The 144179-nt window shown below is 40.3% G+C and overlaps 2 protein-coding genes across 4 annotated transcripts; one reads left to right on the top strand and one right to left on the bottom strand.

Moving 5' to 3' along the window:
* The first annotated feature begins 25250 nt into the window (after positions 1-25250).
* Positions 25251-89072, top strand: LYPD6 (LY6/PLAUR domain containing 6). 2 transcript variants are annotated; one of them, XM_058193114.1, is made up of 5 exons: positions 25251-25615; positions 74316-74505; positions 81536-81634; positions 82541-82671; positions 84288-89072. In XM_058193114.1, the coding sequence occupies exons 2-5, from the start codon at positions 74388-74390 to the stop codon at positions 84447-84449; spliced, it is 510 nt and encodes a 169-aa protein (XP_058049097.1). In that variant the 5' UTR covers positions 25251-25615; positions 74316-74387; the 3' UTR covers positions 84450-89072. The 2 variants fall into 2 exon arrangements, with proteins under 2 accessions (XP_058049097.1, XP_058049105.1); XM_058193122.1 differs by lacking the exon at positions 25251-25615 and adding an exon at positions 62232-62334.
* Positions 89073-110492: 21420 nt separating this feature from the next.
* MMADHC (metabolism of cobalamin associated D) lies at positions 110493-130245 on the bottom strand. Of its 2 annotated transcripts, none has more exons than XM_058193100.1 (8): positions 130131-130245; positions 127595-127632; positions 125797-125941; positions 125062-125279; positions 122602-122707; positions 121970-122100; positions 115220-115306; positions 110493-113189 (listed from the first exon to the last, which is right to left on the bottom strand). In XM_058193100.1, exons 2-8 carry the CDS (start codon positions 127619-127621, stop codon positions 112995-112997), a joined length of 909 nt encoding a protein of 302 aa, XP_058049083.1. In that variant the 5' UTR covers positions 127622-127632; positions 130131-130245; the 3' UTR covers positions 110493-112994. The 2 variants fall into 2 exon arrangements, with proteins under 2 accessions (XP_058049083.1, XP_058049088.1); XM_058193105.1 differs by lacking the exon at positions 130131-130245 and adding an exon at positions 129545-130111.
* Positions 130246-144179: the final 13934 nt, after the last annotated feature.

The following is a 144179-nucleotide window of genomic DNA, read 5'->3' as shown; positions in this document are numbered from 1 at the left end:
TTCTACAATAAGTGAAGTTACGATTGTAGGCTAAATCAACCAGATTAAGTACAGTTGTTCCTTTCTTTTGTGAAGTATGGCCAAAATTATTCAACAGATTGTAAAAAATAAAAGTTCAAAGCTCTGGTTCATTATATATGGAGGGGAACAAGCCCTCATCATCTTTGAACAACCAGTTGCTGAAATATTATGCTGCTCTAAAATACAGCTTAACCCAGCTATTTTCTTTCATGTTTACTGTAGACAAACAGCTTTATTGCTTTCCCTTTTGATCCCTGGGTCAAATTCAGTAGGGTGGTTGTTGTGATGGTTTTTAGTCACTGGGTGGGCTGTCTCTCCATTGCATAAGGAGCTGTCACTTAGCTCATTTATCATTCCTTTCCTCTCCTGGGTTGGAGTCTCAGATGTTCCCGAACGTTGCCATCCTAGCTTCTTATGACAAGATCATTAGGTAGACATGTTGCACTCTTAATTGCCTCACATTTTACTTTGTCACAGTGCTTAAAACAAAGATTAAACATAAATCCTTAGGATAGCATTTGATTGATATCAAAGCAGGGGAAGAGAAAAGGCAACATGATGTTATTTTACTTTGCTTATGTTACCTTTCTACTGATGATAAATATTCATGTCCAGCTCAGTAAGTCTAGGAAAGCCTGCTCCTACATCTTGCTCACAATTTCTCTGTGCAATTTAAACTGTTTCCTGATCTAGTCAGGCTCTCACAGAGTAGCTGGAATTAGGCAAAGCCTTGTCTATAAGGCTAAAATTCCTTCAGCCAGCTGCTTTGGGGAGGAGACTTGGGACCAGTAGCTGGAATTTAAAGGGTGCAATCCTTTTTGCTCAACCGCAGAACCACATGTGCAGTTCCTAATCGCCCTTAGTCTTTCCACTTCACCCATTATGCAGTATTTTACAGTAATTAACATCTTACGGCTTGCTTGATTGGAATTCATGCATATGTGATTGCCACGAAGGCAATCCATTTGTGGCATAAAAGCTATTTATTTTTTTTAGAACAACTTGGTAGGCTCATTTGTCAGGATACTACAGCAAGGAGTAGCTGTAGGAGCATCTGAGCAGCGGTGGTGAAGTAGAGGTTGAGGGGAAAATAATATATTGCTAACTTGTATCTGCCAACACCTTCAATCTATGGTTGTGAGGCTGCTGTAAATCATAGGTCAGGTCCCAGTCCCCCACCCATCTTCTATCATAGTCTAAATGAATGTTCACTCTCTAAAGTTTCTGTTTAGAGCGAGAGATAAGCCTTTATTGGTATTTATGGAAGATCCCCACCCAGAGTGAATGCTGGCCTCAGATAGATCATTTCTGCCAGGATCAGGAGGGTTAGAGAGGGAGGCATTAATGGGGTTTTTTTTCCTTGTCCCTATGGCTGCTTTCCTGCATTTTACAATTCTGCACAGCGATTGCATTCCTGAATGACAAATTATAGCTCATTTGACCCTAACGCATTTTTCAAGAGCCCTGTTGCAAGTGATATGCTCCCCGTGACACTTAGGTGCGATTTCAATGCTGGAAGCTGGATCACGCAAGCAAAATGCAGAAACAAAAGCATAAGTAATAGCCCGTAAGGTGCGAGAGGGATTCGTTTAAGGGAACAGGTATTAATATTTTATCTTGAACCAAAACACCGCTACATCGCTTAGGTTTTTTTTTTTTTAGCGCTTTTGTCTTTTGTTCTTCTTCGTTCTGCTAAGTCCTTTTCTTTGTCAGCCTGATTTTGCCTCTGGGATTCACGTCATCGCCTGCAATAAAGCGTGGGGCTGAATGCAATTTCCGAGGCATGTAATAGAAATCGGCGTGATGTCCTGGGACATGCAGGAATTGAAATTAGTTGGCATCTTTTCTGGAAGAAAGCAAACAGCCAGCAAACGGTAATCACCAAGACTGGCAAACGTGCCATGGTTTCTACTGAGTCTCTAGTCCCCTTCCCACCATTTCTATGCAAGTGTTATGCACATCATGCTGCCTGTACATCAGTCAAAAATGTAAATGATCTTCAGCCAGATGGCTGATGTTCTACGCATAGGATAATAACAAATTCCATGCCCATGTTGGGGCATAAAATTCTGCAAATCTGAATTCTATTGTTCCAAGTAGTATTCTGAACACATGGCGCAATTTTAAATTGAAATTGGAAATCTTCAATGTACACAAATTGTGCCTGCATTTTCTTCTGTTTTCCCTTCTCTGGAGTTTGTTTGGAAAATTCAGATTCCTAACCCTTGCATATCCTTGACGTTAGGCTATGCATTTCCCACATATGGTTAATATGGAAAGAAACCATTTTAACGGGAAGGAACTTGTACCTCTGTAGCCTTGATTTTATTTTTGATATTCATTTTGTAGATTGGTCTACTTTCACCTCCGACTCAAAGCTGCTATTGTTAGACAAGAATCTTCAAAAGTAATGTGCTTTAAGGTAAAGGTAAAGGTTCCCCTTGCACATTAGTGCTAGCCGTTCCCAACTCTAGGGAGTGGTGCTCATCTCCGTTACAAAGCCGAAGAGCCAGCGCTGTCCGAAGACGTCTCTGTGGTCATGTGGCCGGCATGACTAAAGGCCAAAGGCACTCAGGACGCTGTTACCTTCCCACCAAAAGTGGTCTCTATTTATCTACTTGCATTTTTTACATGCTTTCGAACTGCTAGGTTGGCAGAAGCTGGGACAAGTAACAGGAGCTCACCCTGTTATGCGGCACTAGGGATTCGAACCGCTGAACTGCCGACCTTTCAATCGATAAGCTCAGTGTCTTAGCCACTGAGCTAGTTCTATTGTAATGTCTCTAACATGCAGGCAAGTGAGTCTTATTTGTAAACTGGTGTACACTTTCATTTCATTTCATTTTTTTTCCTGACCAAGAGTCTGCAGAATAAGATGTGATGCAGAACCAACCTTACAACTGGGCAGTTCAAGGATTCAGGCAGTATCGTGAAGATTTTTTAAAAAACAACTTTATTTATTTATTTATTTATTTATTTATTTATTTATTTATTTATTTATTTATTTATTTATTTATTTATTTATTTATTTATTTAGTATACAAAGCAAGATAAAGAAAGTTCTCAACTTAAGACCACAATAGTAATAGCACTTGGATTTACGTACCACTTCATAGTGCTTTCCAGCCCTCTCTAAGTAGATTACAGAGTCAGCCTATTGCCCCCAACAATTTGGGTCCTCATTTTACCCACCTCGGAAGGATGGAAGGCTGAGTCAAAATTTCCGAGCCCAAAATGTCCATTGCTAAGCAAGGAGTTGTTAAGTGAGCTTTGCCCCATTTCATGACCTTTTTTTGCCACATTGTTAAGTAAGTCACTGCAGTTTTTAAATGACTCATAAAATCATTAACAATATTTGGCTTACCCCTTTGTCTTTGCTTGTTGGATGCTGGCTGAGAAGGTTACAACTTGTGATCACATGACACCAGGGCAATGCAACTGTCATAACTACATGCCAGTTGCCAAGTGCCCGAATTTTGACCACGTGACCAGGGGGAATGCTGCAATGGTCGTAAAGTGTGAAAATTGGTCATAAGTTACCTTTTTTAAGTGCCATTGTAACTTTGAACAGTCACTAAATAAATGGTTGTAAATTGAGGACTATCTGTATACATTTGACAGTCTCAGAGAGACCCTTGTGAGAATGTCTGCTTAATTGCTGAAACAACTTAGGGACTGGGTGAATTTATCATTATTGCCACGGATGTGGATGGAGAATGGCAGCTGCTTTTTTCGTTCCAGGTGGCAAACGTCATGGTCACCTCTGGCACAGGGGTGGATTCTACTTACCTTTACTACCAGTTCACATTGCGCCTGCACACTCTTCTGCGCATGCGCAGATCACCTATGATGATGTCTGGGTCAGTGGGTGGAGCCTCCTGCCAGTTTTACTACCAGTTCTTGGAAACCGGTCCGAACCGGGGGGCAACCCACCACTGCTCTGGCAGATGTGTGTGTCAAGAAGACAAGGATTGGTATCTTTCCAGGTGTTGTGGAAATCCAATTTCCATAAGTCCCGACCAGCGTGAACAAATATGAGGAGACTGTATAAGCTACAGTACATTTCACAAAGTTTTTTTTTTCCCCTTTAAGGATAAAATTAATTCAGAACAGAAGCATCCAAGGAATGAAAATCGGTATGATGCTTTTTGAGCTCTGATGCTCTGAGAACGTCCGATGCTGTGGTTATGAGTAGGAAGAAAATTAAGTTAGTCAGGCTGGGATCAAACAAACAAACAGAGAAAGAAAAGGAAAACAACAACAACCACCAATTAACAACAGGCAGGTAGTTCCAGAAATAAAAAAAGAGCTGTGAAACTTGTGTTTCTTGATCAGCGGCCCCTTCCATGTAAATCATTTAAAAAAAAATATATGAACCTGTCTTGTACTAAGTCAAAAGATCTGTCTAGACAGACTGATATGATCTGCTCTGACTTTGGTGCTCCAAGAGAAGATCATGTAGATTACCTGCTACCTGATGCCTTTAATTGGTACAAAGCTTCTGCTACTGAATTGTGATAGAACAAATGAATGGGTGTCTGCTATTTCATGTTATATGTGTATATATGTGTGTGGGTGTATATACATATACATATACATATATGTATGTATGTGTATATGCCTACATGCACACTCATACTCACACCTGAGAAACCCAAACCTCAAATTCTTAAAGGAGATCTTTGACATGCACTCATAAAGTTCATATTAATATATAAAAGCTTGGTAAATTGGCTTTCTTACTCCTAAAACAGACTTTAAGGTACAGATAATTTATGGCCATTTGTTTAGTACTATGTAAAGCTACAGTGGCGCTAAAAATGTGACGTGAGACCAGACTTCACACTTACAACTGAGGCAGTTATAATACATCAGAGGTGGGTTTCAGCAGGTTCTGACCAGTTCTGTAGAACCGATAGCGGAAATTTTGAGTAGTTTGGAGAACCGGTAGTAAAAATTCTGACTGGCCCCGCTCCCATCTATTCTCTGCCTCCCTTAAGCTGATCAGGAGGAAATGGGGATTTTGCAGTAACCTTCCCCTGCAGTGGGGTGGGAATGGACATTTTACAGTATCTTTCCCCGCCATGCCCACCAAGCCACACCCACAGAACCTGTAGTAAAAAATTTTGAAACCCACCACTGCAGTACAGCGCTTGGCAACTGGCATGTATTTATGAGGGTTGCAGCATCTGGGAAAATTGTGATTATCATTTGCAACCTTACCAGTCAGCTTCCAACAAGTCAATGGGGGAAGCTGGATTTGCTTAATGTCTGTGCGATCCACTTAACAACTGCAGTTCCGCTTTACAACTGTGGCAAAAAAAAACACCAACCGTTGTAAAATTGGATGTGACTCCGGCAACAACTGTGTTGCTTAGCAGCAGAAATTCTGGCCCCAATTGTTGTCATAAATCAAGGACTGTCTGTAATGAGCTTAAAATACTTTTCTAATATTTAATAATATGCCCCTTAGTATAAATAGGCAACAAACATACGATAGACCTTTCGGAGCAGGTAAAGGGTATTCCGCTTAAACCATTAAAATGCAAAAATGGTGAAGTCTTTTTTTTTTAAAGCAGAGATTTTTTAAAAAGATTGAAGACTTTAAATAGATTTCCACTATATAAGTCCTAGAAGACTTGAGATTCAGTGCTGCATCAGCTTTTACTCGGAAAGGATGGTACCACTGGGAGTCCTTGTTCATTCAAGGATAGATTCATTAAGAAAAGGCTTCTCTAGGCACCTTTATTCAGGCAGATTCATGAGAGAGTTACAGTTTCCATCCTCACTTGTAAATACTGACTTTGAAAACTTTCTTAAAGGAAACATCCTTGATTTCAGTCTGCACACTTTTCTAACCATAGGCAGCGATTTGATACCTATATTGAACCTATATTGAACCATACTTGGGCTTTGTCATCAAAATATTCAACCCATATAGATGCTTGTGTTTTAAGTAGAGGCAATCCTCGACTTGCAACCATTCATTTAGTGATGGTTTGACGTTATAACGGCAGTGAAAAAAGGGAGTTACAACTGGTCCTCGCACTTACAACCATCAGAGTCTCCCCATGGTGACATCATCACAATTCGGAAGCTTGGCAACCGGCCTGTATTTAAAACGGTTGCGGTGTCCTGGGCTCACATGATTGCTCTATGAGCAGCGGTGGTGCAGTGGTTAGAGTGCAGTACTGCAGGCTATTCTGCTGACTGCTAGCTGCCTGCAATTTGGCAGTTCAAAGCTTACCAGGCTCAAGGTTGACTCAGCCTTCCATTCTTCTGAGATGGGTAAAATGAGGACCCAGATTGTTGGGGGCAATAGGCTGACTTGCCTACTAGGTAAACTGCTTAGAGAGGGCTGTAAAGCACTGTGAAATGGTATATAATTCTAAGGACTATTGCTATTTGCAAATTTCCCAGTTACCTTGCTTACCTTGCTTATCAATTATCTTGCTTAGCAACAGAAATTCTGATCCTGATTGTGCTCTTAAATTGACGACAACCTGTACAGCATACTGGGATTTTTTTTTCCAACACTGTGAACTACTTTAATTTATCTTTAAGTAATTGCTGCCATTGTGACATCGAAATCACCTGTTTGAGCATAAGGTTATCATTCACAAATAAAAAGCAAGCCCTACTGCCAGTGGATTTTCCTCCTTCCTTTCCTTTCCTTTCCTTTCCTTTCCTTTCCTTTCCTTTCCTTTCCTTTCCTTTCCTTTCCTTTCTTCTCCTTCCCCTGCCCTCCTCTCTCAGAAATTTGAAGGCACTGAATCTCTCCATTGTGCCCCTTACTGTGGCTAAGATGGGAAGGGAATTCTTGCGCTCAACAATGGACCATTTTTGGCACCAGATTTAGGCTATGCAAAAAGGCATCCTTTGAGTTGGAAAAAAATAGATTTAGAGGCTGTGGATTGCCTACACCCAGAAGCATCTGCAGGTTCTTGCTGCTTTTATCATTCTGATAAATCCAGGGTTGTGGTACAAGGTCTGTCTCTTCTGGGTGTGCATGGTGACACACATAAAACAAGTAGGGATTATTTGGAAGATACTGAAGTGCAGATTTTGGAGATGGGAGCCACAACCAAAGAGTTTGCTGGAGTTTGCTTGACTAATTACGGATTATAAATTTTCAACATGGAATATAAATGGAGCCAGCATTCCTCAAGAAGAAAAAGGATCTTTCATTATTTGAGAGAGATTAAAATTCACTTTGAGTTAAAATTTGAAAGAATATGATGTATCATTGGTATTTAACACCTGATAAATTGTCAAAGATGCGTAATGGTGTCTCAGACATGTGTTGGAAACCTAATTACTCTGAAGGCATTTTTATCGCCTTTGGTGGACATGTAAGAAGGCTAAGAGTTATTAGGAACAAATGTGTACTTTAATTCAGATAATTTTTTTAAAATAAATGTACAATTGAAACTGGAGGTTTTTCTTTTAGGTTTAATGGATAAGCAGTTGGAGGATAAAATTACTTTGTTTACATATGATAACTGCAGTAAGACTTTTGTATGCCCAGAGATGGAAGAATGGATGGTGAATTGTCGAATTCTGATTAAAGAAAATATTGTGTCTAGCTTTGTTTCTGCATGGAAATTACTTTTGCATTTCTTGCTAGAAACCAAAAAAAATTCTAAATAGATTTTGGTAGTTGACGATTAGAATTATTTATGATTACAGAAATATTGTGTAATTTTAGATCAAAACATTAATGTGTTTTATATTTGTACTGTATTAAAATAAGTTGGAGGTTATCCTTTTCTCTTCTTTTATTTCTTTGCGTCTTCCCCTTCCCTATTTTTTCCACCATGATTCCTATTTTGGCTTTTCATATTTTATATTTTTGCAGAAAATTAATAAAGTGTTTTTTTTTAAAGAAATAGATGCTGTAATGTTGTTTTCATCAGTCTGATATCCTTCCCCACCCCATCCTCCATGGATGCTGCTGTCCAGATCAGATTTAAGCAATAATTGCTGGACAAAGTAGAGTAACCCTTAAATACCATTTATATTAATTGTTCAATTATATCATTTTTACAGATCCTCATACAAGAATCCATGTCAACAAAACAAAACATTTTTTAAAAAAATTAAAAGGAAACGATATATTTATATCATATATTTATATCACATATTTATATTAATGATATATTTTACACAACTTATGATTCACAAAGATGGAGCAGGAAATTGTTCGCTATCTTCCATATACACTGGGTGAAATGGCTGTACAGCATTATGTGAACCAACTTCATGGTACATAATTATGTACTGACTCCATGGTACATAATATTTCCTGATCTTTGTTGTTTCTTTTTTTTTCTCCCTGTTCATTTTTTTAAAATAGCCAAGTAACAGATGGCCTTAGGTTTTACTAGATGGTGATTAATGAAGGCTCACTGCTTCCCTGTTTCATCTTTTGTACAATGAGTACATTGAAATATAGTTTCTTTTTTTGGAACTTTTAAGTGCATCGCAATTATGTTAAATTTGCTTGGCTCTACCAGGATCCTTTGAAATGAAAATGAAAAAAGACAGCAGTAGACACTGGAGTTGATAGGATCTGTGACAGACGGGACAGTTCAATAGCTCTGTGTTCTGCCTTTGGGATGGCTTCAATATTCTCATTGTTGGTTATTGTCTGTCAATGCAGGGAGAGGATACAAAATTGAAGAGCATGTCTTTAAAAATTGGAGAAAGATACTGAAAATCTGGCTATTAACAAATTCAAAAACCATAATTTTGCATGTTAAATAATGGAATTATTTCTTTCCTTCTTCTATATCAGAGATTTATCAGAATAGATATAAGTATGAATGATAATGTATAACACTGCTAAGTACAGTGTTAAAAGAAAAGCATAACTTAGCCTAAATTGGCTGGATTCACACATGATTTAGATCAGGGGTCTCCAACCTTGGTCCCTTTAAGACTTGTGGACTTCAACTCCCAGAGTTCCTCAGCCAGCAAAGCTGGCTGAGGGACTCTGGGAGTTGAAGTCCACAAGTCTTAAAGGGACCAAGGTTGGAGACCCCTGATTTAGATGGTTTATTGGCTTTTGAGCTAGAGCGATATGTGAACAAAACCATTGTGACTTAGTGTGATGTAATAGCCAGATCATCTTGGACTAATTGCCTAGTTGCCAACTAGGACACTGAGAAGCATTAAAAAGCTTCCTTTAAAAACCTGAATAACTCCGTCAGTTTCACTCTGTGCCTCCATCTCCATAACACACTAAGCCACGATTTCACAAACAAACAAGAATGGATGGATTCACACATTATAATAAAGCGTGGCTTACAAACACACTTATTATGTTTATAGAACATACTACTTTAAGTCCAAATAACAATGTGCCTTATCATATTTAAATTAGTGGTGGATTGCAGGGGTGGGTTCTACTTACCTTTACTACCAGTTCGCATCATGCCCGCGCTTTCTTGCTTGCTCCGCTCACACACACGCGCTCTTCTGTGCATACGCAGAAGAGTTTTGATGACATTGGGCCTCTGGTGGCTCAGACTGCTAAGACAGTCTGTTATTAACACAGCTGCTTGCAATTACTGCAAGTTCAAGTCCCACCAGGCCCAAGGTTGACTCAGCCTTCCATCCTTTATAAGGTAGGTAAAATGAGGACCCAGATTGTTGGGGGCAATAAAGTTGACTTTGTATATAATATACAAATGGATGAAGACTATTGCTTAACACAGTGTAAGCCGCCCTGAGTCTTTGGAGAAGGGTGGGATATAAATGCAAATAAATAAATTTTAAAAAAATTTGAGTCAGTGGGTTGCCCTGGTTCGGGCGAGCGAACTGGTAGCAAAGGTAAGTGAAACCCACCACTGATCTGAATGCAATACTTGCAGACAAACACACACTACCATCAGTGGCACCACTTGGGAATTTTAAATCCTTATCTTAATTGTCTGGGGGGGGGTGCTGTGTATTGTAAACTGTAAATAACGATGTACACTATTTGTAAAATAACTACCAATTTGCTGCAAAAAAAAAAAGTGTCTTTAACGTAAAAAGTCCCTATAATTATGAAGACATCCAATTACTGTCACTATATTCCCACTAGCAACATGAACTTAATCAAATGAGCCTTGGTAACTCTGCAGGTACCCCGTTCCCATGATTACAAAGCGTTTTCTCAAAACTAAGGAGAAAGTAAGGATCTTGCTCTAGGGAACAATGTTAGCCTTACATCACCAGCATGTTTTCAACTTCCCATTTCCCATTCAGTGGAATCCACACGATGCTTTCTCCAAGCTGTGAATATTCCACGTTATTTAACCTTATGGTGACACGTCCTTAACTCATGACTCTCATTCAGTATTCCTTGTCTAAATTATTAACCCATATAATGTTTACATGTGTCTAGCTGTTTGTCTCTTCAAAAGCAATTAATGAGGGTGCATCCATGCCAGGCAAGCAACCTGGTTCCTGGCCCAGCAAATATATAAGCATATGGGCACATTGAAACATGAATTAGAGCAGCCAATGATTGATGAGAAAAGAACAGCTATTTGTGGAACATAACTGTGGATATGAAAGATGTTGGATTCAACAACAACAGTCTTTCCTTCCTCACCTCCCCAAAGCATGAAATGTGTTTGCTTCACTTAAAATCACCTAAAACAACTATTAAATGCCGATGCTCTTTGGTTGTGAGTGATACTCTAGAAGTGAAAACTCTATGGAATTCCCAGCTAGGAGAACAGAAAATGAATGACAGCCTGCTGTCAACCGTATTATGTCAATGAAGAGGCCTTTTATTTATTGTGCAGCCTGATGAAATGAAGACTATAAAGAGCAGGAAAGCTGTGATATAAAAGAAAAGTGAAACATTGCTTTCCTTTAAAGTAATAAATCTTTCAGAACATGTTTCAGGTAAAAGGAGATTAAAGGTAAATAGGTTGCTTAGTGTGTTCTCTTGAAGCATGGAAAAGCAAAATATATCCATTGTAAGTGTGCTTCACACTCAGATTACATCATTGGTAAACTGAAGAAAAGAGACCAAGTCAAAAACAAATTAAGAAGTTAATTAACAAAATTCTGCATTTCTCTACTTTCTTTTCAGGGGTTTTCATTCTAACAAGCCTTCACCGCTAGAAATTCAGGAACCATAGAACACAGTTCATATAATGAGCTGGCATTCAGTAAACCTGGGAATATGATATATACTCATTATTTTCCAAGAGACTTTGCTCGTGACTGTGATTTTGAACTTTCTTTGCATGTGTACTTATATGACACTGAGTTTAAAAAATGACAATAACAATCATAAATGATGCCACATTTTTAATGACTGTCCTTGGCAAAATTATAATCAATACTTAATGTTTCTTTGTAGAAAAAAACCCCTATCCTCCCTCTACATATATTTTATAACATTCATATCAATCGAATTTCTAACCTGAATTTGTTGATATTATTTCTATTAATTTTAGCCATTATGACCAGAAGCTCTGGGCCTCTGGTGGCGCAACAGGCTAGTGCAGCCGATTATTAACAGCAACTGCTTGCAAGATTGCAGGTTCAAGTCCCACCAGGCCCAAGGTTGACTCAGCCTTCCATCCTTTATAAGGTAGGTAAAATGAGGACCCAGATTGTTGGGGGGCAATAAGTTGACTTTGTATATAATATACAAATGGATGAAGACTATTGCTTGACATAGTGTAAGCCGCCCTGAGTCTTCGGAGAAGGGCGGGATATAAATGCAAAAAAAAAAAAAGCTAAGGTTGATGGTAATTACAGGCCAATAAAGTTAGGGACCCAAGGTTAAATAAAGCCATTCTATGGTTATGAATATTATTGATCTTGATTGGTTCTGAATTATTTCTGAGACTGGGAGTTAGTGTGTGTGTGTGTGTGTGAGTGCTGAGATTTGCTAAGGCAAAAAAAGACAAAACTGTTGCATAATATATTTGGTTCAGTAGTCATTGAAGCCATTTTGTAATAACCTATTGAAAATGTGGTTTGTGTTGCAGAAGTTCCTGTTAGAAAATATCATCCTGAACATAAGCAGAGTGCTGAAAGAATGTGCCGAGTAATTAAGTAGCAGAACATCCCACCAGAGGGAAAAATAAATAAATAAAAGGCTCATAATATATTTGTGTTGAAAGTAGCATATGGCCATAGCCAGCTATTAATGAATACTAACAGATGTTCATTAGAGTTACTAAGAAATAAAAAGTCCATCTTCTCCATCTGAACTACATCCTGAGGAAAGGAAAGGAACAGGCCATTCTCTTTTTTCTCATAAACCGAGACTTGGGTAACTAACACTAAGCCAGGGGAGAAACAGATATGAAATCCAAAGATATTTCCTTTTATCGATCCCTCTCCAAACAGCTCACATACACAAAGAGATAATGGTATCTCTATAGAACTTCAGCGCAGTGGTGGAATTCAATTTTTTTTATTACCGGTTCTGTGGGCGTGGCTTGGTGGGTGTGGTAAGGCTTGGTGGGTGTGGCTTGGTGGGCGTGACAGGGGGAGGATACTGCAAAATCTCCATTCCCTCCCCACTCCAGGGGAAGGATACTGCAAAATCCCCATTCCCTCCCGACTCCTGGGGGAAGGATATTGCAAAATCTCCATTCCCTCCCCACTCTGGGGCCAACCAGAGGGGGTATTTGCCAGCTCTCCAAATTACTCAAAATTTCCGCTATTGGAAATTTCTCCAGAACCTGTCAGAACCTGCTGAATAGCACCCCTGCTTTAGTATTATCCTTCTGTTGGCAACGAGCATGGATAAGTAATGCTCACTGGTAGGTATTTCAGTATGCTTTCTAGGCATCCAGATAGCATCCAGTTCATGCAGGCGGTACAATGCTTCACTTAATGCATTAAGACCTCCTGATATTCATTCTAGGGGTTGTTTTTTGAGGAGTGGGGCAGGAATCTCCCTTACATCTCTCCCTACGTGGACTAGTTTCTTTATTGTGCTCATTCAGGCAGGTTCCCAGCGTGCGGTGATTCAGTTGATAATTAAAGATTAGATCCATGCAGGGTACAAGATGGCCGGTGTGTTTGGCGTCATGGGTTGAATAAAACGGAACCACTCTGGATACTAAATCATGAATATCGGCTTAACACAATGTGGTTAACCTGGAGCTCCCAGCACCCATTTGCAATCCCCACTAATCCCCTTGTTGGAATTCAGTGGCAAAATAGCTGATTTCAATCAGCATGATTTTGGTTTGGGAATGCATCTGTAATGAGATTTTCGGAGTTCTTTCTGAAGCTATTCATTTGTTATAATTAGCGATAACAGTATGAAAAGCTTTACTTTAGCAGACTGCAGTTATCTCCTTAGGCATTATTTTTTTGCCTCAGTGTTTCCTGGTATGTCCTTCTCCTTCTGTTTATTTCAGTTAATACATAGTAAAAATTAGAAGGATTTGTATACCTTTTCCCAAATGGATCAAATAACTCTTATCTGGATCTCTAGAATTGCTCACAAAATCAACAACCTTTATATACAAACATAACTTAGAAGGTAAATTCAACAACCAGTGTCAATCTGGTAGCATTCAATATTGACAGTAGACTTTATTCTACTATCATGAATAATACAAGGGTGAAAATAAAGCTAAATCTTACATCACTAGGGTTCTTTTTTTCACATTTCTGAATCATCCATCTCCCTCAGTTTCATGGATTATTTTTTTTTGTATTTTATTAATGAATATTTTATTCTTTATTTATTTATGTATTTGTATCCCGCCTTCATTATTTTTATAAATAACTCAAGGTGGAAAACATGTCTAATACTCCTTCCTCCTCACATTTCCCCCCACAACAACAACCCTGTGAGATGACTTGGGTTGAGAGTGAGTGATTGGTCCAAAGTCGCTCATCTGGCTTTCATGCTTAAGGTAGGCCGAGAACTCACAGTCTCCTAGTTTTAGCCTAGCCTGGCTTTATGATCTCATTAAATATTTTTTCTCAACATTCAAGAAATACAATACAACCTAATCAGGGGTGGGTTCTACTTACCTTTACTACCGGTTGGCATTGTGCCCGCTCGTGCACGCAATCTTCTGCACATGCGCAGAAGCATGCGCAGATCGCTTTTGATGTCGTTCGGGTCAGTGGGTGGAGCCTCCCGCTGGTTTTACTACCGCTTCTATAGAACCGGTGCAAACCGAGGGCAACTCACCACGGAACCTAATTTTATTCTAAAGTTTGTTTAGGAAGCTCTACTGAAAAATAGATTTCTGAAGCCATGGCTTTTTGACCAAATGGAAACCCAATAGAACAAGTCTATATCTTTAAATATTTGGAGGTAATTGAAGAGGGCAAAGAGAATGGTCTTGAAACATAGAGCAGGGGTTTCCAACCTTGGCAACTTTAAGACTTGTGGACTTCAACTCCTAGAATTACCCAGCCAGATATTAAAGTCATCAAGGTTGGACCACCCCTGATATAGGGTTATCAGCAGCATTTGTATAATCCTGGGGTATGACTGTGCCAAACATACAGTTCTGCAAAGAATAAATAATAGACATAAGTAAAAAAAACACCCTAAAAAAAACTTTCTACACATGAAAGTAAGGCCTGCATGACAAAGGGTTTTGGGGAAGAAGCCAGCTATCTCTGCCTCTTTTTTATATTTCCAAAACTAAAGAAAGTTTTTTCTAGGCTAGTTATAATATTCTGCTCTCTGAATTATTACAGGGAAGATACTCTGAGATCCTATCTGAGAAACATATTTACCCATGAGGTACTGGCAATATCAAAATGGTAACACTTACATCTTATCTCTGTTCCCTCAGTGCTCTGGAGGAACAGAAAATTTTATGTGATTTTACTTTTCTCAACTGTAGCAAAATATGGTGCAGCAGAAATGGAAATTAGGCAAGGTCACCCAGAATTATAATTCTGACCACCTAGAAGTTATCCGATATTTTATTTAATTGCCCTTCACAATATTCTTCTGTTTCTGGTCTTTAGTCACAAGGAAGTGTATGCACCCAGGTCTCAATCAAATCTTCCATTAGCCTTTGCCTTGGTTTTAATGATAAATTATCCAGTTGCCCTATTTGAGGTCTATGAAGCTGCATGTGGGAGAGAAACATTTTGTTCATAATGAAAATGCATTTATAGCAGTGCTGGTGATCCAGAAATACAGGGTTCGCCTTTTTTCATGACCTGTATTCTATTTTGAGAACAGGCTAGCCTCTGCCTCCTGTTTTTTTCTCTTCCTTTTTGGAGTTGAAATTGGCTAGTGACTGAAGAATGGACATATATCAATTGTTGATTCAATATCTGTCAGTAGATGGAGCAGTAATTTATTAAAGCTGAAGTGTGCTGTTTAAGCTATAATTCACCAGAGGGTTTTAAGCAGTTACCGAAATGACCATAAACTTTATCCTCAGATTTAAAGAAGAGTAAGACTATAGGTCTGGTTTATTTTTAATTTTTTTTTTCTTACTGTTGAGCACCAATGGCAAAAAAAATGGGAAGTAGAACTTACGTTTAATAGTAAGTTGATATGATTAAACTTTATTGAGTTTGGCAAGGAGCAGAAGGAGAGAAAGATAATGTTGAAAGAAAGCAAGAGTAGCAAAAAGAGATGAAATATGGGGAAAAGTCTAAGTGGGTGTGGCCATCTCAACATCACTTGTGTCGGGAGCACCTGTGGTGGCCTGAGCAATCTGCCAGTGAAAACGGGCTCCCGAGCTCCATTTTCGGCTGCGACGGCCTCTGCAACCCTCTGCCAGAGAGAACGGAGCTCCTCGCTGTGGACAGGTGTCGCTTTCGCTGCGGAGTTCAGCGTGTTTGGCTTTTGCAAAGTCTCCGCTGCTTTGGTGGACATCTCGTGTGCCCTGTCCTCATCGAGGGCTATCGTGAGGGTCAGGTTGCTCTTTGAGAGTAGCCGCCTCTGCAGTCGTATGACCCTAACCCCACAAATGAGTTGTTCGAGTAGGGTGTCCTCCAAATCCCTGTACTCACAATGGGTCGCCGCTTTCCTTAAGGCAGCCATATACACGCTGATCGATTCGCCCTCGCGTTGAACTCTTTGCCTCAGTTCAAACCTTTGCATGAACTTCGAAGGCACCAGGGCGTAGTGCGCTCGTAGCATTGTCTGGAGCATGGGCCACGGTACCGACTGGACCGGTGTTGGTTCTGACAGCGATTCAGCGGTATCAAAGACTTCTGGTCCGCAGTGGCTCAGGAAGTATGCACGCTTACGATTATCCGACACTCCTTGCAGTTCGTTAGCCTCGAGGAAACATTCGAAGCGAGCCATGTATGACCCCCATTTCTCTTTGGCTGGGTCGAATGGCGGTGGTGGGGTATAGCTAGACATCGCTACGTGCCCGCCCTCAACAACTGGCTGGGTTTGAAACCTAGTTTTGTTCCTTCAGCTCTTTCCGGGTCTCACTGTCCTCAATATCCCACCTTCGTCACCAATGTTAAGTCTGGGCAATGATGAGGCAGGAGATCACGTGAATGACAACAGCTCTTAGGTTTATTGTGAGAACCCAGCAAAGACACTAGGCAAACCTTTCTTTTTATATAGTATTTTGACTGAGGCACCAGCCAATAAGAAATGTGTATTTTCCCGCCCAAATTTCCCTCCAACTATTCAAATACATTACAGTAATGTGGGTTCCAGACAGATGAGCTGTAATCGAGAATTGGTCTAGCAAATATTTTGTATGCTTTGGTTAGTAGTGTAATCTTTCCGGAGAAGAAGCTATGCAAGATTAGGTTTATAACTCTTAATGCTTTTTTGGCAATGTAGTTGCAGTGGGCTTTGGCACTTAGATCATTTGATATGAAAACTCCAAGGTCTTTGACAGAGTGAGGGTCATCTACAAGGTCATGTCCATCAAGCTTGTATTTAGTGTTCTTATTCTTTTTTCCAATGTGTAAGACAGAGCATTTATTGGTTGAGAAATGGTCCTAAAGAATTTTTCAAAGATTATGTTTAGGGGTTCTGCTATAACAGCGGAAAGCTTTTTTAAGAAGTATGCACATAGTCCATCAGGTCCAATAGATAGAGATGGTTTCAGTCTGCATAGTACCTTTTCAACTTTATTTTCTGTGAAATCTATTTGTGTTAGAATGTTGTAATCATTATTGGTACGACTGGGGAATGATGGGTATGAGCCATTACTGTTAACAAAGACTGAGCCGAAGAATGTGTTAAAGAGGTTTGCTTTAACTGTTTCATCGTTGCATTCTTTAATAACTTAACAGGATAAAAAAAAAACTTCACTTCAGCCCTGCCTGTCTGCAGCTAGCATGGTCATGGAGAAATGAAGGCATTCTGATGCAGAAACGTTTTACTTTATAAGACAGAATTGCTTCACGCCTAATGGGACCTAATAAATGTTCTCACAAGATGAAGCCTTTATAGTTAAAAGTATTTCATCTGTTGCATATTTTAGACAGTGCTTTGAGAAGAAATATACTTTAAAACGGCGTCATGTGGGAAATACTCTGAAAAGTAATCAACTTCTGAGTGAAATATGATTTACAGTACAGCTAATTCATCACTTCAGTTTCATGGAAATTAAAGCTCAAAATGATTTTTTACAGAGTGTGAAAAATTCCTCTTGGATAGCTGGTGTTTAGCAGGAGTGTGAAAATCAAATACTTTCAATCATGAGCCAAAGGATTCAAATGATGGTCGCACTCTCTCAAGTTTTCTTCCCTTCTGCCCTTCTTCTTATACTTGAGAATTTATTTCAAATTTCCTTTCACAGTATTTTTGAGCTTAGTTTTCTGCTAAACGGGATGATGGTTGGAACCATGAGTGTTTTGCTATACATTCTTCTATCACTCTGAGGCTTCCTTAGTTGCCCACTCTTTCCAACTTGGAAGAGTACAGTGGGAGGAGCTTTATCGCATGGGTGTCAAACTCGCCGCATCATGCTGCCGTCACATGACGTTTTGTGATGTTTTTCCCATTTGTGGAGCTGGGGTGGGCATGGCCTGCATGTGTTATCTTTCCTTGAGATACAAAGCACAAGAAGTCATGGAATCTATAGAACCCTGGAAAGATGATGGAACCATGAAGACAAGACATTCATATGGTTGGCCATCTTGTGCTGGAATTCAACTTTGCATGCCCCCACTTTCAACACTATTGACAACTGAAGGCAATAGATGTAGGGATAGTGAGCTGAGGATGGTTCTGAACTTTTATCTCCGTCTTGTCTAAAAGTCATACCTGTTAGTGGTTAGACTGACACTAAGCTTTTCATTCCTGACTTATTTCCTCTCTCAGCTCCACCCTCTTTCTAAACTCTGCAGTTTGTATTCTCCCTGACTCACTTTCTCTTCATAATGGAAGGAAATGTGCCATGGAGTCTCAGTTGTGGATAGACTTAGATCATATCTGCATTTAACCATGTAAGCTGCATTTTATTATCGATAGACTTTTTTTTGTGTTTTAATTATACACTTCTCCATTTATTTATTTTTTTAGGGGCCGGCCATAAAAGATGCCTACATAAATAAATAAATAGTTCCTGTCTTGTGCGACTTGACTCTTAAGTTAGTTTAAGAATATCCTATCTGGCCTAAGACACTATGGCAGTGAGGCACCGTTTCGTTAGTTTCCAATTTATTTATTCATTAAATCTATATGCCTCCCATTTTCAGAATGAAAAGCGACTCTAAAATTATCTTTGTTTTTAGCTCTCGTACAGAACTGAGAGTGAAACCCTTCTACCTCAAGTGTTTGGAAAAAGGATGAAACAATGCATCCCATTTTATTTATTTAAAATAAAAAGCCAGCCAGGAACAAGTAGTACGCTCAGGGATTGGAGAAGTGATTAAAGAACATTTCTATTGAGTTTTGAACCAACAATTGCCTATATACGAGCCAAGTGTTGTAACCAGTGGTGGGATTCAGCCAGTTCGCACCACTTCGGGAGAACCGGTTGTTAACTTTCTGAGCAGTTTGGTGAACTGGTTGTTGGAAGAAATCATTAGGGCAGAGAACCGGTTGTTAAGTTATTTGAATCCCACCACTGGTTGTAACCATTATTATACTATTGCAACAGCCATGATCAAGGTAGTTTTATTAGAGATTGTGGGAAGGGGCATTGGAAACAGCCAATGAATTGTGAGGGTAAGCTTGCAACAAAATGAAACTTGCTGCTCAGAATGGTTATGTGCACTCAAGATGACATAATGTGGAAAAGTGTTCTTTGGAAGTAGAGCAGAAAAAAATTGTCCTGAGGTCACTTTATTGGTGTGTGTATGACTGTGTGTGTGTGTGTGTGTGTGTGTATTAATAGAGAATGGACAGTGAAAGTCAAGTTGGGTAATGCAGCTACAGCAAGTCCTTAAATTACTCAGGCTTACCTTGTCATCCTTTATTTCCAAAACAAAAGTTGTTTGTTTGCTTTCATGCAAGCATCAAGAACACTTTATTAAAAAATTTATATTCCTACCTTAAGTTTTTCTCTCTCAGCAAATTCTTTCTTCTATGTAAAATTCTCTTCTCTCCAATACCACATAACCAAATTGGTACAAGAATGCCGCACTCTGCTTATCAGAATTTCACTGATATTCTCCCCTTTGGATTGAACATTTAAAAGCAAAATTTCTTTTATCATCTTGAATGTGAAATAGAAGGGGGGAGAGGAAACTGCAGAATTTTCTGCATCACAGCAACACACACATACACAACAGCACACAGTGCTGTATGAACCAGTCAAACAAATTGCTTTCTTGGGCATTTTGCAAAAGTGAATATTTATCAAGAAGAAAGCATTAAGGGGAAGATAAATATCAAATTAAGTAGACAAAAGTAGGCAAGGTTCTAATAATAAGGAACTCTGGACAAGTTGATAGCTTTCTACATTAAATCATGTAATGATTTCTGTTTAAGGATTTCAGCTGAAGTTGCTGCACTTCTATAAAAAACAAAGAAGGAACAAACTTGGAGGGAGGGGCAGTCTCAATCCTTGCTTCCTTTATGTTGTCACTACAAAGGCATATTTCTTTACCAGCTGCTGCCTGAATTGATTTAAACTATTTTTGTTTAACCACAGCTGTCTCGGGATTTGACAAAAAGCATTTCATGCAAATCTGAAAAAAAATAATAATGAGCAGGGTTTCAGTTCTTAACCAGTAAGAAAAAAAAAATCCGGTGTGGGCAACATTGGTGTCAGGGCCCAGTGTGGTGAGAAATTAACGCAAGTTTTTACTTGCAATGTAAATGATTTGAAATGTTGGGTGTTTTGAGCCAAGTCCAAATTGCTAGCATGGGCTACGAAAGAATTTAAAATGGGCCACTAAGACAATACAGGCAGCCCTCAACTTACGACAGTAATTGAGCCCAAAATTTATGTGGCTAAGCGAGACTGTTAAGTGATTTTTGTCCCATTTTACGACCTTTCTTGCCACACTTGCTAAGCGAATCCCTGCGGTTGTTAAGTTAGAAAGATGGATGTTAAATGAATCTGGCTTCTCCTTTTATTTTTATTTATTTATTATTCATATTTATATACCGCCCTATCTCCCAAAGGACTCAAGGCGGTTTACAGGCATTTAAAAACAGATAAATACAGTCTAAAAACAATTAAAAAACTTATTGTAAAAGCCTAATAATTAAAAATATAAGAATAAAACCCAATTTAAAACCCGTAAATTAAAATCTAGCTCAGTCCTGCGCAATTAAATAAGTATGTTTTAAGCTCGCGGCGGAAGGTCCGAAGGTCCGGAAGCTGACGAAGTCCTGGGGGCAGTTCGTTCCAGAGGGCGGGAGCCCCCACAGAGAAGGCCCTTCCCCTGGGCGTCGCCAGACGACATTGCCTCGCTGACGGCACCCTGAGGAGTCCCTCTCTATGAGAGCGCACGGGTCGGTGAGAGGTATTCGGTAGCAGTAGGCGGTCCCGTAGATAACCCGGCCCTATGCCATGGAGCGCTTTAAAGGTGGTCACCAGAACCTTGAAGCGCACCCGGAAGGCCACAGGTAGCCAGTGCAGTCTGCGCAGGATGGGTGTTATGCGGGAGCCACGAGGGGCTCCCTCTATCACCCGCGCAGCCGCATTCTGGACTAACTGTAGCCTCCGGATGCCCTTCAAGGGGAGCCCCATGTAGAGAGCATTGCAGTAATCCAGGCGAGACGTTACTTGTTAAACAAAGTCAGAAAAGGCAATCACCTGATCCCAGGGACACTGTAAATGTCATAAATATGAACCACTAGCCAAGCATCTGACTTACACACCTGACTGATGTTGATCATCTGACCATGGGGATGCTGTAACAGTCCTAAGTGCGAAGAACGATCTATAAATCACTTTCTTCCAGCAATGTTTTAACTTTGAATGGTCACTAAATGAACTGTTTTAAGTCGAGGACTACCTGTAATGCCCACTGAAGCCCGATGGCTGTACAGGATCTCTAATTGCTCTGGATGAGCCCTCAGGGAAGCCTAAAGCGGCCTGTGACATGTAGCTTTTGATATTAGAAGCAATAATAATAAATATACATTGCTAAGCTAACTTTAGTAGTGTTAAATCTGATTTCCTTTTTAGGAATGAGGCACCATCATTCCATTCTGAGGCCAATGGCAGCTTCCAGCTTGAACAAAGTTGCACATCTCCGCAGAAAGAGAAATATTTAAACTTGATGGGAACAGTAATTGTTGTTATAATGAATCCTCCAAGATGCAGGTGGATGTTTGCTTGTGCAATAAAGCTTTTCTTCCTTAGTTCCTGTGTGTGTGTGTGTATGTGTGTGTGTGTGAGAGAGAGAGAGAGAGAGAGGGAGAGAAAGAAAGAGAGAGGGGGGAGGGAGGGAGGGAGGGAGGTCTGAAGCATGATTGGGAGAACTATCTTGAGAAAACATTTTCCCAACATTCATACAAGTCTGAAATATTTCTGTTTCACCAGTCTGAAATAGTGTAGCAGCAGAATGACACAAATCACCGCATGTGGTAAAGAAGGCTCAGAGGTACAAATCCTAAATAATAGATTTTACACTTGGATGGTAGCAGCTAAAGGGAGAAAACATCACTTTAATCCCTTTACAGCTAAGGAGGACTTAAGTCTGTCTTCCTCGTGGGATAAAAACACAATGAAGGAACGTATAACGGCAACATGGGAGAAAATAAGATGTTGCCAATGGTGTTTATGCCACTGTTAGGTGAAAGTAGGGATATGGCCTGCGGGTATCTTAAGCTTAAAACAAAGCAGCACATTTTTCCCCAGACAAAATGCAGCAGAACATTATTGGGCCGTTTTTCAATTATTCGCTGATCGGAGAGTCCCTAAACATTAATTTAGAAGCAGGGGATGGTTCACTTTTGGTTTAAAGACTGAAATGAGGCCCAAGGCATTTGGAAAGTTGAATCCAAATGCTCACCCTCTGAAGATGATAAAAAAATATTATGCTAAGCCATCCCAATTGAATGCTGTTTAATGTGACACTAAGATCTGCTTCAAGCAGGCTAACTTAACCAGCTCTACAATCTGGCTACAGAGAGGCACAGCTTTGTAGTACAAACTTGCATCAGAAGGTCACGGGTTTGATGCTTGGCATACTTAGGTGTGTGTGTGTGTGGGGGTCTGTGGGTGCACCTTTGAGTCAATGTTTACTGGTGGCAACTTACCTGGATAAGTTTTTCTTTGCAAGAACTTAGAAGGCAATTGCTCTTGATCTTGTCCTAGGGCTGAGAGAAAGTGGTCACCAAGCTTCCTTTGTGCTTCATGCAGGATTAGAACTCACAATCTCCCAGTTTCTTCAGGTGTGGGTAGGGAACATTATTTAGCTTTAGATCGCTGTCCATCTCACCAAAGCTACTGTGATAACTAACAGGAATTAAAATACAGTATAAGTACCGAAGACACACACACACACTTTTTAAAAATAAAAAAAAAATACATACTATTCCAGGGGTGTGAAACTCAAGGCCAGATTCAGCCCAAAGGGTAGATGTGGCCCGCGGGGTTGCCCTGGAAACAGAGAAGGACCGGCCTGCTATGCCTCTGCCAACGAAAATGGAGGTTTTTTTCAGCTGCAACAGCCTCCTGCAACCTCTGCCAGTGAAATCAGAGATCGGGAGGGCCGCACAAGCTCCGTTTTCACTGGCAGAGTGCTCGGGGCACCACAGGCGCCCCCGACCCGAGTGATGTTGAACTGGCCATGCCCATCCTGGTCTCCCGAGATCAAATACAACCTTGATGCAGCCCTCGATAAAATTGAGTTTGACACCGCTATTCCAACCAGATAACACAAAGTGGTTCCCAACGACACCATTCTCAAGTAGCATGGGCTTGGTTGTTCTGCAACCAATCTCATTTGATGTCTTCATGTTTGGGTTGGATTAATAAAAGTGGTTGGATTTGTCAGCTTCCTAGAATTCTAATAGATGCGGTAGCCATGAAAGTCACCCTTTCAAGGCTACCAGTAGGCCTCTGGGTAGTAGCGCTAAAGAGACTTGTCGAGATCATCGTGGAAGAGAGAGAGAGAGAAAAAAGATTAAATCAGTCTCCTCATGTTCCAGCAAAAATCAGATTTTTCTGCCCTTGTTAATGAAGAAGAAAAAAAACATGTCCAGCAAGAGGCAAGACATGTCTAACTAGCCAATTTAATACATCAGAAGGTGGTGGACCAAAGGCTGGCTTTGAAAGATGTGATTTAGTTAGTGCTTGGAGAAGATATCACCAAGAAATCCCAGAGTTCTAAGACAGACTGGAATGCTGGAAACACAACCTGAAAAGAAATCAATAGTAAACATTGTCTGTAATGGACTCAAAGGAGACTGTATTATTTATTTAATAGATTTATACAGCCATCCATCTTAAAAATATGATTCTGGGCTCCCCTACACATACATCCAGGCCCCAGGCTTTAGCACAGATCCAAGCCTTTTGGTCCTTAGGAAAGACCAGCCAGGACATCTGACCTGCCTTGGGATGTTATTCCAGAGGGAGTGGGGTTGCCATGATAACAAAGATTCTCCTAACTGTTAGACAGACTTGGAACACGCATGTCTCTTCTGCCTGACCAGAGAGGACAGGTAAAAACCACAGGAAAGAGATGGTCCTGTAAGCAACCAGACCAAAAGCTATGATACTTAAGGTGGGCAAAGGGACAAATGGCCTCTTTCAAAGCAGAAAGTTACATATTCTTGATAGCCCAGCCCTCCTCCTTTGCGTCTCCTTCTCCACAAATCCAGGCCTAACCTGTACAGATGTCAAATTTGTAGAATAAAAGTGGATTGTCGGTGTGTGTGTGTGTTTCCCCACTTTTTTTTGAATTCCTCCTTTCTGCACTATCTATTCTAGAATAAAAAAGGGATACAGAATGGAACAGGAAGGTCCTTTCTACCATAGTCCTGCTGCTTGGCAGATGACCAGTAGAAGCAGGAAGCAAAATGAATTAAAAAAGACAGCTGATCAGCAACCAAGCAGCATCACCAGCTGCAAGCTGCCATGTCCAGAAGGGAGAGGGCTATTGGGGACAGCCATCAGCTGCTCTGTTTACTCACCTGCTGGCTATTCCAGCTGGCTATTCCATACCAATGATGGCTGCTTGCTGGTTTTTGAGTAGCAACTAGGGTCACTACAACAGGACTGCCCCAAGGCAGATGTGCTAAGCACAGTTTAAAGACCTGCAGCTTTCCTTCCTCTATACTAGTGTTCTTCAGGGTTTAGCGCACCAATATCTATTTATCCCACGGTTCCTTTTTCCGGGAGTAGTGACACGATGCGAAGAGGAGTAAGAAACGATGCGCCGCAGGATGCTACAGCAAATAGAGTTAACTTTAGGTTGCTCCAGTATCAGCTCTCCATATTTTTGCCTTGAGCTTTCAGCATCTGCTCTCCAGTATCAGCTCTCTATAATTTTGTCTTGCGCATATTTTTGTCTTCCAAGCCTGATGGGTTGGGGGGGGTTCCCTTCCGCGTCCCCCAGCCCCACGCAAGACTCCCCGAAGCCCCATCTCGTCGCCGAGAGACCGTTTGGGTCGTGTAGTCTTGGACAAGCCTCCAGCCCCAAGCCCTCCCCCACCCTCCCCTGCGCGGGAGATTGGTCTCGATTCAGATACTTAAAAAATGGGTGGTAGTAACGGCGGGGGCGATTCGCACTCTGTAGGCTGAGCATCCGGTACCAAGGTCTGAATTAGACCCCTTTTTCCCTTCCCTATAGATGACCAGGGAACCTTTGGAGACATTCGGAGCGGCGGCCCCAGGCGTAAGAGGGGGTTATGCTCCCCCGCCCCCTCGCGGCTGGCTTCGACTGTCCGGCTCCAAGCTGACCAACACTCAACCGCCTAGCAGACCCAACCTCTCGCCTCACTCCTCAGTCCTCAACTCCAGGAGCTCGAAGCCCCTCAGCTGCTCCTCTCAACACCTTCGCCTCCGCCGAACCTCGCTTAATTGGCCGGCCAATGGCAAAGCAGTCCAAGAATTTAGCGTGGAGTCAGGCCTTCCTGATTGGCTGGCTGGGAAGTGTCTGGGAGGCTGAGCGTTCCCGGGCAGGACTGCAGTGCACGCCGCCAGCCTCGCTGCATTGTGCGCTCGTGGGAAAGGGTGGCAGGGAGGCAGGCAGGCAGGCAGGCTGGCCGGCCGGAGGCGAAGGGGTCTGGGGCGTTGAGCCGGTGAGTAAAGGGCTGCTGTCCGGCGATCGCACGTTCTTTCTCGTCGCGTGGCTTCCCTCCTCTCTCTCTCTCTTTTTATTTTGTAACCAGCCGGAGAGCAGAGGAGGGTGAAGGATGTGGGGGCATTCGGCGTTGAACCCCGGACTAGGCTTTGTTGAGCGCTGAGTTCCCAGCGCGATCTGCAGCAACAGATGATTTTTTAAAAAAAATTATTTTTGCCTTCGGAGGCATAGTTGGCACGTCCAAGGCTCTGCTCAAGAGCGGGGCGCTTCCCTTCTTCTGCTGGGCATTGGCTTCCTGCTTGTAATAGTGTCACTGGCAAGGGATGGTGGCCCAAGGGCTCTGCCCCTTCCCCGGGCGAGGTTTAAAGGTTCGAGAAAGAGAAAGGCTCGCTTTTTCCGGGGCAAGTTTGACGCTGCCGATCACAGCGTCAAGATGCGTTTACGCGAGGAATTCTGTCTCCTCTTTTCCTTTTTTTTAAAAAACCGATCGGCGTTTTAAAAGTTAAAAAAGGGGAAAAAAAACTTTTCTTTGCTCCGTGACTGCAGAACGTTATTCAAAGCCCGGTTAAAGAATTAGCGCGGGTCTGAAAACTGGGGGGGGGGGGGGAGGGGAAGACTCGGAGGTTTAAAGTTTAAAAGGGTGGGTCCTTAACACGCGGTTGTATTCCTGTATGTGTATGCTTTATTGATAGTCCGTTGGAAATCGCTAGAGACGAACGATCGGGTTTACTGTTCGCGTGTACGAGAGCACAGATGAAGTGCTTGGGTTTAAGCCAGTTTTGGTCAATGATGCAAGCTTTGCACTACGTTAAGTCTGCAGAACCTTGTTAAACTTAGTTTAATTCGGCGGCTCATCTGTTGGGTGAATGTAAGTGTATATCCCATATTAATATGTTTTTCCCCCCAAATATTTGAATGGGTGTTAATTCCTCCCCCCTAGTAATCCCATCCCTTCTTTTTAAAGTTTAATGGAAGGGGATTTAATCTTTGAAAGCTAGCATACTTTAGGATTCTTAATGAATGTATCTTTTCTTTTATGTACACTGAGAGCATATGCACCAGGACAAATCATACTTGGCCAATAAAAAATTCTATTCTATTCTATTCTATTCTATTCTATTCTATTCTATTCTATTCTATTCTATTCTATTCTATATATTTGTACTCGGTGAGAAACAAATGCATTCAAAATGTTTCACCATAAACAGTGTTTCATGCAGTAAAGATCATTTCAGGTAGGAGTTCCCAATTTTTATGTAGAGTATAACACCATCAGACCCCTTTGAGATCCACTATCAGATAGGAACTGGCAGTGCAAATAACACCCACTCCGAGATGATTTCTAAAAAAAAAAAAAAATTCTGAATTTTAAAAACGTTTATTAAAAAGTTCAGTACCCTAAATTTCATGAGATTTTTGTGTTTCTGCTTGTGAAGTGTATGTGAAATGTTGGATGTAGATATTGAAATCTTGTGTGGTGTGGAAGGAGGATGCCTAAATTTTCCAATTTAGATTAGGGTAATTTATTATATTGAGCATTGTCATTAGAAACCTTCTGCTGTATAAATGTGGACTATTAACAGCTCTTGGACCATAAGCTGAGAACAGTGATATAAGGAAAAATCAAAACACAACATTCAGAACAGAGTTGTATATTGTACAAGTAGATTGTTTTGCACATTTATGTGAAAGTAAGCACCTTTGATGCTATGAATATAGCTGCATAAACCTGAACTACTAGACTTCATTTACATGTGCATTTCCTCATAGAGGCCTACCTTAACGATTTAAACAGATACTAATTGCCATCAAAATTACACATGTAAATTCTATCTCGAATTCCATTTTGCCATTTTTAAATATTTATCAGCAGCATTGGATGTGAAGTTTTATCAAATATCAAAGGTGTATGTTTTCAGCAAATGAACAATTTCTTATATAGGATTATCCAAGAATAATGTGAGCCTTCATATCAGCCTATGGAAAGCAGTTCCTCTTGGCATCTGACAGTATTTCCCCCCCTGTAAATAAGTAAAGAAAAGAACAAATCATAGTAGGATAAATCTTTGTTTTTAAAGATTAATCCTTGAAAATACAAGAATTTATGCTTATTCACAATCATAGCTTAGCATCTGATGGAATGTGCACCTGCAGTAGCAGAGGGGGAGTTGATCAACTCAAAGCTTTCCCAGAAAGAGACGCAGTTCCAAGCTGGAGTGGGGAGAGGAGGTTTGGGGTAACTCTACCCTAGATTCTCTCAGAATGTATCCAGTAGGTTGGAGTTTGTATTTGAACAATTCTATCTAGTAAGGTAAAGCTAAAGGTTCCCCTCGCACATATGTGCTAGTCGTTCCTGACTCTAGGGGGAGGTGCTCATCTCCGTTTCAAAGCAGAAGAGCCAGCGCTGTCCAAAGACATCGCCTTGGTCGCGTGGCTTGCATGACTAAACGCCAAAGGTGCATGGAATGCTGTCCAGTAGGTGTAAGTAAATAAAGAATTGAACTTGATTGGTTCTTACTGTCTCATCACTAGGCTTGAGCCTGCCAGTATCTTTTGGATTGCCTTAGATAATGCTTGTTTGTTTATTTATTTAGCGTTACAATTTTATCTCTTGTGTTTTCTTACATTCGAAGCCTATTTACAGAAATCAAAATTTCAACTTGCAGCAGTCCAAATAACCTGCAAATGATAGCATCGGTGAATTAGTTTCACAGGAATAGCCGTCTGCATGTTAGTCTTCCAGAAAAGTAAAAAAAAAAAAAAAAAGAAGAAGAAGAAGAAGTCATCAATTTGGACCAACAATTTGAACCCAGATCCATATGATTGTGAGATGGGTGGCATATAAATTAATTAAAGAAAATGTCTTTCTCGCAGCTAAATGGCCATGGAGACTCAATGCTCAATGACTGTACAGGGAGGAATAGTCCCATAGCGGTCCCACCAGGTCAAATGGAGCCAAGGTAGTCCTCAACCTTGACCATATAACCTCAAGGCTCCTCTCCATCTCCTTTACATTGTCTGATGGGGAAGACCTGCATTAAGATAAGATGGGAACAGAGGTGGGTTTCAGCAGGTTCTGACCAGCTCTGGAGAACCAGTAGTGGAAATTTTGAATAGTTTGGAGAACCGGTAATAAAAATTCTGACTGGCCCCACCCCATCTATTCTCTGCCTCCTGAATCCCAACTGATTGTGAGGAAATGGGCATTTTGCAGTAACCTTCCCCTGGAGTAGGGTAGGAATGTAGATTTTACAGTATCCTTCCCCTGCCACACCTGCCAAGCCACGCCCACAGCCATGCCCTGTCCACAAAGCCATACCCACAGAACCGGTAGTGAAAAAAATTTGAAAATTGGAGGAGAAACCACTGGAGGGGAAACAGCCCTTCATTCCAGATCACATGAAGCTGACTTCAGCTGCCGCAACGATGAAATGAAAGCGGTGGGATGCCATATCTTTTCTGAGCAGCTAGCACAACCTCTTTGTGACACGGGAGCTGAGGATGAGCTATTAAAATAAAATACTTTGAGGATACATTTTCAAGCCCTATTTCTCAAAAACGGTTTCTGCTCTACCATCTCCCATATGACAGATTTAAGGGAGCTATTACAAAACTGGCATCATACCACCTGTTCGGTACCATCTGACAGCATCTATAAAAAAAAGGCTTTGTTCAGTGAAGGTGATTCATATTTCGAAGTCAAATGAAGTAATTCAGATGCTTGCAATCATATCTACTTGATTAGCTTGGAAGGCTTGCAGGTAACATAATGGTTAAGAGCAATGCGGGTTGGGTGTATGTCAGATTTGGACAGACTTTTGGTTAGCAGGATCTGCTTCAGTCTTGTAAACAGTCAGAATCAAGTACAGAATTGGGGGTGGGGGCGAGCTCTGGCTAAGGGGGTGAACTCATTCATTGATTGCATTCCATTTAATATACACCGTGCCAAGTTACGTATGAGTTACTGCAGATCAAGGATATTCACAATTACTGCCGATCGGAGGGCAGAGAACTGGGAGACTTTTGATGATTAGCATTTGAGCATAAGAAACCCTGCCAATATGTTACAAAACATCCAGTGATCCATTTCTAATTCATTTTTTAGAACAGCTTTGAAATTGATTATCATGCTGGTGGAACACCATTAATTGGATTCATCAAGAGCTTGGAAACTGAATTTATGTTTGCAGAATCATGTCTGAGGATGGGCTTCTGTGATTTGCAGTGCTGCTGGAAATGTCCGATGTTATTGAATGTTGTACAAGAATATAATGTTTTCGATAAAACAAGTCTATAAAAATATAGAGTGGTGACTGCAACACCATAGCTTTACAGTTTATGGTGCCGTTGTTGATATAATATATCATTTATCAAATAGATTAGAACTTTTATGAATGAAGGTCTCGGTTGAGGAATATAAAATGACCCTCAGGAGTTTAGATATGCTTCAGGGCTTGTATGCCCTGGAGAGCATACCTTCTTATATCTTCTTTTGTGTATTTTTGTGCTAATAGCAAATTGTTTACATTTCAGCAGGTTATCAGCTTCCTACCCACTGCAGCTTTATTGGTTCCCCAAAATCTATCCTAAATTCAGGGTACTCTCTAGAATATTATGCATTTTAGGCAGGCATAAACGCACTCTCCTAATCCCTAGTCACCATTGGATGCAATCTAAAATTTATCCTTCTCCACACAATTGAAATTAGAGAGAATTATTCAGTTAACTTTTAAAGACAGTAGGATGTGAAATATTAATGCTATATGTCACAGTTCGAGCAGGTGCAATTTAGTGTAATCTGACATGTGTTGAGACTCTATTACATCCAATTTTGACATTAGCCTGCAACTTTTGCATGAAGTTTTTTCTAATACATCCATTTTTGTATGAATTTCAAGTTGAATTTCCGTTCTGTGGAATAAATATGTTCTGATCACGTTAGCTTATGAGATGCAAAAAAAAAAGGTTGTTTTGTTTAAAAATGTGGACCAAATAAAATTATCCATCCTTAATGCTGATAGCCTTTTAAGTTCGCAGAGGGCACCAAGCTTCAGAAGTTGGCTTGACAAAGAGATCAAAAACAGATGTTATTGTAGATTTCAAAAATCCTGAAGGTATTTATTCCAAAAATAATTACTGTATTGCTCTCTTCTTCATGCTAAAGTTTATTTGTTGTGGTTTTGTGCTAGTTGTATATCTGTTAGTTGAACTTAATTATTCAATGCACAAGGAGCATTTAATGGTTAACACAGCCTTTATATTGTATTGTTTGAACAAGACTTACAAGCATGAATTCTTTCTGTGAGATCATGAATTCTTTCTGTGAGATCAACTCATAAAAGTAAAGAGAAGAGAACATAATTTGCCTTTTGTTTCCTGGATATGTTTCTGTCACTCATATGGTGTCATTGAAATTGTATCATTGATTATGATTATGTGCAGTGTCCGACTAGCTACATACATTTTTCTTCAGGACATTCTCTCCCAGCCTGGTCCTTATGAACATTATATGTTTTTATGGTGAAATTTAAAAAGCACAAGCAACAAATCAACATGTTGTATTGATTTCAGATTGAACTTGACCAGAAAAAACTCATCCTTTTCTCTATTAATGTTTGGAGGATAAACTTAGATAATCATGATATTAAAAGGTTGACTATGAAGTCTAATATTATTGTCATTGATTGCACTGTCATGTATTGCTATATCCATTCTGACTAAGGAAACAAGATGGTAGCTTCCTTCTTTTTTATGTGCTGAGTAGTAATCACTATGTTCTTCCAACCAAAAATGTTCAAGTCCAATCCAGTCCAGTTCATTTAATGTGCAATTGATGTTTACCTTTTCTTGCCTTGAATTTTTCCCTATTCATGCTTTTTTACATTCTATGTTCTCACCGTAATTCTGCAGCTTTGCATTTTTAGACATCTAGAAGGTTTTAATTTAACCAGTGCTAAACACCAATAATGCTTGGAAACATCCTCAACTCTTCCTCAACTCCATTTTGAATGGCACCCTAAATCAGGCACTATACTGTCATGTATTTCATATTGTCTATCCTTATAATTTCCATGGTAAAATACAGGAGTGGTTTATTACTGCTTTCTCCTCAGTACAAAATCATGCCTTTGCTGTTCTCTCAAAAGTGAACATTTGCCTCCAGCGTCTTTCTGAATCACTGCTGCTGAATATATCATGCCTTCTTGCTTTAACTGGGTTGACCCTCATGGCATTAGTGACTTGATTGGGATTATACAATGCATATACAATATATAATATACATGTCATATACTCTCAAGTTCCTTTGTTCATCCCACCTAAGACCTACAGTACCTCTCCCTAATCAATGATGAGGCAACCCTAGAGAAGATTGAAACTGCATACATTACTCCATATGGTGGGTTTGCTGTAAGTAATTTTGTCATGAATTTACATTGTCATTGGACAATGGATAAGGAGCCGTGGTGGCCCCGCAGTTACACTGCAGTATTGCAGACTAACTCTGCTGACTGCCAGCAGTTTGATCCTGACTGGCTCAAGGTTGATTCAGCTTTATTTATTTATTTATTTATTTATTTATTTATTTATTTATTTATTTATTTATTTATTTATTTATTTATTTATTTATTTATTTATTTATTTATTTCGATTTTTATACCGCCCTTCTCCCGGAGGACTCAGGGCCAAGTAAAAATTCAATATATAAACATTAAAAAGAGGTTAAAAAGAAATATTATAATGTGGCCGAAATTTTAAAACCATTTAAAATCTTAAAACATAAATACCCCAATAAAATTTCAATCCAGTCCCGCTTGAATAAATAGGTGCGTTTTCAGCTCAACCTTCTTTCAACCTTCTGAGGATGGAAAGGAAGGCACGGACTGTTGGGGGCAATATGCTGACTCTAAACCGCTTAGAGAGGGCTGTAAAGCACTGTGAAGTGGTATATAAGTCTAAGTGCTGTTGCGAAGTGCTGTTGCTACATCCAGTTTGTTTAAGTGCAAATCTGTGTACACTGTTACACATTTTACACCATGTACACTTACACCTACTTTACCAGGTAGATCTCTCATGATGGCAGTTAATACCATGGATTTACTTTTTTATCCACAACATACAATCTGTGATGCAATTGGCAAATGTGCCATTTGGCATTAGCATTAGAAAATTGTTCTGATATCTCCAGCATATAAACAGAGTCAATTAGCATAATATTATGTACATTTTAAATTTTTTTCAGGAAATAAATCCTCTAGGCATTCTTAAAGATGAGTTCTGGAGTTTTAGAGTATTTCTATATTTTATGATGACTGGGGTTAGAATGTTAAATTCTTGTAAACCTTGTTTGTTTGCTGGGTGCATTCAGTGCCATGCAAAGTAGCCTTAAAAAGTATTTAAATGCTTAGTTGTTCTGATATGCAGCCTAAGGTACTGGACCCATCACTATGCTAGTAAGCTTCCTGAAGGCTCACTGGGAATATATTTAACAAGCAGCAAACAAAATATTTGTTTTGACTAGGGGCTGAAAGAAAATGAAGAGAGAAATGATTACCAAGCCCCTGAAAAGCTCCACAGATGAGGAACACGGAGCAAATTAAATTCACGTGCAAAACATTTTGTACCAGTTCTACCGGTACCTTCCCTCTCTTTTCTTCAGCTATAGCAGGTTATAGAATTATTTGATTATGACTGATCAAAATTCAAATAATGAAATGTAAAATTTGTTACTACTGGTTCTGTGGGGGAAATAATGTGACTGGGTGGGCATGGCCAACTTTTTTTTTAACTTTTAAAAGCATTTTTTCTACAACCTCTTTGGCCGAAGAGGTTGTAAAAAAATGCTTTTAAAGGTTTCTGACGATTCCAGCTGAATTGCCTGACCGCTAGAACCCTTTAAAAGCATTTTTTTAAACAGCCTCAACCTATTTTTCTCTGCTAGTAAGATGGAACCAATAAAATAAGTTTTAAATTACAGGCAGTATTTTCTATATAGTTACCACTTGAAAGAAATATTCTGTAGCTGATTGGTGGCATGAAATTTCAGCAAGGCTGTATCCAATTAACATTTTCTGTGAAAAGTTTGTGCATCTCTATTGTGCTGGTCTTTTCTCTATCCGATTTCATACTTGAACAGTACATAATTCATAGGGTTATGCACAATTATTGATTATATAACAAGAAAGGCCCAAATGACCAAAATATACAAGCTTAAAAGAAATAGTCTCTTTGCACGTAGTGGCTTCTAAGAATAGCTTTCTTTAAGATTCCTGAATCTGTCAAAATGAATCTTCTTCCACCATAGTTAGTAGCTTGACATCTTTTCAGATAGTCCTTGACTTGTGACTGGTTGTTTGGCAGTTGTTCAAAGTTATGGTGGTCTCTCCCAATGGTATTTGGTTCTGAAGTTCTAATGGCTGCCTCCCCTCCCTGCAGTCAGGTGACCACATTTTGGACACTTGGCAATTAGCCTGCATCTACGACCATTTGCAGAATCCCACAGTCATGTGACTGTGTTTTATGATGTTTTTGCCAAAACCTGGCATTTACTTCCATATTTTTTTGGCAAAATCAATCTCTTGCGAACAATTGTCTTCATAAATCATAAAATCAAGTCAGTCATAAGGGTAACTTGCTGTATGACTGTCACAATTTACAATCATAATGGGCTGGTGCCATTAGGGTTGCAATTCAAGGGCTAGGTATCGTTAAAATCTCAATGAATTGTTTATAGCTCCATTGAACAATCTGTCTTTGAATAGTTGTCTACAATTGTTTCATTACATGACAAAAAGTTTCAAAATTTGTAAGTGAGTCCTTGTCTGAAAACAATGTTGAATAAAATCCTAATCTTTCTGCAGTAGAATTCAGATTCCTTACCCTTTCTGTAATTTCAGGTTTTCCCTGGATTTTATGTTTTTTTCTTGCTGTTCTAGATTGTATGGTGCATATTTCCTAATGACCTGAAGACCATTTGTTTTAAGATTTCTATATTTACATTTTGCTGCTTCTGAAGCTTTTAAAATTATGTTTAATAATTCTACCTCATAGCTGCACATACCATCATCAAATTTTCTTTAACAAGTGGTAATTAATAAGCTATGGATGTGTTTGGAGTCCAGTAGCACCTTGTGTACAGATGTGAAAAAAGTTATTGCTTCAGCTAAAGGCTCTTTACCTTTGTACAAAATAATTCCCTTTTTCCATTTACCTGTTTGCCTCTCCAAAATCCAGTGCAAAATGAATGTTGTGCAAACAGGTTACAAGTGTGGGCATAGTTGGATTTTTTAAAATATGTCTTTAATCCCTCCTTTATTAGTTTTATAAATAGCTCAAGGTGGCAAACATACATAATACTCCTTCCTCCTCCTACTTTTTTTAGTTGTCATACAAATTCTTTTATTACATATTATATCTTATTACTGTTGTGTTGGCAGAAACCAGAAATACATGGCTGGTCTTCTTCTATAGTGCTTCTGAAGCCTAAATCTCAATGCTACTCATATTCCAATATAGTATTTGGGAAACAGAGTGGGAGGAATTCTCCATAGTGGCGGAGACAGCAGCCAGGTATGGGTTATATTCATCTGTTCAGATTGAAGGACTGAGTCTGTCAGCGTTCTTAAGTCCTGCCCTTGTTGCTAGGGGCTTCCAGCTTTTGACTCAGTCCTTCAGACTGGATGGATGTGTCAAGAGCTTTCTCCTCATATTCAGCATTGATCTATGATTGGGATGCAAGCAGTGGTGAAATCCAAATGTTTTTACTACTGGTTCTGTGGACATGGCTTGATGGGCGTGGTATGGCAGAGGAAGGATACTGCAAAATTTCCATTCCCACCCCACTCCAGGGGAAGGATACTGCAAAATCCCATTCCCACCCCTGTTGTGACCCAGGTTCCTGGACCCGGACTCCTGGACTCGGATGATTCAGAAAGTGAGGGAGAAGACCTGGCCAGCCCTGCTTCTCTTGAGCCCTTTCCCTCCCTGGCACCCACTCAAAGGGATGGGGAGGGGCCGGCACAGCCTGATTCCATGGAGCCTCCTTCTGATTTGGCAACGCCCCAAGAACAGTTTTGGAGCGATGCAAGGTCACGTAGACGTAATCGCCGTGCGCAGCAGCGGAAGAGTTGGGACAAAGCCAAGTCATAATTGTCATGCAGTGACATCTGCAGAGACTATAAATAGGAGGCGGGACTTCCTGGTTTTTTGTCTTGGACAAAGTAATGAGTTGGCGCGAGCTAATGAATTGGCGAGCTAACTATTTCAATGGAGGAAGAATATATTCGTGAGTAATTCTGGCCTTATCTATAATTTCCTCGTTATCTCCAGAAACTTGGCAGGCCCGTGGGTAGACGTGGCCAGGACATGTATCTATGTAAATAAAAGGAAAAAAGGAAGGCCTCTGACGGACTCTTTGCTGGGAGTATTGGGGAAGGAAACAGAACATTTTGTCCAAGACCTGACTAAAACATCTTCTACCAAAGATGGATCAGCAGCAGGTACAGCAGCAGTTAGAGCAGCTACAAGCAGCTAATCAACAGCTCCAGCAGCAAGTGGCTCACTTGGCAGGCCAACTTGCTGCCAGGAATGTGCCTGCAGCCCCCCCCCATCCTCCCACCCCCCCCCCTCCCCGCAAGTGCCCCGTAACCGTGCCGGATAAGTTTTCTGGGCAGCCTGAGATGTTCCCGACCTTCTTGGGACAGTGCCAGCTCTACATGGCTATGAGGCCAGAGGATTTCCCAGACGACCGGGCTAAGGTGGCCTTCGTGATTAACCTTCTTTCCGGCTCGGCTGCTCGATGGGCCACGCCCCTCTTGCTCCAGGACAGCCCCCTGCTGGCGGACCAACAGCGTTTTTGGCAGCACCTGCGCACCATGTATGAGGACCCCGTTCGAATGCTGACGGCAACCAGGCGCCTTAAGGAACTCAGTCAAGGGAAACGCCCCCTGCAGGAGTACATCGCCGAATTTCGTCTTTTGTGCCAGGACTCTGACTGGAATGATGCAGCGCTGGTGGACGCGTTCCAGGAGGGACTCTCAGAGGAATTGCAAGACGAGCTGGCCCGCGTGGAGGCGCCGCGGACCCTCGACAACTTGGTGCCCCTTTGTCTCCGCCTCGATGCCCGTCTGCAACGGCGACCGTCCCGTCGCACCCCCCGGGACCCGCCGTCGACATCTGCGCCCCCACTTCCTGCACCACCAGCACCCAGGGTCGCCCCACGTTTTGTAACCGCTGCGGAAGAGCCCATGGAGTTGGGAGCGGCCAGATCTCGCCTGACAGCCCAGGAGCGGAACCGGAGGCGCCAAGGGGGATTGTGCCTGTACTGTGGGGAGCCCGGCCACTTCGCCGCTTCTTGCCCCAGAAAGCGAAGTGGGGCACGCACGCCGGTCCCCGAATCACAGCGTGACCAATCGGGAAACGGAGCAGGCCCGACCTCGGGGAAACCCTAGGTCGGGCACGTACTAAGCCCCCACTGGACGTTGCGGAAGTAGACTCTGGGCCCCCTCGGCATCTGATTCTGGACACACGGATATGGTTGGGGAACCAGTCGGACGGGCTCCAGGCGCATGCGCTGGTGGACTCAGGGGCCACAACAAACTTTATGGATCAGGCCTTTGTGACCCAGTTTGCGGTCCCCGTGGTTCCGGTGGACCCTCCGATGCGGGTAGAGACAATTGATGGGCGAGAACTGGTGTCCGGCCCCATTAAATTTGCCACCCAGCCTTTGCGCCTGGCTATTGGGGACCATGAGGAGGCGATCCAGTTTTATGTCACGGCGGACCTTCATTTTCCTGTGGTCCTTGGGATGGCCTGGCTTCGGACCCACGATCCTCAGGTGGCCTGGTCGCGGAACACCATCTCTTTCCCGAGTCTGCAGTGCGTCGATCACATCCGCCACACCTGTGCCGGCCAGAACGTCCCCACCGCTGCCATCACCTTGCCTCCTGAGCTGACGGACTTCGCCCGGCGTGTTCAGCGAGAAGGAGGCGGACCGACTACCCCGCATCGGCCCCACGATTGCCCGTGGACCTTCTGCCCAACGCACCACTGCCTGTGGGACGCCTGTATTCCATGTCGGAGCCCGAGTTGGCCGCCTCAGGGACTTCCTGGACAAAAACCTGGCCCGAGGGTTCATCCGCCTTCAAAGTCCCTCTCTCGGCCCCGGTCCTCTTTGTGAAGAAGAAGACAGGGACTTGCGCCTATGCTGTGATTACCGCCGGCTAAACGCCATTACGGTGCGGAATCGCTACCCCCTGCCGCTCATCCCGGAGCTACTGGAAAGGTTGCGGGAGGCCACGATCTTCACCAAGCTCGATCTCCGGGGGGCCTACAACCTGGTGCGGATACGAGAAGGAGACGAATGGAAGACGGCATTCGGCACCCGATACGGACACTACGAATACACTGTCATGCCATTTGGGTTGACCAATGCTCCCGCCGTTTTTCAGCACTTCATGAACGACGTGTTCCGAGACATGTTGGATCGGTTCGTGGTTATCTACCTCGACGACATCCTGATTTACTCCCGGTCCAGGGAAAGCCACCTTCGACACGTCAGTCTGGTTCTGCAACGCTTGCGGGAGCAACAACTCAATGCGGCTGGAGAAATGCGTCTTCTTCCGGACTTCCATAGAATTCCTCGGCATATCATCTCGCCCGAGGGCATAGCCATGGACCCATGTAAAGTAGAAGCTTTGTGTAGCTGGGAAGCCCTCGTCGGGTGAAGGATGTTCAGCGCCTACTGGGCTTCGCCAACTACTACCGGACCTTCATCCCGGCTTCGCCACACTGACAGCTCCACTTACCCAGCTCCTCAGGAAGAAGGTTGCATTCGGTGGGGTCCCCGCAGCAAGAAGCATTCACAGCCCTCAAGAAAGCCTTCACACGGAACCCGTCCTGAGGCATCCCGACCCGCTCCGGCCTTTTGTGGTGGAAACAGACGCGTCCAATGTGGCTCTGGGAGCGGTGCTGCTACAGGCTCCGGCGAATGGTGGCACACTTTTCCCTGCGCTTACTACTCCCGGAAACTCAACCTTCCGAGCGCAACTACACTATCTGGGAAAAGAGTTGCTGGCTATCAAGGCTGCATTCGAGGCTTGGCGACACCATCTGGAGGGCCCGACATCAGGTGGAGGTCCGAACGGACCATCGGAATCTCGAGCACCTCACCACAGCTCGGAAGTTAAACCAGCGGCAGATCCGGTGGTCGTTGTTTTGCCCGGTTCAACTTCCGCGTGACCTACATTCCCAGCGGTCACAACCGGAGGGCGGATGCCCTGTCCCGCAAGCCAGAGTACCTCTGCGCCAAGGACCCCCTTCCTCCACGGACAGTGCTGCCGGCAGAAGCCTTGGCCGCAGCACGGGAGCCAGTGGACTTGCGGGCCCAGGTGCGAGAGGCGCAGCGCCAGGACGCCTGGGCGCAGCAAAGGAGAGCGGAGGTGGGCCCCACGTCTCCTTGGACCTTGGAGGAGGGGGCGATTATATGTGCCCACAGGACCACTCCGAGCCCTCGTCATGACCCAGTGCCACGACAACCCTGCAGCAGGACATTTTGGGTTCTTCAAGACCCTCCACCTGGTGACACGGACCTTTTGGTGGCCCCGAGTGCGGCATGATATACATGCCTACGTGACATCCTGCGTACCGTGCCGGCAAGCCAAGACCGCCACGGGGGCCCCTCCCGGGCTCCTTCAACCCTTGCCGACACCCGACAGACCCTGGGGGGGGATCTCTATGGATTTCCTGACAGACCTGCCGCCGTCCTCTGGGTTCACCACGGTGCTGGTGGTGGTGGACATGCTCACCAAGATGGCACACTTCATCCCATGCCGCGGACTGCCCACAGCCGCAAAACGCCCGCCTTTTGTGGTGGAAACAGACGCGTCCAATGTGGCTCTGGGAGCGGTGCTGCTACAGGCTCCGGCGAATGGTGGCACACTTTTCCCTGCGCTTACTACTCCCGGAAACTCAACCTTCCGAGCGCAACTACACTATCTGGGAAAAGAGTTGCTGGCTATCAAGGCTGCATTCGAGGCTTGGCGACACCATCTGGAGGGCCCGACATCAGGTGGAGGTCCGAACGGACCATCGGAATCTCGAGCACCTCACCACAGCTCGGAAGTTGAACCAGCGGCAGATCCGTGGTCGTTGTTTTGCCCGGTTCAACTTCCGCGTGACCTACATTCCCAGCGGTCACAACCGGAGGGCGGATGCCCTGTCCCGCAAGCCAGAGTACCTCTGCGCCAAGGACCCCCTTCCTCCACGGACAGTGCTGCCGGCAGAAGCCTTGGCCGCAGCACGGGAGCCAGTGGACTTGCGGGCCCAGGTGCGAGGGCCGCAGCGCCAGGACGCCTGGTCGCAGCAAAGGAGAGCGGAGGTGGGCCCCACGTCTCCTTGGACCTTGGAGGAGGACTTACTCAAGTTTCGGGGGCGATTATATGTACCCACAGGACCACTCCGAGCCCTCGTCATGACCCAGTGCCACGACAACCCTGCAGCAGGACATTTTGGGTTCTTCAAGACCCTCCACCTGGTGACACGGACCTTTTGGTGGCCCCGAGTGCGGCATGATATACATGCCTACGTGACATCCTGCGTACCGTGCCGGCAAGCCAAGACCGCCACGGGGGCCCCTCCCGGGCTCCTTCAACCCTTGCCGACACCCGACAGACCCTGGGGGGGGATCTCTATGGATTTCCTGACAGACCTGCCGCCGTCCTCTGGGTTCACCACGGTGCTGGTGGTGGTGGACATGCTCACCAAGATGGCACACTTCATCCCATGCCGCGGACTGCCCACAGCCGCAAAAACGGCCCGTCTCTTTCTGCAGCACATCTTCCGCCTCCATGGTCTACCGGACAGGGTGGTTTCGGACCGCGGAGTTCAGTTCACAGCCCGCTTCTGGAAGAGCCTGATGGCCGCGTTGGAGGTGCAGGTATGTCTGTCGTCATCGCACCATCCGGAGACCGACGGGGGTACAGAGAAGGTCATCGGTATACTGGAACAGTATCTCCGTTGCTTCATCAACCAGCAACAGGACAACTGGGCCGACTACCTGTCCCTGGCGGAGTTTGCTTTTAACAACTCTCAGCACACCTCTACTCAGATGACCCCGTTCTTTGCCAATGTGGGGTACCATCTGCGGCTCTTCCCTCTGGCACCACCGGACTCTCCTGTTCCCGAAACGCAGACCTTCCTGACGGAATTGCATGCGGTCCAACAGTTGGTACGTCAGCAGCTGAATCGGGCAAAGGAGGATTACAAACGGTCCGCCGACCGCTCCCGACGGGCAACGCCCCGCTGGCAGTTGGAGACCGGTGTGGCTCTCCACCAAACACCTCCCGTCCGACCGCCCGGTAAAGAAGTTGGACCACCGATTCATCGGCCCGTTCCTGTCGAGGCAGTCACCAACCCAGTAGCCTACCGACTGACCCTGCCACGATCCATGCGGATCCACCCCGTTTTTCACCGGTCCCTTCTGGTTCCTGAGACCACACCGAGTCCCCTTCGGTGCCCAACAGCACCCGTCACTGTCGCCGAGGACGGATCAGAGGAATCTGAAGTCCACAGCGTCACGAGACTCCCGCTGGCTGAAGGGTCGTTTCCAATATTTGATCGCGTGGAAGGGATACGGGACTGATTTCTCCTGGGTAGATGCCTCCGACGCTCATGCCCCTGACCTGGTGCAGGCCTTCCATGAGCAGAACCCAGCCCGACCGCATCCCGATCGTCAGCCCGGGGAAGGGCCCTGCGGTGAGGATAGTGTTGTGACCCAGGTTCCTGGACCCGGACTCCTGGACTCGGATGATTCAGAAAGTGAGGAGAAGACCTGGCCAGCCCTGCTTCTCTTGAGCCCTTTCCTCCCTGGCACCCACTCAAAGGGATGGGGAGGGCCGGCACAGCCTGATTCCATGGAGCCTCCTTCTGATTTGGCAACGCCCAAGAACAGTTTTGGAGCGATGCAAGGTCACGTGAGCGTAATCGCCGTGCGCAGCAGCGGAAGAGTTGGGACAAAGCCAAGTCATAATTGTCATGCAGTGACATCTGCAGAGACTATAAATAGGAGGCGGGACTTCCTGGTTTTTTGTCTTGGACAAAGTAATGAGTTGGCGCGAGCTAATGAATTGGCGCGAGCTAACTATTTCAATGGAGGAAAGAATATATTCGTGAGTAATTCTGGCCTTATCTATAATTTCCTCGTTATCTCCAGAAACTTGGCAGGCCCGTGGGTAGACGTGGCCAGGACATGTATCTATGTAAATAAAAGGGAAAAAAAAAAGGAAGGCCTCTGACGGACTCTTTGCTGGGAGTATTGGGGGAAGGGAAACAGAACAACCCCACTCTGGGGCAAGCCAGAGGTGGTATTTGTCAGTTCTCTGAACTACTCAGAATTTCCACTACCAGTTCTCCAGAACCTGCTGGATTTCACCCCTGGATGCAAGATATCTGCAGGCATAGCTAAGATACTTTCACATAAGATTTCCTATTAGTCTATAGCTTTGCACCATATTAGCTGCTTCTTTTTATGTCTGAGATGCACAGAGATGTCCACATGGATCATAACATTTCTAAAGGATCCTCAAACAAGATAACAATCCTTTTCTTTTTTTGGGGTGTGTTTTTGGATTTACCTAATCTAGTGAATGTTTATCTGCAACTTATTTTTCTTTACTATTAATTTTTTAATAAATGAGAATTCATGTAAGACAGAGACTGCAAAGTAAAACTCTTAACGGTGAGCGTTCAATAAAACTCTTGATTATTCAAGTACAAGGGTACTGGTATTTTCTAGACAAACAGAAAATAATGCTTAATAATAAGCATACATTAATGGAAGAGAATCTGTGTAGCCCAGGACTGAACTGTGGAGTCCTTGGTACCCTCTGAATTTGGTTGTTTGCTGCAGACATTTCATTACTTGACTAGATAACATCATCAGCTCTAGTAAGTGTGATGTTCGGTCCCTGTTTATATACAGTAGCTTGCTTTGCCAGCTTTGGTGGGGTGTGTGGAGAAACCCCATAACATTCAGAGGAAGAAATTTAGGAAGGACCCACTCTAATTGATTGGGAGATTAAAAGTGGCAGGAAAAAATTTGCATTTTAGACATGCAAGATTCTGGTCACGTGATCTTAAAATAAAGTAGAATTAGCTCATGTGATTGTATTTCCTATCTGGTTTGCCCAGGGGGGCTGACACATCGGCAGAGTAACCTACTGCATATAAACAGGGAGCAAACCACACAGTCATTAGCATGGATGATGTTACCTGGTTGGGTAATGAAATGTCTGCAAGCAAACTCCCAAGCTCAGAGAGCACCAGGGACTCCACAATAAACGTACATTGATATTGTACGTTGATCAAAATCCAATTTAGTTAGAAATACAAGTTAATTCCCTATAGGCTCATTGGTTATACATTGTATCTTAGTGAAATTAGATTGTGCCAAGAATGTTGATTGGCAAACTATTCAATGATTTAAGAGACCTGTGGTTTGCTGCCATGGATACATCATGTAATTTTTATTAATTACATATTAGTTATGTGCAATGAAGGAGAGTTACTCACTCTTCCCCAGTGTATAAAAATGGCTGAAAGCTTTATGATGTAATCAGCACCAATCAATTAGCATAACTTTGGAGTGTATTTCTGCAGCCCTCCCACATTTCATGGGAATATATGATATACATGCATGTGTGTGTGTGTGTGTGCGCGCACACACACACATACACATACTCGTGTATCTTAAAGTTTTACGACAGCTTTATCAAGATTATATATAAATAAAATATTCTCTTGTATGTTTATACCTTTAAAAGATGCCAAGAGCAATTGGGATTAAGTGCACATAAAATCCACAAAATGAAAATTGTTTTGACTTCAACTATGAATAAATAATCTTAAAATACTAAAATATGTACATTTTAGTGCTGTTGACTCAGTTCAACAGGGAGTTTTTAAAGGAGGCTAAATAAAATACAAGAGCTAATACAAGTGTACTCTAATTGTTCTGTTTTAAATACAACTGTGTATATTCTTGTCAAAGTCCATGGCATGGATAAAGATTAAAGTAGTGGATGTACTTAAGAAGTTGACCTACACCAGTTCTTTTCATGTGGCAAACATTTAATGAATACACACTACAAACACTTTGAAACAAATGCTGTTTTAGAGCTCCTGAAACAATGGCTATCGCTGATAATGCACTGCATTCTGCTGGGGGAAAAAATGGGCATGTATAACGGTTGCACAAATATTCTATATTTTTGCTTGAACACCTTGCTCACATAAAGGCATTCTGAAGCTTTAAAGTGCAATTGTGTACACACCAGTGTTGAAGTCAGACTGAACTCTCTTAGCAAACATGTTCACAATTCCCCAGCTTTGGCAACTGCTAAAAGATTGGCGAACCTAGAAGCAAACTTGCAGTTTGAGACTATTTGAAAAGAAATTGAGTGTGCTTGATGGTGAAAAAAGTAAGGAAAAATTTGTATTGGCAACTGATAATGCAATTTGCCTCCCTTCTATCCTTAAGCTATTGACGGAAAGAGTAACTTACCCCAGAGCACCTTTATATGAGACCTGGACTAAAACCCAAGATATGGAGATGAAAAGCTCTGCATATTTCCTAATTCCAGAGTTGCCAGCAAAGTGAACAAAGAGGCTTATTTATGAGAAGTGTATATAAGATAGTGAATCATGGTACAAAAACACTAGTTTTCTCACATTTCAGGAAAAGGATTGTTTTGTTAATTTGGCTTTCTTACGAACTCCATTCAAAAATACAGGGTTAGGTTGGGCCAATTTCTTTTTCTATTTTTTCTTTGTTCATCTTCTTTTTCCATCATCAGCTGTGAAGAACATTTATTTTGATAAACATTTAAAAAATTTTTTTTAGTTTGCACTTGATTAGCTTTCGGAAGCATCCAATTACTTAACAAGCATTGTTAAGGCCTCTTTATTTTGGTCTCTTAATTGTGTTGCTTAATACGTTTATGTTAAATGGCATCACTTTTGTTTAGCTGAAAAACTGTTCAAGGAGGAATAGACTTCCTTGCTAAATTCCTAGGTCCCCTGGCTAGGAAGCATGACTCCTTCATCAATGAAGTAATGCTTGATGGGTAAATCTCTGTGCCAGAGACTCCAATTACAGCTCTAAAGATTGTCCTGGATACAAATCTATTGAAAGTGTTCTGTGGGCTGTACAGCTTGAATAGGAATAGGATTTCGGTGGGCCTGGAACTTTCCTGGATTGTCCTGGATACAAATCTTGATAAGAGTTCTGTGGGCTGTGCAGCTTGAATAGGAAATGACTTTGGTGAGCCTGGAACTTTCGATCTAAAGTTCATTCTATTATGTGGTGAAGCTCTAGAGCAGGGGTCACCAGTTCTGTGGATTGGCATGTCAGCAACTGGGTCGCGTGAACAAGTGAGGCCCCATCCGTGGGATGCAGGCAGCACGCGAAATCACATCCCCTCCGGTCTGCGGAAAAACCTTTTTCCAAGGAACCGGTCCCTGGTTCCCAAAGGTGGGACGCCGCTGCTCTAGAACCAAGCTGTTGTTGGCATCTACACATTGGCTGAGGCATGGTTTGTTTTAACCAATGGCTTAGTTAGATCGGTATATGGATCACACAGGGGCTTAGCAGTGATTATGAAAATTGCCTCTATAGGTAGTCCTTGACTTATGATCAAATTAGAGCTTAAAATTTATGTCCCTTCTCTGTACAGTATAGGTAGTCCTAGGCTTACAATCGTTTAGAAACTCTTTGGAGTTACAACAGCACTGAAAAAAGTGACGACCAGTTTTCACTTATGGCCATTGCAGCATCCCCACGCTCATGAGATCAAAATCCAGTAAAATCCTTGGCAATTGACTCATATTTATGACGGTCGCCGTGTCCTGGAGTCACGTGATCCCCTTTTGTGACTTTCTAACGAATGAGAAAGCCAAATTCACTTAACAACAGTTTGCCTAATTTAACAACTACAGAGATCCACTTAACAACTCTGTCAAGAAAGGTTGTAAAATGGGGAAAAACTTAACGAATATTTCACTTAGCAACAGGGGTTTTGGGCTCAATTGTGGTTGTAAGTCGAGGGCTACCTGTAGTGCAGTTTCAGAACAATTTCAGATCAGTTCATTAACTGAACATCCTTTTATTTTACTATTCCCATGAAAAATCGTACGTGGAAAAAAAGAAGAGAATTATACTTCAAGAGATGTGGAAGGCACCAGATCCAGTTTAGTACTGCACTGGCAATCCTTCAGGGTTAGATTATATAATTTATGTGTGACCGATGTCTGTTCTTAATTTTTTGCCTTTATTTTCATTTTTCCTAACAATATCCTGTTGGACATTATTTGTTTAAGGGAGTGCACTGGAGGATCAGTTTCGAGAAGTTTGCAGTTCCTTCCTTCCCTCCCTCACTTTTTCATCATCCTTTTGAAGAACAGGGATGATTCTGTAGCAGCAAGACAATTATCACTCAAAGGCATAGAGTGGGATTTCTAATATTCTTCACAGCTTCTTCTGCACATTTGATACCAGTTTTGTACTTTTACTGACTTCAAAGGCAGGGTCCTTTAACTGGGGAATAGGAAGCACTGCATAACATGGGTTTACGTGGTTGAAACTGGCATAAAATTTGTATGATCTCATATAATTGGGAAGATTGCTCCCCGCTCCAGGCTTTATGGAAACCAAAACTAGGAGGAATCTAAATGAGTCTGTTTTGAGCGGAAGAAGAGAGAATATTTATTGTTATTAAGGAACTTTAGGTAGTTTTTTTTTAATGAAGTGGTTATCATGATGCATTTTCTTCCTGTACTGCTTTTTCTCTCTGTTTTTTTGAAGCAAAACCTTTCCCTTCAAAACAGATGGTAAGGCTTCCAGTTATTTTGATGCCATTTTATTCTAACTAGGATTCGGATGAAGGGGAAGATATAGTGAGCAAATATGATGAAGTTTGAAATTTTCTTATGAAACTTTACTAACGTTTAACCCTAATCTAAAACCTAACATAAAATGCATCATGTATGAAAGCATTAAAGTATGCTGTTTGAAATAATTTCCAATAGTCAGAGATCAAATTGTTCAAATGTTTTAGGACCACTTGTACAAAAGTCTCCTCTTTTGTTTAAAAACATTGTGCATGTTTATTCAGAAATATTATATTTAACAGAGATTATTCCAGCCAATCATGCTTTAGATCAGTGTTTGGTTTGCAGCAGGACAATAGTAACTTTGGTTACTATTGTCCTGCTGCACGTTTCTTTCTCCACCTCCCCAAATCATAACATATATGCTGAATGACTAAACACTTGACTTTAAAAACGTCTTCCTCATTCTATAATAAACTGTTTTCCATGGAGGAAATTTATGTTAACATTCTGCTTGCTTGTCAGGCTATGTAGATTTAATAGCTGTAGCCTGATGGAAGGTTGTAAGCGGAGGCAATTGTAACCTGATGCAGTGGGAATGAGGCAGCAGGGTTACTGCCATTTTAAGAAGCTGGGTAAGAAGCTGTCTATATAAGGGAAGCCATTAGAGGATGTCTCCCTTCTCCTCATGTTCTCTCTCATCCTGTATCTCATTGCTCTCCTTGTGTCAGTAGCTGTATGATCGGGTATTTACCACGTATAAGTCTGTATATATTTGGCTGTAGATAAAGCCACTGTTAATTATCTAAAACAGGGATGTCCAAACTTGGCCCCTTGAAGAGTGGTGGACTTCAACTCCCAGAATTCCCCAGCCAGCATGAGCTAGAAATATGAGCAAGTTGCTGGCTGGGGAATTCTGGGAGTTGAAGTCCACCACTCTTCAAGCGGCCAAGTTTGGACATCCCTGATCTATAGGCTCTATGTGCTATGTGCTGTGTTTTGCTCTTGGGTTTATCTCATAATACTAGTCACGCTGCCTAAACTCTGACAGGTTATGGGCCCAGGCCACAGTGAAGGCCAGAGTGACTAGTGAGGAAAGAAAATGCTGTGTGCTGTGTTTAGTTCCTGGGTATATCTTATAATACTATGATGCTGCCTAAACTCTTTCATTGCTCACCCAATTTCTCCTGGAAAAATTAAATGAAATCTTCTGAAATCCTTCTCCTTCCCCCCTAAATTTCCCCCCCTTATTTTAATTCTTTTTTTCCTGGAGTACAATGAGAATGAGTTCTGAGAACCATTGCAACCTATAACCCTTTCAGATAATAACACATGCTTAAAATGAGCACAAATATGTAAGGAGGAAATTGTAGCACTATTTATAACTAACATTTGTGTATTTTAGGATTTGAAATGTGTCTTCAGCAAACCAACAGACAGATTCTACTGATCACAACTTGTGAAGAACCGTAAATTGGATTGTCAGTGTGTTAGTTATTTGCTTGCAGACAGAACATGTGTCCTCTTTCACAGAAAAGACAACAAGGGATAGGAAGCAGGTAGGACCCTGGTCTTCAGTGATAGTGCTAAGAGGAGATTTATGAAGTGGTCGGTGTCAGTACATGGCTTTGGCCTTCAGTTTCTTGTGTTAAACCTCAAAATTGCTTTGTGTTGTTGTTTTGTACTGTATTGTTAACTCCCAGGGCAGTGTAGTCTTATTGATATCTTGCTGCAAATGATCTCTTAGTCAGAAAATCTGGCTCCATTAACAAGTAGTCCTCGACTTATAACAGTTCATTTAGTGACCATTCAAAGTTACAACAGCACTAAAAAAAAGTGCTGTTATGATCATTTTTCACAGTTTCAACCGTTGCAGCATCCCCATAATCAAAATTCAGATGCTTGGTGACCGGTTCATATTTATGTCCGTTGCTGCAATCCCCTTTTGCGACCTTCTGACAAGCAAAATCAGCCAGATTCACTTAACAACCGGGTTACTAATTTGTCAGCTGCAACAATTCAGTTAACAACTGTGGCAAACAAGTTTGTAAAATGGGACAAAACTCACTTAATAAATGTATCAACAACAGAAATGTTGGGCTCAATTGTGGTTGTAAATCAAGGACTACCTGTACATATAGTAAATTAGTATTAGGAATTATATTCCTTGGCTGAATTTGGGCCAGTCACCAATGGGTCCATAAGTAAAGCTTGAAGTCATGGGTCCAGGCTTTCTTTACTGACCAGTGAATGAGGTTCCAAAGATATCGCAATCTGAAGTGAGTGACATAATACATCATCCTGAAAAGAAGGACCCCTGCAGAGGTAAAGTCAAAAATTACAAAACTCTTCATCCCAGTTTAACTGCACTCTCTACTTCACAGACTGTTGAGTTTGAGGTAGCAGGTATCTCAACCAAAAATGCATTTTCCACCTACATCATTCCTTGTATAAACTGGAAATCGCATTAACACACTGCAGTGTTTCTTACTTTTACCATCACCTGTGTTATCCTCCATTTGTGGCATTCTTCTTAGTGAAAGAGTGAATCCTTTGAACAATTGCACTGAAACCTATCCTCTAATTAAACCCAGGGATTAACTTCGTGTCCCAGTTTGTAAATAAATTTAAAGGTTTCTCCATAGGCCGTTGGGCAGTGAATGTATATATATATCCCAGTACCCATCCCTAAAATCTCCAATGAAGACTTGACTTTATGCCAACAAATTCTAGAAGCCCATTTTATATCATTTATTTAAAGATCAAGAGCCAGTGATCTTCATAAAGTTGTCCACAAAAATTGCTGTCTCTTGATCTTCAAATAAATGATATAAAGTGGGCTTCTAGAGCTTGTTAGCATATAAAAGAGAGTCTGAATTATAGAAAAGGTGTAGATACTTTAAGGCATTGCAGACAAGTGCTAAATTTGCATGTCTGTGCCCTGCAAAGTATCTTTTGCCTTTGAATCCCAGATGCTACCCAGCCGTGTTATTAACACTTAAAGCATGTTTCAATCTTCGTTTGGGCTACTAGTATTGCTTTAGCAAGAGCCAGCATGATGCTTAGATTGTTGTTTTATGATTTGGAGGGGTTCCAGATAAAAATACCTTCTCAGCCACAAAGGTTAGAAGTGCTCAGACTGGGAGCTTCAGCTTTCTGGGAGCACATTTAAAGGTAAACAGAAATTTAGGGGAACCTGGGGTGTTGTTGCTGTCAGAATTTGTTTCTATTTTGTCTAGAGTCCACAGTGCATGTGCTCAGCCAGGGTGGCAGAGGGAGGGTAATTTCTTTCTTTTAGTTTCATCTACTGCATTGGGTTGCTGAATGCACACACACACACACCTGTGTGCATCCTTCTGTGTGAGATAGGTGAGGTAATGCAACAAATAAATAATAATCATAGGCTCAATTGTAGAGACACTTTCAAAAGAAGAATCATTTAAGAGAGATTCTTTTGTGATTACGATACCCTATTTGATTCCAAGCTAAATAGTTTCTGTTCTGAGGGACTTTAAATTGATTTTAAGCCAATATAAATTTCAATTCTAGGTGAAGTTGCAGAGTATGCCTGTATTGTTATTGCTGTGTAAATGTTCTGGGTTGATGTCCTTTCTGTGTTTTCTGAGTGTTTGTCCTTTTTAAATGCTACCATTTTACTGTATTCCATCTTTGGATGCTTGCAGATAGTAAAGTATAGTTGAGCTTCCACAAATAAATTAGTAGCTCTTTTCTTCTTCAGTAGTACTTTTACAAATATGGGGAACCTGTAGCTGCATCTAAAGAAGTTAGAGCGTTGCTGATTGATTCACAAGGAAGGAAAACAGGATCATCTGGCCCAGGGATCTCCAACCTTGGCAACTTTAAGACTTGCGGACTCCAACTCCCAAAGCTGGCTGAGGAATTCTGGGAGCTGAAGTCCACAAGTCTTAAAGTTGCCAAGGTTGGAGACCCCTGATCTGGCCCACATTTTTTTTTCTTTTATTGACTATTAATCTGACATTCCATTGAAGCATCAGCCTCTTGAGCCAGATCTGTTCTAACACCCCAAGTATTCTGCTTGCCACTCTTATTTTATAGGAAGAGAAATATACAGTAGAAGTGGGATACTCTAGTCATTCTAAATTTTGTTGAATTTCAGCTTCCCACCAGTATTGCTACTTTTGAGAGATGCTTGAATTTCAACAACAGTTCCTACGTCTTATTACTGTTGTAAGGATTATCCTATGCCTCTTTGAATGTTCCCTGTGCATATGCATGGGCTCATGAGGGCTCTTCAGTGGGTAGTTAGGACTACAAAAAAAAAAAAATTGCAACCAGCCTGCCTTCCACTGAGGACCCATACATTGCATAAACCAGAAAGAGGATTGAGAAAGTGTCTACAGATCCTTCACATCCTGGATATAAGCTGTTTTAACTTCTCTCCTCAGGATGCTTCTATAGGGCACTGCATGCCCAAACAACTAGACACAAAGATAGTTTCCCCCCCTCCCCCCGTGGCATCACCCTGCTAAACACCTAACTCCCACAGCGCTGTCTTATGCCTAAAGATATTTACCCATGTAGTAGGCTGTACTGCTATTATCCTTCTCATCTTTCTTATCTTTTAATCTTTCTCACCTTCTCATCTTTCCTACTACCTTCCCCTATTGGTATCTTATGATTTATCACTTGTTGTTTGTATCTTATGATTTATGGTCTATGATTTACCACTTTTGTTGTTTGTATGTGCACGGAGAGCTTATGCACCGCAGACAAATTCCCAGTGTGTCCAATCACACTTGGCCAATAAAGAATTCAACTAACATGTGTTTTATAGATTATAACTGGAAGTTATTCTGGCTACCTCTGGCGCTACCTGTGAAGTAGGTTCATTTTCCCAAAAAATAAAAAGTAAACTTGACAGGATTTCTTTCAGTCTATACATTTTTCAATCCTAGGGTTCTTTGGATGAGCATGGAGAACATTCATTTCTAAACAGATGTTCTTAGTGTTTCACTTTCCATGAAACTACCCAGCGGATAATGTTGCTCTTCTTAACCTAGGGAGTGTAGTTGCCTCTGGGGAACGATTTACCATATATTTGCTGAGACCTTAGGATTTGAGCCAAAAAAATGCACATGCTTAATTACAGTACTACTTGGCACTGTTTGTCTTCAAACAGCCTATATGAATGTTAATTAATAATCACAAAATCCCTGAGGAGCAGGTGAATATTTATTATTGCCACATAACAGGGATTAGGAGGAAGAGATGGAAGAAGAAACCAGATTGTTAACGATAATCAAAATTAGTTTCGAGACACAAATGTCTCTCAGGTCCTTCCCCTCCTCCTCTTTCTCCTCTTAGTTAAAGACTTGGCTAAATTGCCTTGCTTTGCACTTGGCTCCTGTTGACTCCTTGTCTCATTGAAGATTCACTCTTGTGAAGGATGGAACTGTAAATTATCTCTTGGCTCGAATTTATGGATTAATGACTTGAGTTGGAAAAGGATAAAGTCCAATTAAGTGCAGTCATTCACAGTGGTTGAGGCTCGCTGGATGTCTTTTCTCTTGCCTATAAGAAAAGCAACTAGAGGCGAGGGCAGATCCAAAGGAAATGAGGATAGAAGTCCTTTCAATCATATGGTTGCTTTAATGAATACTTGCTCTTCTGGATAATGAAAACCCATCTCAGGTTTTTGGTTTGTTTTCATTTGATTACACTGGTAATAGGTAATCAAAATTGAATCTGAAGACAAATTAATTTAAAGGAAGTTCATAATTTCTTCATTTCCCTTCGTGATGCAGCTTCTTATCAAATAAGGACCCTTCTCAATGAAGTAGGATGGAGAAGAAAAATGCCAATAAATAAGGATGTTTTCTTCCATTAATTTTATTGAGTTAGCATAATGTTACACATTACACAATTTTATCCTGGCATTTAAATAGAAGTGTGAGGAGTCTTCTGACTTAACTCTGCTCCATCATGCCTCATAATAGGATTAGAATTGTTTTGCCTGGAGAAAGTTCTTGCAGTTAAATGGTTTGAGACACAAGCTTCCTCTTGCTGTATTCAGGCATATTTCTGCCATCAACTGTGTTCTGGCTTGATATAGATTGCCTTGTGAAACAGATATCAGGTCATGCTGCATTTCAGAATAGTAAAAACTGAGTTTGTGAATTTGAAGAATGGTAGAGAAGAGATGGGCTAGCCTATTCCTTTCACTATGAAGTCTTCCTTCCTTCCTTCCTTCCTTCCTTCTTTCCTCCCTCCCTCCCTCCCTCCCTCCCTTTCAGTGTGAAGCTGGATTTCTTCAGTTTCTTCCTTCAGCAGTCTCTTCAGATTACTAGGATTATAACAACATTGTCATTGTTACACTTTAAACCAGAAGTGGAAAATCTATGACCCACCTGCAGCTCCTGAATAAAAATTGTGTGCATATTTGTGTAATAGCAAAAATTGTGTTATTTTCCATTCTGGCTAAGGCTGCTGACAGTTCAGCAAGAGTCTTAGGTTCCCATGCGTGCTATAAAAACTTAACATTAATACACAGGATTCTATAAACTCCATAACATTCTATTGCATTCTGTTTTAACTAGCATAAAATGTCAATATTCTACTATAAACTTTAATGATTTTTGTAGGTGGAAGGCTGGATATTTTAATATTTGTGCTTAAATACTGTTCTTTGGGGTTTCTTTATCACATAAAGAGTGTCCTGTAGTGTAGTTGGCCTTCCCTTTGATCTAGTTCAGGCCACAGTGACTTTTTTTTTGCCAGCCATTCAGATATTTATTGATAGGAAAGATGCTCAGTTGTAGCCTGGTTTATTGAGACCTCTTGTGTTGAGTCCAGCTATTGTACTTTTGGAATATCATCAATTGTATTTCAACTGGCTTCATGTTGATCACAACTATACTCAATAAATACCTTTTCCTCACCTGAATGATGCAAGCTAGATTTGTAGCTGATGGGATGGGGGTCATCTTGATTTTATTACTGGGTAATGAAAAGAGGGTGTGCTTCTATCATAGAGGGAGGCAATGCCCATCCTTTGAGGGAAAATATATATGAAAAACCAGAAAGAGGAGAAATTAGGCTTTCGTGCACTAGAGTGCAGTTCACATCAGCTAAGTTTCTCTGTTCCATCATTTGGGCATCCTTTTGATGTTGAAAGGATAATAGGGTGCAAGCCTTTATCTCAGGAAGAGATGACTGCCTACAAGATCACATTATCTGGCCATACCTTGTTAGCTTATGGAGACTGGACTCCATAAACCAACAAGGTTGATGGGGATACTTTTAATTTCATCTCCTGCATTGAACAAGGGGTTTCTAGGTTTCTGTGATGATGGGAGGAAAAATGCTTTCCTTTTGACAATAAAATGCCATCTGACCCCAAATCTAGCTTTTATCAGAAAGTGTTTTATATAAAGTAGATGAATCTCTTCAGAGATGGATTGAGACAGAGATGACACTGTTTAAAAAGAAGAAAATACATGAACATTTTGGAGAGGGGTATCAAGAAGTGACAAAGGGAATAGGAAAGTGTTAGTGAGAAGGGGAGCCAGGGCTGATATTTCTCTACTTTTGGTAGAGACAGACTCACCTAGTCAGTAGAACCAATTACTTCTCAATTTAATAAAGGAGAATATTTGTAGCTGAGGGCTGGCTCTGAGCCTGCTTGTTTTCTTGCGGATGTTTCATTACCCAAACTACGTAACATCATCAGTGCTTGTCTTTCTTTCAGTTGTCTGCAAGAAAACAAGCAAGCTCAGAGAGCACCAAGGACCCCTTACTTCTCATTTTTCTGGGACATAATCATAGATTATGATAAATTCTGCCTTGTACAAGTACTGTATACTTGTATACAGTATATGGTATTTTTTCCTTGGCTTTCTCAAAGATGAAAACCCTAATTATAAATATAAATTATATTTATAAAGCAAGGTAATTGTTTAGAGAATATGAATTTTTTAAAAAAAGAAAAGAATGTCTTTAAACAATGTTTTGCTAACAGCTAATTTTAAGACTTAAAAAGAAAAATATTGGTGAAATGATGTTTTCAATAGTAATGTCTCAAAGTCCTAAATTATTTCCTCTGCATGTTGACTTTGTACTATATTAATATTTATTTATGAGAAGGTCAGAATGCACTGTTTCGATTGTTTCCAGGTTTCTATGTTGAAATATATTGTACACTTGGCTGAATTAATCTTTTTTTCTGCTTGAAGTTTCAACCTGATCTGATTCTAATTCTTTTCAATTGGATCAGCTTCAAGCATTCATTTTGTGATGCTCAAAAGTTTTATTTCTTTCAGGGTGCTGGTAAGCAGTGTGCCGACCAGCAGTAACTATACCATGGAGGTTTCTTGGCAAAGCAGTTCGTATTTATGTGGATTATACTGGCAGAGAGAACCCACCAGCCTCTTTCTTATGTGTGACTATGAAGGGGATCCCCATTGGCTTATAATTGAAATTTCACCCCTTTGCTTGGAATTATTGTATTGTTGGTTATTCTGGAAAGTTTTGAGCTGGAGACAATATTTTATGTTTTATATAAAGTACAGTAGTAAAAATTATGCTGCATAATTTATGACTAGTACAGATGATGTTACTTAGTTTGGATAATGAAATGTCTGCAAAACAACAACAACAACCAAGCTTAGATAGATAGATAGATAGATAGATAGATAGATAGATAGATAGATAGATAGATAGATAGATAGATAGATAGATAGATAGTGTTTCCCCGAAAGTAAGACCCTGTCTTATATTTTTTGAACCCTGAAATAAGTGCTTGGCCTTATTTTCAGGGAGGTCTTATTATTTTGGGGTGTGTGGAGCAAGATGGGGCTCCTCTTGCCGTCTTACCTGATTTCCAGCTCTGTAGCCTTAACCCTAACCAGAGGAAATGGCAGGGACCAGCTGCATATGTGGTTGAATATTTTCAGGGGAGGGCTTATTTTGGGGGGAGGGCTTATTTTCAGGGGACAGTTTATTTTGGGGGGAGAGCTTATTTTCAGAGAAGGTCTTATTTTCGGGGAAACACGGTAGGTAGGTAGGTAAATAAAGGTTGACTCAGCCTTTCATCCTTTATAAGGTAGGTAAAATGAGGACCCAGATTGTTGGGGGGGCAATAAGTTGACTTTGTAAAAATATACAAATAGAATGAGACTATTGCCTTATACACTGTAAGCCGCCCTGAGTCTTCGGAGAAGGGCGGGGTATAAATGTAAACAAAAAAAAAAATAGATAGATAGATAAAATCACTTAGCCTTGCAAAGGCAATTAAGTCCAGCATGGTTCCATCATCATGATTGTTACTGTTCAACACACAGCCAGATGTTTATACTGGATTTGGCATTTTTATCCACCTGTTGAGTCCTTCCCAAAAATCTGGGATAGGCAGATGTTATTGTTTGATGGTGTTAAGAGATATTGTGAAAAGGATGTAAACTGTTCCAAGTAAAGCTGCCTTTTATTGTTCTTTCCATCTTTTATATATTTTCGTTAACTGAAGGCAATGAACATGCTTAATATTCCTGCCTCCTATTTTCCCCACAGATTTTGTTTTCTAATTTCAGAAACAGTCTTTCGAAAGTACTCTTGAGAGTAGTCCAAGGCTGAAGCTGTAAGGTGGGAGGCTAAAGGTCTCAAGCCCCCTGTACTTCCAATTCTCACTATCTGTTTTCTAAGAGATGCTTTACCTGACTCCAGTGTGTGTGAGAAAGAGTGCGGTCATACCCTGTGTATTTTTTCTGGTTATTAAAAGGTAAAACATGCAAAAAGTGAAATTATTTCAACAGAGTACCTTCTGATTTTATAACATAGATGTGAGTAGATAATACACCCCTTCTCTTCCTCTTTGGGAACAAGATGAATTTCATCAAAGATAAGTAAAACAAAACGTTATTTTTAAAAAATAAGACAATACATAACACCCTTTGCTCATTTTAAAACTTAAAAATGCAAGAATTCATTTCTGAAAAAGAGAAAATACAGTTGTCCAGATTGCAGTAAAGCAGCTGTTTAAGAGTAGTGTACAAAGGAAAAACAGAGTGCTATTTTCTGTTTATGACTGAACGTGTATCTATTTGAGGAAATGTCAAGATTTAGATCAAGGCCCATAGATAGATTTCTAGATCACAATTTCTTTTGCTGATTGCTTCTAAGTCTTTAAAAATATATAGAAGTCTGATAAATGTGACAGAAAAGCATATGTGAATAAACTCTATTCTAAAAAACATATAAGGTAATCTACTTATGACTTAATAGATCCCAGAATTATGGTTGTGTGAGGATTGTGCCTGGTTTTACAAGCTTTTATGCCAGCTGAAATACCCCAATGTGGTGAGTAGAAATCTGTGCTGAAGTCTCTAGCAGCCTCTTCCAACTGATTTTGCTACGGAATTGGCATCTAGTCATGCAAGTTGCCGTTCTGGTGTAGCATGATTGTACTTGCACCAGTTAAATTATTATCACCCACACATGCTCAACGGGTCACTGGGATGTATAAAGATTCTCTCACCATTTGCTGATCAGTCTTCTGCAGAAGCAGTTAGTAATGAGTATTTCAGCACAGATGGTGCAGTTTGGGAATATGAAGAAGTTTCTAACATAGTGATTGGCAGTTGTGTGCTGCAGGAGGAATGATTCAAACACCACCTAAACATATTGGCTGCACTCAGTATGTTCCATTTCCATTTTGTCCTACAGCATGTACAAGAAATAGCATATAGTTGAAATTTGAGCTTGGAGTCCAGTTTCTTGGTATGGTTGACTGCAAAAATTGCCTTGGTGGAAGTTAATGAATTGTAGGCTTAGATCTAGCATGGGTTTTATTTTGTCCTCAGCTCTCTGTGAGTGGGAATTGCTGCACTGATATGTGTCCAGCTGGATCTAGTAAACTCTATCTTAATAAAGCATAGGAAACTTTGTTAGAGATGTAATGATGATCAGAGTGAGATTTACCTTTATTCATCTTGATCAGTTAGGATCACCATTGCTTTTATTTCTAAGTACATAGTAATCTGATGGCAGAACACATCTAAGTATGGCTACCACGAGTCTGATTTGGAGAGACAGAAAGCGGCCTGCACAAAAATGTTTTGGTGGAATGATGGTTCCCTTGTCCCTCATCTCAGCCAAACTGTGGCAATGCCAGGAGAAAGATAAATGTCAAGTAAGGAAAGGGTGTTGGACACACAATTTCTGTCCTTAGTTTTGCTGCTTTTCCCTTAGCTCAGAATGCTGAACACATTTCTGCTAGGTGAATTGAAATAATTATTGGAGATGCTCAGTTTTTCATCTATCAAAACATCCTTTAAAATGGCTGTTGAGCAAAGGCAGCATATATTTATGAAGGATAATACAAAAATATATATTTCAAGCCGCATTTGCATGCTTATTGTGGTTTCATTTGATAGATTTTTGAGTAAAACCCTGTAGCAAACTGCTTATGCAAGTTGTATGGCCCTGAAGGGATTAGACCTGCTCTTGACAAGTAATGTGGATTCAGATTTAACTGGTGTTGCAGTCAAAGTGATCGTGTTTAATATTTCAGTCACTTGATCTAGTTTGAAGGAATGTCAGCATAAACCTGTTCTCCCACTTGTCTAAAAGCCGTGCTTGAAAGAGGAGGTGAAATTGTGTTACTTGCTGGCTGCATAAGGACATGATTTTAGTAGGTATAGCTTTCCATCTTTAGTGTCCTGAGGCTGGGTTCCCAAATATAAAGTATTCATTTCTTGTTTTCTGAAAAGCACCTGAAGGCAGGACAAGAAGCAATGGATAGAAACTAATCAAGGGGAGACCCTACTTAGGAATAAGGAGAAATTTCCTGACAGTTAGAACAATTAATCAGTGGAATGACTTGCCTCCAGAAGTTGTGGTGTTCCATCACTGGAGGTTTTTAAAAAGAGATTGGACAACGATTTGATTGAAATGGTATAGGGTCTCCTGCTTGAACAGGGGACTGGACTGGAAGACCTCTAAAGTCCTTTCCAACTCTTAAAAAAGGGAATCTCCCATTTATTAAAATGATAAGATCATAGGGCACCTGGAGGCCTAGGTTTGGAAGATAGACCAATATTCAACTGCCATTTTGTCTTGTAAAATGTCTTTTTTAAAAAGTAAATTAAAATAAAGCCAAATATTTGATGCTGATCTGGAGTTTAATCTGTAAAACTACATGTTCACATTTAAATTTTCCACATCTTTAGTTTATGCTTTTTCTGATCTATGAAGGGCAGTAGTGGATTTTTAAAAAAAATAATTTTTATTAAACAGTTTTTTAAAAATTTTTTGACAGTTTTCTTCTTTAGGCAGGAGTGGTTTTAAGTACTTTGCATTTTGCTGCATCCCCAACTTTGTATTCTGAAATTCTTTAATGATTGATAAGTTTTACTGGATTGCTTTATCTCCAATATATCATCTCTAATCAGGAGGTATCATCATATGTTAAGTTTTTGTGCCAAATGCAACTTAGAATATTTCAGTATTAATACGAACAAAGTTATTCTGCATAGTTGGCAAAGAGGCTACACTTAGATTCAATTATTTTTATTAGAAAATTATTTTGACTTAATACACTTTGGATATGGGAATGACTTTCAAGTGGTAGGCTGGTTGTTTTTCAATGCAGCTGCTTCTTTTTAAATCCTTGTCTCCTGCCTCCTCCACACTTGATGGGATTACATTTCCTGGAATTCTAAACCAAGTAGGATTTGGGGAATTCTAGGAAGTACAGTCCCAAAACGTTTGGCAGACACCAAGTTGGAGAAAGCTGCTTGTGATTACATGCCTGGTTTAACACATAAAATGGCCCCTTGATTATAATCTTGCTGCTATCATTCTCACCCTTCCATAGTGTAAAAAAAAAATCCCTGGTTTGAATGTCCATCTGTTCCAAACGCTTTTGCATTACAGTAGAACGGCAAGACTTTTTCTTATTCCAAACCTATTTCAGATCATGAGTATTTGATAACATGATAAGAATACCAGCAGGTTGTTGAAACTATGTGTGTGGTTTCTTATTTGCTGCCAAGTAGATCAAAGTTTAGCAACACCTCAAGATGCCACCAGATCTGGAAGATTAATTTAAAATCTTCATAGTTTTCAGGAGATTTTGATAGTTTTGTGTAACATCTAGGTGGTCTTGCAAGATTCCAATGTGTTGGGTATGTGAGGGGAACTTGAGTCAGATTGCAAAGATAAATGGGAACAAAGCAGGTTGTTGAACCTTGAATAGAAAAGCAATGCTATTATTAAGTATAGTCACTAATTCAAATACATGGCATATGCTTGATACAGTCAAGAGCTCAAATGAATATGCCTCTGTTACTATTATTTCTTGTGCTTCTGAATTTTTGGAATCTAATGAAAAACTATCCTGGAAGACAGATAGCAAATGGCTTAGAGAGACTTGTGCTCTCTGTATTTAGAATAAAGCTTGTAATTAAACTTTCCTTTCTTTTTTATTTCTAATATATTTGTTCACTGTTTGAACGTAAGAGGCCAATCTAGACAACACTAAAAAATCTTGATTGGAAAAATCATTCATCTCTTTAGCACAGGGTTCCCGAAACTGTCGGGTATTATTACCTCCCTTGGTGCAGATTCCAGGGAAGGTGTAAAGAATGTTTTAGTTGTACATTGTTGTACATACTGTACCAAACAATACATTCTTCCTAAAATACCACTTTCAAAGTGAGTATCGTGGTGGAGGAGTCACAAATGTTTCTTTTTTTAATGTCTTTATTAAAAATACAGTTTTTCTGTATTGTTTGCATTATTTATTTATTTATTTTGGTATTTGAATCTTCAGGGAAGGTATGTATATTATAAAGGGAGGATTATGGCAAAGAGTTTAGGAGCCCCCTGCTTTAGCAAATGAAATTTGGAATAGAGATATTTTGATGATGCTACGATATTTTTGAAATTTTTTTTTTTTTTTTAGAAACACCAGCTGAGATTTACTTTAGGGCCAAATAATGGCCAGCTGGATTGTGGAAGGAGAGATTTTAAAGCAATCTTCAGAATTTGCATTATAATTTTGACTATTTGTTGCTTTGTTATAGATTTTTTTGATGATTAAACTTATCTTATGATTTTTAAAGAATTCTTATGACTTGTTGATGAAGGTATCTTTTATGTATACTGAAAGCATATGCACCAAGACAAATTCCTTGTGTGTCCAATCACACTTGGCCAATAAAAAAATTCTCTTCTCTTCTCTTCTTAAAATAAGATGCATTACATTTTATATGCACCGATGATTCACTGTAAAAAAAAGAGAGAGAGAAAACATGAGAGATATGGATAATTCTGGAAAAGGCCAGGCAAGTGAAGAACAACTTTGTTTAAAATAATGCGGCTTTTGTAGCCCTGAACTCTGTTTGCCACTTGTAATTAGAAGCAATGCTAGATGGGTCACTTTTTAGAGAGTAATTAGTACACTAATTGTGTTTGACTGTTTGGCCATGCTTGCATGTTGTAATTGAGGTGGAATGGTGAACTCCTTCATTGGGTCTGTTCAGGGTCTTACTGGTGATAGCGCAATATAATGAAGCTTGTCTAGACTTCAGAATGGATGGAACATATCTGACCTTTTCCCAAGGCTCGGAAGCAAAATGGAAAAGTGAAAAGGAAAGGAGGGGACCCAGACAGGGATGACAGAACACTTGAAGCAGAGAACAAACACTGTCGTTTCACAAAATGTCAGAACAACCGTCTAAAGAGATAGCATAATTGTGGTAAGAAGGATAAACCAACAAATTGCAAAGATAAATGTTTAAAAAGGAAGGTGGAAAAAAAAGTTGGAACTATTTAATATAACTAATGAGATCGTCTGTCAGTCATCTGGAGGGATTTCAAACCTTCTCCCCAGAGGCCAATTGAAAACCATGAAGGAGGTTATGTTGAAGTAGTGGCAGTGTTCAGAAAAACTACCTGTGGAAGAAACACAGACTTGTTTTCTTCAGGGGAACTGGGATATTGAAAAGGAAAGTAAATTCTCGCTCATTCTTTATTGAAAACCATTTAATCACTTTTTAATTTCATCTGTGTACCTTGAGATCAACAATGATATCTAGTGGCAGACCATTAGGGAAAAGCAAGCAAGTTCCATGAATTGTCAATCTAAAACTAGGTCTATTCCTACAGTTTCAGAAATGCTGAGTTAATATATTGACTTTCAACTCTGGTATTGTTGAATCCACAACTACATTCAGTCAGAATGGTGGCAGCTTTTTAAATTTAATACAAGGATGGAGAACTAATGGTCCTCAAATATTGGATTACACCTCACATCAATTCTGCCATTAGTCATAGCAGGTGGAGTTGATGGTAGTAGAAGTCTAACCGTATCTCGAGGACTACTGGTTACCCATTCCTGGTCTTAGGGAAAGGCAGAGAAAGGATGTCAAGGGGAAAGTCTTATTTTTAATAAGTATATAGAAATGGGAATTTCAATAGACCTGGCCCTTATCTCACTCCTGTGTGACCAACTGCATCTATCAAGATTTCTGTCCTGGGAACAATTATTTATAGAGCAGTTGTTTTGTTTGGCCATCTTTAAAAAAAGAAGCTTTAAAATAATTAAAACCAGATCCAGTTATGTTGTTGTTGGTTTGTTCTCCAAGCTTGTTTAGTTTCCGAACATTTCATCACCAGGCTAGGTAATATCATCAGCAGAACTTTGGTTGAAATGTCTTGTTTCAATTTCCTTCTGCTGTTATAGGTCTTATGTGGCCAGTTGGTCATGATGAATGTTACCTAACCTGGTGATGAAATGTTCGGAAACTCAACAAAAAGCTTCGGTGAACAAACTACCACCATCATCTAGCAATATACCAAGTGAGCTACAAATATTTTGCACCATTTCTAGACAGAAATAATAGGTTGTCCAGCTGAATGAATGGGTTATTTGTTACTGATGCTAAATTGAAATAGTTTTTGCAATATTTCTGTTTTATACTACACTATAAACCTCTGGAAAAGCTTTTACTTTTGATGAGTTATCTGCCCTGACCGTTCACATCCTCCTCTGCACCTCTACCTAGTAATTGGACATTTCTCAGGAGTAGCACAAAAGTTGTTGCTACTCTCACAGATGTGGGGTCTTGCCCTTTGTGAAGTTTCAACCAGTATGTTCCTGCCTGTTTCTCTGAATTTGTTGTGCTTGTCCTTACTTTGGTGGAAATTGGATGAAATGCTTCCAAATGTAACAGTAACAGGAAAAGGTTCTGTGTTGTGAAACTATTCGTGTATTTTCTCTCATTAAAGTTATTATAAAACAGAATAAGTGTACACAGAAAGGTGAGGCTGTGAGAAGTGATGAGAAAAAGAAAAAGATTCATTGCCAGTACTCATTTTGAGAGTATCTACATTGCAGCATTTTAGAGATAGAATGATGTAATCAATTTTGCACAGCGAGCTTTTTGTTAAAAATAAAATTGCCACTTGCTTGATTCTTGGTAACAGAGATGGGAGAACAAAACCCTGAGGTCATTGGAGTAATCAGGATTCTCTTAAAGACAACATGATTCACTTAACAACAGCTGTGAATTGCCTGAAAACCCTGGCAAAATAGGTGGTATAACAGGCTGTGATTTACTTAACAGTCACCTAACTCAGCAACAAAATATTATTATAAGTTTAGGACTACCTGGACTTTAAGGCTGCCTAGCAATGCTTATTGTTATGTATACGCATGCGCAGCTGGAAGGCTCCACTCCAGCCCTCACATAGTGCACAAAAATACTTTAAATCTATTGGCTAACGGCTGACAGCTATTTAAATAAAAGAATGCTGCCAGCCTACAGCCTTTGTCTTGTAGTTAGATTGTAACCGAATAAAGAGATTGTCGTTTCACCTGGCTTCGACTCCATTCTTTGCCCAAATCTAACACTTATTAGGAATCATAAGATAAGGGGAACATTTTTTTATCTTGTTTAGATTATATTATTACGACTTCATGATATATTCCAGGCATGTTTCACACAAAATATATATATAATCCAACAATATGGCTGAATGTTGACAATATGGCTGAATGTTGAAAAATGTATATATAATCCAACAATATGGCTGAATGTGTGGAGACTATATCACAGAGCAAATTATACAGAGTGCAACTTGTCCAAGCAATTTCCAGAGCTTTTATCATCCACAGGTGTTAAAAATAAAGAATTATGATGTGTTTATGGTAGCATTTCTGGAAATAGTATTTCATTTTAAACAGTTTAGTTGCAAATATTTGAGGTAAATTTGAATGCTGAGTGGAAACATGGTTGGGAATCTGGAAGAAAATGCAAATTAATCTTTCAAGTGGAGAAGTATCCACTATTTATGGTTTTAAATTTTCTATTTGTGAATAATATAATTGATGTAGAGGTCATAAAGTAAAAAAATCTAGCTTTGTACTACCAGATTTGTGGAGGCAAACTGTGTCCCAGTTGTCCCTTTTTATCAGTTTTTTTATGGCTGATGCTTTGTGAATGGCTGTGTGAAAAGTGAAAGAAAAAACAACCCTGAACTTTAAGTTACACAAGATATTTTTTATTTTAAAAAAATGTTTGCTTGAGTGAATTGTTCAAAGGATTTGTTTTCCAATCCATATAGGTTTAGACCTTTTGAAAATACTTTTCTAAAAAATCTTTATCACATGAATGCCGAGTTCTCCACATGAAATAAAATGAAATTGAAAATAATGGTGAAATTTAATCCTCATTTTCATTATTTTTTTGAAGACTTCTTTTTTTATTTATTAAACTGTAATGATTTTTTCAGGGGTTTAAAAGGTGAACTGGAGATACTTGAAACATTTTTTAGCCTGAATGCCGTTGCATATGACGCTCGGTTGTGATTTAACATTATACAGATGGTCCTGTGTGAGTTTTGGGCTTGCATGCTCCTGTCCTGTGGTAAACTGCCGTGCCTTTTGTAACTCTTCTGTCTTGAATGGGCTAAGTATATGAGTTTGGATCCCTAAAATATCTTCTTCAGAAAAGAAGGTTGTTGGTTTTAGTTAAATTTTAGTTAAGTTTCATGTTAAATTCAAACTGATTTCGAACATATGATGTTTACTTGTTTTGAATTAGATTCAAATGTAACATTGCACTGTTTTTTTTTAAAAAAAGAAGCTTCAAACTTTTTTTCAAGGGGGACAGCCAGAATTTTATTCTCATAATATTACACCAGTGATGGCTAACCTTTTTTTTCCTTGAGTGCCAAAAGCGTGCATGCGTACGCTATCGCACGCTGGCACGTGCCCATACCCATAATGCAATGCCACTCCCACATGCCCCGCCCCCCTGCATATGCGTGCAATCCTTGCATATGCGCACAACCACCCTCCCCCCTGCACATGCGCACATGACCCCCCCTTTTGGCTTCACATTCCAAAACAGCACTGGGGGGGGAGAAGCCTTTGCCTCCCAAAATGGCGGGGGGGGGGAATCCTCGGTTCGGGGGGGAGAAAGCCTTTGCCTCCCAAAATGGCTGTGTGTGGGGAGAAGCTTCCAAAACAGCTGTGTGTGGGGGAAGCCTTTGCCTCCCAAAACGGCTGGGAGGGAGGGAAGCCTTTGCCTCCCAAAACGGCTGGGGGGGGAAGCCTCCAAGACGGCTGGGGGGGGAAGCCTTTGCCTCCCAAAATGGCTGTGGGGAGAGGAAGCTTCCAAAATGGCTGGGGGGGGAGGCCTTGTCTCCCAAAATGGCTGGGGGGGGAAGCCTCCCCTTCCAAAACAGCGCTGGGAGGGGAATCTCCGGAGATCTGGGAAGGCACAGGCAACAGAAAGTGAGGAGAAAGGTAGGTCCCAGCACATGTCTCCCACTTGTAGGGCAGACCAGAAAATCAGCTGGCCGGCGGGAAGCCTGCGTGCATGTGCAGTGGAGCTGAGCTGGGCAATGGCTTGTGTGCCACCTGTGGCACGTGTGCCATAGGTTCGCCATCACGGTGTTACACCATGGGTTTTTTTAAGAGAGGGAGAGGGAGAGGGAGGGAGGGAGAAGAGAGAGAGGGAGAGAGAATATTATTTTTTAAATACAATAATATCCAATATGCAACAATTAGCATTAGTTTTGGAGGATTAGAACAAGTCTTCCATCGTGTTTTTTTTTGCATCTTTTATGTTTGTACTTGAAGCTACTTTTTCCCTCCTTCCTGAGTAGGATCTGAAAAGCAGGTTAATCAACAAAAAGAGCACTTCCATCAGAGTGGAATTACGTGTTTTTCTGGATCTGCCAATATAATCACTCGGCAATTCTAGAAAATCCAAGAAATTTTCATTAAACGGCTAAAGACGAAAAGAATAAACCATAAGAAGAACCTTGGCACAATCATTTTTCTTTATTAAATTTCTTCCCTGCCTTTCTGTTTGTGTAAATATTCAAGGAGGCTTACCGTGTATGTTTCTGCATGTGTGTGTATAAAATACACATTTCATAACCATAAAAACAATCAAAACAAAAATTAAAAACAAAAGTAAATATTAAAATCAGCATCATGAACATAATAATTGACAACATGGGTTATCAGATAACTAATTCTAAGCAATTAGATTACTAATTAAATATATATTATGCTAATAGTACTTTCAGTATATTTACTCACTTTCCTGTATTGAGCTTACAAAAGGAAATATTTATCCGAAGTAAAATATCACAGAAAAAGTCTTCTCATCTTCTGCATATAATGAAATTCATTTCCTTTCTAAAAACAATAATAACAATGCTACTAGCAACAAATGTTCTTTCATAGTGGATGAATTGGATTAAAAATGCATGTTGGCTAAATCTAATCAACAGATTTATATAGAGTAGGGAAAAAAACTAAGGGTAAAACTTAAAATTTGATAAGACTCAAAGCGGCCAACTTGCATTTGCTAACTTTATAAATAATATTGTGCAACTGTCATGAATAACAGAATGCATGAAATCACCAAATAACAGAGTATCAATCATAAAAGGAACTGGTGTAGCCAGTGGACTTCATAAATATTTATGGTACAAAGAAAGAGAAGAATCCAAAATTATAAGACAAAGTTTGTTAAGATGGAATATTTTTAAAACAAGAATAAGTCTGTTTTACCATCACATGCTTTCTATTTCAGGGATAAATATGGCAAAAAAGATTTAATCAAACATACTGATAAGGTATATCCAGCCTCAGAAAATAGACTAAAAACACAGCCAGAACTTTTTATTTATTTATTTATTTGCATTTATATCTACTCAGTGAAGATAAAAATTCACTATGAATGATACATTTACAAACTGTAGGACAAATAAAAAGTGATTTTAAGAAAGAATAAGGAACCTTGAAGAAGATGACTGAAACATTTACGCAAAATCAAGATTACGTTTAGGTATATAAAAATAGTTACTGAAATATAATATAGAAAGATGATAAAGTGGATTGGAAACTTCAATCACAGTATAACAGTGGAAAAGTGGAAGAGCTCTGGGGAAAAAAATCAATAAAATGTATTCCAAGCTATAAATGTAAGGGGAAATTGTTATAAAATGTTCTATAGATGGTACATAACCCTAACAGTGATTACCAATTTGCCTTACAACAGTAAAAATTGGAAATAAGAAATAGTCTGTCACATGTGATAGTCTTGTAAAAAAATGTAGATGAAAAATACCACTTTGTTAAAATGCATGTTGAGAGCAGCTCAAATTTGGCACAACATTGTAAAAAAACACACCCTCCTTTGCTAATGATACTGTACAAGATTGCAAGGCAAACATTGGAGGTATGTAGAAGTCACGAAAGTGACAATATATAGTATATCATAATAAAAGTTTACTAAATTTAAGAATAGTTCCTTATTATTACACGGCAAGAAAAAATCAGTCATTTGGGATATGGTTTCTAGAAAAAGAATCATGAGACCAATTAAAAATAATGGATCAAATTCCTTAACTAGATACTAACCATAATTTTCAAGACTTGATGAAAAGTGCAAATATTTATGTTATGGTTAGCGGTTGAGAAATAAATGGGGGAGAAGGGGAAAATATGTCACTTTTTCGTAATATTTTTATTCATGCTTTATTTTTTCTTTTCCATTTTGGTTTTCATATCTTTATTCTTGTGTATTTTTCTTCCGCACTTGCCATGTAATAATGAAATGGAACTTTAAAAATGGATGTTTCAGAGTTAAGATGCATTATTGCAAGGATTGCTCTCATTATTACTTGGAACCAAATAGAAAGGCAGAGATGTGCAATTAATTTTCCCATATGAGAAACTGGCCATATGAAAAACTGGCATTGTTGTGGAGTGCCAAACCAATAGGGCTGTAAAGAAGTGTAGGCATACACACACACATCTGCAATTTGGGGGGAAACAATAGCATTTGCCTTCAAAATAAAAGCAGTGCAGTTATATTGCATATTTGGTACATTTATTTACATTTGATTTCTAATTTTCCAATTAGCTTCATGTGGGCTGGGCAAAGGGTTGGATATGGCTCAGGGACTGTAAAATGCCCAGGTCTGCATTAAGGTATTTTTAGACAGCTTGGAATGAAGGTCTCAATGCATTTTTCTTTGGGCTACCTCAGGGGTGTCCAAACTGCGGGCCAACTGCGGCCCGCGGGTCAGTTTTTATTGGCCCGCAGCAAATTCTGAAAGTATAATTGAATATGGCCCTTTTCGGCCGCCTCCTGGTGCTTGCCCGGTGGTTCGCTGCGAGGCTCGCGGCTCCTCCCCATGGGCGGGGAATAATGGAGGGGGCGGAGGAGACGGCGAGCGGGAAAGAGGCTGCTGGCCATGCCTGACCCCAGCAGTTCTACCCTCGCCTTCCTCAGGCCGCCTGGCGAGGCTCCTCGCGCCTCCCCATGTCGGACACGCGTGGCGGCAGTGACAGCCATCGAGAAACAGGTGAGGAGGCGGCGAGCGGGAAAGAGGCTGCTGGCCGTGCCCAACCCCAGCAGTTCTACCCTCGCCTTCCTCGGACCACCTGGCGAGGCTCCTCGCGCCTCCACCCCTTGGGCAGGGAATAACGAAGGGAGGGGGCGGAGGAGGCGACGGCGAGCGGGAAAGAGGCTGCTGGCCATGCCCGACCCCAGCAGTTCTACCCTCGCCTTCCTCGGGCCGCCTGGCGAGACTCCTCGCGCCTCCACCCCTTGGGCAGGGAATAACGAAGGGAGGGGGCGGAGGAGGCGGCGGCGAACGGGAAAGAGGCCGCTGGCCGTGCCCGACCCCAGCAGTTCTACCCTTGCCTTCCTCAGGCCGCCTGGCGAGGCTCCTCGCACCTCCACCCCTTGGGCAGGGAATAATGAAGGGAGTTTCAAGTTCATACCAAATACAAAACAAAAGCCAAGATCAGGGGTGTCCAAACTTGGTCTCTTTAAGACTTGTGGACTTCAATTCCCAGAGTTCCTCAGCCACACCCCAAAATAAGCCACGCCCACAGAACTGGTACAAAAAAAATTAGCCCCCCCCCCCCCGTTCAATGGTGTGGCCCAGGCCTTTGCTTATTTTTCTGTATTTGGCCCTCACCAAAAAAACTTTGGACACCCCTGGGCTACCTGATCTGGGTTGCAAAAATGAATAACCACGAGATGGTAGAAAAGTGAGGTAGAAAACCCAACCTCTTTCCTGCCATCTGATGGTTATTTGGATTTTGGCAACTGGTATATATAATTAGTGTTAGGATCATAAAGAAAAGAGGCAGAATCCTGCTTGGATGTTTCCAGTACAACTGAAATGTACTATTAGGTGTAACTCATCAGGGGTCCCTGCTTAAGATGGGGCAGAATGACACAGGTAAATCCTGCTGTGTGGAGTCACTTTGCAAAATAAGATCTGCACTGTATAAATTAAATAAATAATTCAAGGATATTAGAAGTACTGTTGTGACTGTTATTATTATGGCATATGGACAATTGATAGTTAATGTCAGCCCTGAAGCCATTTTGGAGCATCTTCAGGGCTGCCACAGCAAGGCCAGTTGGTGCTGTGGGAATGTGAGGGAGCGAGATAGAGATAGCTGGGGGATGTGTAGCCAAAACAACATTCTTCCCTTGGGAAACAAGGACATTCTCACCAGGGGCTGGAAAGGCATGGATTAAAGCAGTGGTGGAATTTTTTACTACCGGTTCTGTGGGCGTGGCTTGGTGGGCATGACAGGGGAAGGATACTGCAAAATCTCTATACCCACTCCACTCTGGGACCAGCCAGTGGTGGTATTTGCCGGTTCTCCGAACTACTCAAAATTTCCACTACTGGTTCGCCAGAACCTGTCAGAACCTGCTGAATAATACCCTTGGATTAAAGCTAACTGGAGTTGGGACTGTGACCTGATTGGACCATGTGATGAATGTGTGACCTGGGGGCAAGAACTTTGGGGTTTTGATTTGGCTGGGGAAAACCTTGGGTCCTTCCATTGAGTTTTCACCAGCTGTGCCAATATGACATTCCTAATAAATTCTTACTTTGAGGAAACTCCAGGCCTCAGAGTTTTGATTGCATTGTGTCTGTTACTTGGAACCCTGACGGTTAACTCCAGTTCTTTTGGTCTAGTAATAAGTTGCCATGTTAATCGAAAAAAACAGCAGTTGTGTAGCTACTTAGTGAATTAACTATGGTAGCTAATTTCAGATTTGTTTCAGAACAAGACAAGTGAGACCCATCTTTTTGCAAAGAGAGGTGAAGGAAAATGTGTAGTGTGTTAAAGCTCTGAGAACTTCAAATTACCTATTACCTATAGAAGGACAAAAATAGTAGGCTTGTAATCTAAGTACAATACCTAAACCCCCAAACTATAGGATGTTTTGGATATTTTCTGCAGCATCACTTGCTAGAACGAATTATTCTCATTAACGAGCGTACCTCACTCTCACATTTTCACTGCTGGGCGAACCAGTTGTTAATTTGTGTGCCGCCCACCTCTGCTTATAAAAATTTGGGCATATGGGGAAAAAAAGAATTAAGTGATAATTGAAAATATGTATTAGAGCAATCTCAAATGGCTGAAAGAAAAATACAATGGAAAAAAATCAAAAGTAGGGAAAGAAAGTAAAATTCAGAACACAATACACAGTGAATATTATAGATGGGAAACTAGCATAATAAACATTTGAGTTCTAAAGAGTTGACTCTCTCCCTTCAGTGTTGAATGGTTATGATTACTGGGTTTCTTTTAAAATCCAGTGTGAATTGGTATTCATGGTGGACTTCATTCAGGGATTAACATGGGATAGGTGGTTCTTGGCAATTTTTGATTCAGCCTCTCTAGTGATTCAATTATAGTTTAATAATCGGTATTCTTCTGATAGTTCATTTTTCTTCTCTTGTATCTTTAGGTCTTTTGTAGTCTTGGCACTGAAAAGAAACCATGTCCCAAAGGTGCTTTTTCAATATTTCAGCCATTCCCCACCATGCAGTCAGAGCTGAAGAAGCTTCTTGGATGAGAAGCGAAATGTCTTCAAAGAAAAACCAGAAAGTCCAGTTGCCTCTTAAAAAAGCACCTTTGGGACAACCATGACCTTGGATGACTGAGAATCTCAATAGACATGCACCTGGTGACCACATATGGCCGGAATAAAATATAGTTATCATAAGGAATAAGGGCTGCCATCTCCTTTCTTTCTATTTTATTTCTCCCCACCTGTTCTTGTTTTGTTAACTTCATAAAAGGAACTATTTTGCACATACCAATTTCAAATAGTTAAGTATGTCAATGTGTTTTCACTATGATAGCAGCTGTGGATTAAGCCCAGATGGCTTGACTTTCTAGGCTGTGAGAGTTGGTGGTAGCATTCATGCAATTTGTTCTAAAAGATTTGCCCTCTGGCAATGTTAGTACACTCACTTGTTCTTTTTTCCCTCTTGAGATCCTTCTGCTTGGTCTTTTGATCTGCCTTTTAATGCAGGTTTCTGGCTTTTTGTACTTGGAGCTTTTACAATACGACTGTCAGTAGAGACTTGGCAGTTAGGTTGCTAATTAGAGCTACTTCTGTGATTTACCGTACTTTGGGTTTTAATAAGTGTAGAGACATCAGCTCAGTGGATTAGACAATAACTCAGAAATGGGTTTAATTCACAAGGTTGTGCACCCTTTACTGTAGCACATTTCCCTAGAGTATCTAGTATTCTATTCAGCTCCTTTTATAAAACATGTATCGGAACCGTATTTGCACCTTTTATATGTTTATCAACTGTTCGAAGTTACAGCATCACTTACAATTGTTCTTTGCACGTATGACTATTGCAGAATATCGATGCTCACATGATCAAAATTTGGGCCCTTCGCAACCAGTATGTATTTACAATTGCAAGATCATGTAATCACTATATGCAACTTTCCTGGCTGGCTTCTGATTAGCAAAAGTTAATGGATTTGTTTAACAACCATACGTTTTACTTAACAGCTGCAGTGGTTCAAGCATGGCAAAAAAAGTTGTAAAATTGGGTGCGATTCAGTTAACAACCACGTTGCTAAGCGGTGGAAATTTTGTGCCAATTGTGATAGTAAGTCAAGGGCTACCTGTATTGTATCCCTGGATCAAAGTACAACCAGAACTTTTTGAGATGTTCTTGTGACACTGCTGGTGCTGTCAGCCTGAACAGGTCTCTTCCTTACAAAGACTTTTGGCCCTGATCCATTGGTCTTTCAAGTGCTCTTTGAAGACTTGGCCCTTCAGAAAGATCTTAGATGTGTCTGGGATCAGTTTCTGAGATCTTGTGCTTTATTTTTTATTTTATTTATTCATTTGTCGACTATGTATTAGATAATATATATAAGTATAAGCATGAATTGAATACATAAAATGAATACAATTAAAGGGAACGTTAGGACAGGGATGGTAGGCACGCTGGTGCTCTTATGAATGCCCCTTACAGACCTCTTAGAAATGGAGTGAGGTCAAAGTAGCCAGTCTAAGGTTAAAATTTTGGGGATTTTGGGATGAAACCACAGAGTCAGGTAGTGCATTCCAGGCATTGACCACTCTGTTGCTGAAGTCATATTTTCTGCAATCAAATTAGGAGAAGTTTACCTTAAATTTGTATCTATTGTGTGCTCGTGTATTGTTGTGGTTGAAACTGAAGTAGTCATTGACAGGTAGGACATTGTAGCAGATGATTTTATGAGCTATGCTTAGGTCATACTGAAGTATTTTTAATAGTTTTGCACCTTTATTTTGAGCATGCTAATTGAGGTGGAAACATTATTATGGCAGAATTAATAACAGGTAATTTAATAATGTCCTGCTTAAATTTAATATGCAGTGGTTCTTTGACAAAGTAAGAAGACTTGAAATTTCCTCAGAGAAAAATGTTTGAAAAATATCTTTGTTATTAGAGCAACACCAATTGTGGGATAATAAATAGCTTGCTCTGAGAATTGTGTGTCTACCTCACACATTGCTTCATTCTATATAAAAATGCACAGGGCTAGAGAAGGATGGGAACGGTGGAGGAATTCCATTATCAGCATGATCGTAATTTAGAGCGATCATTTTTACAGCCTAGCTATTGCTGTGGGTCAGGCTTACAAGTGATAACATCCCATCTGATTAGAATTTAATTTTTTTCTTTCTTCTTGTAGCAAAGGGCAAATTGAAAGTACTAACCACTTGTATCCTATCATTAAACATTTAACCAAAATACTATTGAAAAAAATGTGCCAGCTGCAAAAAATCCAGTCATGAAACCTAAAATGTACAACATTTTGAGAGTCAGCTTATCAGTGGGTGGTACATTTTTTTCATGCTATTTTTGTTTATAATTTGACGGTGGTCTTATCTGTGGAAGGGTTTATATGCATGTATATGTGGTACTGTACTAAATATAACTTTGATGTGCTAAACCTGAGTGTTTAAAGTAAAAGAAATCACCTTTTTTTGTGGCTAAGACTACTCGCCACGTTTATGAGAGCACTAAATCTTTCTCTTCTTTGGCTTTCATTGCCAACCAACCACTAATCCCTTTGGATTAAAAACAACTCAGACAAGCAAAATTGCCAGCATTTTTAAAACAATAGCCCACAGTGGACTGCAGGATTCTAACTACTAAATAAAAGATTGGGTATAATTGGCCAGTGGTGTGAGCATACATGTTTGAGACACGGATTTTGGCTTCAATTTGAAGGGCTCATTACAGCTTTTATGATGTGTGGATTTTGAAATACAGCAGAAAGAATGGAAAAGGCAATACTAGCCAAAGCTGCAACCTTGCTGTGCAAAAAAAGAATGTGCCACTTCAGTTGAAGTTGAGTTAAGCTTCCCATTCATGTTGCATTGGGGAATGTTTCAAACGGGAGGATTAGATGCGCATGAATAATAAACAGGGAAAACTGTACATTGCAGGCACATATGAGTGCACTGGGAACTTGTTACTACTGGCTATTTCTGGTGAATTTCCATGGTGTAAGATTGTCCTGCCAAATCATTGTGGGGGGATAATGTGTGTGTGTGTGTGTGTGTGTTTGTGCGCGCGCAGAGAAAAATACACTGTGCAGCCAATTTAGATTAGATACTGACTTTGGCCTTTTTGCAGAGCTGCTGAAGATCTTGAGGAAATGCCCATTGTAGTCTTGTGATTCGGTATTTTTTTTAAACTAGAGAGGCAAGATATTTTTCAAGGAAAAAAAATGGAAAGACAAAAAACCAATGGGAACAAAGCAATTGTTTTCTGTTGTAATCAATTTTCATAAGATGAGAAATGGAAAAGATCTGACATGCTTGGTGTCCAAGCTTGGTAGAACCGATGTCTGAGGATCAGCGTTGGTTTCTACTCTTACTATACCTCCTGAATTATGCAGGTATGGGGTTACCTGTTGATTTACCTTACCTGTTTTTCTTTCCTTGTGTGTTTCTTAGATTCCTGGGCCTTCTGGTGACAAGGAGAACTTGATTTCAAGCCATCTGCATGTTTGATGCTCCCGCTCTGCTATGGAATCCTGGCCTACGCTGGGCTGGCTCCTCTTCCTTAGCTTAATTGCTGACTGCCTGAAGGGAACGCGAGCGCGGGACTTTACAGTGAAAGATATTGTGTACCTTCATCCTTCAAGTAAGACTTGTGAAGCAGGCCATAACTTATACAAGGACTACGGAAAGCTCAAAGAATAAAACCAGGAGATAGCACATACAGGAGAGCACAAATGCCCTCAGATTGCTAGCGCGTAGAAAATAAAGCAAAGAGATGTTGCAATTTGTGTCTACGAAGTGCTGGGTTTTGCATCAAAACTTCTTTCTGTCTGTGGCCTGTCAACTGGAAAAGCCAAAGGAGCTTCTGTCCCATTATTGCTCTTGGACAGAAGCTCCTTTGGGCTATGTTGCGGGTAATGTTCTCTGGTTTGACTTGCCAAAATCTATTCTCTGCCACACTTGCTAATGAGGACTTTGGTAAATCATCTTGATGAGACAAATGGTACATTCTCTGCAGCAATTGCTAGATTTTTGCAAGCAATCCAGAGGCATCTCCTCGTTCTCCAGCTTTTGTGAGAGATCTGGGAAATAGTGGCCAGATTTCATTGGCTGAAGAGTTTGTAGAAATTCAGCAATTTCCTTCAGAATCATTGGACAAAATGTGGCCTGTGCTGCCAAAAAAGTCCGAGATGCTGCAAAACAGTGCAATATAAACATCCTGGTAAGGGAGGTGGCCACATAGCTTTGGAAGAAACTTTGAGAGAGTGCCTCTTTTGGTGAAGCAAAGCAGGTCCCTGATTTTGGGGAATGCTCTGAAAAACAGGATAGTCCATGCAGAAAGTAAACACTGTAGCTTCCTAAAATATTAAGGAAAAAGAGTATAATTAGGGAGTGTGTGCTTTGTGCTACGTCACTTTTCCCCAAGTGCTATTTAGAACTGTCGTATTGATTGTGATCATGGGCCAGAAGAAATCCTTTGCAGGAAGACAGTTCTTAGTAGCTAGATTGGGTTCCTGATGTAAGTTAAATGGAATTTATAACAGAATAACAGAGCTGGAAGGGATCTTGGAGGTCTTCTAGTCTAAGCCATTGCCCAATCAGGAAATCCATTTGAGACAAATAGCTGTTCAATCTCTTCTGAAAAAATTCCAGTATTGGAGCACCCACAACTTCTGAAAGCAAACCATTCCATGAATTAATTGTTTTAACTGTCAGGAAATTTCTCCTTAGTTCTAAGTTGGTTCTCTCCTTGCTTAGTTTCCATTCATTGTTTCTTGTCCTGCTTTGTAAGTATGTCCAGACTAGGAATCTTTGTTAATTTAAACAACTTTTTATTCACGGTGGTTTCAGCTTGTTTAAATATACTACTACTGTTTAAACTAACCACATTTTACTGCTCTTACAGCGAAGAAATAGTAAACTGTTTAATAAAACTCAGATAGCAAATCTCGCTAAGCACCTTCCTCTTGCCTCTACCTACCGAAATAGCTACAAAAAGGGAAAATCCCAAAGGTACTTTTTTCATAGACAAAAAGGGGCACTAGACAAAAAGAGAAAGTATTCACAGTTCAGTCTCATTGATGTTTTGCTAAATTATGATTTAGCGTTGTGTTTAAACCTGGCTTTTTATTGCAGAGGAAACTTTGTAGAAAAGATAAATAAAAGAAACCTAAGATATGTATGTTTGACTATGAACGCTAAGCTGTGCTGTTCATTTTCTGCATGGAACTTTTACTTAATTCTAAATTTAGTGCATGAACTCAGTGCTCTGATGATGGATAGGTGAATTTTAAAAAAGTCAGGAAATGCTTATTTAAAAGGAGGGATTATTAGGAGATAGAAATACATGTTGTGTGGGGAAGAAAACATGGGAGAAGGAAAGCAAATAAACAAGAAACCACATATTCTTTCTTAGATCCAAACTTTTCTTTATAATGTATAGAGCTCAGCTATATCCTTTCCCCCCTCCCCCCTTAATCAGAAAGGGTTGGCTAAAAACTTGGGAATTTTTTTTTGGGGGGGGGTGTTCTGTTCAGCTGAAGCTTTTCTTTTCTGCAGTGCAGATCACAGGTGGGAAAACTTAATTCCTACAGAGCAGGGGTGTCAAACTGGATTTCTTTGAGGGCTGAATCAGCATTGTAGTTCTCCTCCGTGGGCCGATGGGGGTGTGGGGGTGTGGCAGAGGGAGACAGGACAGCTGCCTCCTGCAGCAGCCTGACAGCCAAAACGGGGCACAGGGGGTCTGCGCACAGCCCCCCTGCGCCTCATTTTCACCCTCCGTGGCCTCCTGCAGCACTCTGCCGGCCGAAAATGGCTCGTTTTCACTCCCATTTTTGGGCCTATTTTCGGCCGGCACAGTGCTGCAGGAGGCCACGGAAGGTGAAAATGAGGTGTGGGGGCACACACGTGGCCTGTTTCAGCCGGCAGGGGCACTGCAGGCCGTCCTTTGATATTTCCAGGCTGGCCTGCGGGCTGGATTTAAGCACCAGCCGGCCAGATCCAGTCTGCGGACCTAGAGTTTGACACCCCTGATATAGAGGCACAGGGGGGAATAAACAATTCATTCCAGGTTGGATTCGATCCTGCATGTTATTTGGGGGTATGAAAAGGCATCTATTTGGCTATTAACTATAATTTCTATCTTCTCTAGTCATCATGACTTTATTTGCTTCATTTTCCCTCATGGTTTTGTTGTTATCCTTAATTCTCCCACATGATGCCAAACAAGGGTAAGGCCAGTTTTCATTGACAAGTGAAATATGTACAAATCTCTCTGTCTCTGTCTTTCTCTTTTTCTTCTTTCTTTCTTTCTTTCTTTCTTTCCTTCTTTCTTTCTTTCTTTCTTTCTCTCTCTCTCTTCTTTCTTTCTCTTTCTCTCTCTCTTCTTTCTTTCTTTCTTTCTTTCTTTCTTTCTTTCTTTCTTTCTTTCTTTCTTTCTTTCTTATCTCTCCCGCCTTCTCTTCCGCTCTCTCTCTCTCTCTCCCTCCCTCTCTCTCTCTCTCTTCTGTCTTCTTTACAAATTGGCTTCTAAGGTGCATTGCTGTTCATCAATGGAGTTAATAGCCAGATATAGTTACAGGCAATTCCTGACCACAGGGCAGTTTCTTTTACTTCCTTTAGAATAGCTCTTTTACAGGAGTGTGCCCTTTTGCCCCAAACTACAGTCTGTAAGAGTTATTAAATTCTCTAATCACGAGCCAAACAAGAGTCTCTCACAGCTGTAGCATTCTTAAAAAAACTTGCAGTATAAGTCTTTCTTTCTTTCTTTTTCTGTTTTTATCTTAGCAGGGACAAAAAGTACAAAGCATTCAGGAGCTTTCATGTCCTCTTTGTCTCTAGGTATACACTTTTGTACATGTAGGTACAAGATGGAACATCAGGCAGGTGTAATTGTGCCACTATCTCTCTCCATACAAAAGAATAGCTATGATACCTCTGTTCTTATATACGAACTTGGTTCAAAGGCTCTGAATGAACAAAAAGCTAGGGCAGCCGTGTTATCTGTCGTGATGTTCTATTTCCTGCAATATGGTTTCTCCATGCCTCTGAGACACATAACCAAAGCTGCTTATTTGTGCTACAGGGTGTGCATTTATTTAGTGCCTTCAAGTAATTGACTCCTGGCAACTGCAATTTTCTTAGCAGAGTTTTTCAGAAGTAGCTTGCCATTGTTACCTTCTCATCTGAGAGAGAGTCACTGGCCCATGTCACCCAGCTGACTTCCTGCCTAAAATTGAGACTAGAACTCGTTATCTCCTGGCTTCTAGTCTGGTGCCTTAACCACTGCACCCAGAGTGGTTCTTGTTAAAAGTATTTACATTTCATTTACATTTCATTTAAGGGTTTCCTTAAATGCAACACAGAGTAACCAGATTAATCTTTTGTCAAATTACCATCAGGATCAGATAGTGGAATAATCAAGAACTGTAAAAGTATAAAATAATTCAGCTTCTTATGATCAATTTGGTATTTCTTAAATGTTTCTGGTCATTCAGTTATATTTGGAGCCAGGTAATTATTCTGAATCCTTTTGTTCATTGAGCCATTGTTTTCCAAAGTTTTATTTTCACACAATGGATCCCTAGGCAAACTTTTTAAAAGTTTGTTAAAGGAGACGCATTGTATGGTTCTATATATAGCATTCTCTATAGCATTTTATCACTTGGAATTTATTGGCTGTAGGTCCTGTCATTCCATAAATGGTGTAAGTTTTTGTCCAACGGTGGCTATCTATCAGTAGAATGGACATGCTTTTGCAGCTCCATTAAATCATTTCTGAAGACTAAAGGGCCTCCTTAATAGCAATAGCACTTAGACTTATGTACTGCTTCATAGTGCTTTACAGGCCTCTCTATGTGGTTTACAAAGTCAGCATATTGCCCCCCAACAATCTGGGTTCTCATTTTACTGACCTGGAAAGGATGGAAGGCTTTCCATATTGTGTCTTCAATCCCGGTATTCAAATATTCTTCCTCTTCATGTAAAACAAAACATTTAGCCCTTTTGTATAGCTTTGCTTTGATTGAGCTATAGATAGGATTAACATAATGGGTAAAATTAACACAAGACTTTGTAGATGTATCTCTAACCCTGGGGCCTCTTAACCTTCAAATGTTGTTGATTTAATTGCTGATACTTTGATGAGCTTTGTTTGTCTAATTAATTATCATTTTGGTACTTTTAAAAATGGGAATGGACAGAATTTAGGGAGCTGAAGTTGCTGAGGGTACAGTGCACAATAAATTCATAGTGCATACTTAATATTTGTGCTATCTCTTTCTCTTTCCTGTTCTATTTTAATAAAAAACAATGTGGTTTTAATGTTATATATATGCCATGTTTCTGCTTCATTCAGTTTTGCTTGCATTTGATTAGATATGCATAGAATGCAAACTATATCTGTAGAAGAGGAGGCACAGCTGGGGGCAGAGTTAAATGCATCATCAGTTTAGAGTCCTTACATTGCCACAAGTGAGCCAAGTCAACCCTCCCTTGAATTTTATTGGCCCTTATCTAGCATCAATTTAGTGCTGTTCATGAGATGACTCGATTCTTATGTATAAGCTTGAATAAATCTTCTATGTAGCAACCTTAGAAACGGTCCTGATTCATTACACCTGACAATATCTGTAGTAAAAGTATGCCCTGAGTTAGAAATGTCACCTGTTGCAGAGATAGCAACATCTCTTCCTCGATCCTGTACATTTACACTATCAGGACCTCAAATGAACTGAGAGGGTTCATTTTCTCTCTCAATCCAACTGACTCTGATTGAGCAATTGGTCCATTTGGAATTTTCAAAGTATTCCATAGCTGTTCTCTCTAAATGACCCTGATAGCCATCTGAGCTTTACACAAAGCAGCCATTTAGCAGAAGGTAAATAGATTGAGATTATCTATTATCTCCTCTTCACTTTCTCTCAACTCCCAGCATACTCATTACCACTCACACTTTATGTTAACCTTTCCCCCATCCTACCATCAAGACAAGTGGAGATGCTATTAAATAACTGGCCTGCAGCCACCCATCATTTAAAAAAAAACATTTCTAAGAATGCTTACACAAGCTATATGGGTCATAGAGGCATTGTTATCAATAAAAAGTTAGAAGTTAGAAACCGGTGCTTTGCTTCTCAGCAATCAAAGTTTTTTATTTGGTTTTTTCTTTTCTTTTGGTTAAAATAGCTTGAAAAAGACAGAATAAAAAGGGTACCACATTGTCTTGCCTTGCAGTGGCAGTACAGTTTTGTTGCATAGATTACTATGATTGGTTTGTAGCCAAGAGCTTTTCTGGGGGGGCGGGTGGGTGTTGAGGGTGCCAATCCTAGCTATCTGATAGGAAGAAGACTATATAGGCAGGTGGGATCAAAGTCTTTTTTTTAAAGCAGAGGTAATCAGTAGGTTAAAAAATAAGACTTGAATAGAAGTGTTGAAGAAAACTGGAGATGCATAGCCAGGAAAAGACTAGAGAGGAGACATGTTAGAAGCCCTCAGAGATAACTAGGAGTCATATTTGGAAGAACAGATTTTCACAGGGTGCATAAGATACAGAACTGTTAGTGTTGGATGAATATTAAAATAAACCTTTTAATAGCAGGATGCTATTTGTTTCTAGTGCAGCTTCTGTGCCAGTTGACTAGCTGTGCTCAACAGCAAATGACTCCAAAATACTTGTTGTTAAGTGAGTTTTGCCCCATTTTACGACCTTTCTTACCACAGTTGTTAAGCGAATCACTGCAGTTGATAAGTTAGTAACCCGTTTTTAAAGTGAATCTGGCTTCCCCATTGATTTTGCACCTCAAAATATTGCAAAAGGTGATCACATGACCTTGGGACACAACAACAGTCATAAGTGTGTGAACCAGTTGCCAAGCATCTGAATTTTGATCACATGATCATGGGACTTCTGGTCATAAGTCACTTTTTTTAGTGTCATCGTAACTCTGAATGGTCACTAAATGAACTACTGTAGGTTTAGGACTACCTGTAATTTAAAAATTTCCAGGTGAGAGTGGAAAACAAGTCATGGATTTGCTGTGAACTAGTTTAAGCTATGATTGACTGACCATTAGACTAATATTTTGGAGCCAGTGTGATATAGTGGTTAATATGTTGGATTACTGTTGGATAGATCTCTGATATCTAAACCGTGAAAACTCACATACAACGTCACTCTCTTTTAGTTCAACTTGCCTCAGAAGACATCTTGGGATAAAACAAGATCATTGTGTAAGCTGTCCTGAGATCTATAGAGAAAGCAAACTATGTTAACAAATACATTTTTCCCAACCTGTCCTGTTTCTTTCTATTATCTTTTTCAAAAAATGGTGGAAGATGTGGTATCCAAATCTACTTACTTGACTTCTTCGGAATCTTGATTTAAAAGTTAAATGTTTTCTCTATCTCAACCAGAGCCTTGTTAAGATGATATAACTATAGATCTGTATATACACACGCACACACATACATACAAAGACTTTTGGTTAAAAAAAAAGTGCTGAACCCTCATTTCAGGTTCTCCTGCCAGTGAGACTGAACTTGTTTTTAAATATGTGAAAAGTCTATGCAGTGAGCTTTATTTCTGTAATATATATGTCCTTGAATATATTTTGTTTGAAAAATGTTCCAGTTAACCTTGTAACTGATGTCATGGTCGCATCTGCATTTTTCAGCAACTCCGTACCCTGGTGGATTCAAATGTTTTACCTGTGAACAAGCAGTAGATAACTATGAATGCAACCAGTGGGCTCCAGATGTATACTGTCCAAGAGGTAAATCAGCTTTATGTTGCCAGGAAAGCAGTGAATATGAATCTTTTCTGATGATTTTTTAAATGTCCCATGTAGACTAGCATCAGTCTAGCTTTTCATCCACCACCTTGGAAGGTTGTGCGACACACCTGACCCTGCCGATATAGATGTCCTTATGCTTGTAGACATCATTGTCTAGGCAGATGAGATGCTATAATCGCTTCATGAGAAAAAGATTCTCCAGACATATATGAGACCATTGATATGTTGCTTTACTCTGCATAGCCATGGAAATGTATTAGGAGTTTCTAAAGAATTGCAGCAGCTTTTCTGATGCAAGCCAGTGTAAAACTTTATAACATTAAAAAAATGTTTCTTGCTTCAATTGCTAGAACATGTTGCTGAAAATGCAAAACTTTCCTACATACAGTACAGAATGAAGTTAGTTGAAACTGTTTTTAAAAGAGGGATGGAAAAAGTCTTTTACTCTTATAAACAAACTTATACATATGAAATGTTTGTAATGTTCTCTCTCTCCCTCCCTCCCTCCCTCCCTCCCTCCCTCCCTCCCTCCCAAGTTGTTTTAGAAATAAACTTGATTCCGTCATGGACACATCTGTGTAATTTCCTTGGGAGCTGGGGTGGTTTTGACTTTCCCTCTTCTAGCTTACAGCCTTGAGGTTTCTTAGTGGCTTCCCAGCTAAATTGATCAGATCCTGTTTAGTAATTTTTGAGCTAGATGCTGGTACTCACTGCAATATCTTTTGCAAAGATAGCCAAGTTTGATTTCTGGTGCAGTTTTCTTGATAACAGCATGATTTGCTATCACCTTTCAGGACATTGTTTTCCCACCTAGTTTGTACCCCTGGTACTGCTGTACACAACTAAATTAACACTAGAAATAAAACTTCCTATTTCTCTTGCTAGCAACAAGATACTGCTATTCTCAACATACCCTGGAAGCCAACGGAAAGAGTGTATCGGTCACCAAGAGATGCGTGCCACTGGAGGATTGTTTGACTACGGGATGCATCGCTCTCCAGCATAAAGGACTCAAGGTAAGGAGAAGAGCTGAAATAAATTGGTGTGTTGTCTTGGTGAGAGACCCTTTCACGGACATAACTTGGAAGTTGGTTGCTTTGTTAGGCATGGTAATTGTGACTGTAATTCTCAGAATGAGAAAGATTTAAATGAAAGAAATTGTTGGAGTTAAGAACATGACCAATGCTGATGTCTTGTAGTGGAGAAGATAGGTTTACTAGTAGAAACCCTGGGTGAATGCTGATGATTACCAAGAGGCATCAGTTGGAGAGATGAGAAAATGGAAGTTCTCAACTCAAAAATGGATGCAGCCAATATATATTACCCAGGGGATGTTACTAACAATGACCTGGACATACAGTAGAGCAATAGCAATAGACTTATATACTGCTTCAGTGTTTTACAGTCCTCACAAAGTGGTTTACAGAGTCAGCATGTTGCCCCCAACAATCTGGGTTCTCATTTTATAAACCTTGGAAGGATGGAAGACTGAGTCAACCTTGAGCCGCTCAGAATTGAACTCCTGGAGTAAGCAGTGAGTTAGCCCTGCAGTACTGCATTCTAACCACTGAACCACCATGGCAAAAAGTTACTGTTTTCAGATGGTCACCTGAACCTAATTCATGTGGGTAGAATGCTCCACATAAAATATTCCACACATTCAACATGGCTATTAGAGCAACTTTCCGGAAGTTCTTGAAGGATTGTCAGTTTCTCTAAAGTTCATTTTAAGGAGTCCTTGTTCTCCTTTCTAAAATGGAAATGCATATTTCTGAATTTCACAGTTTGAATCTCTGAATTTCAAAGCCTTAATTTCAAAGCCTTAATATAATTCACAGTCTGAATTTCAAAGCCTTAATAAGGCTTTCTAGCCAATGCTAGAAAATTGATAGAAGAACATTTATATTAAATCAGAATGTAACATTATTTCATTTTGTATGGATGCTTCAACAGTTAATTTTTTTCCCCCTTCCTGTGATTTAGAAGTTGATAATAATGGGGGGAAATGTCCCTTCTTCCTCCAAGAATATAAATGATGGTTAATAGAGGGAGGTGGTTTTATGGAATGCTTAATGCTTTGGGGAAGACATTCTATCAGAATTTAAAGTAGCTTCTCTGGTATCATATCATAAATGTATTACCTTTTTTCGCCCGTCAAGTTTTAAAATATATAAAATCAGTAATTCATGATTTGATGATATGAAATAGGAGGGTAATTGCCCATCCTCGCTTGGTAACCAATTGCAAAGGATAGCTCACCAAAGATATATCAGTTAAAAGTTAACTGCACCTTCTAATCAAACATGTATAGCCAAGCTGTTTTTCCCCCAATTAAAACAGTTTCTGGTTGGTTAAGCAAATTTTAATTACAGCTATAACGTGAAGATGGGCCTTGATGTTTTTTTTAAAAATTCATCAATTATCCTTTCAAATGTCCTTCATCTTTACAGCAACTATGCTTTTGGAGCTATGTGAGATAGATATAGATAAAAAAGGGGTATTTCTCTACACCAGAGCAGTTTTAAACAGCAATAGCAGCAAACTTTAGGGTATAATGTGTATCTTGCTTCTGATCGTGAAATTTCTATCAGCTGTGAGAAAAATTATTCAAGTGTCTTTTCTTTTTTTCCAGGTGTGCACTTCTTGTTGTGAAGGAAACATCTGCAACTTGACATTACCTAGGAATTCAAGCGATGCCGTATTTTCAACAACAACGCCTATAAATCATACGCAGAGACATTGGCAAGATACATCTGTAATAATGTTAGGTCTCCTGTCTCTCTTTGCTACGTAGACCCTTTTGGATAAATTACCAACTAAACATCAAGGAAATCCAGTGGGATGAAAATATTTATGCACACAAATATGACCTTAATTTAATATATGTTTTTCAATGCTTTCTTTTATTAAGTGACATTTTAAAACAATCCTTTGAATTCCTTTTAGCCTTGGCTGACTGAGAAGCCATATTTTCTGATCTGTGTCTTTAAAAAAAGGAGGGACTTTTGTTATGAGTTGAATGTTCTAAACAAAAACGTTTGTATAGCCATTAAAAATAGATGTATTTTTTTTAAAAAAACCATTCTTTAGTCTAGTGAAAGGAGCATTTCTAAAAATTGCATACTTTGAATAATATCAATTGAAAACCAGGGTTTCAAAATAACACTATTCTGCTATGCAAGAAAGGATTCTAGATAATTGTCTTACAGCAGCAAACCAGTCTTAGCTTGATCATTGTATTGGATTTGATCTCGATTTAGGAGTTTATATTAGTATATCTCTAGACAAGTGGTGCAGTGGCCTAGAGGTGGAGCTCTCACCTCACAATCAGGAGGCTGTGAATTCGATCCTAGGTAGAGTCAGATATTTCTCTCTCTGGGCACAATGAGAATATATCTGCTGAACAAAACTCCTCATTGGCGAAAGGAAAGGCATCCGGCCAGTAAACACTCAGCTCCACTCAGTTGCCCAGACTCCACCCCACAAGGGATTATGGGGTCATTAAAAGGAGATGATGGTTAGTATATCACTGGACATAGTAAAATCACAACTAAAGTCTCCATGATATTAATAAGACCTATGCCAAGACTAGATTTAATCCATATCTTTTAATCAACTATAGGAGATCAATACTCATTTTAGAAAAATCATGCTCATGAGTGTTAAGCAGGCATGTGGTTATTCCCCTGGATGTACGAAGATGACAAATGATTCTTCTAAAATGTTCTTTAATCTGGTAAGAATTTTTATTTTTAAAATGCCTAAGCAGGTTTAAAATAGTCTATTCAAATAGTTATGCTGATTATTAAAAAGTTTTAAATTTTTATTTAACCGAACCAATTAATTAGTAGTAAGACTGTAATTCTGTACCCAGTTGCTGAGAGTAAAGCCCATTGCACTCATTCTGTGAGATTGCCAAATTATTCATATGTCCTTGGAAGTAAATACTATGGGAATCCCTGCCATTTACTGTTGAACAAACATGCCAAGGAGAGTGCTATGCATGGTGCAGCCTATGTCTGATGTGCTTATCGAAGCTTGCCTTTTATTTATTTGTTCTGCATGTATGCCATCTTTGTTTCCTTTGTGAAGCTCTATGTGTGCATCAGAACCTTGTTGGGGATCTCTGGGCTATAATAAAAAAAAGGCACATTTCAATAAGAGTTTCCTGCAACAACTGTAATAAAGATTTCAACTTGATCAGAGCTTTCGGTATAGAGCAGGGATGTCAAACTCATGTCATCATGGCAGTGTCACGTGATGTATTGGGACTTTCCCCCTCCCCCCTTTGCTAAACCAGGCATGGGCATGGCCAGCACGTGACACATTCAGCCTACTGACCGGGAGCTTAACAGCCGTAGTATACAGATGTATGGTGGATGAATGGCTTGCATTGAAGAACTATTTCAAATTCCACACTCCATTTGTGCCATCCAACATGGTTTATTTTACATATTGGGTTGCAATATTTGTATTTGTATAATACAGGGGAGTAAAACTGGCGGCCTCCAGGCCGGATGCATCACGGCCACCCCAGCTCCATGAATGGGAAAAACGTCACAAAACGTCACGTGACGGCAATGTGACGCAGTGAGTTTGATACCCGTGGTATAATAGAATTAGAATTGCTACCATGTCGTATAGAGTTGTGGTCTTAAGTTGCTACAGATAGTCCACAACCTATGACTATAAGCAATCACTGCAGTTGTTAAGCTAACCCATTATTCGCTATGGCGCATTTTTGCTGAAAACTGGAAGCAAACTGGAAGTAAAGCCTGGTTTTCAGCAAAAAAATTGTGGTCATGTGACCATAAGATGCTAGAAAAAACTCTCAAAGCAGTCTGGTTGCTAAGCACCCAAAATGCAGTCACATGACTGGGGGAGAGGGGCAGCCATCTTTGGAACCGTGTCGTAAGTATCTATCTTTTGGGGGAATCTGTCATAAGTTTGAATGGTCTTTGAGTAACCAGTCATAAGTCAAGGACTACACGTATGAGCTGTGCTGCTGTTGTTTAAGCAGGTGCATCTATTTTGAATAGAAAGAAAGTCTGATTCCTTTAATGAAGAGCTGCGAAATGCCATGCTAGCACAAGGTCCAAAGCCCTTCATTTTAAAATCTTGCACAGTCCCGTTATACGGTTCTGTTAAATACCTGACCTGCCTCCCGAACTAAAAACAAAGAGATGTCTCAGAGATGTCTGTGTTTTTCATGTAAGGTCTGATAAAATAAAAGGATTTCCAAATGGGAGGAGAATGATTTTTCAAACTAGTTTGAGAACCCAAGAATAGCCGTGTTTGATGGGTTCAGGACCATCTTAGACCAGCTCTTAGTTTCTCAAGGTTGCTACAGAAGCCTCAGAAATAGGAGATGGAGATAGACCCCTCACTTGTTACTGGTTTTTTAAATTTATTTATTTATGCAGCAAATAATTTTAATTCCATAAAATGGGGAACACGTTTTGAAGACCCCAAATCTACTGTAGAGTTAAGCAGTCATTGAAATTAAATGCTCTTTCCCCTTTGAACTCATTTTTTCCCCTGCACTCCTTTCCAAGGGATTTGGCTTCTGCACGTTTTTTTACACTCATAGTTTTGTAGGCTCAAGCGTATTGATGGCCTCTTGGAAAGGCGTATTACTTTTAACAACATTGGTAAGGAACCCTAAGATGTATTCAATATTGAATGACACTACTCTCATCATATTAAACCTATTAGAATTCTTTCTTGAGATCTGACATACAGACTAATCGTAAAATAATCTCAGGTTGCAAAGGGAAGCAAAATTGGAACAGTCCATGTAACATTGTAGGATATTATAGAAGTCTGGCTGAAAAGAAGTCATGTTCATCTACTGAAAGTTGTTGCATTAGACCTGTTTCCAAGCCTGCCCCTCAATTTACCAAAGCAATTATAAGTATATGACCAGTACTCTATGTGCCAAAAGTGAAAAATATGTTCAATATCTGTGTTTAAAATGATGCTAACTCCGAAATCTAGATACGGTAATTCTCCCTTCTTGTTTACTGAAGAAAGAGGTTTGTTGAAGGACGTTAAAACAGCGTCTGCATACCATTCCCACCATGCTGCTGTGACTTCTCATGTAGTGGTTTCAGATTGTGTGAGAGGTCTGTGGAGATGCTTGGTCATCCAGGTCATGATTGTCCCAAAGGTGCTTTTTCAAAAGGCAATTGGTCTTTATTTTTTCCTTGAAGCTGTTTCGCTTATCCTCCAAGAAACTTCCTCAGAACTCAAGAAGCTTCTTGGAGGAGAAGCGAAACAACTTCAAGCAAAAGCAAAGAAAGTCCAGTTGTCTTTTGAAGAAGCACCTTTGGGACAACCACGACCTGGATGACTGAGGATTTCCATAGATGTCTTCAAGGAAAAACAAAATCCAGTTGCCTTTTGAAAAAGCAATCCCTTCGGGATTGTGTGAGATCTTTCCATGGCTGCAACATCCATTTTGGAGAGATGGCTGGCATTGTAGTGGGGGGAAAAAAAAGGTTGTGATTACCTCTGCTACAAGTTGTACAGAAAGATGATGTCATGTGGTCAAGATTACTGACTTACGTAGTACATATGTGAAGATCTGCCCTAAATAGAATTCTTTGCGGTAACTGTTCGTCTTAAAACAACAAGCTGTGTTTAGTGTAGTACAATCAGGCTTCCATTTGTGCAGTGGAATTAAACTTCACTCATCTTCCCCCTTGCACATACCTCCAAGCCTGCTCCGAGGAGAGGGTATGTCCCAACCTCTGGAACAGATTTGATGGATGCACACCCATGGAGGAAGTTTCTGTCCTGTTGGATGCAGTCCTTTGTATTGTATATCTTGTGAATACTCTGAAAGGTGGTGGGTATTTCTTGCATGATAATAGTCATCTATTAACATATTTGGGTGACTCAAGACATCGGTTTGGATGGACGCTTCTTGTTTAGAAGTGAACACGATAGAATTATCCTATCTGTAAAATCTGCAGCTCTCTGAATGTAGTAAATGTTGCCCAGGTTGTTACTCATTTGAATTCCAACATATGGTACTGTACTTCTTAATTTGGATTTTTTTTTACAGTTCAAGCGTGATAATGTTGTAACTTGTAAGTCGAGCATTTGTGTTCCATTTTAAATTTAGATGTTTAGGATGGAAAAAATAATATTTCTCCCTTCTCCATTCCATTTACTTATCAAGGGGAGAATACCATAAGGGCATGATAACCTGAAGCCAAATGTGTGCCAAATTTCCTGGTTATTCTGCTATCTTTGTCTTTGGTTTTGCTTTGGTTTCTTTCTGTTTGTTTGTTGGTTGGTTGGTTGGTAATCTTGTGAATGTTTCCTGTGTAAATAGCAATCCCAGCTTGTCAATGTTGTTGTAAATTTTGTACATTCTATAAATGACTTAAAATTTTCGTGGTTTGATTTTTTTTATTAAAACCATATTATAACACATCACAAAGGAAACTAAGGATTACTTCGGAGATGTAAATTAGCTTGAAAGACGAATACACAAAAAAAGGAAAAGTTAATGTACATAATTTGATTATGAGAATGAGTAAGTTTTCTAAGATACTCAGCTACAGGCAAAGCTAACTGCTGGGCAAGGGCATTTGGGACATGGGTGGTGGTTACAGTGGCCTATAAATGTGAAGGGTAGTATAAAAGTGTGGTCTAATATTTGAAATCATCAGACTTGAGTTATGCTTCTCCTCAGTGACAGTTAATCTAATCAAAGCCCCAACTAAATAAATAAATAACTTATGCTGCCTGGCCTTTGGGGACTCTGGTTTCTGCTTTCAATCCGCAAAAAGCAAAAGGGAAAAAAATAATTTCAATGCAGAATATTGGGGGGTGGGGGAGAAACAGGGGACTCTAATGATTTAGCTGCTTTTAGTTAAAAATGGGAGGCAATTTTTGGAACAGCATTGAAAGTGGCCGCCTTTTCTGGGAGAAGAGCTCTCAGGTTTTGCTTTGCAAGGGAATGTTGATAAATTTTGGACTCTATCCAGAGCAGGACTCTAGAGTTTTTCAAAAACAACTCATGCAACTTAAAATGTTCACTGCCAAACTGCCGCCATCCTTCACTTGTAAAGTTAATGCATAACACATAGAAAAATGCCCCAAAGCAAGCAGATGTGAAATGGATTATTCTCCTGCCCTTGACTGCTCTGCAGGTCGGCCTTAATTCAGCACTGCAATGCTAAACTTGTAAAAAGCAAGAGAGCTGGTCTGTTACAGAGTCTAAAAGAATGAGTAATTAATGGTGTGCCAGAGTCAAGATTGACAAATTATTAAATAACCACAAATTGAAAGGAAATTGCTGATCCGTGCATCTGCAAACCTCTTTCCCCTCCCCTCCCACCAACACAGAACACGTCCTATAAAATCAAAGATGTGCCTTATCTTCAGCGTTATTACCTTCCCCAATATTGACAGGTAGGATTTGTGGCCGTGTATCTGGGCTATCAAATCTGGACTGCAAGAATTCCAGACTCCTTGATGGCATTTTTTTGCCCAGGTTTTTGGGGAGGGTGATTGAAGGCCCTTTTGAGTGGTGCGAGTTTGTTTTTGCTCCTGTTCTGGTTTGCTCGCTTTTATTCTTTGTTCTTGCTTACTATCACATTGTTTTACTCCTTTGAATGTTGTTTATTTGTGAACCACCCAGAGTTGTTAGGAGTTGGGTGATATATAAATTTAAATCTACCTCCTCCTCCTTTTCCTCTCCTCATCATATCACCCTCCTCCTCCTCATTATCATCATCATATCATCCTCCGCCTCTTCCTCTTCTCTTTGCTGCCAGTTAGCAGGAGTTCCACTAACAGAGCATTTCTAAGAAAGTTGTGATTATGGATTCTGTAATTTATGCTGATTTTCAGACAGGTTTGTGAAGGTGGGGGCAGTCCAAACTTCTGGTTCTGAACACTTAACATATGAAACTTAGCTGGGACTTTAACAGACGCTCATTTTTGTAGATGTGAGATGGGTGGAATGTGAAGTTCACCCAAGCCTTTGCTAAATTATCATATTTTGTTGGAAGATATCAAAGTTCATATGGTCAAGAATAAGACCTATTTTTTCTACAACAAAATAGTAATTGTAATAACAGCAGGAACAAAATGATTTAAAACTCTTTAGCTTGAAAATTGGAACAACAAAGCATTGAAACATGAACAATAATGAACCCCAGAGACAACTTTCCACAAGTCATAGCCTTGTGTCTATGAAGGAAAATGTTAAAGGAAACTCTGAGAAGCAGTATCAGACTTCTTCAAGCCATATCTACTAAAAAGGAATATAGATAGGTCAGTGATGGCTAACCTTTTCTGGACCGAGTGTCCAAAGTGAGCGTATGTGCACACAAATGCATGTGCATGGCCCTGAACCCCCCAAAATGCATTGCCCGTGCAGCCCCACGCATGCGGCCCGCCCCCCCTTTCATGCGTGCATGGCCCCCTGCATGCACCCCTCCGCCAGCGCATTTGTGGCAGAGACCTGAAGAGCAGCTGGCCACTGGGAGGCACGTGCGCATGTGCAGCGGAGCTGAACTTGAGCGATGACTCGCGTGCCATCAGAGAGAGCTCTGCATGCCACCTCTGGCATGTATCCCATAGGTTCGCCATCACGGAAATAGGTTAACACAATATGATTAGCACCAGACATAGTTCCTCACCATCTTCCTACCCGTTGAAGACATCTGAGACCTGGGGGATGCATTACTTTTATCCTTTGATTTTTCCACATTCACTTTCATTGTATGAGCCTCCAATACTCATGATAGTCTTCCCTTTACCCTACTTTTTATTGGGTGCGTAATTTTGCATATGTCTGACATATTCCTTCACCTTACCTGCCTTTGCTCACAAGTCAAAAACAATATCATGTCAAGTTTGTTTTGTGTTCTACCTTTTACCCAGGCAGTAGGAATTTTCTTCCCCAGGTACCAAAAACACTCAATTTTTAAAAACAGCAAACAGCACCATTTTTAAGTATGAAATTCTACTCTCAATCTTGGGCATCAAAACAAATTAACAAAAAGGCTGTTGAGCTCTCAGAAATTTGCAGATTGAAAAGTGCCCCCTTTCTCATCTGTCATTTTTATTTCCATTTTAAGCAAATGTCTTTGGAAAGTAAATTCCAGTCATTGTTGCTTACTCCAGGTAAAGCTGAGTAAGATGTGATCCCAGAGGTCAATGGGAACTGCAATGTGCAAAAACTGACAAATGTTTTCCTTTGACTGTGTATTAAATGAATCAAAGTTAGATTTTTGAAAATTAATAAGAGATTTTAGATTTCTTTTCAGTGGAAATGAGATATGAGGTTGTCAGGTTTGAAATCTGAGAATATGCTCTGATTTCAGAAGCTTGAGAGGCAGTCTAGAAGCTAGGCCGTCTGAATTAGAAAAGGGCTGGGTAAATGAGGATCACTTCACTCTAATGCCTTGGGCAAGAGAAAGAGTTTGATGTAGAAAAGTAAAAATGTTTTGGTTTCTCGGGAGCACTGAACCTTACATTTCATATACCCACACCATTTTCTTTTTGATCTGATGGCATTTGATGCAGAAAATAATGCCAGATCTGATGGGCAACCTTTTGGCCTCTGCATCTTTCTCCCAGGGACAAAGATCTTTGGAGAGGCCAAATACAAACTGAAGAAGGAACTGGCTGGAACAGACTCCATCTTGCATGGTATCCGGTTTACCACAATGCATAAGTAAAGAACTTAAAACAAGGCTTGAAGGCAACATTCCCAAATCCTGGTTTTATTCCTCCACCACTGATGCTGGAGTTAATTGAGGACTGCATCTTTATCATCAACCTTTAAGTCCTGTTGGAAAAACGTAGGAACTGGTTGATGTTAATAGTTGCCAGGCTGTAGGAAAGAGCAGGAAGAGCCTGGGGTGGAGTCAAGAGAGTCATCAGCCTAGAGTCATTACATTCTCACAAAGAGTGTAAGTCCAATCGCTCTTGAATTCTGTTGACCCTTATCTAACACCAATTTAGTGCTGACCATTAGTCAGCTAGATTTCTGTGTATGGGTATGAGCAATAAATCATCTTAACTGGAATTTAATGTGTGGTCCTGGTTCTTCGTGCCGGACACAGGGACCCAAAGCTTTTGTCCTCTTATAATTTATCTCCAAAATACTGTCCTTTATTTGCATCTGATTTTTATTGTTTTGTGTCCCCACCTTGAGAAAGCATGGGAGAGAAATTAATGAGAACATATCCCGTTTACAGTTTCCCAACTGCTATATGAATTTGAGCCCATAGGTATGCAGAAAATTGTTTGTTTCCTCCTGTTCAAATTTGACAAGGCAGTTTGCAACTTAGAGAAATGTGTGCATTAAATAGATTTAATTGAATTTAAAAGTATACTTGTATTGCTTTTTGAAAATGGTAAGTTAAAGTTGATTGCATATGGAGAAAATCCCTGGAAAAGTATACATTAGAACAAATGTGTAACGAAGTACATATCTTGGGAGAAAAGCACAAGAGAAATGCCTGTGATTTCTTTTGAATTTTTTTTTTCATTTTTATTAAATTGATCAGGATATAAAATACAAAAGAAAAAGAAAATAGTTGGACAAAGTGGAAAAGGGAAAATGAGGGAAAAGAGAAGGGGAAAAGTATAGGGTAAAGGGGAAAAAAAGAAAGAAAAGCATTGACTTCCAACTCTTTTTAGTGCAGTAAAATAGGATAATAACAGTCTCAACTTTTTACTTTTACATGCTAATATATACTAGCCACTTTTATAACAACAAACCTATCTAATCAGAAAAACCCAAAGTCAAAGTTTTTCTCCCCCATCTCAAGCATAAATCCAGAAGTGGTTTCCAAGTAAATGCCAAGCTGGATATGTTCTTTGATTAAGGAAGTCAATTTAGCCATCTCTGCTAGTTCCATCAGTTTTTCCAACCAATCATCCATCTTGGGGATTAATTTTGAAAATAAATCTGAGAAAATACTTGGTGTACAGTTTCTAAAATTAAAATATGGGATATTAATATTGCTTTAAAATATATCTTCAGAGGTATTTTGGCTCTAAACATCCTCCACTTCTGTGTGAGCATGATTAATCTTCCATTAAAATGAACGAAAGCGATGGCCATGGCACCATGAAATAGCAAACAATTGAATTCTGGTCCCAGTCCAACTGAATTTAGTCATGCCTAAAAACACCAAACCAAACATCCAACCTCAAGTTTGCTCTAAGTTTCCAGATGTCAGAGTGACATGCATAGTTATGAGTGATCACCCGTCACCACATCAACTCATGTACTGAGGCCTGAGTGGGAGGCTTTGGTGAGGTGGAATTTCTCCCATGATGCTCAGCTGCTGCCTGCCTGCTCTCTTTCCGAAGAATTAGGAAAATAAATTAAGGAAAGGCAAAGATGTTTTCGCTCCCACTCTTGCTGGGAGCTTCCCACTGTTTTATTTTCCTTCCCATATGTCAGGCCTGGAAGCCATCTTTTGCACTGGGCCTTCAGACCTGCCACGTTTACTACTGTGGGAAACTGGAAGCGGGGGGGGGGAGTTGTATGGAGACAGGGTGATATGTAATCCTCTCTCAGAAAGTCAAGGACAACTTACCCTGCACCTGGAAGGATGGAACTGGGAGGCATCTCCAGTTGGGATGGTGCTTTGATTGGACCATGTGATGAACTTGTGGGTGCTGGGCAGGGACTTGAATTTTTACTTGGGTGGGGAAAACCTGTAAGCTTTCAGATTTGGGTTTTCCCAGATGTGCCAATATGACATCTCTAATAAAATGGAACTTTGAGGAACTTCAAGCCTCGGAATCTTCTTTTGTTGGGGGTGTTACTTGGAACTCTTGACACCCCATTTGTATTTTGTGCTGAACTTCGAATCTGATGTTTTCTCAGGCCAGACTGATTAAACGCAAATAAATGAACCGGTAATGAAAATGGCTCTAAAAAGAATAATGCTAGCAACAAAGCTTAATGTTTTTATTGATTATGGCTAAAAGGAAAATAAATAAAACTGATAGGTATGCACATTTTAAAAGAATATAGCAAAAATAGCAAGGAAGAGGAAAAAAATTTGTTTGCACCAAGTGCAGTGAAGTGTGGTGCTGCAGTAGAAGCTTTCCCCCACGGACGGAGTGGGTGTCACAGTTGTTGCCAGCTTCAGTTTTCAGGTTGTTTTCAAAGGCAGCCCCAATTAAGGTCCATTACAATAGTTCCAGATGTGTACAGGTAGTCATCGACTTAACAATCACAATTTCTGTTGCTAAGTGAGACATTTGTTAAGTTTTGTCCCATTTTACGACTTTTCTTGCCACAGTTGTTAAGTGAATCCCACTGCAATTGTTAAGTTAGTAATACAGTTGTTAAGTGAATCTGGTTTCCCCATTGACTTTAACAGAATAACAGAGTGGGAAGGGTTCTCAGAGATCTTCTAGCCCAACCCCCTGCTCAGACAGGAAACCCTATACCATTTCAAATAGCTGTCCAATCTCTTCTTCCAGTGTTGGAGCATCCACAACTTCTGGAGGCAAGTCGTTCCACTGATTAATTGTCAGGAAATTTCTCCTTAGTTCTAGGCTGCTTCTCTCCTTGATTAGTTTCCATCAATTGTTTCTGGTCCTGCCTTCAGATGCTCTGGAAAATAGGTTGACCCCTTTATCTTTCTGGCAGCCCTTCAAATATGCTATCATGTCACACCTAGTCCTTCTTTTCATTAGATTAGGGATCAGGGGTGAAATGCTCCCGGTTTGGGCCGGATCGCCCAATCCGGTAGTGATGGCAGCGGGTGGTTTGGAGAACTGGTAGCAAAAATCCCTGCATCGTCCCCCTCCCCACCCATGCCCAGCTGAGCCGCGCGATCATCAGAGGGTTTTTTTTAACTTTTAAAAGCATTTTTTCTTCCGCCGAAAAAATGCTTTTAAAAGTAAAAAAAAAGCCTCTGATGATCGCGCGGCTCAGCTGGGATCACAGAACCCTTTAGAAGCATTTTTTCTACAGCCTCTTCGGCCAAAAAAGGTTGTAGAAAAAATGCTTTTAAAAGTAAAAAAAAAAAAAAGTTGGCCATGCCCACCCAGTCATGACCCCCCCAAGCCATGCCCACAGAACCGGTAGTAACAAATTTTACTTTTCACCCCTGCTAGGGATGTTCAATTCCTGCAACTATTCTTCATAAGTTTATTAAAGAATAGTTCATAAATCGGTAGACCTTTCCATCCATTTCCATCCACTTTGCTTGTCAGAAGGTTACAAAAAATGATCACATGACCCCAGGACACTACAACCGTCATAAATAAGAGTAAGTTGTCAAGCATCTGCATTTTGATCACGTGACCATGGGAATGCTGCCATGGTCGCGTGAAAAATAGCCATAAGTCACTTTTTTTAGTGCTGTTGTAACCAGTGGTGAAATCCAATTTTTTTTACTATTGATTCTGTGGGCATGGCTTTGTGGGTGTGGTTTGGTTTGGTGGGCGTGGCTTTGTGGGCATGACAGGGGAAGGATATTGCAAAATCTCCATTCCCACTCCACTCTGGGACCAGCCATTTGCTGGTTCTCCGAACTACTCAAAATTTCTGCTACTGGTTCTCCAGAACCTGTCAGAACCTGCTGGATTTCACCTGTCTGTAACTTCAAACAGTCACTAAATGAACTGTTGTAAGTTGAGGACTACCTGTAGCAATAAGAGCATCATGAGTTCATCATGATCAAGATTTAAGGGCTGCAGCTGTCCAATCTGTCTCTACAGATTGTCCTCAACTTATGACCACAATTGAGCCCAAAATGTCCATTGCTAAGCAGGACATTCGTTAAGTGAGCTTTGCCCCTTTTTTACGACCTTTCTTGCCAGCCTTTAAATGAAGCACTGCAGTTATTAAGTTAACAGCATGGTTGTTAAGTGAATCTGGCTTCCCCATTGACTTTTCTTGCCAGAAAGTTGCCAAAGGAGATCTCTTCACCCCGGGCATTGCAACCATCATAAATGTGATCCAATTGCCAGCGTCTGAATTTTGATCATGCGACCATGTGGATGCTGCAATGGTTATATGTGTGAAAAACGGTCATAAATCACTTTTTTCAGCGTCATTATAACTTCGGTCACTAAACAAATGGTTGAAAGTCGAGGACTCTCTGTATAGCAGTCTTAAGTCAGACAAAGCCTTCCCTGACTGAGGCCCCCACTTGCTGCTCTGGTGGGGATTCTGAGTCTAGTAGATTTCAGCCCATAGGTAGCGGAGCTCATGTTACAGAATGCTCTACTCACTTCCGCAGAAGTCCAAGATCAAAAGAATCCCAGATCACATTGCAAAATGTGACACCATTCGCAGACTCATTCAACCTTAAGCTAGACTTTATCTGCAAAGAATCTTGCAGGCATGCCACAGCAAATTGCAGGACTGTTGTCCTGTCTGATCTACCCTCATAGAGTATGGGGGCCCCCTGATGATAGCTGCTGGATGAGAATCTGCAAATAACAATAACAACAGCAGAGAAGTACATAATCTATCATTCTCAACACTCTAGAATGTAACAGGATAACAGAATAACAGAGTTGGAAGGGACCTTGGAGTTTTTCTAGTCCAACAACCTGCTCGAGCAGGACACTGAACACTGGCAACAGCTCTTGTGCCACAGAACCTAATATGACATAGAAGTTCAGCCTTTGTTGATAATGGGCTTTGTTGCAGTAGCGCTCCCCCTCTTACCTGCCTTCCTCTTGCCAGAAATAAAACATGTCTGAACTTTATTTCAGGCAGATGAATAACTTTTTAATCTGCTTTGGCATTTGGCATTTTAGCATGTTGCTCATGCAGACTCTAAATTGCCTTTAACCACAATATATAGATCCTGGCCTGTGCTATACAGGGGTGGGTTCCATTTACTTTTACTACTGGTTCGCAACGGAAGCGTGCACGCTTGCTTCTGCACTTGTACAGAGGCTTCTGCGCATGTGCAGATCGTCAGTGATAACATCGGGGTGGGTGAGCAGAGCTTCCCGCCATCATTACTACTGGTTTGCAAGAACCGGACTGAACAGGGAGCAACTCACCACTGGTGCTGTTCATGTAGAGAAAGTATAAATATTCTACAACAACAACAACAACAACAATAATATCCATAGATGTCCCTAAATTTCCCAGTGATATTTTCCAATGCAATGGTTTTTAAATCAGTGGTTCATTCAAGAATATCAGTATCAGGGATTAGCTTTGCTGACCAAGCCCTACTTCAAAAAGGAAAAAAAGAAAAAAGAAAAGAAAGAAACAAAAAGAAAAAGCAAGCAAGCAAGCAAGCAAGCAAGCAAGCCAGCCTAGGTGTCATGCAAGAGGCTTATACTTTGTCATCTTAAGCTTTATTAAACTGGTGAATTTGAGTGTCATCCCAAGTGTTTGCACCAGGATAAAAAGGAAAAAAATGTTTTTGCCCATTTTTCATCCTGTGGCCAAAGTACTTGGACAATCTGAAGGTTTGAATGTTTAAGAGTTGTAACCTGAACTGTCACTAGACTTAGGGCCCTGGCTTAGGGCCCTGGCTTAGGGCCCAGGTACTTACGGGACCGCCTGCTGTTACCTCATGCCTCCCACCGACCCATACGCTCACACAGAGAGGGTCTTCTCAGGGTGCCGTCCGCCAAACAATGTCGGCTGGCGGCCCCCAGGGGTAGGGCCTTCTCTGTGGGAGCCCCTACGCTTTGGAACAAACTTCCCCCTGGTTTACGCCAAGTGCCTGATCTTCGGACTTTTCGCCGTGAGCTGAAAATGCATTTATTTATCCAAGCGGGACTGGATTAAAAGTTTTACTTAATTTTAACTGGGGTTATTTATTAATTTTTAGGTAATGGGGTTTTATCATTTTAACTGTAATTTTAAATTCTGGCCTATTTAAATAAGTTTTTTAATTAGTTTTTATTGTGTATGATTTCTGTATTTTATCTGGCTGTGAAACGCCCTGAGTCCTTCGGGAGATAGAGCAGTATAAAAATTTAATTAAATAAATTAATTAATTAAATAGAAAATAAACGCACCCAGACACAATCTTCTAGATTCAACATGATTCCTTTCTTTATACAGGCACTCCTCGATTTACGACCACAGTTGAGCCCAACATTTCTCCTAAAGTGAGTTTTGCCCCATTGTACGACATTTTTGGCATAGTTGTTAAGGGAATCTGACTTCCCCAATGTCTTTGCTTGTCAGAAGGTCCGCAAAAGGGGATCACATGACCCCGGGACACTGCAATTGTCATAAGTACATGCAAGTTGCCAAGCGTCCAAATTTTGATTGTGAGACCAGCAGGATGCTGCAATTGCCACAAGTATGAAAAACGCTCATAAAACATTTATTTTCAGTGCCGTTGTAACTTTGAACAGTCGCTAAATGAATGGTTGTAAGCCAAGGGCTACCTGTAAAGCCAACACATATACTGAGCATTCCTATATCTGACAGGGACCTAATGAGTGAGTAGTTTACATTTCTCTGTTACCTTGAAAGAAAGGAGAAGGTTATGGCTCCGGTAAGATGAAGAAAGGGGGACAGACCAAAAGCCCACATGACGAAGATGTATGTTAAGTGAAGTTTTAGCTGGGTCTCTGGATGATGCTATTTGTCTATCCTTGTATTTCCTTCCATTGCTTTTCTTACCACAGACCATCCATTAAGGCGGAAGAGACTGAACAGCTATGCTAGATGTTAGACACCTGTTGTGGTCCGCCAACAGCCTGTGGAGCTGGCAACGGAGTCAGACAGCGATGAGGCTGAGGAGGAACATGGGCCACTCCTGGAGGCTGGGGAAGGCCTGGATGAGGGCTCTGTGTCGGAGGCAGAGGTGGGACCAGGACCATTGGAAAGTGATGTACAGACTCCAGAGCCTCCAAAGACTGATAGTAGTGAGGCAGAGGAACAGGAGGAGCCTGTTCCTAATGCACGCATGAGAAGAACTGCCAGAAGGCAAGAGCAGCTAAAGCAAAGAGTATGACTTGGGAGTAGGGCCAAGAGATGATTGGCTCCTTCCATAAGGTTTAAAAGACCAGCGACAGTGTTTGGACTCCTTGCTGGAAAACAACGTTGATAGCAATTTTTGCCACGAAAGGCCTTTGGCAGTTTGCCTAATTGGACCAAGGTTGGTGATAGGACTGAGGAATTTGTGTTGGGAGGAATTTGCTTTAATTTAGTTGGACTACACTGAGAATGAAGTAATTCTCAGCTGTTTCAATAAAGTTTGTTTGTTTTTACACTGACTGAGTTTCCTACTACCTACTTGGGCTTGGATCACAACAACACCATCCATCTAGAGTAGAAATGAGCAAACCTTTGATAGATGGTAACCACAGTTTAATTAGGAGTAGAGAGGTAGCGGATAATGCTAGAAGGGGGATCATATAGTCCCTATGAAAAGGACTCTTTAAAACAAAACACAGGGTGTCTAGTTAATACTCTTTTATGAGTTCTTAGCGCAAAGAACTTGCCACAAGTGTTCAGACTTATGTTACAAAAGCTCAATAGTACAGGCAGAAGTGATGCTTGCCTTCATCTAGATCAGGAGTGTCCAACCATGGCAACGTTAAGATCTGTAGACTTCAACTCCCAGAATTCCCCAGCCAGCCACGCCGGGGATTTGAGGATAAATTTTATCTATCTAGATGTAACTATTGTAGCTTCACAGACAGCTGCACGTTGGCTGGGGAATTCTGGGAGTTGATGTCTTAAAGTGGTTTGTTGGGTGTTCTGCAAAACAGCCTCAAAATCAGAATCTGTGCTACTGGTTTGCAGATTTTTTTGGGCAGAGTGTTCCATACAATGATTTGGCACCAGGGTGATTGACGGAAGACTTAAGACCTTTCTCCATTAAACTGCTTAAGAGGCCATGTCTTTCAAAGAATTTTTTTTAAAAAGCTCTCTGTGCAGCTGCAGTGGTCACATATGGATACAATTTATCTTCAAATCTCCATTCTGGATTATATACTATTCTCGTAAAAAGACCCTAATAACTCTAGTAGGAAATTGATTAAATAGCCCAGGCAGGCTAATCTCAAAATGCCCGTATAGGCCGAGCACAGAGCATGTTATTCTTAGCTTTGTTGTTTCTGGCAGCTTTTCCGTGCGAGCTTTCCTCCCCACCCTTCATCTCCTTTTCAGGATACCAGTCTTGAATTTCGACAAGGGTCAGCCTGTTATAACTGTGGTTTTGTTTGCTACAGAAGATAAAGGCAATGTAGCATTAAGGCAAGGCTGAAAAATGTCTCCAGGTGTAAGCCTGCTGAGACTCCTAATCTCATTCCACCACAGGTGTAGGGCATTCTTTAACAAGATTAATATAAAGAGCCATGAGCTTGTGGCATGGTAACGATTGAAACTTTTGCCCTAGTGGACAAATGTAATCCAATTCCCGAAAGACCACAGATCACCCGTAACATTAGATGAGAATGTCACCCAAGGAAAGGGAATTCAGCTAAATTCGTCTGTCTTCTCCAATCAATAGGGTTACACTGTTTTCTAATGGAAGGAAGTCCTAATCAGATATACATACAGGTTACTGTGGGTTTGCCTTCTAAGCAAAGAAATTGCTATTAATTTTCCATCCTGAGCCCGGTTGTGATAAGTGAGCTCCATTTGTGCTGGGTTGACTTTGCTCTGCTACAGATATTCCACTGAAAGGAAGTGCTGGAGAACTTGTAACAAGTCTCTTGATGAAGACCCAACTGGACAAGCCTTCTCAAGTGTAGCTAAGGGGAAAGAAAACTGACTTGCCTGGTTAAACCCATTGTTACCACAGGCAATATGCCAAGCATCTCAATGGAAGGGAAATGGAGCATGGTGCATTTTCAGGATCTATGGGAAGAGCTCTTGAGCACCGAAGCAAGTAGCTTTCTCATAGTGGAAGGATTGGATCGTTGGCAATTAACATTCGCCATACATTTTGGGATGTTGATCGTATCAGTTTTAAGGTGCGAGTCAGAAATACTACAGCCCTCCATTTTCAATGGAGATCAAAGAAATAGGTAGCATACTTGGGTTACTGTTTTTACTCAAGTAGGGCTTTCTGCCTTTTCTCTATAGAAGACTGATACCCTATCAAATATTTTAGGTCCAAGAAAATTTTTAGGCACAGAGACTTCTACATTAATGTAACAAGATAAGCCAAATCAGGCAGGAAGAACCTGCAGCTGTGGAGACGTTGATCAGCCACAACATTGGGCAGCTGAAGTCAACAAGCCCAGCAATGATGAAGGCTGAGAGATGCAATTCTGCAACTTTTGAAAGGTCATAAATCCTCTATTCCTTGGACACTATCAGAGATTCTTAGCTTTTTCCAGCCGGGGCATTGGATGCATTCTTTGTGACTCCTACTTCAATTAAAACTAAGATATTAAAAAGCCAAAGTCTTATCTGATTGATTTATAGGACTATAATCTTGGGCGTTACTGGACTCCATGTGAATGTTTCCCTCGGTTTGGTTTCAGCTTGATTGTACCGCGTGTTTTAAGAGCCAACACACACATTCTTCTCCACAAACTCCATCCTCTGCAGCCTCAAGCTATACCACCTCTGTGTTCAGCCTTTGACGGAAATCATATCAAAAGCAAACAAAACCTGGTCAGGTTAGTACTTGGGAAAGACATATGGGGAAGGGGGGAGGAGAGGGAAAAAGTGCTGACTCAGGCTGACATATTAGCGCTTAAGTACACAGTATGTCACATTCATTACATTTTCTCAGAGGCTGTTCATGCCTTGCAATGGTACATTCAAACATGTTTTTACAACCCTGTTTCTGAATACCAAGCTGCTATATACAGTAGTCTGACTGCAAAGTAGCATGGATGTTTTTGTCCTTCAGATTAAGTCTTGACTCCTGGCAGCTACATGGGCGAATCCATGTGGTTTTCTAAGCACGTTTTTTGGAAGTAGATTGTCCTTGCCTTCTTCCTGGAGCTCAGCGGGGGTGACTGTCCCAAAATCATCCAGTTGACTTGTGTGGCTAAAGCAGGACTAGAATCCAATCTTTTCCTGTTCCTAATCGAGACTACAAGGCCTTTCTTTTAGGGAAAGTTAGTTCATGTGCGCATAGCAGGGCTATGCATCTTGAAAAAGGCATTCAGACAGAGGCATAATTACAGCCCTCCAGACCTATAATCTGGAAACATCTAATTGATTTCAAAGAGATTCTCTAAAATAATGTGCAAATTGGATTAACAACCATGAGAACAGAAATGCCAATGAACTGCAACCCGGAATGAACCAAAAACACAGGGTCAGTTATTTCAACGATTGTTCTTTAGTGCAGTGCATTGCATATAAAATATATTGGGCATGGCAAATGTCCTAATCTTATGAAACATTTGGAACATATAATTACTTTGCTTCTAGCAGAAAATATTAAAAAGCGGAAGCATAACTTACATAAAAAACTTGAAATGTTTGACAAAAGCTTCCTTTAGGGAATGTGTAAAAATTAATTTAGCAGTTAGTATCTTTTGAGGCTAGGTTTCTCGTTTAAATGATGCGGGGCCCATGGAGACCTAGATTTGTAGAGTATGGGAAAATTATAGCCTCAAATTATTTTCCCGTTATAACTCAGTTAATTTGGTAATATTTGAGGCACTAATTGTGCATAAGCTTCTCTTCTATTTTATGATATAAGCATTGAGTGATAGTCAGTTTTTTTCTATTCTATTCTATTCTATTCTATTCTATTCTATTCTATTCTATTCTATTCTATTCATAAAAGGCATCTATCATCACAGCGGAGTGAAGAAGAATTTCAATAATTCCTCTTTCCTGCTTTCAGCCTTCTGCGTCTCCAATCTATTCTTTCTGTCCCGATTTCATACGCCTTGCATTGGCAGAGGGACAATAGATCTATACTACTGGTTTACTATTAGTTTACATATTTATAAATTTAAAATCATACCCCAATTTTTCTTCTTCTAATCTGGAATTATAAACTTCTTTGTACAGGTAGTCCTCACCTTACAACAGTTCATTTAGTGACCGTTCAAAGTTACCACGGGATTGAAAAAAGTGATGTATGACCATTTCTCACATGTATGACCATTGCAGCATCTTTTTTTTTTAATTTGCATTTATATCCCGCCCTTCTCCGAAGACTCAGGGCGGCTTACACTGTGTTAAGCAATAGTCTTCATCCATTTGTATATTATATACAAAGTCAACTTTATTGCCCCCAACAATCTGGGTCCTCATTTTACCTACCTTATAAAGGATGGAAGGCTGAGTCAACCTTGGGCCTGGTGGGACTTGAACCTGCAGTAATTGCAAGCAGCTGTGTTAATAACAGACTGTCTTAGCAGTCTGAGCCACCAGAGGCCCTGCATGGGCACGTGATCCAAATTCAGATATTTGACAATTTGACTCACATTTATGACGATTGCAGTGTCCTGGAGTCACGTGGATCACCTTCTGTGGCCTTCTGACAAGCAAAGTCAATGGGGAATCCAGATTTACTTAACAATTGTGTTACTAACTTAACAACTTCAGTGATTCACTTAATAACTATGGCAAGAAAAGTCATAAAATGGGGCAAAACTCACTTAACAAACATGTCACTTAACAACAGAAATTTTGGGCTCAATTGTGTCATAAGTCAAAGATTACCTGTATATAACCCAACCAACTTTAAATTTGGATTTTGAAATCTTCCCTTTGGAACCAATGGGTTTCAACTTCATTACGTTCCTCGCCCTCCCATTGTACAGAGGCAGAACCTGTGCATAACGGTAGAGTTAATTCAGTGGAAACAGCAGAGAAAACAAGGCGTTGTCTTGTTATGATGAAATATAAGTAGCTCAGTAAGGAATTGATAAAAGAGCCGAGGTGGCGCAGTGGTTAGACTGCAATACTCCAGGCTACTTCAGCTGACTCCTAGCTGCAGTTCAGCAGTTCAAATCTCACTGACTCAAGGTTGACTCAGGCTTATATCCTTCCGAGGTGCGTAAAATGAGGACCCAAATTGTTGGGGGCAATAGGCTGACTCTCTAAACCGCTTAGAGAGGGCTGTAAAAGCACAATGAAGCGGTATATAAGTCTAAATGCTATTGCTATCTTCATGTAAAGTGGGCTAGTGGCAGGTCCTCTGGAAATTAGTAAGAGACTTTCTGACTTTTGGATGTTGTCAAAAAGACATTTGTATGGGTGCCTGTCAGATTTTAAACTTGTCATGGCTATGAATCTCTTTTAGAAATTCAGCGCCGCATTCAAGAATTAGGTGACGGTAGAATCTTCACAGGCTCAGCACAATGAGATGAATTGCAAGAAGAAAACAACACATACACCGAATATCTGACCACTGCAGAAAATAAAATTTGTGCCCTTTCTATATGCCGGCCCCAGCCTTTAAATCTTAGGCTTTTTCAAGATAATGATGATTTGTTTCCCAGCCTTGAAATTGAGGAACAACTTTTCAGTGTCTGTAACAATGGTTCTGTCTGGTCTGAAATATGCTGGTTCCTGCTTCACTGCCTTTAGCTCATAGAGCATTAGTCTTTGAAGGGATCCCTTCCATAAAATAATGATAAAGATACTCCAATATTGCATACCATAGTTAGCTTACTACAACCACAGACAGGAGTATTGGGGGGGCTCGGGGGGCGCAGACACAACAGTTCAGCAGTTAATCCAAAATACTACAAAGTCAAGTAGTAGGTTTGAAGACTTCATGAGTCATCACCATCTATGCCCATGATGGCGAACCTATGGCACGCATGTCAGAGGTCGCACGCAGCCTTCTCTGTAGGCACGCAACCCGTCACCCCAGTTCAGCTCTGCCGCACATGCACGAGCACCTCCCGCTGGCCTGCTGGTCTTCAGGTCTCTGCCATGCATGCGTGGAGATGGGGCACATGTGAGGGGGCCACACGTGTATGCATGGGGGACCTGTGGGGGGTCGTGTGCGCCTGCATGGGGGCGGGGCACATGCAGGGGGCTGCAGCTGTGTGTGCATATGCGGGGGCACATGCGGGAGGCAGGGCGTATGCGGAGGGCACTCGAATGCATGCGGGGTGGAGCGCATATGCAGAGGCTGCAAGCATATTGCATTTTGGGGGTTTGGGCACTCTTTGGGCATTCAGTCTGGAAAAGGTTAGCCATCACTGTTCTATGACTTTCAGGCTATTACCTCATGATCTATGGCAAGGGTCTCCAACCTTGGTCACTTTAAGACTTGTGGATTCAACTCCCAGAGTTCCTCAGCCAGCTTTGCTGGGAGTTGAAGTCCACAAATCTTAAAGTGGCCAAGGTTGGAGACCCCTGATCTATGGTGCCTAATTTATGTTGCATTGCGTATACTTTGCATATTAGACCATCTTTCTTTTCAGAGGTTGTAAGGCTAGAGGTACTTTGCAACCGAGGAAACTTTTTTCCGAGTGAAATCATGTTTTATTTTCCCGTGTTAAGAGTTTGGAACATATATGATAATATCCATTCTTTGAAAGTCTGGTCTGCTTATATAGTTATAAAAAAACCAGACATGCAAATTATATTTAACATTTTTCTAAAAAAAAAATCATACCACTTGAACTGAAGAGTAAACTGTTTCATGGCATTCACTAGAAAATTGGTGGACTTTTTTGAATTTCAATTACAAATTTCACTATCTAATGAAGAGTATCTTCTACCTCACCTAAGCTCTTATTAGGAGCCATGCACTATATCAGCAGGTGATAGAACTGAATTCTAACACCAGTGTGATCTCCCAGAATATATTAACTTCTGTCCAAAGCATTTTGATTTATCACTGTCTTTTATAAGCTAACCAAAGGTTAAGAGTATTAATATTTCATTAGTTGTGGTCCGGCAGGCATGAGCGATTGTTCAAGTGAACGTTGGAAAGAATATGAAACAAGGTGAGATTCCTCATGGTTCAAAAATGAAAAACCTATATTGATATTTCTTTACAAGGGAAACTCACCATAATGGGAAATGCCAATAATCCAAATATCTGACATATGGAAATGTAAATCCATTTATGCCTACATGAGTTAAAGAGATGCATTTCATAAAAGCAGTTAACCAACAAGGCATGGTAAGAACTTATATCTTCTTCTTTTTTTTTAACTATTCAACTGTGAAGAGAAGCTTGAACTTGTTCTGTGCCAGCCAGATCTTGACATCCTTTAAGAACCAAGAAAGACCGTCAACAACATATCTCTTACAGCCAAGGCCAACATGGCTCATTAACTCATCTAGGAGACTATTGTAGATACTAGATTTTGATCACGCTTACGGGGATGCTACAATGGTTGTGAGAAAACGGTCGTAAATCATTTTTTAAAGTGCCATTGTAACTTCAGTCACTGTTGTGACCAAGGCCCAAGTAGTGATTACTAAACACAATTCAGTCCTCAACAATATATTTTATTAAAACAGCTGAGAATTAATTCATTCTCAGCTTAGTCCAAAACAAAATTCTTAATAACCAGTCTGTTGGCCTTATCACCAATCTTTGATGTCTTTGGCAACCTGCCAAAGGCTTTTCTTGGCAAAAACCCCACAAAGTTCAAGAGACGCTGACAAGAAGCACGGAAATCAACATTGATTTTCTACAAAGAACCCAACAGCTTGTTGCTGCTCTTTTAAGCCTTATGGGAGTGGCCAAGCACCCTCTGGCCTTATTCTCGAGTTGTCCTTTTTGCTTTAGCTGCTCTTGCCTTCTGGCAGCTCTTCGCATGCGTGCACTAGGAATAGGCTCCTCCTGTTCCTTTGCCTCTCTGCTGTTTGCCTCTGGAGGTTCCAGAGTGCACACATCGCTCCCAGATGGCCCTGGCCCAACCTCTGCCTCCGATGCAGAGCCCTTGTCCAGGCCTTCCCCTGACTCCAGGACTGGCCCATTGTCTTCCCCAGCCTCCCCACTGTCTGACTCCATTGCCAGGTCCGCGGGCTGCTGGCGGACCACAACAGTCACCAAACAAATGGTTGTAAGTCAAGGACTACCTGTATTTCTACATCATTGGCTCACATTGTCCCAAACACCAGAACACACATTACTTTTGCTCACTGTAATGTATATAACCCAATATCTGGGCAGTCTGGAGGCTGGTTACACTAGTCCCTTGCCAGCCAGTTCTCTGAAAAAAACGAGATGCAGGGTTTTTTTTTCCAGACAACATAGACCAATTCTATGTCAGAGCTATGATTTAAACTATGATTTAAAATGTGATGGCACAGTGGTTAAGAGTGCAGTACTGCAGGCTACTTCTGCCGACTGCTTGCAATTTGGCAGATCGAATCTCATCAGGCTCAAGGTTGACTCAGCCTTCTATCCTTCCGGGGTGGGTAAAATGAGGACCCAAATTGTTGGGGGCAATAGGCTGACTCTGTAAACCGCTTAGAGGGGGCTGTAAAAGCACAATGAAGCGGTATATAATTCTAAGTGCTAAATGTGAACAATTCATTCAAGTGAGGTGATTCTGAGCCTTAACTAGGTTTCTATAATTCGGTAGATTTTCTTTCTTTCATTCCCTTTCTTTTCTTCCCTATTTCCCCCCTCTTTTTCTTTTATATGTACACATATTATTCTTTCTTTTATTTTGCTATTTCTTTTGTTAAAACTGGCTGGACCATAATTGTTTTAATCCCAACCAACCTTAGCAGAGCTTCAGGAAGCATTAGACTTCATATAATTTGGCATAATTTGACATTCTTATAGTGTTTTAGAAATTCTAGTACCACTTATGTCCTTTTACATAGTTATTTTATTAAAAGCTATCTATTTATAGCATTTAAATTATTAATGTAAAACTACTTGTAATTCTATAGGATTCTCTCCTGTTTTAATTCCTGTACTAATTTTATGTTAATAATTTTATCTTTAACTTATTCTATTGATATATTTTTTAAAAACTGTTTTAAAATAATTCTTAGTTCTACTCTGTTCTGTGATGAAAATAAACTAGATTAACAAATTATTTCATAATTTTCTCTTCTCTTCTATTTCTATTAAGAAACTGCAATTCCACCCCTTACTGAGAGTATCATAAAGCACAGCATCACTTCATCTGAGTAAACAATGCATAGAATCATATTATCCGGTTCCTTTACTTCTGTTATTTTTCCATTTTAATATGTCTTAACGTACCAGTATTAGGGTGAAAAAGATACCCTTTAAGGGAGAGGTTCTTTGCTTTGATAAATTCATAATTAGCTGTGTAAGCTATGCTCAAAGACCAGTTAGGTCTAGTGGTTAAGACACCAGCTTAGAAACCAGGAGGCAGTGAGTTCTAGTCCCAGTTGTGCAAATTCAAGATGATATTCAAAAGCAGGAAACAACAGTTGTATTTGATTCGCAGCTTTGATGAATTGAAACTTGATCTGTTGCTGTCTGATGCGAAGGAGAAAGTGTTTGGTTTGAAAACTAAAGATCTGTCCGAAAAGATTGAAAAAGAATACGAATATAAGAAATTCTGAGATAATGGAATTGATGAAGTATGGACTGGACTTTCTTGGCAAGAGGAATATTGTACTGTCAATAATGGATGTAGCAGCGGTATTTATAAGAAAGACTTATGAGCTTTGGAAATAAGATGCAATTGTTGAGAAAGTTGCCTATTAAAAACCTAAGGAAAAGTTTCATTATTAAGAATCAAACAAGAGTATTTGATCCTGGACTAATCACGAGCTTATTGGTTTGTGGTAAGTAAAAAACAGTGTAGACTTTCTATGAGTAAATTACGACAAATTATTAACAGGTATCTATGGAGATTCTCAGTCATCCAGGTCATAGTTGTCCCAAAGATGCTTTTTCAAGAGGCAACTGGACTTCCTTGTTCTTCTTTGAAGCTGAAGAAACTTCTTGGAGAAGCGAAACATCTTCAAAGAAAAACAAAAAAAAAGTAGTTGCCTCTTGAAAAAGCACCATTGGGACTATTAACAGTCTTTTGAATTTTAACTTCGTTGTTGTTTAACCTGTTAATTATTTTTTCTTTCATTTATGTAATTTCATAAAGGACAATTGGATTGCAAATAGATGTAGCAGCTTATAAATTTTGGACCTGCTTTGCACATTGGGAAGCTATCACTGTTGCAACTGTGTGTGTGTGTGTGTGTGTGTGTGTGTGTGTGTGTGTAATAATATGTTTTTGTCTTTTGTGTTTTAATTCAGTTTTTTAAAAATGTTTTTGTCTAGATTTGTTTTATCTCTTCTTACTTTTCTTCTCTTGGATTTTGTATTTCAATCTTTTGAATAAAATGAAATAATTTAAAAAAGAGCAGTTCACTACCGGTATTATATAGGAAATATTTAGAACTACAAGCAGTCCTAGATTGAGCCCAATATTTCTGTTACTAAGTGAAACATTTGTTAAGTGAGTTTGCTCCATTTTGTGAACTTTCTTGCAACAGTTGTTAAGTGCATCATGACAGTTGTTAAATTAGACAAACTGTTGTTAAGTGAATCTCACTTTCCCATTGACTTTGCTTATCAGAAAGTCACAAAAGGAATCACATGACTGGGAAACTGCAACCGTCATAAATGTGAGTCACTTGTCAAGCATCCAAATGTCAATCACGTGACCATGGGAATGCTACAATGGTTGTAAGTGTGAAAACTGGTCATAAGTCATTTTTTTCAGTACCATTGTAATTTTGAACTGTCACTAAATGAACTATTGTAAGTCGAGGATACAACACTCATTCAATCATTCATAAAATAGCCCCTCTACCTGGATTAAAAAGATGATACTTAAAACAGTTTTAGTGATAAATTATTACAGGAAGAATAGCTGTTTTTGAAAATAGAACGACAACTAATTTATACTTCAGTCACTTCTCTTTCCTATAATATCACAATCATACTGGCAGCATTAAAAATTAACTGTTAACACGAGAGTTAAAATAGCAACATTATGCCCACAATATTGAATTCCTACTTTATTTCTTAAATTAGTTCCAATATACAACTTAGAAATTATGTCAGGACTAATGAATATTTACATCATTTTTTGTTCCAGCATTTATTCAGTATAAAAATAGGTGTACATATAACAGATTTCAAATTATACCTAAATTTACAGTTCATAAAGCTGTCTCAATAGCAACCTGCCAATAGTTCTAAAATAAAATAAAAATAAATTAAAGTTTATCTTCAGAAACTGATAGCTCTAAAAATTTGATATTGGCAAAGATTTGCTTTTTCTTGATCATCTTCCAGCAACTGATTTGAAATGTGATACCTTTCCTTTTCTTGTCTATCTTATCCACATAAATACGAAAGAAAAATAAGAAAAAAATCCAGATCTTTCCTTCCTGCAGAGCCTTTCCCCCCTTAAAGGCAAATGAGCATAATTGCACAATACCACTGCTCCCAAGGTCAGCTTCCCACAATGCTACAATCAGTAACAATACACAACTGCCCTAGAATGTGGTTTAAAAGATGCCAAACTAATTCAAATTATTCTTAATGCAATATCTGGAACAATTTTACTATAACTGGTTGCTAAGAAATTGAAGGCAGGTTGAGGCCCTCAGCAAAATGAAGTGATCAAAGACGCTGCCAGTTGAGTGGTCTGACAGAAAATTAAAATCTTCCCATGTAAGAATTTCACGGAAACAAATTCTATTTTCCGATTTGTTTTTACTCCTTAACCAAGTGGGCACAAGAAAGATTTCTTCACCCCATTATTGGAATGGCCTCCAACAGTGAACAAACTACCTCAATCTAGTTTCACTCTTCGAAGGTGTCGAAGGAAGTCAGGCAGGAAAGATCTGCCGCGTAAGTGGATGTTGCTTGCTGTTCCATACAGTAGATGCATTTAAAACATTTTAATCGTCATTTTCAATATAAAATGCCCAGCCCAATCAGATAATTTACCATTTTCTTATTTTACAGCATCCATAAACCAAGCTTTAGCCTATAGAAGTGTTTGTTCGTATGTAGCATCTTCAACTATTGTAAACAAAATCACAAAGAAAAAATTTCAAAAGATACATTTACACATATACTGTTATGTCTGCGCCCCCGAGCCGGGCCCCCTGCCAGAAAGTGACTCGGAAAGTGAGGGAGAAGGGCCATCAGGACTTACCTCTGGAGCACCGGCTTCCCTGGCTCAGCTCCAGGAGCCAGAGGCAGGCCAGGTGGAGGAGATAACGAGGCCTCCATCCCCTGACTCTTCCCCCCCCAGGCCACGCCTCCAGACCCGGCTGATGGCAATCAGGCCTGGCTGGACCCTAGGTTTCGTAGGCAGGAGAGGTGGGAACAACAGAAGCAGGGGTGGGGCAGGCCTAGGAAGTGCTGAGTCATGGAGCCATACCCCACAGGATATAAAAGCAGCAAGGGGTGCTACACCACTTCGTGGCAACCAAATCAACTGCTTAGAGGGAGATAATTAGAGCTGAAGTCCTGTTTGTTCCTGGTTTCCTGGTTGACTCATTGGCAACAAGAGAGATAACAGAGACACTTGGCAGATGCTCGCTAGTTTGCTGCCAGAGCTGATAGTTGCCTGCTAATTAAGCCATCACTCGTGTCTCCCGGACTGAGGAGGGGGACAGAACATATACGAAGATCAATACCATACATTACTCTCCAGCCATGTTGCACATCAATGTAACCATGAATTGTTGTAGCAGCTCACTGACAGCTGTTGTAGTCAACTGATACAACCACCCAAATCCAGCTAAGGAATGTTAACCTGAGACACCCTACTACTAAAGATATTCAATATAAACTGATGCATCAGGCAATGCAATCTACCGTGTAGTTAGAGAAACGAAACAGCTATCTGTGACCTCCTGTAATGTCTCAAGAGATGATAATTATTTGCTAAAAGAATTCAAGGTATACTTGTATTTCAAGAAGCGAGCCACAATGTGGCAAGCTAGATTCAAGAGGTTGAATTGCACCTCAGACTTTGCATCCTAACACACAGTAGTGTTGTGCTGCTTTATGTTTTATCATCAGTTGCAAGAAATCCAAGTGGATCACAATTTTTCAATAATCCAGCTGAGCTATTTTGGTAATATTCAAACAACATATAATACTGGTTCTGGTAAAAATGAAGATAGTTGAGATAGTTTTTTTTTTAACTGAGACAATTGTGCAACCACATTTTCTTCTTCAAGGTTATAACCGAAGATGTGTAACCAAAGGTGAGAGTGTTGAGGATCTGTACTCTCAAATAAAATTGCTGAGGGTGTTTCATTTCATTTCCATGAATGAGCTCAGGATTTCAGAGACATATGTATGTGTGTGCATGCACGCACATGTGATCTCAAAAATAAAATGTTGCATTAGTATATAAATCATACACTACAAAACCTAGAATAAATAATAGAACTTTTCCTATCTATAAATCAGCATTACTTAATCTATCTACTGCTAACAATGTTTATTAACCAACTTCTAGTGAAAAGGTGCTATTAATTCCCACGCAGTTTCTTCATGATAGGGCTGTCAGGGGTAGCGTTGGTAAATATGCTTCCAACTAGAACGTGAGTTCCCCATAGATTATGCCGAATAACTTTACAGCAGCCTAGGTCTTCCACAAGAAATCCTAACTGGTGATAGCGTTCATCAGTTTCAAAAAGAGTGTTGTTTGTGTAAGGGCCAAAGAACTGAAAGGAGAAAAAAAGAATGAAACATCGAGTATTATAACAGTGGAGTTGATTAAATTCCTGCTTAAGTAAATACATGTAGTACTTTTTATTTCTATGAGGCATTATCTGAATGAGTTGATGTGCAATTATTATCGGCAATATTATGCTCTTAATTTCCACAATAACAAAACAGATTTAATGAATCAACAATATGATGCAAAGATTGCCATAGCCCATTCTAGAAAAGGGATCTCTAAACACAGTCAACATCCACTAATAAAAGTTATAGGAGTAAAAGGGTGAGTAAAATATTCTAGTCTTTCATTCTATGCGATTCAGTTTTACCCCCGGAAAAGCCATCCTGCACAATGATTGGCAAAATATAAAGAAGAATGACATAAAAATATCTCAACACTAGCACTTCTGATGCATCACTATCCTGGATGAAAAGTAGCATGCAGTTAGCATGTGTGCAAATGAGCAAGAGCTGTGTAGCACAATGCCAGATTAGGGCGAGGGAAACTCAGGGTCATACGTGACACTTGCTAGCTGATTGCGGCCTACCAGTCTCTCACAATAATACGCAGACGCTCCTCGCTTAACAATTGGAATCTCCATCATTGAATGATGTGGTTGTAAAGCACAATGTCATATGACTACATTATTTAATGATGGCAATCCTTGCTGTCCCTGTTGCAGTAGTTAAGCAAACTGAGGGTCATTAAGTGAGGACCTCCTATGGCAGTGACTTGGGATTTCCTCCTGGCTCCCACAAAGTCAATGGAGAAACTGACAGGAAATTGCAAGTTCCAGGTGGCCTGAAAACAGGCCAATGGCTAGGTTAAGTACTATGGAGTGAGGTGGGCTGGGGGAGGGGTTTTACTGAAATGAGTGCATGTGGACTGGAAGTGTGGGAAGACTGGAAAAGGTTGCTGTGGTGCTGTGAAAGCGTGTGTGGTTTGCAGAGAGGGTGTTCCTATGAAATGCAATTGAGGCCAAAGTGTGTGCTACGGGTAGGAGAATTCAAGGTAGACCTCATATTTCATAGTAGAGTTCCGGGGGGACGGGACGGGACGCAACATGGTGGACGTTACTTGCAATTTTCCCTGCTGGTTTCCCCATTGACTTTGCTTGTGGGAAACTCCCAGGGAAGGTTGCAAGTGGTAATTATAGGTCTGCAGGACGCAGCAACTGTCATAACCATAACCATGGTGGTGCAGTGGTTAGAATGCAGTACTGCAGGTTACTCCTGCTGACTGCCGGCTGTCGGCAGTTCGATTCCCACTGGTTAAAGGTTGACTCAGCCTTCCGAAGTCGGTAAAATGAGGACTCAGATTGTTTGGGGCCAATATGCTAACTTGAAAACCTCTTAGTGTGGGCTGTAAAGCACTGTGAAGTGGTATATATACGCTTTTATTTCATCGAGCAGGACTAGCCTAATAGTTTTTTAATAGCTTTAATTAGTTTTTTAATGGGATTTAGCAAATTTTTACATTTCGGCCAATTTAAAATTAGTTTTTTAAAATTGTTCTTAACTTTTGTATTATTGTTTTTACTTGGCTGTAAACCGCCCTGAGTCCTTCGGGAGAAGGGCGGTATAAAAGTTGAAATAATAAACAAACAAACAAATAAATAAATATAAGTCTAAGTGCTATTGCTATAACTGTGAGCAGATTACTAAGCGCCCGGATTACAATCGCATGACCATGGAGGTGTTGGGACAGCCAGAACTCTGAAGGCTGGTCATTAAGTTCCTTATTCAGCACCACCAGAACTTTGAATGGTCGTTAACGAGAACTGCCTGTACCTCAAAAGGTTCTTGTATCACTAAAGTATGAAACAGGAAGAAGTATGTGCAACACCTTGAGCTCCTACAACGATAGATAGGAAATACCATGCCAATACACTTATTAAACAAAAACAATGTAGTCCTCTAATGGCAACCAGCAAGAACAAACAACTGATGGAGGATTTATACTCTACTGCTAGTTTGCCTAAATCTGAGCCCGATACTCCTTTCCATACTATATTTTAACATAAATACTTACTGCTAATCCTGATGTCGGATCAATAAAGTCTGCCCAGTAACCTTCAGAAGACAAAGCGCAGCAAATTTCCTTAGCACCGTTGATAAACTAAGAAGAGAGAAAATAGAAAAATGCAAAATAGACTTTCTCCATCAAGCACAAATTCACTTCAAAATCAAAGAGCAAATGCTCAGAACTTCAGCTGATCAACTTGAATAGCTTTACTAACAGGATAAACACTATTAAGCCATATTGGAATCATGTAAAGTCTATAAGGATGTCTTGGTGTTAGTCAATAAAGAGTTAATACTTCACGGGGTCTGTGTAATATGAATGCTTTCATTGCTCATTTGAATTGTAATGTTAACTTTGTTCTCTTAATTTCACAGCATCTAAAATTAAAAGGAAATAACCACACATCATCTACTTTTCTTATGTTAATCTATTTTTTTGCCTTGATAAGAAAATAAAAAAGCTAGTGCAATTTAAAGTTTAAAAGCTAGTAAGGAAGCTTTCTAAACCCTTGCCAAGTAAATTAAATTGAATGAATGAATGAATGAATAAATTTCAAAGTACATGCAGAAGTAATATCTTACTCAGAAGTATATTGTATCAATTCAGAGAAGCCAAAACCAAAGGGACCTATAACTATGTAGGAAAATGGGATGTTTTTCCCAAACCCCAAAGAATATATAATGTCAAATATTCTGGTAAAATTTAGCAATGGCTTGAGCCATTTGCAATGAACATGATTAAGCCTTATACTATCTATGATTAATTTTTGCACTACTGTGCATGATATATTGAAATTAAGCCTAATAAAAAGAACACACAGGAACATATACTTCAGGAAAAGCTGACTATATCTAGATAGCTTTCAAACACATGAATAGTTTATTAAACCAAATATATGTGCATTGCAAAAACTCAAAATCAAATCTCTACACAAAATGTTCAGTTTTGTCTAACCCAGTAAAGTACAAGTTGTAAGTTTTAGAACGAGCTAGTATTTTAAGAAATTCAGAAATAAACCATTGTTTCCCAGTTGGAATGTATGGGAAATTATACTAATTAAGGCTTAACTTGTTTTCAATGCTTCCCTCTCTCTCTTTTTTTTGCAACATTTTCAAAGAATCAATACTTGAGCTTTGCCTTATTATCTCATATTAAGTTAAAATACATTTAAACCAGTGGTGGGTTGTGCCCGGTTTGGTCCGGTTTTTGCGAACCAGTAGTAATGGCAGCAGGAGGCTCCACCCACCCGGCCAGACATTATCACGGATGATCTGTGCATGCGTAAAAGCGGGGTTGCACTCCCGTTACAAATCAGTAGCGGAGGTAAGTAGAATGCACCCCTGATTTAAATTGACACTGAAGTAAAGTGCAAGATAAAAAAAAACCCTGAATGATCTTACTCTGAATCTTCTGCTATATGTTAAAGATGGAATATTCTTCCTGGCTTTATCAAGCTACTTACAATCCATAAAATTATCAAGAATTCTGAATTGTTTCAAGCATGATGATGGCTAGAAATTTATCATAGAACAATAGAAGGAGCAATCTGTAGCTATTGTCCCCAACACATTGAGATTGTATGTTACCTACCCAATACACAAATGATGTATATTCAAAGGAAGTTGAAGAAGAGTTTTAAGCAGTAAGAAAACAATTTGCCAAGTTCCTTTTATTATTCTTATAATAATTACTATGAATATTAAATCTAAAGTTACACTATTCTACTATAAAAAAAAGGCTTGTACTCAATATTTATATAAGTTGAAAAACAGCAGTTTGGAATGTTGGAAACTTGGGAGAGAATTTGGGTTAGAAATGTTAAATTTACGCAAGCACAGAATTTAAGGGAAAACTTTTATAAGATGTTTTATAGATGGCATTTAGATCCTAAGAAATTATCATGTATGTATCCAGATATGCAAGTGAAATGTTGGAGATGCAATTGTGACAATGCTACATATTTTCATGTATGGTGGACTTGTAAGAAAATTAAGTCTTTCTGGATAAAAATTTGGTGGATTATGCAGAATGTTTTGAAGAAGAAGATTAAGTTTCAACCACAATTTTTCCTTTTAGGGATTACGATGGATTATACAATAACTGATACTAAATTGATTTTGAACTTGATAACAGCAGCAAGATTACTGATTGGACAGTACTGGAAGAAAAAAGAACTACCCACAATAGAAGAATGGATATTGAAAGTTTCTAATTTGGCGGAGATGGCTAAAATTTCAGCCTTTTTGAAAGACAATACTCAAGAAAAATATTTAAACGAATGGAAGAAATGGATTGATTATATTCAAAATAGATATCAGACTAAGAGATATCAGACTGCCTTTGAATGAAGGACGTAATTTTTGATTTTAAAGGAGGAAGTCAGGATATGCGAAAGAGAAGGACTATATCTTGGATCTTCGGTTGATGTTATGTAATGCCCGGTCCGTGGTTAATAAAGCTCCCCTGATTTGTGATCTTATTCAGGGGGAGTCCGCGGACCTTATGGGCATTACGGAGACCTGGTTGGGCCCAGAGGGCGGGGGTTCCCCTTGTTGAGCTGTGCCCTCCGGGTTTCCGAGCATTTCATCAACCGAGGGCCCAAGGTAGGGGTGGGGGGGGTGGCGGTTGTCATTAAGGAGGATCTAGAGCCGAGGGAGGCCACTGTTCCTCAGATTGCCGGCTGTGAATCCCTCTATGTGAGGTGGGGCCATAGGAATCAGTTGGGCTTGTTGATCGCGTACCTGGCTCCTTGCTGCGTGAACACAGCCTTGCCCGAGCTGTTGGAGGTACTTGCCGGTGTGGCGGTTGAGACCCCCAGACTTATGGTTATGGGGGATTTCAACCTACCATCAGCTGGCTTGTCATTGACTGCAGCTCGGGAGTTCCAGGCTTCCATGACAGCCTTGGACCTGATTCGAGTAAATGATGGTCCTACACACATGGGAGGAGGCACGCGGGATCTAATTTATATCTCTGGACAGTGGTTAAATGATCTGGAATTAGACGACTTAGTAACAGAACCGTTGTCATGGACAGATCATTTTCTCCTTCGCCTGGACCTCCGAACCGCCACCCACCATCCCAGGGAGACGGAACCTATACGTTGGTTCCGTCCCAGGCGCCTGATGGACCCGGAGAGGTTCCTGACGGAGCTTGGGCCATTTCCTGAGGATCTGGCCCATGGCTCGACTGAGGAACTACTTGCGGCCTGGGAACAGGCCGCGGCTGGGGCCTTGGACCGGGTCGTGCCTTTGCGGCCTCTGACCCGGCGCAGGTCTTGCCCGGCCCCTTGGTTCTCCGAGGGGCTGAGGGAGATGAAATGCCGGAGAAGACGCCTAGAGAGCACCTGGAGGTCCAGTCGTTCCGAAGCTGATCGGACACTAGTTAGGTCCTATTCTAGGACCTACCTAGTGGCAATGAGGGAGGCGAGGCGCTCCTACACCTCCACCCTCATTGCGTCGGCAGATAACCGCCCGGCCGCCCTGTTTCGGGTGACCCGCTCCCTCCTTCATCAGGAGGTGCGGGATGACCCTTTGCAGGGACGTGCCGAGGAGTTTAGTGGTTATCTATACGATAAAATCGCTTAGCTCCGGGATGGTCTGGACCGAAATTGGGATGATCCAAGCGAGGGAGAGGAGGCACGTCTTGTCGAATCTGTTTGGGATGAGTTTGACCCTGTGGCTCCCGAGGACGTGGACAGGTTTGTTGGGGAGGCTTCACGCCACTACATGTTTACTGGACCCGTGTCCTTCCTGGCTGGTACTGGCCACTCAGGAGGTGACACGAGGCTGGCTCCAGGGGATTATCAACGCTTCTTTGTTGGAAGGGGTTTTCCCTGCCGCCTTGAAAGAGGCGGTGGTGAGACCCCTCCTCAAGAAGCCCTCCCTGGACCCAGCTATTTTGGGTAATTATCGTCCAGTCTCCAACCTTCGCTTCGTTGCGAAGGTTGTAGAGAGTGTTGTGGCGCGACAGCTACCCCAATACCTGGATGAAGCCGTCTATGTAGACCCGTTCCAGTCTGGCTTCCGACCCGGATACAGCACGGAAACAGCTTTGGTCGCATTGGTGGATGATCTCTGGAGGGCCAGGGACAGGGGTTATTCCTCTGCCCTGGTCCTATTAGACCTCTCAGCGGCTTTTGATACCATCGACCATGGTATCTTGCTGCGCCGGTTGGGGGGATTGGGAGTGAGAGGCACCGTGTATCGGTGGTTCTCCTCCCATCTCTCTGACCGGTCGCAGACAGTGTTGACAGGGGGGCAGAGGTCGACCACGAGGTGCCTCACTTGTGGGGTGCCGCAGGGTCGATCCTCTCGCCCCTTCTGTTCAACATCTATATGAAGCCGTTGGGTGAGATCATCAGTGGCTTTGGGGTGAGATACCAGCTGTACGCTGATGACACCCAGCTGTACTTTTCCACCCCGGGCCACCCCAATGAAGCTGTTGAAGTGCTGTCCCGGTGTTTGGAAGCCGTACGGGTCTGGATGGGGAGAAACAGGCTCAAGCTTAATCCCTCCAAGACGGAGTGGCTGTGGATGCGGCACGATTCAGTCAGCTGCAGCTGCAGCTGACTGTTGGAGGCAGTTACTGGCCCCAAAGGATAGGGTGCAACTTAGGTGTCCTCCTGGATGAAAGGCTGTCGTTTGAAGATCATTTGGCCGTCTCCAGGAGGGCCTTCCACCAGGTTCACCTGGTTCGGCAGTTCGCCCCTTCCTTGATCGGGATGCCTTGTGCACAGTCACTCATGCTCGTTACCTCTCGCTTGGATTATTGTAATGCTCTCTACATGGGGCTCCCTTGAGGTGCACTCGGAGGCTTCAGTTAGTCAGAATGCAGCTGCGCTGGTGATAGAGGGAGCTTGGCGTAGCTCCCGTAACACCGCTCCTGTGCAGACTGCACTGGCTATCTGTGGCCTTTCGAGTGCACTTTAAGGTTTTGGTCACTACCTTTAAAGCGCTCCATGGCTTAGGGCCTGGGTACTTACGGGACCGCCTGCTGTTACCGCATGCCTCCCACCGACCCGTACGCTCTCACAGACAGGGACTTCTCTGGGTGCCGTCCGCCTAGCAATGTCGGCTGGCGGCCCCAGGAAGGTCCTTCTCTGTGGGGGCTCCACTCTGGAGCAGGCTTCCCTGGGTTTATGCCAAATACCTGACCTTCGGACCTTCCGCCGCGAACTGAAGACACATCTTTTCATTCGCGTGGGGCTGGCTTAAATTTTATTGATTTTAAATTTTCTATTATTAATTTTAAGGGGTTTTAGTTTTATATATTTTAAAGTTTTTTTAGGCCAATTATAAAATAAGTTTTTTAATTTGTATTTTAATTGTATATTGTATTGTCTGGTTTTACTTTTGGCTGTACACCGCCCTGAGTCCTTCGGGAGAAGGGCGGTATAAAAATCGAATAAATAAATAAATAAATAAATAAATAAATAAATAAATATAATTGTGTTAAACTTTAAAAATGTAATGTATGAATGTTAGTTTTTTGAACTATACCCTTGTGTTTGCTCCGGGAAGTCTGGGAGGGAGGGGGGTTTTAGAGGGAGGGGGGAAGGAGGGGGAGGGGAAAAATTTATTTGTTGTTGTAAAACTTTTTAAATAAAAAAAAAAGAAAAACAGCAGTTTTCAACAAAGACATACGCAAGCTACCTATATGCACTATTTTAAATTTAACTCTCTCGGTTCATTTTAATATTTAATTCATCAATTTTCAAACTATAAGTTATACAGTAAAGTATTCTTGCTTTGCTCATGTGGCCTCCCTAAAGCTATGCAACTCACTCAGACTGGAATTCTCCTCCTAAGTGAGCCACTCTTCTGAATCCATTATCTAGAAGCCAGAAATCAGCTCCAAATGCTTTAAAATGAAATTCAAGCCTCTATGTCTAGCGGTTAACTACAAGCTATTGTTTCATTACAATTATTCAGAAATGGAAAACAACACCCTCAAAATGTGAACTTTTCTTTTAACGAGACATGTTCAGTAAATAACATTTTATGGAGAATACCAGCAGTAAATACTGACATCTGTTGGAACTTAATTACCGACTGCTTAAAGCCAAAGTGGTTAAAAGGGAGCCCGGAGAAGGAATGACCTCTAGTGGCAATTTTGCAAATGTAGTTTTTATTTAAGCAAGTACCAATAAGCTTTCAGATGAAACCCTCAATTTACTATACAGAATGAAAAGCATTAGAATGTCATCATGTCATGCTAAGAATGAGTATGCATAAAATTTTTAAGATTAGTATTTTCTTGTGAAAAATCATAGTGACATAATATAAAGTTAACAATTATGTGCAGATGGCGATGGGTACAGAGGGGTGTGTGTGTGTGTATATATGTATGTATACAAACACCCGCGAAAACCTCAGAAAACAAATATATATGTATATACATACATACACATACACACATATATACATATAACGTATGCATGTATGTATGTATGTATGTATGTATGTATATAAAGGAGGCTTGTTAACAGTTTAGAAATTATGCTTCTTCAGAACTGAATTTCAGATGATGTGGACATATCTAGGTACTTGTTTTTTGCTTCTACAATTTAATAAAATCTCTGTCTTTTCAAATATGCTTTACATTTGTAAATAATGCTATACATTCTTAGAATAGAGTTAGGAATGTATGCATATATTTGGCACTCACATATAAAACACACACACACACACACACACACACACACACAGGGTGGAAAGTAATTACATCTGATCATCCTAAACCAATGTGACTTACATTTTCAATGAGGCCTTCTCGCTCATTTTCTACCTCTTCGCTCCATCCAGTCATATCATTTACAGTTTTTTGCGTTACTGTTAGTACTGTTATATTATTGGAAACCACATCTGGAAACATAGACTCAAAATCTATAAAAAATAAGATATAAACATTTTAAATAACTTTTCCATGATCATATTTCTACACTATTTGCCAAGTCCCCAAAATGTGGTCATATGACTATGGAGTGTGTATGTGTGTGTGTAACTATCTTAATTAGCTTTTTTTGGGGGGGAGGTTCAGTTGTAACTTTGGTTGCTAAGCAACCCATCGTAAATTGAGGATTACCTGTACTCAGCCTCTAGCAACCATGAGGAAGAGACATTTGCTCCCTAAAGGCCTATTCTTAAATACTTTGCTCATATAGAAAACTGGTTTAGGATTAAAAAGAAGGCAAAAGGAAGTTAATTCAAAGGTAAAATTGAGTCGAATGTACCGAAAACTTAAGAAAATTAATCAAATTACCGTGCTAGACGGAAATCATTACTTAAACTGTCAATCTGTGCATGTTTTTTCTTCAAGCTACAATTTTATACACTTTTAAAAAATAATTAACATTGTGGAGATGGGGGTGGGTGGGGAACTCATACCTTTGCGCAACAGTTCTGGGCATGCTTGTATCGCACATTCTACTTTGGCAGTTTCAAAGTAACTTTTGGCGTCTGCAATGTCTTGTTTATGAACAGCATTATTACCCTGAAAAAAAAAGTTACGTTTTGAACCTAATGCATACTATTGATTAGAAAATATTTATTTTAGTGTTTTATCCCAGTTGTTGGAATTCTAAGGTTTTGCAAAAAATACATTATTTAACTTCTAGGCATGTGAAGTACATCTGAATTCTTATCAAGCTTCAGTAACATACCAGTGACAGTCCATCTGTACATAGTTTCAGTTTTTTATGATTTTTATGCTTTCATGATTTTTTAATTTTTTTCCTTAACTATACAGACTCCAAGAGCAGCAGCATATATTTTTTATAGAATCAATAAACACTAACCCATAAAACACACTAATCATTTTTTTAAAAAACAAACCATAAAGGCATTTCTGCTCTTGGAATGATTGTTTCGTGTGACTGTTCAATACTGATTTTTCAAATTCTGCTTCAAAAAACTTGTGATACATTCCCCAGCGAAAGGAAGAATACTAAAAAAAGGGTTCTTTGCCCATCACTACAACTTTTCCTATAATGTACTGATAAAGGGAGTTATTCTAGCAGAATCACTAATTTTTGATAGAATAGATTAGTAACAATAATTTTTGGTACAACGGTATCTCGGCATTTATCGTTAATTGGTTCTGAGAGATACGGTGAGTACCAAAAATGTTGAATACCAAACAAACTTTTCCCATAAGGAATAATATACTGAGTCACAATGTAGTCGACAATGACAAGTTCTAGTCTGTGTGTTGAGTACCAAACAAACAATGAGTACTGGGATAAAATTTTCGTGTCAGAATGCGTTGAGTACCAAATGTGATGACTTTCAAAGCAGCTGAGTACCAAGGTATCACTGTATAGTAATGAAAACTAACAGATGATTACAAAAATCAAAATAAACAAGGGCAAGTATTTTAAATCCTCCCCAGTATATTGAAGCTACCAAAGGCCAGGTAGTCTCTCAAAGCAGGGGTCTCCAAACTTGGCAACTTTAAGACTTGTGGACTTCAACTCCCAGAGCAAAGCTGGCTGAGGAATTCTGGGAGTTGAAGTCCACAAGTCTTAAAGTTGCCAAGCTTGGAGACCCCTGCCTCAAAGTATAGTGTTTGGTGATCTACAAGTATCAGGCTGACTTTGATTTAGCTGTTCTTGCCACATATCCCCAAAATGGGGAGGACAGAAAAATAATCCCGTCTCTTCCCAAACCCAGCTCTCTATGAAAGTTTTGTGATATCACTGTAGCCAATTCTGATTATGCATACTGTATGTCATATGTCATGCTTAATGAGCAAAGCTACTTACATATTGCAAAAGTTTTCTATTTTGATTAAGATCTAGATCTAAGCTGCAGTCTTATATAGCAGAAAGAAGCTGATGGGAACATCTAGAATTCCAGCATAGTAAGGACTGCCAGCTGTTTTTTTTTTTTAAATCAACCAAATGTCAGGGTTCCAAGTAACACCCCCAACGAAATCAAACTCCGAGGCTTGCAGTTCCCCAAAGCTAACTTTTACTGGAGATGTCATATTGGCACAACTGTGGAAAACCCGAATCTTGAGAGCTTCCGGGTTTGTCCTCACCCAAAAGAAAGTTCAAGACCTTGCCCACTTCTCTCACATGTCCAGTTCCTTCATGCACACTGTGGGACACAATGGCCTTGAACATGTCTGCAAAGTTTTGTTATGGCTAATTCTACTCCACTCATGCAATCCCCCCTCCAACTTCCCACGGTAGGATTGTGGCAGGCCTGGATCCTGAAGGCACCAAGGTAACATGGCTTCCAGGCCAGACTCCAGAAGGATGGGATCAGTTTTGGCATTGACAGTCAGAATATATATATATTCTAAAACGGAGCGTAACAATCATCTGTTCAGATTTTTTTTCTCAATAAGTTTTAGATACAATAATCTACAAATATTATTTTCTATCAGAAAAACTCTTGTCTACATATCCTTTTTGCTTTATAATTGCTACATTTACTACTGCATATAATTACTGATACAGATTTTGGCTTCCTGTCCCCATTCCCTCCAGTAGACAACATGGTCATAATGACTTATGTTGGCTTTTGTGAACAGATACATATTTCTTATTCAGAAAAATTAGATTTTAGCCAATGAGACACAGTTAGAACATAAGAAGGCTGAAAAACTTCCAAATGATAAATTGTGATCAAAGTGAATCCACTAGAAAGTAACTTCTTGACTTGTATGTGAACTCTGCGAGGAATGTCTAGTCTAGCAATTGCCAGGTGGATGATAAATTACTGTGCGAGTTGAACTCTACATTAAAGATGCCTCTGGGACTTCTTGTGCCATCCACCAAGGAAGCAGTGAACACATTTCTAGATTTGAATCTCACCTTCCCAGGAGACTTGTACACTTACCTGGAACTCGTTGACGTACTGGGCCATCACAAATTCATGCCTTTCACTTGCCAAGGGTTCCATTAGTAGATCAGGCATTTTTTTATGAACCTGTCTCGTCTTCTGAAGTGCCGTCCCACTTAGGTGGCAGTCAAAACCTATATTACCAGGTAGTTGAAATCTTTGGTCCTGGGGGCCAAAAGGTCCCATCACTTCATCTGGCCACACAGTTTTTGGACCTAAGAAAAAATAAGTTTGTGTCACTGTACAGCATCCACATACAGAATTTGTTTTCAGCAGTAAAGGACATTGATTTTTGAAAGTTGCTGCTTAAAAGTGGAAGCATCTATGCTCTGAGATCTATTGATCTCAGTGGAAGTTAGTTCTACGTAAATGCTTTTAGCCTAACTTGAAGTTAGGCTAAAAGTACCAAAAGACACAGATTACTTAAAATATATACGATGTCAATTTGGTGTAGTGATTTAGGCATCAGGCTAGAAACCAGAGGACCATAAATTTGAGTCTCGCTTTAGGCATAAAACCACCTGGATGACCTTGGGCCAGTCAATTTCTTTCAACCTTAGAAAGGAGGCAATAGCAAACCACATCTTAAAAAACCCCATCTTGCTAAGAAAACTGCAGGGATTTGTGCAGGCGGTTTCTGAGAAACAGACATGATGAAGGGGAAAAAAAGGGTTTTCTATAAAGAGAGGGCTTTAATGATCATTAATGTGAGAAAACTGGAATTTTCCTTACATATGTCAGGAGGTGCAGCAGCAACAGAAGGCTCATCTGAGCCAGAGGATCCTGCTGTGGAAAAAGTCTTGGGAGTTATAACCCTTCTAACCAAAGAATAAAATCCAGGCAGGTATGTCACCAGTCTAGCTCTGTTACAAAGTACCTAAAGGGAACACAAAGAAAATTGAAGGCAGCACAGGTTGTGTATGAAAACTATGACTTAGCACATACAGTATTGTTCCACAACAGCTGGTGTGGGCATGGAACATGCTACAATGAGGTCGTGATTGAACTGGCTCCCAGTGGATTAGAGAGCAATTTCCTCCTGGCTACTCCACTGAAGTAACAGATGAGTCCACCATATCTGTAGTTCTCTGGATGTGGGAGATCATTACACATATGATGGAAATGAACATAATGACATCCTTCTCAAATTTAACAAACCTTTGGGAAGAAGGGACATCTCTTCTCTCCAAAGAAACTGTTACAAGGATTCATCATCCTTGAATTTTGCTTGTATTAGCAAGTAAAGAAAATACTTGAAATGTATTAATAAAAATCAACATTTTAGATGTGGAGTTTTACACAAGATTACCAAACAATTAGTACATCTAAGTATATACTAAGATTATATTAAAGCACATATAGGTAGTCCTTGTTTAGCAACCATAAATGGAACTGGCAACTGGGTCATTAAGTGAAATGGTTGCCAAGTGAAACAGCAGTGGTCCTTATGATGTTACTTCAGTTTTTCTTAGCTTTACAGTAAGTCATAAAAGTGAGGACTGATGGTAAAGTTATTTTTCATCAGCATCATAGCTATGAATGGTGGCTGTACAAGGCAGTTGTTAAGCATGGAATACCTGTACGTGAAAATAATGGAATTATCTGCAAACAAAGGATAATACATAAAATACGTATGCATGCATTATGCCAGTTCTTCCTCTGGCAAAGTATTAAATAGGATAAGTGACAAGTTAGTTAAACTGGTTTATCTGGAGACAGCACATTTTTTTTATTACTAAACTGGCAGGCCACTTTATAAGTTGATTATAGTGTTCCACCATTCTTTATACTGGCAGAAAGTTTAACCCAGCCTCCTGAATACCTTGATCAAACATATTCCTAAACATAACAGTCTGATAAGAACAAGGCCAGAAAATTATTAGGACACAAACTAATGGAAACACATCTTGTTTTTCTTCTTTAATCTGAACATGAACTGAATCAATAAGGCTCAGGTGACTGGTACCACCTCAGTGTAGTTTACTGTAATGACAAATATTGATCATTTGGCTGACAATCAAGTAAAGTTCTGATCTTATTATTACCACCATATTATTTCTATTTATACATTTGTCAATGGAACTTTAGTCACATTTTATTTTTTAATTAAAACATGTGGGTGGAAGATATACACAAGGTATACTTTTGATTGCCACATAAAATAATAAAGGGGTTTTTAAATAAAGGGCAAAAAAAAAAAAGCTGTAGTAAAACAAGACTTATTTTTTCTCCATCATCAAGAGTGGGCAGCTATATTAATACAGAGGATGGTAATTATTTGTAGATGCATCATGAAGAAAAACAGTATTAACAAATTTACGCATTGCTTTCTTATTATACTTGAGAGATCTGAATCAAAAACAATGTGTGACATTTTTATACTAGGTATGTTAAAGACATACTAATTCCAATCCTATATATAATAACTGCATTGTGTCTTCATTGTTATTGATCTCACAAAAGATTTTTTTAAAAAAAATCCTTACATATATACCTATTTGGTGTAATAAAAATTAATTATACTACTTACAGTTGCCATTTCCATGCTCTTATTCATTTAAAGAAACCCTGAAACAGAGAGGTACATAGAAGAGTGGGCCTGAAATGCAATTCAGTAATCATGGAGAGTATATTAAAAAAAGTTATTCCATTGAAAGATGATTAAATCTGAGCAGGCTTCATCAGCATGAGGTTCAGTTTACTATTATAATAGAGAAGCAGGCACATTAAGATCTCATTTGGATCCAATAGGGCAGGATACAACTCCTAGATGTGAAACATTACATTATCCCCTTGAACATCTTACAAATAGGATCATGGTTGTTTTATTTTTCCTTTTCAACATAAGCACATGTACTATTCTGAGAACAGGTTTCAGGCTTTATACTGTATGGTCAAATATTTTAAGTTGGCAATTTGAGAGTGATGGTGTACATAATTACTGAGAAAGAGGTCATCTAGGATAGTCAAATGAGGTTCCTTCATAGCTTCTATCACATTTCAATTTTATTTTTGTTTATTAATCAAATGTATATAGACACCCATCTCACGGGAAGTGATTCATCCTTTATCTGTATTTATCCTTTTCTCTTCTTACTATGGCGTTTCCCAATCCGAGTCTTCCATATATACCAGAATCAATCACCAGGTTGAAGAAAGAACTCACAAGAGAAAGTTAATAATAACAAATTGACTAGATGGTCCAAAATGCTTTAAATTACCCAGTCATTTGGTAGAGAGATGGACAGCATACACATTTAATAAATAAAAAATAAAATATTTAGAAGCAGATAACCCTCCTTTTAACAATTTGTTGCATTCACAATTAGGTATGCTTTTTTAGCACCGCATGCCAAGACCCAACTCTCTGGGGAAAGCTCTAATCCCTCTGTTGGGAAAGATGGAAGGAAAGAGAAGAAGAAGATGACTAAACAGCAAGATGGATGGTTTTCATTAAAATGGCAATGAGTTGGAAGAGCCGAAGGATCAGGTCAGAGGTCTATGAGATTCTCAATCATCCAGGTCATGGTTGTCCCAAAGGTGCTTTTTCCAAAACCGAAGCTTAATTTTAACTGACTGGCAGAGTCCCCCAAAAGAAGCTCCTTGGATGAGAAGTGAAATGTTTTCAAAAGGAAAAAAAAAAACCTTTTCCAAAAGGCAACTGGACTTTTGGAAAATGCAGTTGCCTTTTGGAAGGAAGGCAAAGAAAACCCAGTTACCTTTTGGAAAAGGCACCTTTGGGACACCAAGGTTGGAGACAAAAGTCATCTAGCACAGGGGTTTCCAACCTTGGCAACTTTAAGCCTGGTGGAATTCAACTCCCAGAATGCCCCAGCCAGGAAAGCTGGCTGGGGAATTCTGGGAGTTGAAGTCCACCAGGCTTAAAGTTGCCAAGGTTGGAGACACCTGATCTAGCAAACCTATCTGTGTGGTTGTTAAAAGCGGATACCAACTTGAGGTTACATCATCACCATCATCAGCCCATCGATGTGCCCCTGCATTTAGTGGGGGTGGGGGTGCCATCCCCATTAAATCCCAATTTCCTGTAGCAAAGCCGGCCTTTCCTTGACACCTTTATGGAAGGCGGCCGTAAAGCAGACGGGAGCCCATCTATCGCATCGCCGAGACATACTCGGGGACGGAGTAAGCTTTCCACCGGCATTAGGCGTTGTTAACAGGCGGCCCCACTTGGGAGACTAAAACTCCCGCGAAGTCCCGAAGGTCCCATGCCGAGGAAGAGGCGCATGCGCAGAGTCCCGCCTTCCATCCTCCCGCACAACTCTGTGACGCGGCTCTCCCGCGCATCGCCTAGAAACCTTGGCGACTGCGGACTTCAACTCCCAGAATTCCCGAAGTCAAGCATTTAGAAGCAGATAAATGTGAACGTTGCAACTCCCAGGCTGGGGGAATTCTGGGAGTTGAAGTCCACAAGCCTCAAAAGTCGCCAAGGTTGGAGAGCTCTAGGTCTAAAAGAGCCTACCTCGACCTGCGATCCTCCGGGCCTGCAGGGCGGCAACTCCCATAATCCACAGCCCCCGAGTATCTCGCAGTAAACCATCTCCGAGGCGAGGCTCTCCCAGGCTGGCTGGCTGGCACTTCCGAAGAAAAGTGCGGGGCTGTCCACGGAGCCGCCTCCCGAAAAAGGAGACCGTCTCGGGATCTCTTTACTCTTCTTCTTAGGCGAGGCGCTCCCTAAACCGCCGGCAATCCCAACACTCCACACAAGTGATTCCCCTGCCAGAAGTTACGCCAATAAAGGCAAAGCACTGGACGGCGGTTCGAGTGAATCGGGCCACCCAATTTATAGAGGGAGAGCTAATTTGAGAATTCCGGGTGAGACCGAGGTTGGGGAACCCAAGTGGCTAGTCCCTAGTGAGAAACAGCAGAGTTTCTTAGGGCGGCGATAGTTTAGAAAGAAGGGGCATTTCGCAGCCTGGCAAGACAAGCCGGGCCGCCGGAATCATGGGGCTGAAGGATTCGAGAAGAGAAAAGGAGCCCGTTTGGGGGGGCAGGGAAAGGAAGCGTCCGGGGGAAAAAGAAATAAAAAAAGCGCCCGGTTTCCTTACCACCACCTTTCCGGCATCGTCGTCCCCAGCAAAATGGAAGCCCAGGGAAACCAGTCGATTACCGCGCTCATCGATCGAGAGGAAGAGGGGGGGGGAAATAATATTGCTTTTGTACACCGGATTGGGAACAGGCGGAACGAAATGATGCAGCGGCCTTGCATTGGTTGGGCGAGAAAGAATGACGAACCCAGGAAGGGGAAATTAATCGCGCTCCGCTTTGTCGATATAGGAGACGACCGTCTGCAGAGGTTCCGGAGAATCTAGTCGAGCACCGCTGAATGGATTGCCTCGCGTTTTCTTCCTTCCTTCGTATTTCAAGGAAGGTTTAAGTCTGCGGGATTTCTTCTCGTGTTCAGGGATCTCGCTTTGCGGGATTTAGGCGGACAGAAGCACTCTTTAAAAAGGAAAGATAATACTGAAACAAGGATTCTGTATTTACAATGACGTTATCCCTATTAACACATCCAGTGAGATATTGTGGTTAAGATAACTGGACTAGGACGTGGGAGAGCAGAGTCTAATTCTCTTAAACCAGAGGTGTCCAAACTTGGCAACTTTAAGACTTCTGGACTTCAACTCCCAGAATTCCTCAGCCAGCAAAGCAAAGCTGGCTGAGGAATTCTGGGAGTTGAAGTCCAGAAGTCTTAAAGTTGCCACGTTTGACACCTCTGGCTTAAGAAACCAGCTGGGTGACTTTGAGACCCTCAGTCTCTCTCAGACTTCACTGGGAAATAAAAAAAAGATGGTTGGAGCAACATTAGTAGATTACAGTCCACAACTGTCAGTGGCTTCATCTAGTAGTAGTAGTAATATAAATAATAATATAAATAATAATATATACAATATCTCTTTTCTTCATTAAACATGAAACTCAGTCATTATTATTATTTATATTATAATAATTTTAATAATAATTTTAATAAATAGAAGAAGAAGAAGAAGAATAAGAATAAAATTATTAATGATAATTAAGCTCTAGGACTTTAGAATTCAAACAGACAGGCACCTGCTACATAACACCCCAGACTTAACAATTGTCGATAGACAAAAAAGTCTGGATAATGGATGTGGCAGTGCCTGGATAGAGCAGAATAGAAGAGAAAGAATTGGGGAAGATAACAAAATACAAAGACCTATAAATAGAAATAGAACGACTGTGGCAAAGGCAAGCAAAGGTAGTACCAGTAATAATAGGCACCTTGGGTGCAATTCCAAAACAACTGGAGCACCACTTGAACGCCATTGGCATTGACAAATTTGCCATCAGTCAATTGCAGAAGGTGGCTTTACTTGGAACAGCTTCCATCCTGCGATGATATCTGTAACACCATCAAAGATCCAGATTGCCTATCCCACGTCCTTGGTAAGGACTCAATAGGTACACAAAAATGCCAAACCCAGTCAACATCTGACTGACTGTGAATAATGATGATAATAATAATAATAATAATAATAATAATAATAATAATAATAATAATAATAATAATAATAATAATAATAATAATAATAATCCCCAGTGAGGTATTAACTTGACTTAGTTTTGGGGCTTGTGCCCTGAGGAAGATGGGAGCTATGCCAGAGGTTTAGCCATATTGGATAGGTCTCTTCAGAGAAGCCAGGCAAAGATTGTCTCTCCCATAAACAATGTGGTGTGATGTCATTTACAGAAACCCATACCTGATCAGTTATCAACGAGGAGCATATTAGATGTTGGAGTTCCTGGACATCTGATGACAAATAGACTACAGGGTTCACATCTGTTGGCTGAGCAACCAAAACCAACAGTTGCAACACCACTGGAATAAAAGGTGTTTATCTGCTGCAAATATACCAAGATTGAAAACAAAGAAATAATGTTCTGTTTCTACAAATCAAGTCCAATAAGAACAGGATATCTGGAAAAAATACACCAGTTCTGGAAAAAAAACATGCATAATCAGAAATAAAAGAATAAAGTCTAGTACAGTGTTGGCAAACCTTTTCGGGAGTGCATGCACATGCGGGGGAGCGCCGGAAACCAGAAGAGCAGTTCCGTGGCGCACACATGAAAAAGTGCCAAAAACTGGAAGAGCAGTTCCCCAGCATGGATGCATGTGCTGGGAAGCTGAGCTTCCAGTTTCCAGTGTGTGCATGTGTGTCAGTCACCTGGTCTTCCAGTTTCTGGCGCACATGCGAGCATGAAGATCCGCTAACCAATGCACATGTGCGTGCCGGAAACTAGAAGCTCAGCTTCCTGGCATATGCATGCGCGCCAGGGAGCTGCTCTTCTGGTTTCTGGTGTCTCCATGCGTGCCTCCATGAGTGTCTCCATGCGTGCCTCCATGCGTGCACGAAGACTAATTAGTGGGTGTCCCTGTCTGCACTGGAACCCGGAAGGCTGGAATACCTGGAGAGATGCTCCACTTCCGGCACATGTGCCATAGGTTCGTCATCACGGGTCTACTAGATAAATCTTGTATTATAATGTATTATAATTTATAATATAGTATTCATAGAAACAAAACTAGAAGAACTGTAAAAGTCTACCCAGCGCAAAGAAATCAAAGTTTTGCCAGAAGTAGCTCAAGCTGTATGGGCAAACTAGGGGAGTCCCCAATAGAGGAAGCCAGCATAGCTATTGAATCTTTCATTGTTATGGTCCACCAGCAGCCTGTGGAGCTGGCAGTGGAGTCGGACAGTGATGAGGAAGAACATGGGCCAGTCCTGGAGGCTGGGGAAGGCCTGGATGAGGAATCTGCGTTGGAGGCAGAGGTGGAGCCAGGGCCATCTGGGAGTGATGTGTGGACTCCGGAGCCTCCAGAAGCTGACAGTAGTGAGGCAGAAGAACAGGAGGAGCCTGTTCCTAATGCACGCATGAGAAGAGCTGCCAGAAGGCAAGAGCAGTTAAAGCAAAGAGGACAACTCGGGAGTAGGGCTGAAAGATTGGCCCCTCTCATAAGGCTTAAAAGACCAGTGATGGCATTTGGGCTCTTTGCCAGAAAACAACGTTGATAGACTTGCTCTTTGTCTTGCTGCATTTATTTCTTGTTGGCATCTTCTGCTTTTGAAATTTTGAAATTGAAGAATTGTGTTATGAAGAATTTGCTTTGATTTAGTTTGGACTACGCTGAGAATGAGTTAATTCTCAGCTGTTTTAATAAACTTTTAATAAACTTTTAATAAAGTCTGTTTGTTTTTGAACTGATTGTGTTTACCTACTCTGGCATGGGTCATAACATTCATTCCCAAACCAAGCACTCTCTCTTCTGCCTTCTCAGAAAAAACAAAGGCCTCTAATTAAAAAAGAATTGAAACAAAGAATAACTGGCTTCTAGAAGAGCATAAAAACAACAGAATAAGCTTTTCTGCATTGTTCCAAGAAACAGCTAGTACAAATATGAAAATATGTCAAATACAAGTACCAGCAAGAAACAAGTCAATAAATGTACAGCATGGCTGCAGTGATAACACAATACATGGGATGCAAAATCAGTAAAAAAGCCAAATAGTGCATCACCAAAATGAATGATCGAGCTAGAAAATAAGATCAGCAACCTAAGGGCAGGTGATGCAAGCTAAAACATATGAAAGAAAAAAGCAGGTAAAGAACAAGAACATCAGGAAACATCCGATCAAGAAATATCACCTAGAAATGAGGAAGGTTAAGGAAGAATTGGAAACAATAAAGCAGCAGATTTGAAGCTCAAGTGGCATGTTTAAAGTAGAATATCCAATTTCAGTCCAATTAGAATTATTTCTACCAATCCCCCAATAGAGAGACTACAGAAATTGAAATATAGAAATTGTATTGTATTTTATTTTACTTTATTGTACATTGGTATGGCTAAAATCTAATCAATAAATTATTGTGGTTGATCTCACAGTTAGCCAACCATTGTGAAAAGTGGAAAGTTCAAGTGGAAAGAACTTGTTTTCAACTAGTTGAATCTTTCAATACCAGGTAGATTTTACCAGATGTTAACTAGTCTTTTTTTTTTTTTTTGCATTTATATCCCGCCCTTCTCCGAAGACTCAGGGCGGCTTACACTATGTCAAGCAATAGTCTTCATCCATTTGTATATTATATACAAAGTCAACTTATTGCCCCCAACAATCTGGGTCCTCATTTTACCTACCTTATAAAGGATGGAAGGCTGAGTCAACCTTGGGCTGCTGTTAATAACAGACTGTCTTACCAGTCTGAGCCACAGAGGCCCTTCAATTTTTCCTCCATGTGGTATGTTAAACTGCTTGGCAATGAGTGGGTGATAAGGGACGTGCATAAGCGCACAAACGTGCCTACCGTTCCTGTCCTATTGTTTTTTTTTCTTTTCTTCTTATATATACGCTTATACCTCCTTATATTTACTCATATATGTGTTTATATACTATATAATCTTTTGTATGATACCTACATATATTGTTGTGACAAAATAAAAAAAATAAATATCATAATCCTCCTCCTTATCCTCCTCCTCATCATCTCAGACACACATCTTAAATGTGAGTAAATAGAACCAATTTCAGTTGACCGCAAGAAGGATCTGCCATTAAGGAAACAAATGATAATACAGTATCTTAAATCAAAAATCAAGCACAGTATTTTTCGGAGTATAAGATACTCCAGACTATAAGATGCACCTACCTTTTTTGGGGAGGAAAACAAAAAAAAATCTGCCTCTTCCTCTCAGCAATTTTCCTCCTTACAGGAAACAGCAAACAGCCTACTTTAGTTTCATTTTCAGCACCGCCTGATTAGCACAAGAAAAAAAAAATCTGCCTCCCAGCGATTTGCCTCCTTGCAGGAAACAGAAGAGGACGGTGCAGCAATAGGCAATGGCAATCCCTGCAACCTGAAACAGCTGAGGATCAGGAGGCCGATTTAACCGACAATCAACTGCTTGTGCTAATCAGGCTGTGCTGAAGCTGAAATGGGCTGTTTGTTGTTTGCTGCAAAGAGGTAAATTGCTGGGAGGCAGAGGCCAAATGGTGGGGGCTGGCAGGTGGGTGGGGCTACATTCGGTATATAAGACACACCCAAATTTTCACCCTCTTTTGTGGGAGGGAGTGCGTCTTATACTCCAAAAAATACAGTACATCATTTTGCAACTTGAATATTGTATGAACCAAATCATTCTGATTTGTAAATAATTTATGGCTTATTTTATTGGATTCCATATAATCAGCTACTGTGGATAATTCAGTAAACTAGAGTTCAGTGAAATAGACATTAGTTCCGTTGGATCAACCCAGCACTGTGAAATAATCTGTGATTCAAATTTGAAGAGGAAATGTAACTACATTATGATTTCTAGGATGTAGGTAGTGAGGATGCTCAGGGTTTAATTCTAGGACTAATGTTTTTTTAACATGTTTATAAATGATTTGGAATAGGGCGTACTAGTGGAATAACTAGGTTTGCTGACAACACAAAATCGTTCAGAGTGATTAAAAACAATAAGAGACTGTGAAGAGCTCCAAATGAATGGGTCCTTCCTTACATATGGCAGATGTCCTTCAAGTTTAAAGTGATGTACATTGCTGCCCAAAATCTTAGCTACTCATACAAACTCATGGAATCAGAGCTAACAGCGACCAATAAGGAAAGAGATTTTGTAATAATGATAAACAGTTCTGTATGGTATGAATTAAGCAGTCAAGGAGAAACTGTTCTCCCCTTTGCAAACTACTACCGCTGGTCACTCCATGAAATCGAAAGCCGAAAGAAGCAAGACAGACAAAAAAGGATTTTTAAAATACAACATATAATTCAATTTTGGAATTTGCGACCACAGGAAGTGATGCTGGTTCCTGGCTTAGCTGGCTTCAAAAAACAGCTGGACCAATTCATGAAAGTAATGGCTATTAGCCTTGGTGGCAGTGTGATTGCCTCTGAAGGATATCTGCTGGGACTTCCTCCTTTGTGCCATTGAGACAACAGAGTGGGGATCCATCCAATCCCACAGGGAACTGCTAATGTTTTTATAAACAATTAACAATATCAAATTGGTTACCCTTCTGAGCTTTCTCCCATAACATTCCAGTGTCTCTCTTTGTCACTTCATTTCATGCAGGTTGTACCAGATAGACTGGAGATGGAAAGGAAAATTCTACAGCAGACTTAGGAGTGACCAGAAACAATAGCTTAGACACAATTGTTGTTCATTAGGAAAGCGTCTAGGAGATTTATGTAATGTGTGCATGGAGCCAAAGAGCCATCTAGGCTAGGCAGGCAGATGAAAATTAACAGGTTCTGCATATTATTTAACAGAGACTGTATTTAATGTGTACCTTTCCTTCAATTCTAAACCTTTCTTTCGAGAAGTCTCATAAATTTGAGTGAACTAATTCTAGGACTGTTTGGACATCCTTTGACTAACAGTATTGAAAAATAACACTCTACTGCTGTAACTCCCATTTCCACTAGATGGCAACCATGGTTTGCTTATTTTCTAAACTCTCCATACAAAATAAATACCTAAAGAAACTTCACTGGGAGGAAAAAAATGCTAATGATGGGAAAATAACAGGTTGCTCAATGGATCATTTTCTGTTGCTGAGGTGCATTGTAATTGTTGCTGCCTTTATTAGTGTTTTGCCTCTAGACCTCTGTTTTCAAAGGTGCAAAGAATAAAAAAAAAAGTAGCAAATTCTCATCCAGGCCAAATGTTACCCCAGCTTTAATTAGATGTAATTGGAGATGTGGAGCTGTTGTTATTTCACATTTCTTTCTCCAGGCTCTGTTTCACGTTTGGTTAACCCTTGTGATGTTGTATCAACCTGCTGGGCTTGATGGAGCACATTCTTCGCTGTATTAAGGAACTCAGGTAGGCACAAACCCAGCATGATGACTCCATGCGGTGGGAGGAACTTATCTAAGTGTTTTAGGAAATAAGCAGCAAACTGAGACCGAGAACAGGCTGAAGGAGAATCTCCGGAAGCCCTTGGGAGTTACAACGCATAAATCTTGTCACTCCATAAAGGACGTCGAGCAAAGAAAATTGAAATATTGGGATCACATGTTCAGGATAGAACTCCTTACAAGGGACCATGCTAGAAAGGGAAAGAAGATTGGAAGGAGATGAAAAGAGACATTTGAAAATATTTACAGATCCCTCACATCCTGGACATAAACTATTTCAACTCCTACCCTCAAAACGACGCTATAGAGCACTGCACAACAGAACAACTAGACACAAGAACAGTTTTTTCCCGAAGGCCATCACTCTGCTAAACAAATAATTCCCTCAACACTGTCAAACTATTTACTAAATCTGCACCACTATTAATCTTCTCATTGTTTCCATCACCAATCTCTTTTCACTTATGACTGTATGACTGTAACTTTGTTGCTGGTAATCCTTATGATTTATATTGATATATTGACCATCATTTGTGTTGTAAATGTTGTACCTTAATGAAGGTATCTTTTCTTTTATGTACATTGAGAGCATATGCACCAAGACAAATTCCTTGTGTATCCAATCACACTTATTTATTTATTTATTTATTTTGTCACAACAATATATGTAGGTATCATACAAAAAGATTATATAGTAAATAAACATATATATATATCTATATATATAAAAAACAATAGGACAGGAACGGTAGGCACGTTTGTGCGCTTATGCACGCCCCTTATGGTCCTCTTAGGAATGGGGTGAGGTCAATAGTAGAAAGTTTTTGGATAAAACTTTTGGGATTATGGGAAGAGACCACAGAGTCAGGTAAAGTATTCCAAGCACTGATGATTCTGTTACAGAAGTCATATTTTCTGCAATCTAGATTAAAGCGGTTGACATTAAGTTTAAATCTATTAGTTGCTCTAGTATTATTGCAATTAAAGCTGAAGTAGTCTTTAACAGGAAAGACATTACAATAGATGATTCTGTGAGTTAAGCTTAGGTCTTGTCGAAGGCGACGGAGTTCCAAGTTTTCTAAGCCTAGGATTTCAAGTCTGGTGGGATAAGGTATTTTGTTGTTTTCAGAGGAATGGAGAACTCTTCTTGTAAAATATTTCTGGACACGTTCAATTGTATTGATGTCAGAGATATGGTGAGGGTTCCAAACAGGTGAGCTGTATTCTAGAATTGGTCTTGCAAATGTTTTATATGCTCTGGTTAGTAGTGTGGTGTTTTTGGAAAAGAAGCTATGCAAAATTAGGTTAACAATTCTTAGAGCTTTTTTTGCTATGTAGTTGCAGTGGGCTTTGGCACTTAGATCATTTGACCTGAAAACTCCAAGGTCTTTGACGGGATGGGGGTCGTCTGTAAGGTAATGTCCATCTAGTATGTATTTAGTTTTTGGGTTCTTTTTTCCTATATGTAAGACTGAGCATTGGCTGGTTGAAATTTGGAGCTGCCAATTTTTAGACCAAGCGGATAGATGATCAAGGTCGTTTTGAATGATAGAAGTATTGTCTGTGGTGTTGAATAGTTTGACATCAGCAAAGAGAACACAATTACTTGAGATGTGGTCACAGAGGTCATTAATGTATAGTATAAAGAGTGTTGGTCCAAGGACGCTGCCTTGAGGAACGCCACTCTTGACAGGAACAGGATTCGATAAAGCATTGCCAATTTTGACCACTTGTTGTCTGTTAGACAGAAAAGCAGATATCCATTTGTGGAGGGGTCCTGAGATGCCATAGGATGTTAGTTTTAGGAGAAGTTTATTGTGTACTACTGAGTCAAAAGCTTTGCAGAAGTCTATGTAGATTGCATCTATTGATTTGCCTTGATCGAGATTTGAAGTCCATATGTTTTTGCAGTGGAGAAGTTGTAAGTTACATGATAATTTTTTCCTGAAACCAAATTGTTTGTTGGAGAGTAGGTTGTTAGTTTCTAAGTGTGAGGTAATGGATTGGTTGATGATAGATTCCATGACTTTGCAGGTGACGCAGCAAAGGGAGATCGGTCTATAGTTTTCGACTAAGCTGGGGTCTCCTTTTTTGAAGATAGGGATGACTGTGGCTAGTGACCAAAGTTTGGTCCATCACCAATCTCTTTCCACTTATGACTGTATGACTGTAACTTTGTTGCTGGTAATCCTTATGATTTATATTGATATATTGACCATCATTTGTGTTGTAAATGTTATACCTTGATGAAGGTATCTTTTCTTTTATGTACATTGAGAGCATATGCACCAAGACAAATTCCTTGTGTATCCAATCACACTTATTTATTTATTTATTTATTTTGTCACAACAATATATGTAACTATCATACAGAAAGGTTATATAGTATATAAAGGTATAAGCATATATATATATATATATATATATATATATATGAAGAAGAAAAGAAAAACAATAGGACAGGAATGGTAGGCACGTTTGTGCGCTTATGCACACCCCTTATGGTCCTCTTAGGAATGGGGTGAGGTCAATAGTAGAAAGTTTTTGGTTAAAGCTTTTAGGATTATGAGAAGAGACCACAGAGTCAGGTAAAGTATTCCAAGCACTGATGATTCTGTTACAGAAGTCATATTTTCTGCAATCTAGATTAAAGCGGTTGACATTAAGTTTAAATCTATTGGTTGCTCTTGTATTATTGCAATTAAAGCTGAAGTAGTCTTTGACAGGAAGGACATTACAATAGATGATTCTATGAGTTAAACTTAGGTCTTGCCGAAGGCGACGGAGTTCCAAGTTTTCCAAGCCCAGGATTTCAAGTCTAGTGGGATAAGGTATTTTGTTGTTTACAGAGGAATTTCAAGTCTAGTGAATTTCAACTCTTCTTGTAAAATATTTCTGGACACGTTCAATTGTATTGATGTCAGAGATATGGTGAGGGTTCCAAACAGGTGAGCTGTATTCTAGAATTGGTCTAGCAAATGTTTTATATGCTCTGGTTAGTAGTGTAGTGTTTTTGGAAAAGACGCTACGCAAGATTAGGTTTACAACTTTTAGAGCCTTTTTTGCTATGTATTTGCAGTGGGCTTTGGCACTTAGATCATTTGACATGAAAACTCCAAGGTCTTTAACGGGATGGGGGTCATCTGTAAGGTAATGTCCATCAAGCAAGTACTTAGTGTTTGGGTTCTTTTTTCCTATATGTAAGACTGAGCATTTGCTAGTTGAGATTTGGAGTTGCCAAGTTTTAGACCAAGCGGTTAGATGATCAAGGTCTTTTTGAATGATAGATGTATTATCAGTGGTGTTAAATAGTTTGACATCGTCAGCAAAGAGAACACAATTACTTGAGATATGGTCACAAAGATCATTAATGTATAGTATGAAGAGTGTTGGTCCAAGGATGCTGCCTTGAGGAACGCCACTCTTGACAGGAACAGGATTTGATAGAGCATTGCCAATTTTGACCACTTGTTGTCTATTAGACAGAAAAGCAGATATCCATTTGTGAAGGGGTCCTGAAATGCCGTAGGATTTTAGTTTTAGGAGAAGTTTATTGTGTACTACTGAGTCAAAAGCTTTGCAGAAGTCTATGTAGATTGCATCTATTGTTTTGCATTGATCAAGATTTGTAGTCCATATGTTTTACAGTGGAGTCCATATGTTTTTACACTTGGCCAATAAGAAATTCTATTCTATTCTATTCTATTCTATTCTATTCTATTCTATTCTATTCTATTCTATTCTATTCTATTCTATTCTATTCTATTCTATTCTATTCTATTCTGTTCTGTTCTATTTGGAATAGCTAGAGAGACAACTGGACTAAATAATGAAGAATGTGCAATGGGTAGACATGATGAAACTCATGATTGTAAGTATCCAGAAAGGAGAAGACACTTGAACTGAACTGGTCTGGTCATTATTCTGTGACACTTTAATAACTAATTTGAATTCATTTTACTTATACTCCTACCTTTCTGTCCTTAAAAAAAAAAAAGGCCCATCCTAACAGTGTAACCTCCCCACCCTCCAATGCTTAACGTTTTGTAAAATATTTAATTTTAACCATTAAACTGATACAAGGCCTGGCTGAAGACAAAAGGCTTAAACTTTTTCCTGAAAGTGAAAAGAATGGGAGAGGTTGAATGGAATCTCAAAGTGCATTTAGGAATCACTTGAAAGCCACTGTGGTCTAATAATGGGTAAGTTATTGGACCAAGCCCAGGATGACTCAGGGTTAGGTCATCATGCAGCCATGGAAGCTCACTAGATGTCTTTGGCTAAATTTCAGCCTAATTTGTCCCACAGGGTTATTGTTTTGGAATAAAATAAGGGGGCAGACCTATTAAGTTTCAAACTGCATTCATTAGGTGCCTGGGGCAGACAGATTTTATTATTCTACTTACTATCTCCATGGAGATTTATACCAATAATTATTCTAGAAAGGGATCTGTGTCTATAGCAGAGGAATTTACCTAAAGCTCATATACCTTCATATCACTAATTCACCAAAACAGAATTTCTATTGGAAACATAGGGTGAGAGAGTAACCAGAAGAAGAGGTCCATAGTAGCCACGAACTGGCACTGCAGTTCCTCAGATAAGAAGCTTGAGATAGTTTAATGTCAGTCTCAGGATCAGACAGCTCAGAAGAAAACAAAGGAAAGACGATACTGTGTCTATACAGTATGCAAATACAGCAACACACATTTAAAGCAGAGAGATTATTAGATTATTGCATTCATCCCAATTGTATGTTAGGTTTATATCCCTTTCTTCCTTCCAGAGCTCAGAGTGACTTAATGAGACTTAATAAAACTCCCCCTTATTTTATCCCAAAGTAACAATCCTGATAGGTGATGGATGCAGGACTGACATTTTCTTCCAGATGTCCTAGACCTTTAGGTAGATTGTTAGGCTAGAAAAACCACTTTTCCAGTCATCATGAGTCCTTGATTAGGCTGCCATCCTATGCAAAGGAAATCTGGCCCTGTATCTGCTTTTGCTGACAGACATCTCAGGAGTTGGTCCCATGTATGTCCATCTCCTGAAAACGTTCGTTAACAACTAGTCTCAATAGAGACAGCAGCAAAGGTGTTTGAAACTGGTGAGTTTAATGGTGATAGCCAAGGACTCAACAATGACTTGTATTTTTTAAAATAGAAAGTGGGAATTGCATCATTTGCTTCTAAGTTTCACCTATGAGTCAAGCTCAGGTTCTGGCAAGTAAATTAATATTTATTTAAGTCTTCCAACCAGATGCTGCTGAAAGATTAGGGCATGCTTCTTTGCTTGCATTGACAACAGTTTGGATGAGAAAAGTTTCCCCCTCTTTATTAAAGATTTAAAACAATCTAGTAAATGGCCAAACTTTTAATTCCTATTAATTTGCATGGAAAACATTTAAAGCTGGATATAATTGTAATGAGGCTTAACATAGTAAACTTCAAGGGATCCATTTTCTTTTCTCTATTTACTCAGTTCTTCAACAGATTGATGGAAGGGTTGGCTCAGGGAGGAGGCATCACTTCCTAGATTGACCTCTGCAATTGCAGGAGGTTTCTACCTCAAGATCAGAAATCAGAGCAGGCAGGATACAGTCCTAGTTGGCATGCTTCCCATTGTTACCACAGCAAATTTTCAAATTCATTTCCTAGAACTTAATTCAGTTTGGATCCAAGGAACAACTGAACTGAAAATTATTGTCAAAAGAATAGTCCATTTTATAATGGGAGGGGAAATGGTATGAATCTAATGGCTGAAGTCTATATATCATGCATAAGTATGGGAACTGGAGATACTAAAAATGTCTCTTCTTTTTTGAAGAGTAGTCTGTAAACCAGGGATGTTATTGGAGTCAAAGTGAAAGTTAAATTTCTTCTAATTTGAATCTATAGGTCAGGGCTGGGCAACTATGGCCCCTTTATGACCTATGGACTTCAACTCCCAGAATTCCTGAGCCAGCATGCTGGCTCAGGAATTCTGGGAGTTGAAGTCCATAGGTCATAAAGGGGCCATAGTTGCCCAGCCCTGCTATAGGTAATCTTGACTTAAAAACTGCCCTGCTTAACAATTGTTTGAAGTTACAACGGTATTGAAAAAGTCACTTTGCAGCTGGTCCTCACACTTATGACTGTTGCAGCATCCCCTCATCACATGATGAGATTCAGGTGCTTTGAAATCAACTGTTGCAGTTTTTCATGGTCACATGATCACCATTTGCATACTTCATAGCTAGCTTCTGACAAGCGGAGCCAACGGAGAAGCCAGCAGTAAAATTGCAAGTTGCGGTCATGTGATGTCTCACTTAACAAGTGGCAAAAGTCTGCTGCAGCCATCTGACATATTGCTTAATCACTGTGTCACTTAGTGGTAGTGTTGGCTGTCCCAATTGTATATAGGTAAAGGTTCCCCTCGCATATAGGTGCTAGTCGTTCCCGACTGTAGGGGGTGGTGCTCATCTTCATTTCAAAGCCTAAGAGCCAGCGCTGTCTGATGTGGTCATGTGGCTGGCATGATTAAACACCAAAGGTGCACAGAACGCTGTTACCTTCCCGCCAAAGGTAGTCCCTATTTTTCTACTTGCATTTTTTACATGCTTTCAAACAGTTAGATTGGCAGAAGCTGGGACAAGTAATGGGAGCTCACCCCGTTACGTGGCACTAGGGATTCGAACCGCTGAACTGCCGACCTTTTGATCGACAAGCTCAGCATCTAAGCCACTAAGCCACCGTGTCCCCTTGTTATTATTGTGTATAGCTGTATATAATTTAATAGTTACTAATATTATTCCTCATCTATTTATGGTTTTTTTCTTCTTCTGCTGCATTACAGAATTCAACGTGGTAGCAGCTTTTGGTGGTGGCTTTTTGGAGGCCACTGGGTGCCCATCTTTGTATTAAAGTTTGTGACAGAAAATGAGTCTTTTCTCTAAACGGTCTTATGATAATGAAGCTAAATTCTGTTGCTTGAGTAATAGGGTATAGAGTTCAATTGTAGAGTGTCTGTTTTGCATTTTACTCTCCGTCCTCTGATTTGATCTCTGGCCCTTTGAGTTGATTTACATAGACCAAGTTATTAAGAGCACAGCAGTAATGAGCTCCTGTTTTGTCAAATGCATAGCTTCATTTCAGCAATTCACAGGTACTCCAATACGTTGACTGAATTCCTAGTGACCACAAGTTCCCTGTGAATTGCAGGGCAGAGAG

The sequence above is a fragment of the Ahaetulla prasina genome, chromosome 1, assembly GCF_028640845.1.
Source record: "Ahaetulla prasina isolate Xishuangbanna chromosome 1, ASM2864084v1, whole genome shotgun sequence".
Taxonomy (NCBI): Eukaryota; Metazoa; Chordata; class Lepidosauria; order Squamata; family Colubridae; genus Ahaetulla; species Ahaetulla prasina.
Note: the sequence above shows the minus strand (reverse complement) of the source record. Positions and strands in the feature narration are given on the sequence as shown.

Excerpts from the sequence above, each read along its gene's own strand:
- LYPD6 (XM_058193114.1), top strand. The coding sequence starts at position 74,388 with ATGGAATCCTGGCCTACGCTGGGCTGGCTCCTCTTCCTTAGCTTAATT. Across the intron at positions 81,635-82,540 it reads AGATGTATACTGTCCAAGAG|CAACAAGATACTGCTATTCT; the intron begins GTAAATCAGCTT and ends TTCTCTTGCTAG. Across the intron at positions 82,672-84,287 it reads TCCAGCATAAAGGACTCAAG|GTGTGCACTTCTTGTTGTGA; the intron begins GTAAGGAGAAGA and ends CTTTTTTTCCAG.
- MMADHC (XM_058193100.1), bottom strand. The coding sequence starts at position 127,621 with ATGAATAAGAGCATGGAAATGGCAACT. Across the intron at positions 125,280-125,796 it reads TGCTGCACCTCCTGACATAT|GTCCAAAAACTGTGTGGCCA; the intron begins GTAAGGAAAATT and ends ATTTTTTCTTAG. Across the intron at positions 115,307-121,969 it reads GAGAAGGCCTCATTGAAAAT|TTTATCAACGGTGCTAAGGA; the intron begins GTAAGTCACATT and ends CTCTCTTCTTAG.